This window comes from Astyanax mexicanus, chromosome 23, assembly GCF_023375975.1.
Source record: "Astyanax mexicanus isolate ESR-SI-001 chromosome 23, AstMex3_surface, whole genome shotgun sequence".
NCBI lineage: Eukaryota > Metazoa > Chordata > Actinopteri > Characiformes > Acestrorhamphidae > Astyanax > Astyanax mexicanus.
In genome coordinates this window covers 24,678,355-24,794,466 of record NC_064430.1, presented here as the reverse complement: position 1 = coordinate 24,794,466, position 116,112 = coordinate 24,678,355, and the positions used below count along the sequence as shown (strand labels likewise).

The 116,112-nt window shown below is 36.1% G+C and overlaps 5 protein-coding genes across 7 annotated transcripts; 4 read left to right on the top strand and 1 right to left on the bottom strand.

The window, feature by feature from the left end:
* The first annotated feature begins 47,087 nt into the window (after positions 1–47,087).
* On the top strand, positions 47,088–75,167 carry bean1 (brain expressed, associated with NEDD4, 1). Of its 2 annotated transcripts, XM_022665405.2 has the most exons (6): positions 47,088–47,333; positions 48,768–48,816; positions 49,577–49,638; positions 69,869–70,034; positions 70,880–71,018; positions 74,494–75,167. In XM_022665405.2, the coding sequence occupies exons 4-6, from the start codon at positions 69,896–69,898 to the stop codon at positions 74,804–74,806; spliced, it is 591 nt and encodes a 196-aa protein (XP_022521126.1). In that variant the 5' UTR covers positions 47,088–47,333; positions 48,768–48,816; positions 49,577–49,638; positions 69,869–69,895; the 3' UTR covers positions 74,807–75,167. The 2 variants fall into 2 exon arrangements, with proteins under 2 accessions (XP_022521126.1, XP_049327269.1); XM_049471312.1 differs by lacking the exons at positions 47,088–47,333; positions 48,768–48,816; positions 49,577–49,638 and adding exons at positions 58,684–59,992; positions 65,195–67,792.
* A 4,253-nt stretch (positions 75,168–79,420) lies between these two features.
* si:ch211-189a15.5 (spermatogenesis-associated protein 2) lies at positions 79,421–89,091 on the top strand. Its single transcript, XM_022665435.2, has 3 exons — positions 79,421–80,391; positions 83,326–84,105; positions 85,084–89,091. Exons 1-3 carry the CDS (start codon positions 80,008–80,010, stop codon positions 85,627–85,629), a joined length of 1,710 nt encoding a protein of 569 aa, XP_022521156.2. The 5' UTR covers positions 79,421–80,007; the 3' UTR covers positions 85,630–89,091.
* On the bottom strand, positions 88,881–98,243 carry tk2 (thymidine kinase 2). Of its 2 annotated transcripts, none has more exons than XM_007235918.4 (10): positions 97,955–98,243; positions 96,719–96,756; positions 96,241–96,315; positions 95,811–95,864; positions 95,422–95,511; positions 94,043–94,116; positions 93,858–93,946; positions 91,948–92,027; positions 91,613–91,693; positions 88,881–90,717 (listed from the first exon to the last, which is right to left on the bottom strand). In XM_007235918.4, exons 1-10 carry the CDS (start codon positions 98,097–98,099, stop codon positions 90,631–90,633), a joined length of 813 nt encoding a protein of 270 aa, XP_007235980.2. In that variant the 5' UTR covers positions 98,100–98,243; the 3' UTR covers positions 88,881–90,630. The 2 variants fall into 2 exon arrangements, with proteins under 2 accessions (XP_007235980.2, XP_007235981.2); XM_007235919.4 differs by having other exon boundaries at positions 96,719–96,816; positions 97,955–98,095.
* A 1,866-nt stretch (positions 98,244–100,109) lies between these two features.
* On the top strand, positions 100,110–103,348 carry LOC103043667 (chemokine like factor). Its single transcript, XM_007235920.4, has 4 exons — positions 100,110–100,373; positions 100,705–100,860; positions 102,473–102,568; positions 103,049–103,348. Exons 1-4 carry the CDS (start codon positions 100,287–100,289, stop codon positions 103,142–103,144), a joined length of 435 nt encoding a protein of 144 aa, XP_007235982.2. The 5' UTR covers positions 100,110–100,286; the 3' UTR covers positions 103,145–103,348.
* Positions 103,349–103,425: 77 nt separating this feature from the next.
* Positions 103,426–112,891, top strand: cmtm3 (CKLF-like MARVEL transmembrane domain containing 3). Its single transcript, XM_007235922.4, has 5 exons — positions 103,426–104,270; positions 106,924–107,079; positions 107,161–107,256; positions 107,735–107,849; positions 110,720–112,891. The coding sequence occupies exons 1-5, from the start codon at positions 104,151–104,153 to the stop codon at positions 110,746–110,748; spliced, it is 516 nt and encodes a 171-aa protein (XP_007235984.2). The 5' UTR covers positions 103,426–104,150; the 3' UTR covers positions 110,749–112,891.
* Positions 112,892–116,112: the final 3,221 nt, after the last annotated feature.

Below are 116,112 nucleotides of genomic sequence, written 5' to 3'. Positions count from 1 at the left end.
TAACGGTAATGAGATGCTCTTGGCTAATTTCACAAATAACTTAAAATGCTAACATGCTAACAATCTATAACTTTGCCAGATGTCAAAGCCTTATATTGTGATAATATTCATGAAATAATTTATTTTTATATTTTTAAAAGTAATGAGTATAAAACCATAACGGTAATGATAATAGACAGTGTAACTGAGGATAGTTTTATCTATATTAACACAGATTTCTCAAAGGGAGAGAAGAGTGACCAACTGACCTTATCTCTATTTTATTTATTTTATATGCTTAGACATTTTTATATGGTTTAACTTAAAATTAGAAAGAAGGGATATGGACACATAACGGTAATGAAAATTTCCATATATTTTTTATTTAACTTATATAAAAATCATTTTATATGATGATGAAAACAATTGATCCATACAGTACTCCCTATTTGCTTTACACACAATATCAGAGTTTTTATGTATTGATTAAAAAAAAATTGTCCTGGACATGTTCCCTGCAGCTTCATGAGAATCACCCAGCTGCGCTGTTGCTGGTGGGACGTGCTGCTGCTGCCGGAGTGCTACGCTAGCTGCGCTGTTGCTGGTGGGACGTGCTGCTGCTGCCGGAGTGCTACGCTAGCTGCGCTGTTGCTGGTGGGACGTGCTGCTGCTGCCGGAGTGCTACGCTAGCGATTAGGCCACAGTCTACATACACGGCTCCTGTCTGAAGGTAAAGTACACAGTACAAGTTTCAGGGACACTGAGAAACTAGGATGGGACCAAAGAAAGCAGCCATCGTAGACGATGAACTGGTATCAATGTCCTTATTAAACGAACTCTTAGATAATCAAAAATCTTTCTACAAAGAGCTCATTGAACAACAAGAAAAATCATAGAAGTCATTCATCCAGATGATTATGGACTCAACAAATGTCAGGATCGACAACCTCTTCAAGGATGTCCAAGAATTAAAAAGTAGTCTCATATATTCACAATCGGAGATAGAAGATCTAAAAACTGCCTCTGCATCTAGCTTAAGTGCTTTAAAAGCAGTAGCAAATGACATTGAGAGCGTGCAAATCACTGTCAATAAACTTTCTGCTAAGATGGACTACTTAGAAAACCAATCCCGCAGAAATAATATTATATTAGACGGGGTACATGACTCTTGGTAGGAGTCTGCAACTAAAGTAAAAAAGATCCCTGCTGATCAGCTTAAAATGGATCCGAAACTGGTGGAATTCGAAAGGGCTCATCGCGTTGGCAAGTTTGACACTAGTCGCCTATGAACCACTGTTGTAAAACTGTTGCGCTACAAAGACAAGGAGGAAATCCCCAAATTCCCAGGGAAGCATAATGAGTAACCCTACAATGTTCACTGTCTCATATATATACATAGGCTGAAGTAGTAATTCACTGTTTCATGGCTTCAGCTCTTCACAGTTTTCTTTTTCCTTTTGATGATCACAATTCAGGCCCACGTACATCTGAGCACAGGGGTTTCCAGCCTGATAAACCTAATTTATTTACCAACATAGATCCTGATACTAATTTCCTAAATATGTCCATTGGTAATGCAGTTTGTAACTGTTCATATCTCACAGATAAATCTTTTACAAATCTACGTGTAAAAAGTAAAATTAGCACAGACAACTCTTTTTCCCTTTTCCACTTAAATATACATAGCCTTGCAAAGCACTATGACTCTTGGCAACACTTTATCTCACTATTTCCTATACAGTTCACTATAATGGGTCTCTCAGAGACTTGGTTGAATAGTCATAAAGTCTCAATGTTTAATATTCCAGAACATCATCACATTTCATATTACAGGACTGATAGGCCTGGTGGAGGAGTCTCTCTATTTATAAAAAATCACATTCATTTTATTGAACACAGTGATCTAGTAGCATTACTGGCTGATGAGGCAGAGGCAGTTATTATTGAGCTTAAGAATTCTTTACATGGTAAAAATGTTACAGTTGGTTGCATCTACAGGCCACCACAACTAAATAGCAATACATTTGAAAAACTCTTTACCTACGTTTTAAATAAAATCACAGAGGAAAATAAAATGGGGTACACGATGGGAGATTTTAATATTGATCTTCTTCAGCAGCAGAACAATAATTTTATTAATCAGATAAACGCGTCCTTCTTTTTTCCTCTAATAAGCAAACCCACTAGAATAACATCAAATACAAAAACATTAATTGATAATATTTTTTCCAATATAACTTCAGTTCCCAGTATTAATGGTATATTATATGCTGATATTTCTTATCATCTTCCGGTCTTCTCCATAGTAACTTCAGCTGCACACACAACCAGAGAAAGTATCACTGTTAGAAATGTCAATAATAGCAACATAAACAGATTCATGGAATACATTGCAAACTGCTCATGGGATGATGTTCAAACCCAAAATAATGCACAATATGCCTACTCTGCTTTTTCAGATATAATTAAATTGAATTAATCAATCATTTCCATATATAAAAAAAAACATCTTAACAAGCCTTCTAAATCCTGGATTACCAATGATCACAAGAATGCCATCAGTAAAAAACACAAGCTTTACAGAGACTACTTGACAAACCCCAGCCCATTAATGTACAGAAAATATGCCACATTTCGAAATAAACTACAGCATACCCTTAGAAAAGCTAAACAACAGTATTATGATGATAAATGTAAAACGGTCCATAATAACACGAAGAGTACATGGCAAATTATCAATGAACTTACCAATAGGAGTAACCAAACTACATAAATAAGAAAATTTCAGTCTATAACACATAATGCAGCTATCATTAATCATAAAGAAATTGCCAGTGAATTTAATAATTTTTGTGCAGGTAGGACCCTCTATAGCTAACAAAATACCAGATACCTCACTGCCTCAATTAGACCATCCACCAGCACTCAAATCCTTTTCCTTCTGGCCAGTAACATTAACTGAACTTACCAATGTTGTTAACAAACTTAGGATCACCGGTGCTGGGATAGACAAGTTCTCGCCAACATTATTAAAAAAATGTCTCCCATCCATATCTAACACATTACTTCACCTTATTAACCAATCTTTAAGTTTGGGGGTATTTCCTGATGAATTAAAATGGGCAAAAGTTATCACAATATACAAATCAGATGACCCAACAATATTTTCAAATTACAGGCCTATTTCCATTTTTCCATGCATTTCCAAAATCTATGAAAAACTTGTCTACAACCAACTAATCTATCACCTTAATAAGCATAAACTATTATACAGTCACCAGTATGGTTTCCGAGAAAATCACTCTACTTCCATGGCCTTGGTTCAGCTCATTGAAAAAATCTCGAGTGCCTTTGACAACAACGAAATAACAATAGGAGTCTTTCTTGACTTATCCAAAGCATTTGACACAGTCAATCATAGTATCCTGCTACAAAAGTTACAATATTATGGTGTTCATAATATGGAACTAGAATGGTTCAAAAGCTATTTATCACAGAGAAAACAGTGTGTTTCATGGCAGGTCACTTGCTCTAATCTCAAACCCATTAAGTGTGGAATTCCACAGGGGTCAATTTTAGGATCCTTACTGTTTTTAATATACGTAAATTATCTTTACATGGTAGCAAGAGATGTATTTTTTGTTTTGTTTGCTGATGACACAAACATTTTCTTTTACGATAAACATGGTCACAAACTAATTTTAACTATGAACTTGTCTCTGTCAAACATTGATTACTGGTTTAGAGTGAACAAATTATCCCTTAATGTAAAAAAAGTTACATATACTTTTTAGTCCTAATAATAAAAAAAACTAAACTTCCACCAATATCCATGTCTGGTAATATAATAAATCACGTTCATTGTACTAATTTTTTAGGTATACTCATTGACAAATTATGCTGGAAAGAACATATTTCAATGATTTCTAATAAAATATCTAAAAATGTTGGTGTCATTAGAAGAGTAAAATATATTTTACCATATAAAATTACTCTTAATCTATATTATGCACTTATTTATCCATATCTCTCTTACTGTAATATAATTTGGGCTAGCACTTACAAAAGTAGGATCAAGTGATTATATATTCTTCAGAAGCGATTTGTTAGAATGATCACCTCAGCAAATTACCGTGCAACCTCACGCCCACTTTTTTTTTAAATCTTCAGATACTCAATGTGTATGAAATAAACCAGTTTCAAATATGTCAGTTTATAACCTACTTCCTGATTGTTATGAAAATAATTTTCAATATAATTGTCAAGTTCATCACTACTCCACTAGATCCTCTAATCGCCTCCGCGCTGCTTTTTTAGAACATCAATTGGACAGTTTGCACTTTCGCACAGAGGGCCTTTAATATGGAACTGCTTACCAACTAATTTGAAAATCTGCAATAGCATCACTAGTTTCAAAAAACAGCTTAAAACTTATCTACCCTCATTATAACCAATCCAAATAGTAAATATGTATTTGTGTATATTCTTCTAAATTATATATATTGAGTAACTACATATTACTATTATTATATATATATATTATTATATATATTATTTTATTTTATTATTATTTTTTTGTTTTGTTTGTTTCTTTGTTTGTTAGTTTCTCAATCTTTTCTTTTTTCTGTGTTTCTTTTATAATTTTTGTTGTACCTTGTACAAGCCTCTTTAAGGCTTTTTTTACTTTCCCTGCACAGTTATTTTGCTTGTTTATTTGATGTCACATTCTATCTGTGCAAATAATAAATCAATAAAAATGGCACCACCACCCCCCCCCACCCCGTGTGAAATGGTATGTTCTGGTCCCCCCCTCTGTGTGAAAAGGTACGTTCCGGTCCCCCCCTCTTTGTGGTACTGTGGCCCAATCTTGAGTTATTGAATTTAACGCATTATTTGCAATAAATTAAAAAAAATCATATAAGATCAAACATCCAGTGATGCTGAAAGTCGCACACATGATAGGTTAACACCATCTCTTTCAAACGATGGCAGAACCGTTGTGGTAGTATGTGCCAATCTTGACTTATTGAATTTTAAGCATTATTTAATATAAATAAAAATTCATAAAAAATCAACGATAACGTGTAAGTTGCCGAAAGTCGCACACATGATAGATTAACACAGTCTCTTTCAAACGATGGCAGAACTGTTGTGGTAGTATGTGCCAATCTTGAGTTATTGAATTTTAAGCATTATTTAATATAAATAAAAATTCATAAAAAATCAACGATAACGTGTACGTTGCCGAAAGTCGCACACATGATAGATTAACACAGTCTCTTTCAAACGATGGCAGAACCGTTGTGGTAGTATGTGCCAATCTTGATTTATTGAATTTTAAGCATTATTTAATATAAATAAAAATTCATAAAAAATCAACGATAACGTGTACGTTGCCGAAAGTTGCACACATGATAGGATAAGACAGTCTCTTTCAAACGATGGCAGAACCGTTGTGGTAGTATGTGCCTATCTTGAGTTATTGAATTTTAAGCATTATTTAATATAAAAAAAATCATAAAAAATCAACGATAGCGTATACGTTGCCGAAAGTCACAGACATGATAGGATAAGACAGTCTCTTTCAAACGATGGCAGAACCGTTGTGGTAGTATGTCCCAATCTTGAGTTATTGAATTTTAAGCATTATTTAATATAAATAAAAATTCATAAAAAATCAACGATAACGTGTACGTTGCCGAAAGTCGCATACATGATAGGTTAAGACAGTCTCTTTCAAACGACGGCAGAACCATTGTGGTAGTATGTCCCAATCTTGAGTTATCGAATTTTAAGCATTATTTAATATAAATAAAAATTCATAAAAAATCAACGATAACGTGTACGTTGCCGTAAGTCGCACACATGATAGGTTAAGATAGTCTCTTTCAAACGATGGCAGAACCGTTGTGGTAGTATGTGCCAATCTTGACTTATTGAATTTTAAGCATTATTTTATATAAATAAAAATTCATAAAAAATCAACGATAACGTGTACGTTGCTGACATTCGCACACATGATAGGTTATGAGAGTCTCTTTCAAACGATGGCAGAACCGTTGTGGTAGTATGTGCCAATCTTGATTTATTGAATTTTAAGCATTATTTAATATAAATAAAAATTCATAAAAAATCAACGATAATGTGTACGTTGCCAAAAGTCGCACACATGATAGATTAACACAGTCTCTTTCAAACGATGGCAGAACTGTTGTGGTAGTATGTGCCAATCTTGAGTTATTGAATTTTAAGCATTATTTAATATAAATAAAAATTCATAAAAAATCAAAGATAACGTGTACGTTGCCGAAAGTCGCACACATGATAGATTAACACAGTCTCTTTCAAACGATGGCAGAACTGTTGTGGTAGTATGTGCCAATCTTGAGTTATTGAATTTTAAGCATTATTTAATATAAATAAAAATTCATAAAAAATCAAAGATAACGTGTACGTTGCCGAAAGTCGCACACATGATAGAATAACACAGTCTCTTTCAAACGATGGCAGAACTGTTGTGGTAGTATGTGCCAATCTTGAGTTATTGAATTTTAAGCATTATTTAATATAAATAAAAATTCATAAAAAATCAACGATAACGTGTACGTTGCCGAAAGTCGCACACATGATAGATTAACACAGTCTCTTTCAAACGATGGCAGAACCGTTGTGGTAGTATGTGCCAATCTTGATTTATTGAATTTTAAGCATTATTTAACATAAATAAAAATTCACAAAAAATCAACGATAGCGTGTGCATTGCCGAAAGTCGCACACATGATAGATTAACACAGTCTCTTTCAAACGATGGCAGAACCGTTGTGGTAGTATGTGCCAATCTTGAGTTATTGAATTTTAAGCATTATTTAATATAAATAAAAATTCATAAAAAATCAACGATAACGTGTACGTTGCCGAAAGTCGCACACATGATAGATTAACACAGTCTCTTTCAAACGATGGCAGAACCGTTGTGGTAGTATGTGCCAATCTTGATTTATTGAATTTTAAGCATTATTTAATATAAATAAAATTTCATAAAAAATCAACGATAACGTGTGCATTGCCGAAAGTCGCACACATGATAGGATAAGACAGTCTCTTTCAAACGATGGCAGAACCGTTGTGGTAGTATGTCCCAATCTTGAGTTATTGAATTTTAAGCATTATTTAATATAAATAAAAATTCATAAAAAATCAACGATAACGTGTACGTTGCCGAAAGTCGCATACATGATAGGTTAAGACAGTCTCTTTCAAACGACGGCAGAACCATTGTGGTAGTATGTCCCAATCTTGAGTTATCGAATTTTAAGCATTATTTAATATAAATAAAAATTCATAAAAAATCAACGATAACGTGTACGTTGCCGTAAGTCGCACACATGATAGGTTAAGATAGTCTCTTTCAAACGATGGCAGAACCGTTGTGGTAGTATGTGCCAATCTTGACTTATTGAATTTTAAGCATTATTTTATATAAATAAAAATTCATAAAAAATCAACGATAACGTGTACGTTGCTGAAATTCGCACACATGATAGGTTATGAGAGTCTCTTTCAAACAATGGCAGAACCGTTGTGGTAGTATGTGCCAATCTTGATTTATTGAATTTTAAGCATTATTTAATATAAATAAAAATTCATAAAAAATCAACGATAATGTGTACGTTGCCAAAAGTCGCACACATGATAGATTAACACAGTCTCTTTCAAACGATGGCAGAACTGTTGTGGTAGTATGTGCCAATCTTGAGTTATTGAATTTTAAGCATTATTTTATATAAATAAAAATTCATAAAAAATCAACGATAACGTGTACGTTGCCGAAAGTCGCACACATGATAGATTAACACAGTCTCTTTCAAACGATGGCAGAACTGTTGTGGTAGTATGTGCCAATCTTGAGTTATTGAATTTTAAGCATTATTTAATATAAATAAAAATTCATAAAAAATCAACGATAACGTGTACGTTGCCGAAAGTCGCACACATGATAGATTAACACAGTCTCTTTCAAACGATGGCAGAACCGTTGTGGTAGTATGTGCCAATCTTGATTTATTGAATTTTAAGCATTATTTAACATAAATAAAAATTCACAAAAAATCAACGATAGCGTGTGCATTGCCGAAAGTCGCACACATGATAGATTAACACAGTCTCTTTCAAACGATGGCAGAACCGTTGTGGTAGTATGTGCCAATCTTGAGTTATTGAATTTTAAGCATTATTTAATATAAATAAAAATTCATAAAAAATCAACGATAACGTGTACGTTGCCGAAAGTCGCACACATGATAGATTAACACAGTCTCTTTCAAACGATGGCAGAACCGTTGTGGTAGTATGTGCCAATCTTGATTTATTGAATTTTAAGCATTATTTAATATAAATAAAATTTCATAAAAAATCAACGATAACGTGTGCATTGCCGAAAGTCGCACACATGATAGCTTAAGACAGTCTCTTTCAAACGATGGCAGAACCGTTGTGGTAGTATGTGCCAATCTTGAGTTATTGAATTTTAAGCATTATTTAATATAAATAAAAATTCATAAAAAATCAACGATAACGTGTACGTTGCCGAAAGTTGCACACATGATAGGTTAAGAGAGTCTCTTTCAAACGATGGCAGAACCGTTGTGGTAGTATGTGCCAATCTTGATTTATTGAATTTTAAGCATTATTTAACATAAATAAAAATTCACAAAAAATCAACGATAGCGTGTGCATTGCCGAATGTCGCACACATGATAGATTAACACAGTCTCTTTCAAACGATGGCAGAACTGTTGTGGTAGTATGTGCCAATCTTGAGTTATTGAATTTTAAGCATTATTTAATATAAATAAAAATTCATAAAAAATCAACGATAACGTGTACGTTGCCGAAAGTCGCACACATGATAGATTAACACAGTCTCTTTCAAACGATGGCAGAACCGTTGTGGTAGTATGTGCCAATCTTGATTTATTGAATTTTAAGCATTATTTAATATAAATAAAAATTCATAAAAAATCAACGATAACGTGTACGTTGCCGAAAGTTGCACACATGATAGGTTAAGAGAGTCTCTTTCAAACGATGGCAGAACCGTTGTGGTAGTATGTGCCAATCTTGATTTATTGAATTTTAAGCATTATTTAACATAAATAAAAATTCACAAAAAATCAACGATAGCGTGTGCATTGCCGAAAGTCGCGCACATGATAGATTAACACAGTCTCTTTCAAACGATGGCAGAACTGTTGTGGTAGTATGTGCCAATCTTGAGTTATTGAATTTTAAGCATTATTTAATATAAATAAAAATTCATAAAAAATCAACGATAACGTGTACGTTGCCGAAAGTTGCACACATGATAGGTTAAGAGAGTCTCTTTCAAACGATGGCAGAACCGTTGTGGTAGTATGTGCCAATCTTGAGTTATTGAATTTTAAGCATTATTTAATATAAATAAAAATTCATAAAAAATCAACGATAACGTGTACGTTGCCGAAAGTTGCACACATGATAGGTTAAGACAGTCTCTTTCAAACAATGGCAGAACCGTTGTGGTAGTATGTGCCAATCTTGACTTATTGAATTTTAAGCATTATTTTATATAAATAAAAATTCATAAAAAATCAACGATAATGTGTACGTTGCCGAAAGTCGCACACATGATAGATTAACACAGTCTCTTTCAAACGATGGCAGAACTGTTGTGGTAGTATGTGCCAATCTTGAGTTATTGAATTTTAAGCATTATTTAATATAAATAAAAATTCATAAAAAATCAACGATAACGTGTACGTTGCCGAAAGTCGCACACATGATAGATTAACACAGTCTCTTTCAAACGATGGCAGAACCGTTGTGGTAGTATGTGCCAATCTTGATTTATTGAATTTTAAGCATTATTTAATATAAATAAAAATTCATAAAAAATCAACGATAACGTGTACGTTGCCGAAAGTTGCACACATGATAGGTTAAGAGAGTCTCTTTCAAACGATGGCAGAACCGTTGTGGTAGTATGTGCCAATCTTGATTTATTGAATTTTAAGCATTATTTAACATAAATAAAAATTCACAAAAAATCAACGATAGCGTGTGCATTGCCGAAAGTCGCGCACATGATAGATTAACACAGTCTCTTTCAAACGATGGCAGAACTGTTGTGGTAGTATGTGCCAATCTTGAGTTATTGAATTTTAAGCATTATTTAATATAAATAAAAATTCATAAAAAATCAACGATAACGTGTACGTTGCCGAAAGTCGCACACATGATAGATTAACACAGTCTCTTTCAAACGATGGCAGAACCGTTGTGGTAGTATGTGCCAATCTTGATTTATTGAATTTTAAGCATTATTTAATATAAATAAAAATTCATAAAAAATCAACGATAACGTGTACGTTGCCGAAAGTTGCACACATGATAGGTTAAGAGAGTCTCTTTCAAACGATGGCAGAACCGTTGTGGTAGTATGTGCCAATCTTGATTTATTGAATTTTAAGCATTATTTAACATAAATAAAAATTCACAAAAAATCAACGATAGCGTGTGCATTGCCGAAAGTCGCGCACATGATAGATTAACACAGTCTCTTTCAAACGATGGCAGAACTGTTGTGGTAGTATGTGCCAATCTTGAGTTATTGAATTTTAAGCATTATTTAATATAAATAAAAATTCATAAAAAATCAACGATAGCGTGTACGTTGCCGAAAGTCGCACACATGATAGATTAACACAGTCTCTTTCAAACGATGGCAGAACCGTTGTGGTAGTATGTGCCAATCTTGATTTATTGAATTTTAAGCATTATTTAATATAAATAAAAATTCATAAAAAATCAACGATAACGTGTACGTTGCCGAAAGTTGCACACATGATAGGTTAAGACAGTCTCTTTCAAACAATGGCAGAACCGTTGTGGTAGTATGTGCCAATCTTGACTTATTGAATTTTAAGCATTATTTTATATAAATAAAAATTCATAAAAAATCAACGATAATGTGTACGTTGCCGAAAGTCGCACACATGATAGATTAACACAGTCTCTTTCAAACGATGGCAGAACTGTTGTGGTAGTATGTGCCAATCTTGAGTTATTGAATTTTAAGCATTATTTAATATAAATAAAAATTCATAAAAAATCAACGATAACGTGTACGTTGCCGAAAGTTGCACACATGATAGGTTAAGACAGTCTCTTTCAAACAATGGCAGAACCGTTGTGGTAGTATGTGCCAATCTTGACTTATTGAATTTTAAGCATTATTTTATATAAATAAAAATTCATAAAAAATCAACGATAATGTGTACGTTGCCGAAAGTCGCACACATGATAGATTAACACAGTCTCTTTCAAACGATGGCAGAACTGTTGTGGTAGTATGTGCCAATCTTGAGTTATTGAATTTTAAGCATTATTTAATATAAATAAAAATTCATAAAAAATCAACGATAACGTGTACGTTGCCGAAAGTCGCACACATGATAGATTAACACAGTCTCTTTCAAACGATGGCAGAACCGTTGTGGTAGTATGTGCCAATCTTGATTTATTGAATTTTAAGCATTATTTAATATAAATAAAAATTCATAAAAAATCAACGATAACGTGTACGTTGCCGAAAGTTGCACACATGATAGGTTAAGAGAGTCTCTTTCAAACGATGGCAGAACCGTTGTGGTAGTATGTGCCAATCTTGATTTATTGAATTTTAAGCATTATTTAACATAAATAAAAATTCACAAAAAATCAACGATAGCGTGTGCATTGCCGAAAGTCGCGCACATGATAGATTAACACAGTCTCTTTCAAACGATGGCAGAACTGTTGTGGTAGTATGTGCCAATCTTGAGTTATTGAATTTTAAGCATTATTTAATATAAATAAAAATTCATAAAAAATCAACGATAACGTGTACGTTGCCGAAAGTCGCACACATGATAGATTAACACAGTCTCTTTCAAACGATGGCAGAACCGTTGTGGTAGTATGTGCCAATCTTGATTTATTGAATTTTAAGCATTATTTAATATAAATAAAAATTCATAAAAAATCAACGATAACGTGTACGTTGCCGAAAGTTGCACACATGATAGGTTAAGAGAGTCTCTTTCAAACGATGGCAGAACCGTTGTGGTAGTATGTGCCAATCTTGATTTATTGAATTTTAAGCATTATTTAACATAAATAAAAATTCACAAAAAATCAACGATAGCGTGTGCATTGCCGAAAGTCGCGCACATGATAGATTAACACAGTCTCTTTCAAACGATGGCAGAACTGTTGTGGTAGTATGTGCCAATCTTGAGTTATTGAATTTTAAGCATTATTTAATATAAATAAAAATTCATAAAAAATCAACGATAGCGTGTACGTTGCCGAAAGTCGCACACATGATAGATTAACACAGTCTCTTTCAAACGATGGCAGAACCGTTGTGGTAGTATGTGCCAATCTTGATTTATTGAATTTTAAGCATTATTTAATATAAATAAAAATTCATAAAAAATCAACGATAACGTGTACGTTGCCGAAAGTTGCACACATGATAGGTTAAGACAGTCTCTTTCAAACAATGGCAGAACCGTTGTGGTAGTATGTGCCAATCTTGACTTATTGAATTTTAAGCATTATTTTATATAAATAAAAATTCATAAAAAATCAACGATAATGTGTACGTTGCCGAAAGTCGCACACATGATAGATTAACACAGTCTCTTTCAAACGATGGCAGAACTGTTGTGGTAGTATGTGCCAATCTTGAGTTATTGAATTTTAAGCATTATTTAATATAAATAAAAATTCATAAAAAATCAACGATAACGTGTACGTTGCCGAAAGTCGCACACATGATAGATTAACACAGTCTCTTTCAAACGATGGCAGAACCGTTGTGGTAGTATGTGCCAATCTTGATTTATTGAATTTTAAGCATTATTTAATATAAATAAAAATTCATAAAAAATCAACGATAACGTGTACGTTGCCGAAAGTTGCACACATGATAGGTTAAGAGAGTCTCTTTCAAACGATGGCAGAACCGTTGTGGTAGTATGTGCCAATCTTGATTTATTGAATTTTAAGCATTATTTAACATAAATAAAAATTCACAAAAAATCAACGATAGCGTGTGCATTGCCGAAAGTCGCGCACATGATAGATTAACACAGTCTCTTTCAAACGATGGCAGAACCGTTGTGGTAGTATGTGCCAATCTTGAGTTATTGAATTTTAAGCATTATTTAATATAAATAAAAATTCATAAAAAATCAACGATAACGTGTACGTTGCCGAAAGTCGCACACATGATAGATTAACACAGTCTCTTTCAAACGATGGCAGAACCGTTGTGGTAGTATGTGCCAATCTTGATTTATTGAATTTTAAGCATTATTTAATATAAATAAAAATTCATAAAAAATCAACGATAACGTGTACGTTGCCGAAAGTTGCACACATGATAGGTTAAGAGAGTCTCTTTCAAACGATGGCAGAACCGTTGTGGTAGTATGTGCCAATCTTGAGTTATTGAATTTTAAGCATTATTTAATATAAATAAAAATTCATAAAAAATCAACGATAACGTGTACGTTGCCGAAAGTTGCACACATGATAGGTTAAGACAGTCTCTTTCAAACAATGGCAGAACCGTTGTGGTAGTATGTGCCAATCTTGACTTATTGAATTTTAAGCATTATTTTATATAAATAAAAATTCATAAAAAATCAACGATAATGTGTACGTTGCCGAAAGTCGCACACATGATAGATTAACACAGTCTCTTTCAAACGATGGCAGAACTGTTGTGGTAGTATGTGCCAATCTTGAGTTATTGAATTTTAAGCATTATTTAATATAAATAAAAATTCATAAAAAATCAACGATAACGTGTACGTTGCCGAAAGTCGCACACATGATAGATTAACACAGTCTCTTTCAAACGATGGCAGAACTGTTGTGGTAGTATGTGCCAATCTTGAGTTATTGAATTTTAAGCATTATTTAATATAAATAAAAATTCATAAAAAATCAACGATAACGTGTACGTTGCCGAAAGTCGCACACATGATAGATTAACACAGTCTCTTTCAAACGATGGCAGAACCGTTGTGGTAGTATGTGCCAATCTTGATTTATTGAATTTTAAGCATTATTTAATATAAATAAAAATTCATAAAAAATCAACGATAACGTGTACGTTGCCGAAAGTTGCACACATGATAGGTTAAGAGAGTCTCTTTCAAACGATGGCAGAACCGTTGCGGTAGTATGTGCCAATCTTGATTTATTGAATTTTAAGCATTATTTAATATAAATAAAAATTCACAAAAAATCAACGATAGCGTGTGCATTGCCGAAAGTCGCACACATGATAGATTAACACAGTCTCTTTCAAACGATGGCAGAACTGTTGTGGTAGTATGTGCCAATCTTGAGTTATTGAATTTTAAGCATTATTTAATATAAATAAAAATTCATAAAAAATCAACGATAACGTGTACGTTGCCGAAAGTCGCACACATGATAGGATAAGACAGTCTCTTTCAAACGATGGCAGAACCGTTGTGGTAGTATGTGCCAATCTTGACTTATTGAATTTTAAGCATTATTTTATATAAATAAAAATTCATAAAAAATCAACGATAATGTGTACGTTGCCGTAAGTCGCACACATGATAGGTTAAGATAGTCTCTTTCAAACGATGGCAGAAGCGTTGTGGTAGTGTGTGCCAATCTTGAATTATTGAATTTTAAGCATTATTTTATATAAATAAAAATTCATAAAAAATCAACGATAATGTGTACGTTGCCGAAAGTCGCACACATGATAGATTAACACAGTCTCTTTCAAACGATGGCAGAACTGTTGTGGTAGTATGTGCCAATCTTGAGTTATTGAATTTTAAGCATTATTTAATATAAATAAAAATTCATAAAAAATCAACGATAACGTGTACGTTGCCGAAAGTCGCACACATGATAGATTAACACAGTCTCTTTCAAACGATGGCAGAACCGTTGTGGTAGTATGTGCCAATCTTGATTTATTGAATTTTAAGCATTATTTAATATAAATAAAAATTCATAAAAAATCAACGATAACGTGTACGTTGCCGAAAGTTGCACACATGATAGGTTAAGAGAGTCTCTTTCAAACGATGGCAGAACCGTTGCGGTAGTATGTGCCAATCTTGATTTATTGAATTTTAAGCATTATTTAATATAAATAAAAATTCACAAAAAATCAACGATAGCGTGTGCATTGCCGAAAGTCGCACACATGATAGATTAAGAGAGTCTCTTTCAAACGATGGCAGAACCGTTGCGGTAGTATGTGCCAATCTTGATTTATTGAATTTTAAGCATTATTTTATATAAATAAAAATTCATAAAAAATCAACGATAATGTGTACGTTGCCGTAAGTCGCACACATGATAGGTTAAGATAGTCTCTTTCAAACGATGGCAGAACCGTTGTGGTAGTGTGTGCCAATCTTGAATTATTGAATTTTAAGCATTATTTAATATAAATAAAAATTCATAAAAAATCAACGATAACGTGTACGTTGCCGAAAGTCGCACACATGATAGATTAACACAGTCTCTTTCAAACGATGGCAGAACCGTTGTGGTAGTATGTGCCAATCTTGATTTATTGAATTTTAAGCATTATTTAATATAAATAAAAATTCATAAAAAATCAACGATAACGTGTACGTTGCCGAAAGTTGCACAAATGATAGGTTAAGAGAGTCTCTTTCAAACGATGGCAGAACCGTTGTGGTAGTATGTGCCAATCTTGATTTATTGAATTTTAAGCATTATTTAATATAAATAAAAATTCACAAAAAATCAACGATAGCGTGTGCATTGCCGAAAGTCGCACACATGATAGGTTAAGACAGTCTCTTTCAAACGATGGCAGAACCGTTGTGGTAGTATGTGCCAATCTTGACTTATTGAATTTTAAGCATTATTTTATATAAATAAAAATTCATAAAAAATCAACGATAATGTGTACGTTGCCGAAAGTCGCACACATGATAGGTTAAGAGAGTCTCTTTCAAACGATGGCAGAACTGTTGTGGTAGTATGTGCCAATCCTGAGTTATTGAATTTTAAGCATTATTTAATATAAATAAAAATTCATAAAAAATCAACGATAACGTGTACGTTGCCGAAAGTCGCACACATGATAGGTTAAGACAGTCTCTTTCAAACGATGGCAGAACCGTTGTGGTAGTATTTGCCAATCTTGACTTATTGAATTTTAAGCATTATTTTATATAAATAAAAATTCATAAAAAATCAACGATAATGTGTACGTTGCCGTAAGTCGCACACATGATAGGTTCAGACAGTCTCTTTCAAACGATGGCAGAACCGTTGTGGTAGTGTGTGCCAATCTTGAATTATTGAATTTTAAGCATTATTTAATATAAATAAAAATTCATAAAAAATCAACGATAACGTGTAAGTTGCCGAAAGTCGCACACATGATAGATTAACACAGTCTCTTTCAAACGATGGCAGAACCGTTGTGGTAGTATGTGCCAATCTTGATTTATTGAATTTTAAGCATTATTTAATATAAATAAAAATTCATAAAAAATCAACGATAACGTGTACGTTGCCGAAAGTTGCACACATGATAGGTTAAGAGAGTCTCTTTCAAACGATGGCAGAACCGTTGTGGTAGTATGTGCCAATCTTGATTTATTGAATTTTAAGCATTATTTAATATAAATAAAAATTCACAAAAAATCAACGATAGCGTGTGCATTGCCGAAAGTCGCACACATGATAGGATAAGACAGTCTCTTTCAAACGATAGCAGAACCGTTGTGGTAGTATGTGCCAATCTTGACTTATTGAATTTTAAGCATTATTTTATATAAATAAAAATTCATAAAAAATCAACGATAACGTGTACGTTGCCGAAAGTCGCACACATGATAGGTTAAGACAGTCTCTTTCAAACGATGGCAGAACCGTTGTGGTAGTATGTGCCAATCTTGACTTATTGAATTTTAAGCATTATTTTATATAAATAAAAATTCATAAAAAATCAACGATAATGTGTACGCTGCCGTAAGTCGCACACATGATAGGTTAAGATAGTCTCTTTCAAACGATGGCAGAACCGTTGTGGTAGTGTGTGCCAATCTTGAGTTATTGAATTTTAAGCATTATTTAATATAAATAAAAATTCATAAAAAATCAACGATAACGTGTACGTTGCCGAAAGTCGCACACATGATAGATTAACACAGTCTCTTTCAAACGATGGCAGAACCGTTATGGTAGTGTGTGCCAATCTTGAGTTATTGAATTTTAAGCATTATTTAATATAAATAAAAATTCATAAAAAATCAACGATAACGTGTACGTTGCCGAAAGTTGCACACATGATAGGTTAAGACAGTCTCTTTCAAACGATGGCAGAACCGTTGTGGTAGTATGTGCCAATCTTGACTTATTGGATTTTAAGCATTATTTTATATAAATAAAAATTCATAAAAAATCAACGATAATGTGTACGTTGCCGAAAGTCGCACACATGATAGATTAACACAGTCTCTTTCAAACGATGGCAGAACCGTTGTGGTAGTATGTGCCAATCTTGATTTATTGAATTTTAAGCATTATTTAATATAAATAAAAATTCATAAAAAATCAACGATAACGTGTACGTTGCCGAAAGTTGCACAAATGATAGGTTAAGAGAGTCTCTTTCAAACGATGGCAGAACCGTTGTGGTAGTATGTGCCAATCTTGATTTATTGAATTTTAAGCATTATTTAATATAAATAAAAATTCACAAAAAATCAACGATAGCGTGTGCATTGCCGAAAGTCGCACACATGATAGGTTAAGACAGTCTCTTTCAAACGATGGCAGAACCGTTGTGGTAGTATGTGCCAATCTTGACTTATTGAATTTTAAGCATTATTTTATATAAATAAAAATTCATAAAAAATCAACGATAATGTGTACGTTGCCGAAAGTCGCACACATGATAGATTAACACAGTCTCTTTCAAACGATGGCAGAACCGTTGTGGTAGTATGTGCCAATCCTGAGTTATTGAATTTTAAGCATTATTTAATATAAATAAAAATTCATAAAAAATCAACGATAACGTGTACGTTGCCGAAAGTCGCACACATGATAGGTTAAGACAGTCTCTTTCAAACGATGGCAGAACCGTTGTGGTAGTATGTGCCAATCTTGATTTATTGAATTTTAAGCATTATTTAATATAAATAAAAATTCATAAAAAATCAACGATAACGTGTACGTTGCCGAAAGTTGCACACATGATAGGTTAAGAGAGTCTCTTTCAAACGATGGCAGAACCGTTGTGGTAGTATGTGCCAATCTTGATTTATTGAATTTTAAGCATTATTTAATATAAATAAAAATTCACAAAAAATCAACGATAGCGTGTGCATTGCCGAAAGTTGCACACATGATAGGTTAAGACAGTCTCTTTCAAACGATGGCAGAACCGTTGTGGTAGTATGTGCCAATCTTGACTTATTGGATTTTAAGCATTATTTTATATAAATAAAAATTCATAAAAAATCAACGATAATGTGTACGTTGCCGAAAGTCGCACACATGATAGATTAACACAGTCTCTTTCAAACGATGGCAGAACCGTTGTGGTAGTATGTGCCAATCTTGATTTATTGAATTTTAAGCATTATTTAATATAAATAAAAATTCATAAAAAATCAACGATAACGTGTACGTTGCCGAAAGTTGCACACATGATAGGTTAAGAGAGTCTCTTTCAAACGATGGCAGAACCGTTGTGGTAGTATGTGCCAATCTTGATTTATTGAATTTTAAGCATTATTTAATATAAATAAAAATTCATAAAAAATCAACGATAACGTGTACGTTGCCGAAAGTTGCACAAATGATAGGTTAAGAGAGTCTCTTTCAAACGATGGCAGAACCGTTGTGGTAGTATGTGCCAATCTTGATTTATTGAATTTTAAGCATTATTTAATATAAATAAAAATTCACAAAAAATCAACGATAGCGTGTGCATTGCCGAAAGTCGCACACATGATAGGTTAAGACAGTCTCTTTCAAACGATGGCAGAACCGTTGTGGTAGTATGTGCCCATCTTGACTTATTGAATTTTAAGCATTATTTTATATAAATAAAAATTCATAAAAAATCAACGATAATGTGTACGTTGCCGAAAGTCGCACACATGATAGATTAACACAGTCTCTTTCAAACGATGGCAGAACTGTTGTGGTAGTATGTGCCAATCCTGAGTTATTGAATTTTAAGCATTATTTAATATAAATAAAAATTCATAAAAAATCAACGATAACGTGTACGTTGCCGAAAGTCGCACACATGATAGGTTAAGACAGTCTCTTTCAAACGATGGCAGAACCGTTGTGGTAGTATGTGCCAATCTTGACTTATTGAATTTTAAGCATTATTTTATATAAATAAAAATTCATAAAAAATCAACGATAATGTGTACGTTGCCGTAAGTCGCACACATGATAGGTTAAGATAGTCTCTTTCAAACGATGGCAGAACCGTTGTGGTAGTATGTGCCAATCTTGATTTATTGAATTTTAAGCATTATTTAATATAAATAAAAATTCATAAAAAATCAACGATAACGTGTACGTTGCCGAAAGTTGCACACATGATAGGTTAAGAGAGTCTCTTTCAAACGATGGCAGAACCGTTGTGGTAGTATGTGCCAATCTTGATTTATTGAATTTTAAGCATTATTTAATATAAATAAAAATTCATAAAAAATCAACGATAACGTGTAAGTTGCCGAAAGTCGCACACATGATAGATTAACACAGTCTCTTTCAAACGATGGCAGAACCGTTGTGGTAGTATGTGCCAATCTTGATTTATTGAATTTTAAGCATTATTTAATATAAATAAAAATTCATAAAAAATCAACGATAACGTGTAAGTTGCCGAAAGTCGCACACATGATAGATTAACACAGTCTCTTTCAAACGATGGCAGAACCGTTGTGGTAGTATGTGCCAATCTTGATTTATTGAATTTTAAGCATTATTTAATATAAATAAAAATTCATAAAAAATCAACGATAACGTGTACGTTGCCGAAAGTTGCACACATGATAGGTTAAGAGAGTCTCTTTCAAACGATGGCAGAACCGTTGTGGTAGTATGTGCCAATCTTGATTTATTGAATTTTAAGCATTATTTAATATAAATAAAAATTCACAAAAAATCAACGATAGCGTGTGCATTGCCGAAAGTTGCACACATGATAGGTTAAGACAGTCTCTTTCAAACGATGGCAGAACCGTTGTGGTAGTATGTGCCAATCTTGACTTATTGGATTTTAAGCATTATTTTATATAAATAAAAATTCATAAAAAATCAACGATAATGTGTACGTTGCCGAAAGTCGCACACATGATAGATTAACACAGTCTCTTTCAAACGATGGCAGAACCGTTGTGGTAGTATGTGCCAATCTTGATTTATTGAATTTTAAGCATTATTTAATATAAATAAAAATTCATAAAAAATCAACGATAACGTGTACGTTGCCGAAAGTTGCACAAATGATAGGTTAAGAGAGTCTCTTTCAAACGATGGCAGAACCGTTGTGGTAGTATGTGCCAATCTTGATTTATTGAATTTTAAGCATTATTTAATATAAATAAAAATTCACAAAAAATCAACGATAGCGTGTGCATTGCCGAAAGTCGCACACATGATAGGTTAAGACAGTCTCTTTCAAACGATGGCAGAACTGTTGTGGTAGTATGTGCCAATCCTGAGTTATTGAATTTTAAGCATTATTTAATATAAATAAAAATTCATAAAAAATCAACGATAACGTGTACGTTGCCGAAAGTCGCACACATGATAGGTTAAGACAGTCTCTTTCAAACGATGGCAGAACCGTTGTGGTAGTATGTGCCAATCTTGACTTATTGAATTTTAAGCATTATTTTATATAAATAAAAATTCATAAAAAATCAACGATAATGTGTACGTTGCCGTAAGTCGCACACATGATAGGTTAAGATAGTCTCTTTCAAACGATGGCAGAACCGTTGTGGTAGTGTGTGCCAATCTTGAATTATTGAATTTTAAGCATTATTTAATATAAATAAAAATTCATAAAAAATCAACGATAATGTGTACGCTGCCGTATGTCGCACACATGATAGGTTAAGAGAGTCTCTTTCAAACGATGGCAGAACCGTTGTGGTAGTATGTGCCAATCTTGATTTATTGAATTTTAAGCATTATTTAATATAAATAAAAATTCACAAAAAATCAACGATAGCGTGTGCATTGCCGAAAGTCGCACACATGATAGGATAAGACAGTCTCTTTCAAACGATAGCAGAACCGTTGTGGTAGTATGTGCCAATCTTGACTTATTGAATTTTAAGCATTATTTTATATAAATAAAAATTCATAAAAAATCAACGATAACGTGTACGTTGCCGAAAGTCGCACACATGATAGGTTAAGACAGTCTCTTTCAAACGATGGCAGAACCGTTGTGGTAGTATGTGCCAATCTTGACTTATTGAATTTTAAGCATTATTTTATATAAATAAAAATTCATAAAAAATCAACGATAATGTGTACGCTGCCGTATGTCGCACACATGATAGGTTAAGATAGTCTCTTTCAAACGATGGCAGAACCGTTGTGGTAGTGTGTGCCAATCTTGAGTTATTGAATTTTAAGCATTATTTAATATAAATAAAAATTCATAAAAAATCAACGATAACGTGTACGTTGCCGAAAGTCGCACACATGATAGATTAACACAGTCTCTTTCAAACGATGGCAGAACCGTTGTGGTAGTATGTGCCAATCTTGATTTATTGAATTTTAAGCATTATTTAATATAAATAAAAATTCATAAAAAATCAACGATAACGTGTACGTTGCCGAAAGTTGCACACATGATAGGTTAAGAGAGTCTCTTTCAAACGATGGCAGAACCGTTGTGGTAGTATGTGCCAATCTTGACTTATTGAATTTTAAGCATTATTTTATATAAATAAAAATTCATAAAAAATCAACGATGATGTGTACGTTGCCGAAAGTCGCACACATGATAGATTAACACAGTCTCTTTCAAACGATGGCAGAACCGTTATGGTAGTGTGTGCCAATCTTGAGTTATTGAATTTTAAGCATTATTTAATATAAATAAAAATTCATAAAAAATCAACGATAACGTGTACGTTGCCGAAAGTTGCACACATGATAGGTTAAGACAGTCTCTTTCAAACGATGGCAGAACCGTTGTGGTAGTATGTGCCAATCTTGACTTATTGGATTTTAAGCATTATTTTATATAAATAAAAATTCATAAAAAATCAACGATAATGTGTACGTTGCCGAAAGTCGCACACATGATAGATTAACACAGTCTCTTTCAAACGATGGCAGAACCGTTGTGGTAGTATGTGCCAATCGTGAGTTATTGAATTTTAAGCATTATTTAATATAAATAAAAATTCATAAAAAATCAACGATAACATGTACGTTGCCGAAAGTTGCACACATGATAGATTAACACAGTCTCTTTCAAATGATGGCAGAACCGTTGTGGTAGTATGTGCCAATCTTGACTTATTGAATTTTAAGCATTATTTTATATAAATAAAAATTCATAAGAAATCAACGATAATGTGTACGTTGCCGAAAGTCGCACACATGATAGATTAACACAGTCTCTTTCAAACGATGGCAGAACCGTTGTGGTAGTATGTGCCAATCTTGAGTTATTGAATTTTAAGCATTATTTAATATAAATAAAAATTCATAAAAAATCAACGATAACGTGTACATTGCCGAAAGTCGCACACATGATAGGGTAAGACAGTCTCTTTCAAACGATGGCAGAACCGTTGTGGTAGTATGTGCCAATCTTGACTTATTGAATTTTAAGCATTATTTTATATAAATAAAAATTCATAAAAAATCAACGATGATGTGTACGTTTTCCGAAAGTCGCACACATGATAGATTAACACAGTCTCTTTCAAACGATGGCAGAACCGTTGTGGTAGTGTGTGCCAATCTTGAGTTATTAAATTTTAAGCATTATTTAATATAAATAAAAATTCATAAAAAATCAACGATAACGTGTACGTTGCCGAAAGTCGCACACATGATAGGTTAAGACAGTCTCTTTCAAACGATGGCAGAAGCGTTGTGGTAGTATGTGCCAATCTTGACTTATTGAATTTTAAGCATTATTTAATATAAATAAAAATTCATAAAAAATCAACGATAAAGTGTACGTTGCCGAAAGTCGCACACATGATAGATTAACACAGTCTCTTTCAAACGATGGCAGAACCGTTGTGGTAGTATGTGCCAATCGTGAGTTATTGAATTTTAAGCATTATTTAATATAAATAAAAATTCATAAAAAATCAACGATAACATGTACGTTGCCGAAAGTTGCATACATGATAGATTAACACAGTCTCTTTCAAATGATGGCAGAACCGTTGTGGTAGTATGTGCCAATCTTGAGTTATTGAATTTTAAGCATTATTTAATATAAATAAAAATTCATAAAAAATCAACGATAAAGTGTACGTTGCCGAAAGTCGCACACCTGATAGGTTAAGACAGTCTCTTTCAAACGATGGCAGAACCGTTGTGGTAGTATGTGCCAATCTTGACTTATTGAATTTTAAGCATTATTTTATATAAATAAAAATTCATAAGAAATCAACGATAATGTGTACGTTGCCGAAAGTCGCACACATGATAGATTAACACAGTCTCTTTCAAACGATGGCAGAACCGTTGTGGTAGTATGTGCCAATCTTGAGTTATTGAATTTTAAGCATTATTTAATATAAATAAAAATTCATAAAAAATCAACGATAACGTGTACATTGCCGAAAGTCGCACACATGATAGGGTAAGACAGTCTCTTTCAAACGATGGCAGAACCGTTGTGGTAGTGTGTGCCAATCTTGAGTTATTAAATTTTAAGCATTATTTAATATAAATAAAAATTCATAAAAAATCAACGATAACGTGTACGTTGCCGAAAGTCGCACACATGATAGCTTAAGACAGTCTCTTTCAAACGATGGCAGAACCGTTGTGGTAGTATGTGCCAATCTTGACTTATTGAATTTTAAGCATTATTTAATATAAATAAAAATTCATAAAAAATCAACGATAAAGTGTACGTTGCCGAAAGTCGCACACATGATAGGTTCAGACAGTCTCTTTCAAACGATGGCAGAACCGTTGTGGTAGTATTTCCCAATCTTGACTTATTGAATTTTAAGCATTATTTAATATAAATAAAAATTCATAAAAAATCAACGATAACGTGTACGTTGCCGAAAGTCGCACACATGATAGATTAACACAGTCTCTTTCAAACGATGCCAGAACCGTTATGGTAGTGTGTGCCAATCTTGAGTTATTGAATTTTAAGCATTATTTAATATAAATAAAAATTCATAAAAAATCAACGATAACGTGTACGTTGCCGAAAGTTGCACACATGATAGGTTAAGACAGTCTCTTTCAAACGATGGCAGAACCGTTGTGGTAGTATGTGCCAATCTTGACTTATTGGATTTTAAGCATTATTTTATATAAATAAAAATTCATAAAAAATCAACGATAATGTGTACGTAGCCGAAAGTCGCACACATGATAGATTAACACAGTCTCTTTCAAACGATGGCAGAACCGTTGTGGTAGTATGTGCCAATCTTGAGTTATTGAATTTTAAGCATTATTTAATATAAATAAAAATTCATAAAAAATCAACGATAAAGTGTACGTTGCCGAAAGTTGCACACATGATAGCTTAAGACAGTCTCTTTCAAACGATGGCAGAACCGTTGTGGTAGTATGTGCCAATCTTGACTTATTGAATTTTAAGCATTATTTTATATAAATAAAAATTCATAAAAAATCAACGATAATGTGTACGTGGCCGAAAGTCGCACACATGATAGATTAACACAGTCTCTTTCAAACGATGGCAGAAACGTTGTGGTAGTATGTGCCAATCTTGAGTTATTGAATTTTAAGCATTATTTAATATAAATAAAAATTCATAAAAAATCAACGATAACGTGTACGTTGCCGAAAGTCGCACACATGATAGGGTAAGACAGTCTCTTTCAAACGATGGCAGAACCGTTGTGGTAGTATGTGCCAATCTTGACTTATTGAATTTTAAGCATTATTTTATATAAATAAAAATTCATAAAAAATCAACGATGATGTGTACGTTGCCGAAAGTCGCACACATGATAGATTAACACAGTCTCTTTCAAACGATGGCAGAACCGTTGTGGTAGTGTTTGCCAATCTTGAGTTATTGAATTTTAAGCATTATTTAATATAAATAAAAATTCATAAAAAATCAACGATAACGTGTACGTTGCCGAAAGTCGCACACATGATAGCTTAAGACAGTCTCTTTCAAACGATGGCAGAACCGTTGTGGTAGTATGTGCCAATCTTGACTTATTGAATTTTAAGCATTATTTTATATAAATAAAAATTCATAAAAAATCAACGATGATGTGTACGTTGCCGAAAGTCGCACACATGATAGATTAACACAGTCTCTTTCAAACGATGGCAGAACCGTTATGGTAGTGTGTGCCAATCTTGAGTTATTGAATTTTAAGCATTATTTAATATAAATAAAAATTCATAAAAAAATCAACGATAACGTGTACGTTGCCGAAAGTTGCACACATGATAGGTTAAGACAGTCTCTTTCAAACGATGGCAGAACCGTTGTGGTAGTATGTGCCAATCTTGACTTATTGGATTTTAAGCATTATTTTATATAAATAAAAATTCATAAAAAATCAACGATAATGTGTACGTTGCCGAAAGTCGCACACATGATAGATTAACACAGTCTCTTTCAAACGATGGCAGAACCGTTGTGGTAGTATGTGCCAATCTTGAGTTATTGAATTTTAAGCATTATTTAATATAAATAAAAATTCATAAAAAATCAACGATAATGTGTACGTTGCCGAAAGTCGCACACATGATAGCTTAAGACAGTCTCTTTCAAACGATGGCAGAACCGTTGTTGTAGTATGTCCCAATCTTGAGTTATTGAATTTTAAGCATTATTTAATATAAATAAAAATTTATAAAAAATCAACGATAATGTGTGCGTTGCCGAAAGTCGCACACATGATAGCATAAGTCAGTCTCTTTCAAACAATGGCAGAACCTTTGTGGTAGTGTGTCCCAATCTTGAGTTATTGAATTTTAAGCATTATTTAATATAAATAAAAATTAATAAAAAATCAACGATAATGTGTACGTTGCCGAAAGTCGCACACATGATAGGTTCAGACAGTCTCTTTCAAACGATGGCAGAACCGTTGTGGTAGTATGTCCCAATCTTGAGTTATTGAATTTTAAGCATTATTTAATATAAATAAAAATTCATAAAAAATCTACGATAATGTGTGCGTTGCCAAAAGTCGCACACATGATAGCTTAAGACAGTCTCTTTCAAACGATGGCAGAACCGTTGTGGTTGTGTGTGCCAATCTTGAGTTATTGAATTTTAAGCATTATTTAATATAAATAAAAATTCATAAAAAAATAAACGATAACGTGTACATTGCCGAAAGTCGCACACATGATAGGTTAAGACAGTCTCTTTCAAACAATGGCAGAACCGCTGTGGTGGTATGTCCCAATCTTGAGTTATTGAATTTTAAGCATTATTTAATATAAATAAAAATTCATAAAAAATCAACGATAATGTGTGCGTTGCCAAAGGTCGCACACATGATAGGTTAAGACAGTCTCTTTCAAACAATGGCAGATTCTTTGTGGTAGTATGTCCCAATCTTGAGTTATTGAATTTTAAGCATTATTTAATATAAATAAAAATTAATAAAAAATCAACGATAATGTGTACGTTGCCGAAAGTCGCACACATGATAGGTTAAGACAGTCTCTTTCAAACGATGGCAGAACCGTTGTGGTATTATGTCCCAATCTTGAGTTATTGAATTTTAAGCATTATTTAATATAAATAAAAATTCATACAAAATCAACGATAGCGTGTACTTTGCCGAACGTCGCACACATGATAGCATAAGACAGTCTCTTTCAAACAATGGCAGAACCTTTGTGGTAGTGTGTCCCAATCTTGAGTTATTGAATTTTAAGCATTATTTAATATAAATAAAAATTAATAAAAAATCAACGATAATGTGTACGTTGCCGAAAGTCGCACACATGATAGGTTCAGACAGTCTCTTTCAAACGATGGCAGAACCGTTGTGGTAGTATGTCCCAATCTTGAGTTATTGAATTTTAAGCATTATTTAATATAAATAAAAATTAATAAAAAATCAACGATAATGTGTACGTTGCCGAAAGTCGCACACATGATAGGTTCAGACAGTCTCTTTCAAACGATGGCAGAACCGTTGTGGTAGTATTTCCCAATCTTGAGTTATTGAATTTTAAGCATTATTTAATATAAATAAAAATTCATACAAAATCAACGATAGCGTGTACGTTGCCGAAAGTCGCACACATGATAGCTTAAGACAGTCTCTTTCAAACAATGGCAGAACCTTTGTGGTAGTATGTCCCAATCTTGAGTTATTGAATTTTAAGCATTATTTAATATAAATAAAAATTAATAAAAAATCAACGATAATGTGTACGTTGCCGAAAGTCGCACACATGATAGGTTAAGACAGTCTCTTTCAAACGATGGCAGAACCGTTGTGGTAGTATGTGCCAATCTTTAGTTATTGAATTTTAAGCATTATTTAATATAAATAAAAATTCATAAAAAATCAACGATAATGTGTACGTTGCCGAAAGTCGCACACATGATAGGTTAAGACAGTCTCTTTCAAACAATGGCAGAACCTTTGTGGTAGTGTGTCCCAATCTTGAGTTATTGAATTTTAAGCATTATTTAATATAAATAAAAATTTATAAAAAATCAACGATAATGTGTGCGTTGCCGAAAGTCGCACACATGATAGCATAAGACAGTCTCTTTCAAACAATGGCAGAACCTTTGTGGTAGTGTGTCCCAATCTTGAGTTATTGAATTTTAAGCATTATTTAATATAAATAAAAATTAATAAAAAATCAACGATAATGTGTACGTTGCCGAAAGTCGCACACATGATAGGTTCAGACAGTCTCTTTCAAACGATGGCAGAACCGTTGTGGTAGTATGTCCCAATCTTGAGTTATTGAATTTTAAGCATTATTTAATATAAATAAAAATTCATAAAAAATCTACGATAATGTGTGCGTTGCCAAAAGTCGCACACATTGAATTTTAAGCATTATTTAATATAAATAAAAATTCATAAAAAATCAACGATAATGTGTACGTTGCCGAAAGTCGCACACATGATAGGTTCAGACAGTCTCTTTCAAACGATGGCAGAACCGTTGTGGTAGTATGTCCCAATCTTGAGTTATTGAATTTTAAGCATTATTTAATATAAATAAAAATTCATACAAAATCAACGATAGCGTGTACGTTGCCGAAAGTCGCACACATGATAGCATAAGACAGTCTCTTTCAAACAATGGCAGAACCTTTGTGGTAGTGTGTCCCAATCTTGAGTTATTGAATTTTAAGCATTATTTAATATAAATAAAAATTTATAAAAAATCAACGATAATGTGTACGTTGCCGAAAGTCGCACACATGATAGGTTCAGACAGTCTCTTTCAAACGATGGCAGAACCGTTGTGGTAGTATGTCCCAATCTTGAGTTATTGAATTTTAAGCATTATTTAATATAAATAAAAATTCGTAAAAAATCAACGATAATGTGTACGTTGCCGAAAGTCGCACACATGATAGCTTAAGACAGTCTCTTTCAAACGATGGCAGAACCGTTGTTGTAGTATGTCCCAATCTTGAGTTATTGAATTTTAAGCATTATTTAATATAAATAAAAATGTATAAAAAATCAACGATAATGTGTGCGTTGCCGAAAGTCGCACACATGATAGCATAAGACAGTCTCTTTCAAACAATGGCAGAACCTTTGTGGTAGTGTGTCCCAATCTTGAGTTATTGAATTTTAAGCATTATTTAATATAAATAAAAATTAATAAAAAATCAACGATAATGTGTACGTTGCCGAAAGTCGCACACATGATAGGTTCAGACAGTCTCTTTCAAACGATGGCAGAACCGTTGTGGTAGTATGTCCCAATCTTGAGTTATTGAATTTTAAGCATTATTTAATATAAATAAAAATTCATACAAAATCAACGATAGCGTGTACGTTGCCGAAAGTCGCACACATGATAGCATAAGACAGTCTCTTTCAAACGATGGCAGAACCTTTGTGGTTGTGTGTCCCAATCTTGAGTTATTGAATTTTAAGCATTATTTAATATAAATAAAAATTTATAAAAAATCAACGATAATGTGTACGTTGCCGAAAGTCGCACACATGATAGGTTCAGACAGTCTCTTTCAAACGATGGCAGAACCGTTGTGGTAGTATGTCCCAATCTTGAGTTATTGAATTTTAAGCATTATTTAATATAAATAAAAATTTATAAAAAATCAACGATAATGTGTGCGTTGCCGAAAGTCGCACACATGATAGCATAAGACAGTCTCTTTCAAACAATGGCAGAACCTTTGTGGTAGTGTGTCCCAATCTTGAGTTATTGAATTTTAAGCATTATTTAATATAAATAAAAATTAATAAAAAATCAACGATAATGTGTACGTTGCCGAAAGTCGCACACATGATAGGTTCAGACAGTCTCTTTCAAACGATGGCAGAACCGTTGTGGTAGTATTTCCCAATCTTGAGTTATTGAATTTTAAGCATTATTTAATATAAATAAAAATTCATACAAAATCAACGATAGCGTGTACGTTGCCGAAAGTCGCACACATGATAGCATAAGACAGTCTCTTTCAAACAATGGCAGAACCTTTGTGGTAGTGTGTCCCAATCTTGAGTTATTGAATTTTAAGCATTATTTAATATAAATAAAAATTAATAAAAAATCAACGATAACGTGTACGTTGCCGAAAGTCGCACACATGATAGCTTAAGGCAGTCTCTTTCAAACAATGGCAGAACCTTTGTGGTAGTGTGTCCCAATCTTGAGTTATTGAATTTTAAGCATTATTTAATATAAATAAAAATTAATAACAAATCAACGATAAGGTGTACGTTGCCGAAAGTCGCACACATGATAGGTTCAGACAGTCTCTTTCAAACGATGGCAGAACCGTTGTGGTAGTATGTCCCAATCTTGAGTTATTGAATTTTAAGCATTATTTAATATAAATAAAAATTAATAAAAAATCAACGATAAGGTGTACGTTGCCGAAAGTCGCACACATGATAGGTTCAGACAGTCTCTTTCAAACGATGGCAGAACCGTTGTGGTAGTATGTCCCAATCTTGAGTTATTGAATTTTAAGCATTATTTAATATAAATAAAAATTCATAAAAAATCAACGATAATGTGTACGTTGCCGAAAGTCGCACACATGATAGCTTAAGACAGTCTCTTTCAAACGATGGCAGAACCGTTGTGGTAGTATGTCCCAATCTTGAGTTATTGAATTTTAAGCATTATTTAATATAAATAAAAATTCATAAAAAATCAACGATAATGTGTACGTTGCCGAAAGTCGCACACATGATAGCTTAAGACAGTCTCTTTCAAACGATGGCAGAACCGTTGTGGTAGTATGTCCCAATCTTGAGTTATTGAATTTTAAGCATTATTTAATATAAATAAAAATTCATAAAAAATCAACGATAATGTGTACGTTGCCGAAAGTCGCACACATGATAGCTTAAGACAGTCTCTTTCAAACGATGGCAGAACCGTTGTGGTAGTATGTCCCAATCTTGAGTTATTGAATTTTAAGCATTATTTAATATAAATAAAAATTCATAAAAAATCTACGATAATGTGTGCGTTGCCAAAAGTCGCACACATGATAGCTTAAGACAGTCTCTTTCAAACGATGGCAGAACCGTTGTGGTTGTGTGTGCCAATCTTGAGTTATTGAATTTTAAGCATTATTTAATATAAATAAAAATTCATAAAAAAATAAACGATAACGTGTACATTGCCGAAAGTCGCACACATGATAGGTTAAGACAGTCTCTTTCAAACAATGGCAGAACCGCTGTGGTGGTATGTCCCAATCTTGAGTTATTGAATTTTAAGCATTATTTAATATAAATAAAAATTCATAAAAAATCAACGATAATGTGTGCGTTGCCAAAGGTCGCACACATGATAGGTTAAGACAGTCTCTTTCAAACAATGGCAGATTCTTTGTGGTAGTATGTCCCAATCTTGAGTTATTGAATTTTAAGCATTATTTAATATAAATAAAAATTAATAAAAAATCAACGATAATGTGTACGTTGCCGAAAGTCGCACACATGATAGGTTAAGACAGTCTCTTTCAAACGATGGCAGAACCGTTGTGGTATTATGTCCCAATCTTGAGTTATTGAATTTTAAGCATTATTTAATATAAATAAAAATTCATACAAAATCAACGATAGCGTGTACTTTGCCGAACGTCGCACACATGATAGCATAAGACAGTCTCTTTCAAACAATGGCAGAACCTTTGTGGTAGTGTGTCCCAATCTTGAGTTATTGAATTTTAAGCATTATTTAATATAAATAAAAATTAATAAAAAATCAACGATAATGTGTACGTTGCCGAAAGTCGCACACATGATAGGTTCAGACAGTCTCTTTCAAACGATGGCAGAACCGTTGTGGTAGTATGTCCCAATCTTGAGTTATTGAATTTTAAGCATTATTTAATATAAATAAAAATTAATAAAAAATCAACGATAATGTGTACGTTGCCGAAAGTCGCACACATGATAGGTTCAGACAGTCTCTTTCAAACGATGGCAGAACCGTTGTGGTAGTATTTCCCAATCTTGAGTTATTGAATTTTAAGCATTATTTAATATAAATAAAAATTCATACAAAATCAACGATAGCGTGTACGTTGCCGAAAGTCGCACACATGATAGCTTAAGACAGTCTCTTTCAAACAATGGCAGAACCTTTGTGGTAGTATGTCCCAATCTTGAGTTATTGAATTTTAAGCATTATTTAATATAAATAAAAATTAATAAAAAATCAACGATAATGTGTACGTTGCCGAAAGTCGCACACATGATAGGTTAAGACAGTCTCTTTCAAACGATGGCAGAACCGTTGTGGTAGTATGTGCCAATCTTTAGTTATTGAATTTTAAGCATTATTTAATATAAATAAAAATTCATAAAAAATCAACGATAATGTGTACGTTGCCGAAAGTCGCACACATGATAGGTTAAGACAGTCTCTTTCAAACAATGGCAGAACCTTTGTGGTAGTGTGTCCCAATCTTGAGTTATTGAATTTTAAGCATTATTTAATATAAATAAAAATTTATAAAAAATCAACGATAATGTGTGCGTTGCCGAAAGTCGCACACATGATAGCATAAGACAGTCTCTTTCAAACAATGGCAGAACCTTTGTGGTAGTGTGTCCCAATCTTGAGTTATTGAATTTTAAGCATTATTTAATATAAATAAAAATTAATAAAAAATCAACGATAATGTGTACGTTGCCGAAAGTCGCACACATGATAGGTTCAGACAGTCTCTTTCAAACGATGGCAGAACCGTTGTGGTAGTATGTCCCAATCTTGAGTTATTGAATTTTAAGCATTATTTAATATAAATAAAAATTCATAAAAAATCTACGATAATGTGTGCGTTGCCAAAAGTCGCACACATTGAATTTTAAGCATTATTTAATATAAATAAAAATTCATAAAAAATCAACGATAATGTGTACGTTGCCGAAAGTCGCACACATGATAGGTTCAGACAGTCTCTTTCAAACGATGGCAGAACCGTTGTGGTAGTATGTCCCAATCTTGAGTTATTGAATTTTAAGCATTATTTAATATAAATAAAAATTCATACAAAATCAACGATAGCGTGTACGTTGCCGAAAGTCGCACACATGATAGCATAAGACAGTCTCTTTCAAACAATGGCAGAACCTTTGTGGTAGTGTGTCCCAATCTTGAGTTATTGAATTTTAAGCATTATTTAATATAAATAAAAATTTATAAAAAATCAACGATAATGTGTACGTTGCCGAAAGTCGCACACATGATAGGTTCAGACAGTCTCTTTCAAACGATGGCAGAACCGTTGTGGTAGTATGTCCCAATCTTGAGTTATTGAATTTTAAGCATTATTTAATATAAATAAAAATTCGTAAAAAATCAACGATAATGTGTACGTTGCCGAAAGTCGCACACATGATAGCTTAAGACAGTCTCTTTCAAACGATGGCAGAACCGTTGTTGTAGTATGTCCCAATCTTGAGTTATTGAATTTTAAGCATTATTTAATATAAATAAAAATGTATAAAAAATCAACGATAATGTGTGCGTTGCCGAAAGTCGCACACATGATAGCATAAGACAGTCTCTTTCAAACAATGGCAGAACCTTTGTGGTAGTGTGTCCCAATCTTGAGTTATTGAATTTTAAGCATTATTTAATATAAATAAAAATTAATAAAAAATCAACGATAATGTGTACGTTGCCGAAAGTCGCACACATGATAGGTTCAGACAGTCTCTTTCAAACGATGGCAGAACCGTTGTGGTAGTATGTCCCAATCTTGAGTTATTGAATTTTAAGCATTATTTAATATAAATAAAAATTCATACAAAATCAACGATAGCGTGTACGTTGCCGAAAGTCGCACACATGATAGCATAAGACAGTCTCTTTCAAACGATGGCAGAACCTTTGTGGTTGTGTGTCCCAATCTTGAGTTATTGAATTTTAAGCATTATTTAATATAAATAAAAATTTATAAAAAATCAACGATAATGTGTACGTTGCCGAAAGTCGCACACATGATAGGTTCAGACAGTCTCTTTCAAACGATGGCAGAACCGTTGTGGTAGTATGTCCCAATCTTGAGTTATTGAATTTTAAGCATTATTTAATATAAATAAAAATTTATAAAAAATCAACGATAATGTGTGCGTTGCCGAAAGTCGCACACATGATAGCATAAGACAGTCTCTTTCAAACAATGGCAGAACCTTTGTGGTAGTGTGTCCCAATCTTGAGTTATTGAATTTTAAGCATTATTTAATATAAATAAAAATTAATAAAAAATCAACGATAATGTGTACGTTGCCGAAAGTCGCACACATGATAGGTTCAGACAGTCTCTTTCAAACGATGGCAGAACCGTTGTGGTAGTATTTCCCAATCTTGAGTTATTGAATTTTAAGCATTATTTAATATAAATAAAAATTCATACAAAATCAACGATAGCGTGTACGTTGCCGAAAGTCGCACACATGATAGCATAAGACAGTCTCTTTCAAACAATGGCAGAACCTTTGTGGTAGTGTGTCCCAATCTTGAGTTATTGAATTTTAAGCATTATTTAATATAAATAAAAATTAATAAAAAATCAACGATAACGTGTACGTTGCCGAAAGTCGCACACATGATAGCTTAAGGCAGTCTCTTTCAAACAATGGCAGAACCTTTGTGGTAGTGTGTCCCAATCTTGAGTTATTGAATTTTAAGCATTATTTAATATAAATAAAAATTAATAACAAATCAACGATAAGGTGTACGTTGCCGAAAGTCGCACACATGATAGGTTCAGACAGTCTCTTTCAAACGATGGCAGAACCGTTGTGGTAGTATGTCCCAATCTTGAGTTATTGAATTTTAAGCATTATTTAATATAAATAAAAATTAATAAAAAATCAACGATAAGGTGTACGTTGCCGAAAGTCGCACACATGATAGGTTCAGACAGTCTCTTTCAAACGATGGCAGAACCGTTGTGGTAGTATGTCCCAATCTTGAGTTATTGAATTTTAAGCATTATTTAATATAAATAAAAATTCATAAAAAATCAACGATAATGTGTACGTTGCCGAAAGTCGCACACATGATAGCTTAAGACAGTCTCTTTCAAACGATGGCAGAACCGTTGTGGTAGTATGTCCCAATCTTGAGTTATTGAATTTTAAGCATTATTTAATATAAATAAAAATTCATAAAAAATCAACGATAATGTGTACGTTGCCGAAAGTCGCACACATGATAGCTTAAGACAGTCTCTTTCAAACGATGGCAGAACCGTTGTGGTAGTATGTCCCAATCTTGAGTTATTGAATTTTAAGCATTATTTAATATAAATAAAAATTCATAAAAAATCAACGATAATGTGTACGTTGCCGAAAGTCGCACACATGATAGCTTAAGACAGTCTCTTTCAAACGATGGCAGAACCGTTGTGGTAGTATGTCCCAATCTTGAGTTATTGAATTTTAAGCATTATTTAATATAAATAAAAATTCATAAAAAATCAACGATAATGTGTACGTTGCCGAAAGTCGCACACATGATAGCTTAAGACAGTCTCTTTCAAACGATGGCAGAACCGTTGTTGTAGTATGTCCCAATCTTGAGTTATTGAATTTTAAGCATTATTTAATATAAATAAAAATTTATAAAAAATCAACGATAATGTGTGCGTTGCCGAAAGTCGCACACATGATAGCATAAGACAGTCTCTTTCAAACAATGGCAGAACCTTTGTGGTAGTGTGTCCCAATCTTGAGTTATTGAATTTTAAGCATTATTTAATATAAATAAAAATTAATAAAAAATCAACGATAATGTGTACGTTGCCGAAAGTCGCACACATGATAGGTTCAGACAGTCTCTTTCAAACGATGGCAGAACCGTTGTGGTAGTATGTCCCAATCTTGAGTTATTGAATTTTAAGCATTATTTAATATAAATAAAAATTCATAAAAAATCAACGATAATGTGTGCGTTGCCAAAAGTCGCACACATGATAGCTTAAGACAGTCTCTTTCAAACGATGGCAGAACCGTTGTGGTTGTGTGTGCCAATCTTGAGTTATTGAATTTTAAGCATTATTTAATATAAATAAAAATTCATAAAAAAATAAACGATAACGTGTACGTTGCCGAAAGTCGCACACATGATAGGTTAAGACAGTCTCTTTCAAACAATGGCAGAACCGCTGTGGTGGTATGTCCCAATCTTGAGTTATTGAATTTTAAGCATTATTTAATATAAATAAAAATTCATAAAAAATCAACGATAATGTGTGCGTTGCCAAAGGTCGCACACATGATAGGGTAAGACAGTCTCTTTCAAACAATGGCAGAACCTTTGTGGTAGTGTGTCCCAATCTTGAGTTATTGAATTTTAAGCATTATTTAATATAAATAAAAATTAATAAAAAATCAACGATAATGTGTACGTTGCCGAAAGTCGCACACATGATAGGTTCAGACAGTCTCTTTCAAACGATGGCAGAACCGTTGTGGTAGTATTTCCCAATCTTGAGTTATTGAATTTTAAGCATTATTTAATATAAATAAAAATTCATACAAAATCAACGATAGCGTGTACGTTGCCGAAAGTCGCACACATGATAGCTTAAGACAGTCTCTTTCAAACGATGGCAGAACCGTTGTGGTAGTATGTCCCAATCTTGAGTTATTGAATTTTAAGCATTATTTAATATAAATAAAAATTCATAAAAAATCAACGATAATGTGTACGTTGCCGAAAGTCGCACACATGATAGCTTAAGACAGTCTCTTTCAAACGATGGCAGAACCGTTGTTGTAGTATGTCCCAATCTTGAGTTATTGAATTTTAAGCATTATTTAATATAAATAAAAATTTATAAAAAATCAACGATAATGTGTGCGTTGCCGAAAGTCGCACACATGATAGCATAAGACAGTCTCTTTCAAACAATGGCAGAACCTTTGTGGTAGTGTGTCCCAATCTTGAGTTATTGAATTTTAAGCATTATTTAATATAAATAAAAATTAATAAAAAATCAACGATAATGTGTACGTTGCCGAAAGTCGCACACATGATAGGTTCAGACAGTCTCTTTCAAACGATGGCAGAACCGTTGTGGTAGTATGTCCCAATCTTGAGTTATTGAATTTTAAGCATTATTTAATATAAATAAAAATTCATAAAAAATCAACGATAATGTGTGCGTTGCCAAAAGTCGCACACATGATAGCTTAAGACAGTCTCTTTCAAACGATGGCAGAACCGTTGTGGTTGTGTGTGCCAATCTTGAGTTATTGAATTTTAAGCATTATTTAATATAAATAAAAATTCATAAAAAAATAAACGATAACGTGTACGTTGCCGAAAGTCGCACACATGATAGGTTAAGACAGTCTCTTTCAAACAATGGCAGAACCGCTGTGGTGGTATGTCCCAATCTTGAGTTATTGAATTTTAAGCATTATTTAATATAAATAAAAATTCATAAAAAATCAACGATAATGTGTGCGTTGCCAAAGGTCGCACACATGATAGGGTAAGACAGTCTCTTTCAAACAATGGCAGAACCTTTGTGGTAGTGTGTCCCAATCTTGAGTTATTGAATTTTAAGCATTATTTAATATAAATAAAAATTAATAAAAAATCAACGATAATGTGTACATTGCCGAAAGTCGCACACATGATAGGTTCAGACAGTCTCTTTCAAACGATGGCAGAACCGTTGTGGTAGTATGTCCCAATCTTGAGTTATTGAATTTTAAGCATTATTTAATATAAATAAAAATTCATAAAAAATCAACGATAATGTGTGCGTTGCCAAAAGTCGCACACATGATAGGTTCAGACAGTCTCTTTCAAACGATGGCAGAACCGTTGTGGTAGTATGTCCCAATCTTGAGTTATTGAATTTTAAGCATTATTTAATATAAATAAAAATTCGTAAAAAATCAACGATAGCGTGTACGTTGCCGAAAGTCGCACACATGATAGCTTAAGGCAGTCTCTTTCAAACAATGGCAGAACCTTTGTGGTAGTGTGTCCCAATCTTGAGTTATTGAATTTTAAGCATTATTTAATATAAATAAAAATTAATAAAAAATCAACGATAAGGTGTACGTTGCCGAAAGTCGCACACATGATAGGTTCAGACAGTCTCTTTCAAACGATGGCAGAACCGTTGTGGTAGTATGTCCCAATCTTGAGTTATTGAATTTTAAGCATTATTTAATATAAATAAAAATTAATAAAAAATCAACGATAAGGTGTACGTTGCCGAAAGTCGCACACATGATAGGTTCAGACAGTCTCTTTCAAACGATGGCAGAACCGTTGTGGTAGTATGTCCCAATCTTGAGTTATTGAATTTTAAGCATTATTTAATATAAATAAAAATTAATAAAAAAATAAACGATAACGTGTACGTTGCCGAAAGTCGCACACATGATAGGTTAAGACAGTCTCTTTCAAACAATGGCAGAACCGCTGTGGTGGTATGTCCCAATCTTGAGTTATTGAATTTTAAGCATTATTTAATATAAATAAAAATTCATAAAAAATCAACGATAATGTGTGCGTTGCCAAAGGTCGCACACATGATAGGGTAAGACAGTCTCTTTCAAACAATGGCAGAACCTTTGTGGTAGTGTGTCCCAATCTTGAGTTATTGAATTTTAAGCATTATTTAATATAAATAAAAATTAATAAAAAATCAACGATAAGGTGTACGTTGCCGAAAGTCGCACACATGATAGGTTCAGACAGTCTCTTTCAAACGATGGCAGAACCGTTGTGGTTGTGTGTGCCAATCTTGAGTTATTGAATTTTAAGCATTATTTAATATAAATAAAAATTCATAAAAAAATAAACGATAACGTGTACGTTGCCGAAAGTCGCACACATGATAGGTTAAGACAGTCTCTTTCAAACAATGGCAGAACCGCTGTGGTGGTATGTCCCAATCTTGAGTTATTGAATTTTAAGCATTATTTAATATAAATAAAAATTCATAAAAAATCAACGATAATGTGTGCGTTGCCAAAGGTCGCACACATGATAGGGTAAGACAGTCTCTTTCAAACAATGGCAGAACCTTTGTGGTAGTGTGTCCCAATCTTGAGTTATTGAATTTTAAGCATTATTTAATATAAATAAAAATTAATAAAAAATCAACGATAATGTGTACGTTGCCGAAAGTCGCACACATGATAGGTTCAGACAGTCTCTTTCAAACGATGGCAGAACCGTTGTGGTAGTATTTCCCAATCTTGAGTTATTGAATTTTAAGCATTATTTAATATAAATAAAAATTCATAAAAAATCAACGATAATGTGTGCGTTGCCAAAAGTCGCACACATGATAGGTTCAGACAGTCTCTTTCAAACGATGGCAGAACCGTTGTGGTAGTATGTCCCAATCTTGAGTTATTGAATTTTAAGCATTATTTAATATAAATAAAAATTCGTAAAAAATCAACGATAGCGTGTACGTTGCCGAAAGTCGCACACATGATAGGTTCAGACAGTCTCTTTCAAACAATGGCAGAACCTTTGTGGTAGTGTGTCCCAATCTTGAGTTATTGAATTTTAAGCATTATTTAATATAAATAAAAATTAATAAAAAATCAACGATAAGGTGTACGTTGCCGAAAGTCGCACACATGATAGGTTCAGACAGTCTCTTTCAAACGATGGCAGAACCGTTGTGGTAGTATGTCCCAATCTTGAGTTATTGAATTTTAAGCATTATTTAATATAAATAAAAATTAATAAAAAATCAACGATAAGGTGTACGTTGCCGAAAGTCGCACACATGATAGGTTCAGACAGTCTCTTTCAAACGATGGCAGAACCGTTGTGGTAGTATGTCCCAATCTTGAGTTATTGAATTTTAAGCATTATTTAATATAAATAAAAATTAATAAAAAATCAACGATAATGTGTACGTTGCCGAAAGTCGCACACATGATAGGTTCAGACAGTCTCTTTCAAACGATGGCAGAACCGTTGTGGTAGTATTTCCCAATCTTGAGTTATTGAATTTTAAGCATTATTTAATATAAATAAAAATTCATACAAAATCAACGATAGCGTGTACGTTGCCGAAAGTCGCACACATGATAGCATAAGACAGTCTCTTTCAAACAATGGCAGAACCTTTGTGGTAGTGTGTCCCAATCTTGAGTTATTGAATTTTAAGCATTATTTAATATAAATAAAAATTAATAAAAAATCAACGATAATGTGTACGTTGCCGAAAGTCGCACACATGATAGGTTAAGACAGTCTCTTTCAAACGATGGCAGAACCGTTGTTGTAGTATGTCCCAATCTTGAGTTATTGAATTTTAAGCATTATTTAATATAAATAAAAATTCATAAAAAATCAACGATAATGTGTGCGTTGCCGAAAGTCGCACACATGATAGCATAAGACAGTCTCTTTCAAACAATGGCAGAACCTTTGTGGTAGTGTGTCCCAATCTTGAGTTATTGGATTTTAAGCATTATTTAATATAAATAAAAATTAATAAAAAATCAACGATAATGTGTGCGTTGCCAAAAGTCGCACACATGATAGCTTAAGACAGTCTCTTTCAAACGATGGCAGAACCTTTGTGGTAGTATGTCCCAATCTTGAGTTATTGAATTTTAAGCATTATTTAATATAAATAAAAATTTATACAAAATCAACGATAGCGTGTACGTTGCCGAAAGTCGCACACATGATAGCATAAGACAGTCTCTTTCAAACAATGGCAGAACCTTTGTGGTAGTGTGTCCCAATCTTGAGTTATTGAATTTTAAGCATTATTTAATATAAATAAAAATTAATAAAAAATCAACGATAATGTGTACGTTGCCGAAAGTCGCACACATGATAAGTTCAGACAGTCTCTTTCAATTGATGGCAGAACCGTTGTGGTAGTATGTCCCAATCTTGAGTTATTGAATTTTAAGCATTATTTAATATAAATAAAAATTCATAAAAAATCAACGATAATGTGTGCGTTGCCAAAAGTCGCACACATGATAGCTTAAGACAGTCTCTTTCAAACAATGGCAGAACCTTTGTGGTAGTGTGTCCCAATCTTGAGTTATTGAATTTTAAGCATTATTTAATATAAATAAAAATTAATATAAAATCAACGATAATGTGTACGTTGCCGAAAGTCGCACACATGATAGGTTCAGACAGTCTCTTTCAAACGATGGCAGAACCGTTGTGGTAGTATGTCCCAATCTTGAGTTATTGAATTTTAAGCATTATTTAATATAAATAAAAATTCATAAAAAATCAACGATAACGTGTACGTTGCCGAAAGTCGCACACATGATAGGATAAGACAGTCTCTTTCAAACAATGGCAGAACCGTTGTGGTAGTATGTCCCAATCTTGAGTTATTGAATTTTAAGCATTATTTAATATAAATAAAAATTCTTAAAAAATCAACGATAGCGTATACGTTGCCGAAAGTCGCACACATGATAGGTTAAGACAGTCTCTTTCAAACGACGGCAGAACCGTTGTGGTAGTATGTCCCAATCTTGAGTTATTGAATTTTAAGCATTATTTAATATAAATAAATATTCATAAAAAATCAACGATAATGTGTGCGTTGCCGAAAGTCGCACACATGATAGATTAAGACAGTCTCTTTCAAACGATGGCAGAACCGTTGTGGTAGTATGTGCCAATCTTAAAATATTGAATTTTAAGCATTATTTAATATAAATAAAAATTCGTAAAAAATCAACGTACGTTGCCGAAAGTCGCACACATGATAGCTTAAGAAAGTATCTTTCAAACGATGGCAGAACCGTTGTGGTAGTATGTTCCAATCTGGAGTAATTTAATTTTAAGCATTATTTAAAATAAATAAAAATTCATAAAAAATCAACCATACCTTGTACGTTGCCGAATATCGCACACATGATAGCCTAAGACAGTCTCTTCTAAAAATTCATGTAAAATCAACCATACATTCAAAGTTGCCCAAACTCGCACACATAATAGCCAAGGACAATGATGGCAGAACCGCTGTGGCACTCTGGCCCAATCTTCAGTTATTGAATTTAACGCATTATTAAATATAATGCCCCCCCCCCCCCCCCCTCCTTTGTGTAATAGTTTGTTCTGGTCCCCCTGTACTGTGTGAAATTGTATGTTCCGGTCCCCCCTTTTTGTGGTACTGTGGCCCAATATTGAGTTATTGAATTTAACGCATTATTTGCAATAAATAAAAATTCATATAAAATCAACCCCCCGTGTGAAATGGTTTGTTCCGGTCCCCCCTACTGTGTGAAATGGTAATGAATTTTATTTGAATTTATTTATTGAATTTAACGCATTACTTGCAATAAATAAAAATTCTAATAAAATCTACACACAACATGCTTCCTTCATACATGCTTACACACACCTGCTACCTTGTGCTTACACACACTGACTACTTTATTAGAAATACCTACTGTTACCTTGTGTGTACACACAGTGGCGACTTTATTAGAAATACCTACTTCTACCTTGTTCTTACGCACACTGGCCACTTTATTAGAAACACCTACTGTTACCTTGTGTGTAAACACAGTGGGCATTTTATTAGAAACACCTACTGTTACCTTGTGCTTACACACACTGGCCACTTTATTAGAAACACCTACTGCTACCTTGTGCTTAATCACACTGGCCACTTTTTTGGAAACACTTACTACCTTTGGGTCACCCTTCCTGGCCACTTTTTTTAAACTGATGGGAAGTGAGGACATCAGGTGGAGGTCAGTCTGGTTGGGAGAGTTCTGTCGTCTCCTCTAAAGGAAGATGACAAGTGTATCAGTCCACAGAGAATTCACCTTCACTAACCTCTTCCCTCTCTCTCTGTCTCTCTCTCTCTATTTCTCTCTCTCTTTCTCTCTCTCTCACACTCTCTATATTATTGAAAAAACTTTTACTATCCTCCTTTTACCCAGAGAATAGTCCACAAACAGCGTCCTAAAACATCCCGTGGGCAGCATTATTCGAATGTCGTCCTTTGGGAAAAGTCCAGTGTGCAGCATCCTGTGGACAGTGTCCTGTAAACACTGTCCTGTAAACACTGATAATGAAGGATGATAAATAATCATCACAAACTGTACAGCAACAGATTGAGATCTTCTGTCTCTAACTTTATTTTATCTGCAATGTGTTTCAGCTGTAGCTGCTGTTTCAGTGTTACTGTATATGGAATATATGGGATATATGAGCATATTAGTACCAAAAATGCACGTGTGTGCACATGTGTCTCGAGGTCAGCAGATGTTCAGTTCTGCTGTTCTGAGGCTAACTGAACCACATGTCCACTCTGCGCACACACACACACACTTTTTTCTTTCTATGAAGCATCTAGACAATTAGGAGTATGATGAAGGGCATAGAATCACTGTTAGCATTGTCTCACTTCCAAACAGCTCAGGCTACTAGCTCAGGCTAGGCTAATGCAGCATACGCACTAATGATTAGCGCAGTGGAATAAGACACCACTAGAGATATTTGAGTGATTCTCAGCCTTCACATGTGTCACACTCTCATCCAGAACTGCTGTGCTTTTGTGTTTTCTACTCCCGAGTGACAGAGCGTCACACATGTTCTGGAAAATGCTAAGCTAGCAGAACTGCAGTCCTCAGAGACTCCTCAGGTGGAGATATGTAGCATAATGATGATTTCCCTGGAGGGAGGAACACATGGCGGGAATCCCTGAAGTCTCTGTTTCAAATTAGTGACACTTACTGGGCTACAGAGCTGAAAATAGCTCTATTAAATGAATTAAAGTGACAAATCAGCATAATATGCATTATTTCCACCCTACCCCACAAACTAAACTGAGTTTGCTTTTTAGGTTTTACACTGAAGCTACCAGGTTAATGTAGCTAACATACTGTAGGTGGGAAGCATACTTAAAGGTGTTGTTTATGATGCTGCACATGATGAAACTCTTCCTCAACCTCGTTAATGATGTCTGCAGTAGGTAGTAAAAGAAAATATTCAAAAAATGAGGCGATCAGGAAAAGCACCGTGTCTACATCAACCCGTGAATTAGCAAAGAAGCCACCCCTGAGTTTTGTTCGAACTGCCTGGGCGGCTTTGCTGCAACTCAGCCAACAAAACCCCGGGGTGGATTTTTACTTTCTGTACCTGCACTACCCACATCTGTGTGTAACTATAGGTTTAAATAGGATCTCTGGTGGATTAGGTGTTTTACAGAGACTCTAAGACTAGGTCAGTGGCTTATCTGCACTTAGCAGGGCAATATTACACATGTTGTAAAGTAACATATGACATTGCAAAGACTGTTATTAGTGTAAAAATATCTTTATTTTAAAACTTGCCTCCTGGTGCTGCTGTGTTGTTAACCAATCAGAGGCATGTATGAATATTTATGAGCAAGAGCAGAAATCCTATTTTTTCCCCCAATCGTGTGTGAAAGAGAGGGAGAATAGTAGAGAAAGGTGGTCCTCTCTTGTGCATATTCATGAAGTGCATGCAAAACAGAGAGGGTTCTGATTGGCCTGATCTTTGCAAAGTGTCTTTGAGTCAGCCAATTCGTTTTTAAGTGTGGGCGGGCAGTGTTTTTTTTCCCTTCCTGGATAGGATGCATTCAGGAGCATCATGGCTCCCATTAAAACTTAAAACTAATTTCTTGTCTGACTATTCTAAAGTACATCCATGTCTGGTAAAAGTAATAAAACAATGAACTACTTTCCCGCTGTACAGTTATAGTATGTAATAGTGATTTTAGCATTGGCCACGGGGACTAAATGATTGCAAAAGACATGTTTAGGTGAGTTAATGTGATTTTTTTTTTTGGATGTCTGCAGTAATAACGATGGTGTGTCGGTCACCTCCAGCTCCTCTGAAGCTGTTTAAAATTGTGCTGTTCGTTTTATTCTAAGAGTCTTCTGCTTTTATTGCCGAAACATTCAGACCATCCGTCAGAGTGAATCACAGATACAGCACTGCTTTATGAATATTTCAGGCGACGGATCTCCGTAGGCTTCAGCAGGTACTGTAGCTGAGTGTAGTCTGAGTGTGGATTCCCACTAATCATCACAATGTACTTTTAATGCATTAATGAGAACCTCAAAGCAGAAACTTAGACACTTAAATCAGCATTAACTTGTAGGAGCTCTGCTAGGAACTAAAATCGTATTGAAGTACATATAAAACTAAAAGTGAATGGTAGTAAAGCCACTTACAATCAATGTAGAACTATTTATTTAAATGTATTTGTGTGTCTGTCTATCTATCTATCTATCTATCTATCTATCTATCTATCTATCTATCTATCTATCTATCTATCTATCTATCTATCTATCTATCTATCTATCTATCTATCTATCAGTTTGACATTACTATTACTTAGTACACCAGTGACAACTTTCTTCTTTAATGTTTTTTGTACTAGTACAGATTATAAGCATTATCATCAACTGAATATGTGTCAAGAAAATGTCTGAATTTCAAATAAGAATAAAGAAATATAAAATATATACATTGTTTATTACTCTAGCAATGCAGAGTACTGAATGTACCCTTTGGTTGGTTAAATTGTACATATCTGTAATTTCTGCTTTTAGGAAAGACTGTACTTCAGAGGGAAAAGATCTGACCCTCTAAAGACCAATATTAGACCTTTGAGTGTACAATTATGAAGAGAGTACAAATAAGTACTTATATCGTACCACTGTTTTTTACTTTGTATGGGCTACGTTGAAGGAGGACTGTTGGGAAGTGGAAATGTCCGATGTTATATTAATTTCATCCCATTAAATGCATTAAAACCATTAATTAATCCCTCAACTGAACTGGACACCAGTAAAGAGAAGCTAGAACTGAACTGAGATGGTTAGTGGATTTTGGTGCCAGTGAGTTTTGGAGCTAACACATTTTGGACTGATTGTAGTCACACTAAAAAATCAGTCCACAGTTAGAGACTGCAGCCCATCTGCTGCCCACTGTGTGCTGGCCATCCTCGTCCTCTTCATCAGTGGTCAGCTTCTGTGACCAGTGGCACTGCAGTGAAGATAGAGAGATTTAGGCATTAATGGACTAATATATCTCATATTTTACGGTATAGAAATGTTTGTTAAGTGTGTTTATGGACTAATACCTAGTTTGTTGGAGCTAGTTTGTTGTTTATTGGGAGTATTATGGACATATATTTCCTATTCTGGTGTACAAGATTGTTTATTGTGGTATACCTCCTATTCTAGCCTATAGAATTGTTTTTGGTGTTTATAGAATAATATCTCCTAGTGTATTTGTAATAAGAGTGTTTATTACTGCTGTTCATTTATCTGTTCGAAATCTATTACTTAGTACACCAGTGACGACTTTCTTCTTCAGCACACTCCAAATGGTTGTACTGGCTATGGACCATATTTCTGCAATGGCTCTGATTGTTTTTTTTTCATCTTCTCTCAGCTTCACAATTACTTCACAATTACACTATTATAGCATGCACAGAAAAAAATCTGAAATTGAATGTAGCAGTTTAGTATTATTTGTTTAGTATATTTGAGTAATCAATGTATCAGAAAACACCTGGGAAACAAAACACACCTGACATCAAATGTTGCAATACTTTTGCTTACAAGAAAAATGGATGAGTTTAGACAGAAGGTGCTGAATTTTCTGAACTGTGTATCAGATCCGGATGTAAATACCTAGAAATAAAAGCTGAAATGTGGATCTTTTGTCTCTTATTTATCTTTAATATTTTTTAGTCTACAGCAGAAATAAAGGAATTGGCCTCTCTGTTCCAGTGCTTTTGAAGGGGACTGTATATATTCTGTTTCTTCTAACTCGTAATGTCTCACATTGTGTAGTTAAATAAAAAAATGAAAAAATAAATAAATAACAATAAAATAAATAATAAATAAACATTTGGGTTTTTATGTAATTTACTTTCTTAAGCATTTTTAGATTTGGATTTATTTTTAGCATTTTTTGTTCACCTCAGAATCAATTTTAGCATCATTAATAAAAAATAATAATGTATATTTTTGTGTTGTTGTGATGTTTATATTAAATATTATATTATATATTATACATTCACATAATAATCTGTTACTCTCCAGCGTGGTTGAACTGTCCAGTGCCAGCACAGGGGGCGGGGCACTGCCAGCCAATCACCGTGGCCGTGTGGGCGTGGCCTGGAGAAATATGGGTGTGAGTTATATGCAGGGCTGTGGTCGGCGCGACGCTCTTACATCCAGCCACGGTGCTTTGACGAAGGTGGTGCGCGTGAGTCTGGGGGACATCGGAGACGCTCGCGGCGAGATGAACAGCTGAGGATGCGCCGTGAGCGCGCCCGACCGAGAGACGGTCACTGATGCAGCAGCAGAACGGTGAGGAAGAGCAGGAGGAGGAGCGCGAGCTGCGCACGGACTCGGTGGCATGGATGCGCGTTCAGGGAGGGAGGGAGGGGTGGGGTTGAGTGTGTAAATGCACGTGCGTGCGTTTTGGGAAAAACGTCATCTGCGTGGGTGCGCGTGTTAGCGTTTAGTTTCTGTTGATCGATTGAAATGATCGAGAAGAGAATATTTACCTGATATAATAATGCATGCACGCGCAGTCTGCCTGTGTTATTAGTCTGATTACTGCATGCACGGTGTATTAAGTGCATTACTACTATAGTACATATTGTTTATTGCTGGTAATTGTTGATATTTTAATATTTAAAATGTTCTGCAGAAGAGTTTTTGCAGAAGAGATTGATTATTGTCAGGTATGAAGTGTGCAGAGGGTAACAGGTGAAAAGTAACAGTGCAGTGTGAACAGCATGCTTTCTTATGACAGTTAAACACTATAACTGGGTGAAATAGCTGAATTAGCTTAATTACTCTTGGAGATACTTTATTACAGAATAAATAGTAATTATAGTTTAATCAATAAAACAGTTTTAGTTTGGACTATACATTGTCCCAGAAATAATTGGGAAAAATAATATTATTATAATTTTAAGACTATTTTATTTTACTGATTTGTTAATAATACAGTAGCATAATAATATATTTGCATACAAAACATGCACAAAACACCAGCATTAAAGTATAAGATGTTAAAAAATAATAATCCATTGTATCATTCACAACAGAATTCTGTGATTAATCGCAATTAATCACGCATTTTCACTTTTCTTAAGACAAAGCTTTTAATGATTGGTATTTAAATGTAAATGTAAACTGTAAATAATAATTATAATGAATGCAAATCAGTGAGTTTAGATTTGCAAAATGAACATTACTTTAGAACATCCTTATTGTTTAGTCATTTAGTACTACAGCAGTGCTGTATGTATTTTCTAATCTTATCAGTGACTTTATTACTGCAATTCACGTGTCAGACCTGGCTGTTTCCATGTGGGTCAGCCAGACGTCTTCCTGTAGCAGTTTTCACCAGTTTCCAAGAGTCTTTTGAAGGTGTAGGACACAGTTCTCACCCCTCTCTGGCTTCATCTGTAATTTCTCTAAAGAAAAGACTTCACCTTCATCTGTTACTTGTCCCACACTCATCTCTCTCACCCTCACCTGTCCTACACTCACCTGTCCCTATCTCACCTGTTGGTCTCACCTGTTCTCTTACACCATTAAGTATTCCAGGTGAGGGACAGAAGATGAAATTATTTTTTTTATCTCTGGTTTCCTAAACTGCTCTTTCTTCCCCACCTCATTTTCTGCATCTCTCTTTCTCTCTCTCTCTCTCTCTCTCTCTCTCTCTCTCTCTCTCTCTCTCTCTCTCTCTCTCTCTCTCTCTCTTTTTCTCTCTTTTTCTCTTTCCAGATATTCTGCTGGAACTTCTTCAAAGCTTCCTGAAACATCTCTGAAGCTTGTGAGTATCAGTGTGTGTGTTATATCAGATATGTATCTGTGTTATAGTTGTGAGTTTGTGTATGTATGTGTGTTTCCATGTGTGTCTGTGTGTGTGTGTGTGTGTGTGTGTGGAAAAAGTGCAATGTTAATTGGTTAGCCGTTATCCTGCAGCTGTGTAGCAGCAGAGAGACAGATGGGTTTCATAAACAACTCTCCACAGAGAGCCTGTATCCCACAATTCCCTTATCTTACACGTTCCGCATCCCACATTTCCCATAATCCCACACTTCCTACATCCCACATTTCCCATATTTAAGATTTTTACAAAATCCCACATAACCCACATTTCCCATATGCCACTTTTCTGATATTATTCCCCTAAACTCTGTTTACAGCACTAGTGTGAGTCTGTGAATGGGTAGGGCTGAACTGTTGTAGGCTAAATAAAGGGTGGGGCTGAACTGTTGTAGGCTAAATAAAGGGTGGGGCTGAACTGTTGTAGGCTAAATAAAGGGTGGGACAAACCTTTCTAGGCTAAATAATAAGTAGATCTAAATTTTACTATGGTAAATAATAAGTAGAATTAAACATTTCTATGGCAATAATAAGCAGAGCTTAACTTTTATATGCTAAATGATGGGTGTGCTGTAGGCTTTTTAAAACCGGGCTAATCTGTTCTAGGCTAAATGATGGCTAAGTGTGGTTAAACTTATGTAGGCTGCATAGGTGATGCTAAACAGCTGAACTCTCTCTTTTTTTCTGTGGATGATAAATCATAGGCCGCCTGTCTGTCTGGGTGAGATGTCTGTGCTGGACGGACTGAAGGACTGAATCTGTTCAGGTAAGGTGTGATGGGGTGCTGATGTCACTCTGACTCTTCTGCTGCAGATTATCTGTCTCAAACTATCAGATTATATTAACATAAAGAAAACTTTTGGATTTAGAGTGAGGACTGTTTTACTATTGAAACATATCAGCACTGCCCGCAAATAATAGCAGAAATAAACATATTTATATATTTCTCCACCAAACACTCCGATATTTAATGTCATTTAATATCTAAGTTAATATAATGTGCCGTTAAAGCCTAGGAGCAAAATATACCAATTCTCACATAATGCTGCTTTAATGTGACCCAAATCTGATCTGAGTCTCTGTCATTATTGACCAAGTTCCCATTTTCTCTTTACTGAGGAACACACAGCCCCCTCGGCCACGGTGTGTGTGTGTGAGTGTGTGTAACTGCTGCTAATGCTTTCTGACCTTTAGCTAAACTGTTTGCCTTCAGAGAAGACTGTGTCCGCTAACGGCAGCAGTCAGATGGCTAACGAGCGACGTGGCTAACACAGCGTTTACCCCAGCAATCAATTCCACACTAACGGTTTAAACAGCAGCTTCCTGCAGATGATCCTCTCTCTGCACCTGTAGATCTTCTTAATTTAGATATTTTTTTTATTTACTAGATATTTCTTTTAATTTCATATAACATCAAAAAAACAATATCATACCCATTTCTTGGGTTATGTATAAAAACAATCACTCGCATTTAAATCATTAATTAATTTGATCTCTCTTTATCCCTTACAATTAAACAAATGCTGCCTTTAAGTCTGATATAAAGCTCTGGAATAAAATAAAAGACCACTTAAAAACGATAAATTTCTTTAAATTTACCAAATTGAAAACCTCTGGAATATAATCAAGAGGAAGATGGATGATCACAACCAATCTGAACTGCTTGAATTTTTGCACCAGGATTAAAGGCATGAAGTTATTCAAAAGCAGTGTGTGAGACTGGTGGAGGAGAACATGATGCCAATATGCATAAAAACTATGATTATCCAGGGTTATTTCACCAAATATTGATTTCTGAACTCTGAAACAGTTTACCATATTTTCCCTGCTGCTAACCCCTGCTAGCACTGCTGGAGCAGCTTTAGCATTACCCGCTAACTGTGCTAAGCGCTAGCTCTTTTCCCGTTTAGAGGTGAGTATATCAGATTGTAGGCTGCATGTTAGATACTGTGTTGGAACAAGCTACATGGGACGAACCGCTAGCTAATATCACCCTGGCTTAGGGTAAAACTCAGGGTTCCTCAGTGTGGTGCTGTCCTGTGGCATTAGTGGAAACTTGAGAATCTAAGCCTACTGTAAAAGGCGACACCACTATTCCTTACTAGTGTCGCATAATGCGCCTTATAATCTGGTGCGCCTTATAGTGTGAAAAATATTGTACTAGGGTTTCTCATTTTGTATCCAGACTAGAGAAGCCTAACAGGGGACTGTACAGAGCTAAACTCAGAAGCTTTGTGTAGATAAAATGGCTATATTTGTGAGTGTGGTGTGTGTGTGTGTGTGTGTGTGTGTGTGTATAATGTGAGTTGAGTCTCAGTCTCTCTCACACAAAGTAAAACTTGCTCGCCCGTCCTCTAGATTCACTCCCATATATAATTCATGGCTCATTTCTCACCTGAAATGTCAGAACTGCCGGGGGGCAGACAGAGGGGGGGGGGGGTGGGGGGGTATTCCAGAGGACGATGTGGACAGGAAGTGGATTAATAGGAGGATTGGGGTCTTTATTCCTCTGTGGAAATGTTCACTTTGATTTTTGCCCTTCACCTGAGTGGAGCAACAGTGTCCCTGGCTGACCCGTAGGGGGTGATTCCGGTTAGCTTTATTGTTATTATATTAATAAACATATCAAAACACTCATATAGTAAGCGAACTAGACCAACAGGTGCAGTACAGGTACAGTTTGCATAATTTCCTGTGATATTAGGTTGTAAATTTTGCAGGGACGGTTTTGCATTATCTCTTCTGATTTTTGGGTACCATTTTTGTATGATCACACATTTTCTCAATTGTCACAATTTTTGGTGTTAGTGTTGCATTATCTCCTGTGATTTTAGGGGTATAGTTTTTGCGTTATCTCCTGTGAACTTTGGGTGTAGATTTTGCTTTATCTTCTGTGTTGTTGTTGTTGCATTGTCTCCTAAGATTCTATTGCTGTTGTTTTATTATCTCCCATAATTGTTGTTGCATGGTCTACAGTAAATTTTGAGTGTAAATTTTGCATTATCACTAGTGATTTTTGGTTGTTGTGGTTGCATCTTCTGTATTTTTTTGGGTGTAGCTTTCACGTTATCTCCTTTGATTTTTGGGTGTTACTGTTTTGAGTGCTATTGTTTTGTTATCTTCTATGACAATAGAATATCTTTTTGAGTGTTATTGTTGCATTGTCTCCTGTGATTTTAGAGTTTGTTAGATCACTTCTGTTCTTTAATATTTTGGTAGATCACTTCTGTTCTTTAGTATTTTATCTTCCGTGATTTATTTTTGTTTTGTTTTTGCATTGTCCCCTGAGATTTTTGGGTGCAATTGTGCATTATCTCCTGTGATTTTTGGGTGCAATTGTGCATTATCATCTGTGATTATTGGTGTAATTGCGCATTATCTCCTGTGACTTTTTTAGGTGTTACTGTTGCATTATCACCTATGATGTTTTGGTGTAATTGTACATTATTTTCTGTGATTTTTGGGTGCAATTGTGCTTTATCACCTGTGCTTATCTCTTGTAATTTTAAGTGCTATTATTTTATTATCTTCTTTGATTTTTGACTCCTATTATTGAATTATCTCCTGTGGTTTTTGCATGTAATTTTCTGCATTATCTTTTCTGATCTTTAGGTTGGAATCTTTGATGTTTACTGTATAAAGTAACATGTTTTAGTACAGTATAAGTAAGCAGATATTTGGGCTGTGATGAAGAGAATAGAGTTTACAGTGTTCTGCAGATTTTAGTGCAGTTATCTGCATATTGTGGGTGGCCAGTATCTTGTGTAACGTAACTTTTTATAAATTGCGATGTGAAGCCGCTGAGTCTGGGTGAGTTTAGTGATGGCTATGATGGGATGTTAAATCAGAGCGTTGGCACCGTGCCCACGTGAAGCTGAATAATGCAGACTTCCAGACCTCTCCCGGTCAGCGGTGAGCGTTTAGCTCTTCTACGCTTTATTCTGACCTTCGCTTTAGTGTTGCTCTGAGATCTGCTCCGAGTATTTTAGTACTTGAAGGGGCGGAGGGCACGGTGGGACTCATTAATATTAATGAGGCTGCTGGCAGTCTTCCAGAGCCCGGGAGGAAGTTCAGTGGGGGGTTTTAGAAGCTGAGAAAATTATTTTTGGGTCAATAGAACAAGATAAAGAAATGCTCTGTGTGTGCTAATGTTGGCCCACTGCTGTATATATATATATATATATATATATATATATATATATATATATATATATATATATATATATATATATATATATATTTATATATACAGTGCCCTCCATAATTATTGGCACCCCTGGTTAAGATGTGTTCTTTAGCTTCTCATAAATTGAGTTTTGTTCAAAATAATATAGGACCACGATGGAAAAAAGAGTAAAATACAACCTTTAACTCAAGTGAATTTATTCAGTAGGAAAAAAATCCCACATTAAGAAATAATTATTTAACATCAAATCATGTGTGCCACAATTATTAGCACCCCTGATGTTAATACTTTGTACAACCCCCTTTTGCCAACAAAACAGCACCTAATCTTCTCCTGTAATGTTTCACAAGATGGGAGAATACAGAAAGAGGGATCTTTGACCATTCTCTCTAAATCATCCAACGACCTGGGTCCTCTCCTCTGCACTCTCCTCTTCAGCTCACCCCACAGGTTTTCAATGGGGTTGAGGTCTGGGGACTGAGATGGCCATGGGAGGAGCTTGATTCTGTGTGCGGTGAACCATTTCTGTGTAGATTTGGCCACATGTTTAGGGTCATTATCTTGCTGAAAGACCCAGTGACGACCCATCTTCAGCTTTCGGGCAGAAGCCACCAGATTTTGTTTTAAAATGTCCTGGTATTTTAGAGCATTCATGATGCCATGCACCCTAACAAGGTTCCCAGGGCCTTTGGAAGAGAAACAGGCCCACAGCATCACTGATCCCCCCCCGTATTTCACAGTGGGCATGAGGTGCTTTTCTGCATACTCAGCTCTTGTGTTACGCCAGACCCACTTAGAGCATTTGTTGCCAAAAAGCTCTATCTTTGTTTCATCTGACCAAAGCACACGGTCCCAGTTGAAGTCCCAGTACCGCTTAGCAAACTCCAAACGTTTGCGTTTATGATTGTGAGTGAGAAATGGTTTCTTCCGTGCATGCCTCCCAAACAGCTTGTTGGCATGTAGATAGCGCCTGATGGTTGTTTTGGAGACTTTGTGACCCCAAGAAGCTACCATTTGTTGCAATTCTGTAACAGTGAGCTTTGGAGAACTTTTTATTTCTCTTATCATCCTCCTCACTGTGCGTGGTGGCAAAATAAACTTGCGTCCTCGTCCAGGCTTGTTTACCACTGTTCCAGTTGTTTTAAACTTCTTAATAATTCCTCTGACAGTAGATATGGACAGGTGTAGGCGAGTAGCGATTTTCTTGTAGCCATTGCCTGACTTGTGAAGGTCAACACACATCTGCCTCACTTGAATGGCATGTTCCTTTGTCTTTCCCATGTTGAAGATAAATGGCCTCTGTGTCACGTCATATTTATACCCCAGGGAAACAGGAAGTTGTGAATTACTAATTAAATGTTCCTACATACTCTGATCAACTTCGTAAACTACTGTAGAAGTGACAGAAATACTTTTATTAAATTTATTTCCTAAGAATTGTTAGTGGTGCCAATAATTGTGGAACAGGTGATTTTATGAAGAATAATTATTTCTTAGTCAGGGATTTTATTTCCCCCTTAAAATTTACTTGAGTTAAAGGTTGGACTTTACTTTTTTTCCCATCGTGGTCCTATATTATTTTGAACAAAACTCAATTTATGAGAAGCTAAAGAACACATCTTAACCAGGGGTGCCAATAATTATGGAGGGCACTGTATATGTGTTTTAGTTGCCAGGATAATTTATTAAAATAATATAAAACAATAATTTATTAAATATTTAGCTCAATATGGGTAAAACGTTTTGAGCTGTAGAAGAAGTCTCAGCACTGAGTTGTAGAGGATCCTAATTAGGCATGTAAATCACAGGGCATGTCACTATACACACAATACGATATAATCACAATACACGACCCCCGATAATGATGATAAGGATACTGTGATTCTGTGATAATCAGTATATTAGGCCTCCTCCACCAGTCTTATACACTGCTTTTGGATAACTTTATGCTTACACTCCTGGTGCAAAAATTCAAGCAGTTCAGCTTGGTTTGATGGCTTTTGATCATCCACCTCTTGATTATAAATGATTTTAAAACCTTCAGATGCTAAATCTCATTGGGCACAGAACTGGTGATTTTCACAGCCGCTGCAAGTTCCTGCTCTGTGGTGCAGAGGCTGGTCTGTTGTTTGTTAAACAGCATTAGCATTTTAATTCTAGCGGCTGCTGCTCCTGCTGCTGCTCCTCTAAACCCGTTCAATTAGATCAACAACAGGCGCTGTGCAGTTTTGGGTCAACCAGCTCCATTACAGCCTCCCAGAGGAGGAGCATCAACCTGTATAAAACATCCTGTAACACTACTGACCAACAATATACATCCTGTAACACCACTGTCGTTCACTGAGCTTAAACCTAAGCTTAATCTCTCAAGATAAATGAAATAAAAAAATGTAAAAGTGTTTTTTTAGGGTTTCAAACAACATTTTATAGCTCCATATCTTATGGATTATCCTCCATAACCCAAGACCAACTAAAGTTTTATGCACCTTTATTCACTATTATTTTCAGGAGACTTTTATTTTGACAAGTAGTGATGGTGGATTAGCTGAAATTGCTAACTGCTAATAGGCAATGCTAATTGTATTTCTGAGCTGAATTAATCAGGTTTTTTAATAACAGATTGATTGCTTAGTGCTGGTTAGAGTGGGTAGGGTCTGTTGTTTGATATTGTATGTGGATTATGGCTTTACTTGAGTTAGTTACCGATTACCTTCACAACACCGGAATGCAGCTGCCGACCCGATGCTAGCTAGGCTAAGACACTGCAGATATTAAGGGGGTATGCCAACGGCTAATTATGCCAATATCGCCCCCGATACCGATATTTTATCGGATCGGTCCAATCTCTAGCTGTAACACTACTGACCAACATTAAACCTGCTGTAATACTACTGTAACACTACTCACAAACATTCTTCCTACCTGCTGTAATGCTGCTGTAACACTACTGACCAACACTCTACTTTTAGTTTATTAATTTTATGCATTTTGGAAAATAAATGTTTGTTTTGATTTTGGCCAAAGCAGTTTTCAGGTTTGGCACAGGCCTTTTTTTAACTTTTATTGTGGTGTTACTCTCAGCCTGCGGTACACACTGGAATTGTTATGGATTTTTTGTTTATTACATCAATAAGTTAAAGCCAGGGATGGGAAGACATGGAGTGTGTTTAGTCAAAGCTATTACTATGGATTATTATTACATTACTCTCAAAACAAAACAGTCATAAAGTCCATCTCAGCCATGTGAAGAGCTGAGGGTCTTCCTCAGTTCCACAGGGCAGCTGAAGAGGAATCGATGGATAGATCTTCACTGATTGGCTGAGGACCTTTATTTCTGTGGGCTGATTTAACAAGATTACACCTCATCCTGTGCTGGGCGTCGACGCGAGAGAGGGATCAGAGAGAAAAATCCTGAGGAAATCACCAAGCCGTCGCCTTAATCCTCCCTCAGTCAGATAGCTTAGCCTCACGCTAGGCTGTTCCAGCGTTCTCCTGCGCGCCGGTCGTAATCTGGGTTAAATGGAACGGGGAATAGGGTCTCTGATCAGACGCCCTTCTGTGATCTGCAATTACCCAAGAGGAAAGAGCTCATACAGCCAGCAGACCACTGTCTCATCCTGCTGCTCAGGAGATAATGATCACTCACTTCCTGTGTATTAGCTTCTTGGCTCTGATCTGTTCAGAGACTTCGCTGATAGCCTCCTGTTAAGGAGCTGTTTGGCTCTAAATCAGATCAACACGATTGATTACTGACCCCAGATGCAGTCAGTCGTCAGTTAGACATTTGCTATCTGACGTCAGTGGAAAATGCTGCGCTAACGATGCTAACAAACACTGGATTTCGTGACTGTCTAATAAAGAGAAATAATTGGTTAGCCATCACTCTGAGCAGGTTACTGACACAAACAATTACACTGTAGGGCAAAATGTATTTTTAAAAGTATTTTTAAGTATTTGCTACCATAATCACTTAGAATCAACAGGAATTGTGAGATCATTTTCTTCTGAGCAGCAGGATAAGAGTTGTTCCTCTTAGATAAATGCAGTTAGCTATGTTGTTAGCATTTTTGTTAGCAGTATTATTTATATTAATCTATTCTGGTCTATTCTGAAAAAGTCAGATGAATGGATTGATTTGATTAATGCAGTTGATTAGCAGAGACATGTTTGCTATCTGACCTCATGTCCTGGGAGATGCTATGCTAATGATGCTAACATTTAGACTGCAACCAATTTGCTCTCAAGATTTTTTTTTGCCCTGAGCATATTATATATATATTTATGCTTTTTTTGATAAATAAACCAATAGAAATCCTTCACAATCACCTTAAAATAACTCTTATTTGTTGATTTCCATAGAAGTTTAAGAAGGTTTAATCTCTGTCCTGTTGGGTGTTTTCACTTCTGTAGTTGTGAAAGTTTCTATGATCCGGATCAATTGAGAGTTTCTCCCTCTGTTTGGTTTGGTTTCACACAGGCATGAACACAAACCTTAACACACCAAAATGCACATCAATAAAGCAAGCAAGCACATCGTCTCCTCTGATTGGTCAGAGCTGTCTGGAGTAAGAAAAAGTAAATATAGCAGGAAAGTTCAGATGTCTACATATCAGTGGTGTGCAGTGAGGCCCTTCTAACCCTTCAGAGAAGGGGTGACAAAAGTGCATGTAAATAATTACATAATATTTAATCAGGAAATATATAATATAATTATTGTAAGTGTAAGCATTTATTTTATAAGTAACCAAAATAACAGTCACTAATTTAAAGCATTTGTCTGTTTTTTCAGTTGCTACAGGACTCTTATCTGACTTTTAACCAATCAAAGCTTTTTAAAATGGCTTCTGCTCACGGTCTGCTGCCCCTTTTCCTGATTTTGAGAAGGGTGTAGTAATCAGTCTGTTAGCACAGTCAGAGGACAATCTAACCAATCAGATTCATGATTTTCACAGCGGGGGGCGGGGCCATGGCTGCCTAACCCCTACTATGCGCTCGGATGAAGGGGTTACGCTACGTGCATTGATTTCGGGCGGGTTGTTTCAGAAGGGGTACCCACTATATTCACTGCACGCCACTGCTACATAGTAAACGGAGTTGCGAGGCTGCGAGCAGTGAACCCTGCACATACCACACATTTAGTGTATAAACAGCATGGAGCAGTAGCAGAGATAGCGTTTGTTCATAGCTGTGGTAACTAGCGTTATGTGGCTAATATATATCAGATTAAACTGCGCCTCATCAGCAGTTTAGCTCAAATAAAATTAGTATATTTGATAGTTGGTTCATATCGAGACCGGATCATGTTCTCACAAAAAAGCAAACCGATCCAGATTTAGTTTGAAACCAGAATAAGTTTTCAGACCGGCCGGAACGAACCGCACCAAGGGAGCAAACGAAACAGAGTCTGTTTTAACTGGACTAAAGATGTGTGAAAACAGTGTTTAAAATGCTCTTAAAGCTCGGGTTTTGGAGATACATGTTCTGCAGTGGCCAGTGACGATATATGACATTTTGTAATTTGTACTGTTTCTCTATTTACTTTTATTATTATTCTTATTATTTTCACCCTATTCTTCAATGTTAAGAACCTACAGGAGAAAAAAACTCACATAGCAGCTAATTATTATTATTGTTATTATTATTAGGGTGGTGTGTGGTTATTATTCTCAGCACTGCAGTGATTAGCATGGTGGTGGTGTATGAAGTGTTAGTGTGTGTTGAGCTGGTGGTACAGTGAGTGGATCAGATACTGCAGCAGTGATTAGCATGGTGGTGGTGTATGAGGTGTTAGTGTGTGTTGAGCTGGTGGTACAGTGAGTGGATCAGATACTGCAGCAGTGATTAGCAGTGATTAGCATGGTGGTGGTGTGTGAGGTGTTAGTTCGTGTTGAGCTGGTGGTACAGTGAATGGATCAGATACAGCAGTGATTAGCGTGGTGGTGTATGTGGTATTAGTGTGTGTTGAGCTGATGGTACAGTGAATGGATCAGATACAGCAGTGATTAGCATGGTGGTGGTGTATGTGGTGTTAGTGTGTGTTGAGCTGGTGGTACAGTGAGTGGACCAGATACAGCAGCAGTGCTGCTGGAGTTTTTAAACACCTGACTGAAAGCTGAAAGTAGGCAGGTTGTACAGACTGGTAAAGTGTGTTTGAAAAAAACTGTTTCCTCTGTAACAGTAAGAAGGTTGTGGGTGTGTGGAGATAATGGTGAATTTAGAGCGAGGCAGGCTGGGTAATGATGGCTCCTCCCCGGTGGCTGTTATTAATGGCGGAGGCTGAGTGAGGGAGGTTTAAGCTTGGTGCGATCCACACTGACCTAAATATTCTCAGTTTCTCTGACCCACATCCCGTCCACAGCAGCTCCGCACCGGGCCTCGCTTTTCTCTATAACGTCCCGAGATTAATGCTCCTCTAAACCTCTATTACAGAGGATAACAGTGTCTGACTGTGGTACGGATTTACATTGCTTTATCCTGAAATACAAACATTGTTTTTGCTGCTACTGTGTGTGATATACTGTACACTACCTGACCAAAGAAATGTAGAGCTTAGATCAGGCCCAAAAACTCCAGCCCGACCCGGCCCGAGCCCAAAATGACCCTCCCCATAAACTGTCATTATGAGCCAGAGCCTGATTTAAACCCAACATTATTTTAGTACGTGAGCTTTTTTAGTATTTGAGTAATGTTCTAATCCATATTATGAAAAGAAAAAAACTACTCTAATAAGTGTCACGCCGCCTCGTTCTCCTTCCACATTACCGGACTCCATTTCCCAGAATCCTGTTGATTATGACACCAACAGTATCCGTTCTACTTCACCCAATCACATTTCGCTCCGACGCTCTGATTCACCTGTGTTCTGAGTTAGTTCCGGTTCATACCCATCTAGCTCCGCTATTTAAGTCTGCAGTATGTAAACAAACACCGCGAGGTATTGTTAACTTATGTTGCATACTAAGCGTTATCCTATTGTTTCTCGTTTTGGCTTCATGGTTACGACTCTCTTTTTGGATTATTGGTTTATGTCTTTTGTCTTGCCCTTATTGGATTTATTGCATGGTTGGACTGATACGCGGTTACGAACTCGGACTGTACTTTCGACTACGTCTTTGGTTTTCGGTGAGATCTTTGTTTGCCTGGCTTTGCTGTTTTCTGTTATACTGCCTGTTAATAAACCTGTTTGCTTATTTTACTCGGCTTGCGTCACTCCTCACTACCTGGCGTTACATAATACCTCGCCGCTAGTGATGGCCGAATTAAATAATCTTCAACAGGCAGTCGGTAACCAGGGAAGGGTTCTCGAACAGCATAGTCAGTTGTTCGAGAGCCTTGCTAACACCGTTACCACTCTTACTACTCAGCAGTCTGAGCAGCACTCTCAGTTAGCTCAGATCACTACGAGCCTCCAAGATATTGCTAATCAGCTTGCTCAGCTGAGTAGCCACGCCAGCTAGCTTAGCCTCCGCTAACCAGGCCTTTGTTAGCTCTCCAGCTAGCGCTCCCAGCTATCCTTCGGCGGCTTCTTTTCCGGTTAGCAAACCCGATAAATATGATGGCTCTCCGGATTTGTGCAGAGGTTTCCTTTTGCAAATGTCGCTATTTTTTGCCAATTCTCTTGTGAGCGTCGATGCAGCGCGTATTTCATTTTTTATATCGCGCCTTACCGGTAGAGCTTTAGATTGGGCTACTGCTATCTGGTCTAGCATTGAGCATAGCACCTACGAACACTTTCTCAGTGAGTTCAAGCTGGTTTTTGAACACCCTCATCACGGACAATCTCAGGGGGAATTATTAGTCCAGTTACGTCAGGGAAATCGTTCTGTTTCTGATTATGCTCTGGAATTTCGCACTCTGGCTGCTGGTAGTGGCTGGAATGAACCGGCGCTACAAGTGATGTTTCGTAACGGACTCAGGGCTGATGTGTTAGCCGAATTAGCATGCAAGGACGATGGATTACCCCTTGATGAACTAATCTCACTAGCCATTAGACTGGATCAGCTTAAACAAAGCTCTTTACCTGGTCGTAGAGCTGGTATCCCTACTCTTCATCTCGCTACGCCCCGTGCATCTGGATTTACTCCTCGGCCCACTTTCAGGGAGGAAGAACCCATGCAAGTGGATGCTACCCGTTTATCGAGTAAAGAAAAGAGGCGACGACTTCAGGCTGGATTATGCTTCTACTGTGGAAGAGCGGGGCACATGTTACGCGAATGTCGGAGCTGCCCTCCCCGAGTTCAGCGAAAACAGTCTTCAGGCTCGTCCAACGGTGGGCAATCCCATGGTTACCATGGCAACCCGGACCGTCCATATGAGCCACCTGCTTCTGACTCGGGAAAGCGTGTGGAGGGGGTTCCACATGCTAAGAGGGTAAGCCGACTAAGCTCTGACATGTTTTCACGATCATTTATTATATCTGTTATTCTGTTCTGCCAGTCCTCTTCCTGTGTTTTTCCAGCTCTGATTGATTCCGGTGCTGAGGGGAACTTTATTAATGAGCAGTTGGCCAGAAGACTCCAGATCCAGTTCGAGTGCCTGGAGAATCCAATGAGGCTGTCTGCGGTGGATGGGACCCCAGTTGGACAAGGAGCCGTATCCCACATCACCACACCAGTCAAACTGAAAGTCAGCGCCCTGCATTCTGAGGAGACCAGGTTTTTTGTAATGAAGGACACTAGCTATCAGATTATTTTAGGACTTCCTTGGTTGAAAAAACACAACCCTCTGATTTCTTGGTCTAATTGTGAAATCATTTCTTGGTCTCCCTACTGTCATGATCACTGTATTACTGGTCCTAAATTGTTGATTCAGGCTACTACTGTAGAGAGCCCAGGTCAAGAATCGCTTACACTTATTCCTTCCGATTATGCAGATTTATCTGAAGTATTTAGCAAATCTCGTGCTACTCAACTTCCCCCACATCGTTCTTATGATTGTGCGATTGAACTTATTAATAACCAGATACCTCCTAAATCACGCATTTACCCATTAACTCAGGTTGAGGAATGCACTATGGAGGAGTACGTTCAGGAAGCTCTAGCTCAGGGGTTTATTCGTCCTTCCACCTCTCCCGTGGCCGCATCCTTCTTCTTTGTTAAGAAGAAGGATGGAGGTCTTCGCCCCTGTATCGATTATCGCCAACTCAATGCTGTTACCAAGACATATCCGTACCCACTGCCTCTAGTTCCGGTGGCTCTTGAACAATTACGTGGAGCCTCCTTATTCACTAAGTTAGACCTCCGTAGTGCCTATAATTTGGTAAGAATCAGAGAGGGTGATTTGAGGGAGATGAGTGGAAAACTGCCTTTTTTACCACCAGGGGGCACTATGAATATTTAGTTATGCCGTTTGGTCTCAAGAATGCCCCTTCCGTGTTTCAATCCTTCATTAATGATGTACTCCGTGATATGTTAGGACGGTTTGTCATAGTATATATTGACGACATTCTTATTTACTCACCTGATCTACATACTCATGTCTCTCATGTACGTGCTGTACTTACTCGACTACTTCAGAATCAGCTTTTCGTCAAAGCAGAAAAATGCGAATTTCATATGTCTACCATTTCCTTTTTAGGATATGTGATCAGTCCTACTGGTACAACTATGGATGATAGGAAGGTTCAAGCTGTTGCTAATTGGCCTCGTCCCAAATCAGTCAAGGAATTACAGAGATTTCTGGGTTTTGCTAACTTTTATCGTAGATTTATACGTGATTATAGTTCAGTAGCTGCCCCACTTACAAACTTGCTAAAAGGTAATGCCCGAAAATTGGTTTGGTCAGAAGAAGCATCCGTTGCATTCTCTTCTCTCAAGGAGGTGTTTATTACGGCCCCTTTATTGAAACATCCCGAGCCTAAGGAACCTTTTGTAGTTGAAGTTGATGCGTCCAGTGTAGGGGTTGGAGCTGTACTCTCCCAACATTTCGGTTCCCCCAGTAAGATGCACCCGGTGGCTTATTTCTCCCATAAGCTCTCCCCAGCTGAACGTAATTATGGCATTGGCGACCGTGAACTTTTGGCTATTAAGCTAGCTTTAGAGGAGTGGAGACATTGGTTGGAGGGATCATTACATCCCTTTGTAGTAATCACGGACCACAAGAATTTGGAGTATTTAAGATCCATGAAATGTTTAAATTCACGTCAGGCTCGTTGGTCTGTTTTCTTTGCACGTTTTGATTTCGTTATCACTTATCGACCAGGTTCCAGAAACACCAAGGCAGATTCTCTCTCTAGAATTTACGAGGACGAGAGTTTAGAAAGCTCAGAACCCTCTACTATTCTGAAACCAGGCATTGTGGTAGCTCCCATCCGATGGGAGATCACAGAGGAGATTGATCAGATTAACTCCACTTCACAGTCCCCTGCACAGTGTCCCTCAGACAAAACCTATGTACCTGACCAGTGTAGAGATAGACTTATCACATGGGCCCACACTTCTCTCACTTCAGGACATCCTGGTGAGACTCGAACATATGAATTATTGGAGAATCAATTTTGGTGGGAAAACATGCGCTCGGACATTCATGACTTTGTTGCTTCTTGTACTATTTGTGCTCAGTGTAAAACTCCTCGTACTCTCCCCGCTGGCAAATTAGTGCCATTGCCCGTACCTGCTCGACCCTGGTCCCATCTTGCAGTTGATTTTGTTACAGACCTCCCTGAATCTATGGGTCAGACAGTGATCATGACAGTCATAGATCGATTCTCTCGCGGTGTTAGATTCATTCCTTTTTGTAAAATGCCCATTGCATTTGAAACTGCTGAAGCTTTGTTTAATCATGTTTTTCGTGTGTTTGGTATCCCTGAAGATATTGTTTCCGACCGCGGTCCTCAATTCATTTCTCAAGTATGGTCAGCCTTTATGAATAGATTAGGCATTTCTGTTAGTTTATCCTCTGGCTACCATCCTCAAAGTAACGGCCAATGTGAACGAATGAATCAGGAGCTAGGTAAATTTTTGAGAATATATTGTTCTAACAACATTCACAATTGGGCTAAATTCCTCCCTTGGGCCGAACTAGCTCAGAATTCCTTGATCAGTTCCACCACGAAATTGACTCCTTTTCAGTGTTTTTTAGGCTATCAACCACCCATCATGCCCTGGTCAGCTGAACCCTCCAACATTCCTGCAGTTGACGATTGGATGCGTCGGAGCGAGGAAGTGTGGGAGGAGACTCACAGGCGTATTGAGGCAGTATTACAGCGACAGAAAAGACAGGCTGATCGCCTACGTCGCGAGGCCCCCCTCTATTCTACTGGAGATCGGGTTTGGCTGTCAACCAGGGATTTCCGGCAACCAGATTCACATAAGAAACTTTCAGCTAAGTACATTGGACCTTTTAAGATTATTAAGAGAATTAATGAAGTCACCTACCGTCTTGATTTGCCTCCTCATTACCGTGTTTGTCCTTTGTTTAATGTATCTTTGTTAAAGCCGGTTATCCCTGGTCCGTTGGATGAGACGTCGCTTGGATCGCCTCCTCCTCCTTCGGTGGCTGTGGATGGTGATCCAGTCTATGCGGTGGAACGACTGCTGGACTCCAGGCGGAGAGGGGGAGCCCTGGAGTACCTGGTGGACTGGAGGGGTTACGGACCAGAGGAAAGGAGCTGGGTGCCTGCGAGGGATGTTCTGGACCCTCTAATGGTGGAGGACTTTCATCGGTCTCATCCGTTTCGTCCGGCTCCACGCCCCAGAGGTCGCCCCAGGAAGAGGTCTCCGGTTCCTCGACGGAGTAGACGTCGTGGTTCAGTTTCTGCCCTTTCTTCCAGTTCCGTCCGCGGCTCCAGGAGAGGTCGTCCAAGGTCCAGGGTTCCCGTCCGTTCCGATCCCGCTTCTGCATTGCCTGTCCAGGACGCCACTGGGGGGGAGGAGGTGGTTTCCTTGCATCGTCCTCGTCCTTCGGCTCCTTCGGACTCTTTGGAGGGGGGAACTGTCACGCCGCCTCGTTCTCCTTCCACATTACCGGACTCCATTTCCCATAATCCTGTTGATTATGACACCAACAGTATCCGTTCTACTTCACCCAATCACATTTCGCTCCGACGCTCTGATTCACCTGTGTTCTGAGTTAGTTCCGGTTCATACCCATCTAGCTCCGCTATTTAAGTCTGCAGTATGTAAACAAACACAGCGAGGTATTGTTAACTTATGTTGCATACTAAGCGTTATCCTATTGTTTCTCGTTTTGGCTTTATGTTTACGACTCTCTTTTTGGATTATTGGTTTATGTCTTTTGTCTTGCCCTTATTGGATTTATTGCATGGTTGGACTGATACGCAGTTACGAACTCGGACTGTACTTTCGACTACGTCTTTGGTTTTCGGTGAGATCTTTGTTTGCCTGGCTTTACTGTTTTCTGTTATACTGCCTGTTAATAAACCTGTTTGCTTATTTTACTCGGCTTGCGTCACTCCTCACTACCTGGCGTTACAATAAGTAAGTAACTAAGTAAATGAAAAGTACTTTACGAAGAAATGAAGGTCAGTCAATCTTAACTTAAAAAAAAATCTGAATGTTTAAATGAACGAAATCTGTTTAGAATGATGTTAATTAACATTGCAACAGAACATTGAAGAAGCATAGACCTATTATCTAAGAAAAGCATTTATTAAGAACAGATCTCCCCGTCTACTCTAATATAGTTAACAATGTTTAAGAATATAAAACGTTTTAAGAACAAACAATTTTCTTTTTATTTTTAGCATATAGCTTATGTGCAAAACACATAAAAGAGCAATAAGTCTAAAACAATATGGCTATGCACTGCGCACTCATTAAACTGAAACAGAACAATAACATAATTTACAATTACTTTCGTCTACTCTGATATAATTAACAATGTTTTAAATATAAAATACTTTCTAAATAAAAAAAAAAGCATATAAGGTCCAAAGCTGCGTGATTATAATATTCTAACTTGTGCAACTTTTTTAAAAACACAGTTTGATTTGTTACTTTCTATACTGTGATTATCACGCCGTAGCTTTATATACAATAAAAATAGCACAAAAAAACAGATGCCTAGATCAGACTATTTTCTTGAGCCCGACCTGACCTGGCCTAAGAAAATTGGGGGAAAATCTCTTACATTTGGTTGGACCCTTTTTTAGCTTTAATTATGGCACAGATTTACTGTCACATGATTTCCATAAGCTTCTGTAACATTAACAACATTTTGTTAAGTATTTCTGTGCAGTGTCTTGTCGTATTGATGATGGGAGATTTGGAGCACGTCCCAAAGATTACAGTAATAGAGAATAATGTGAGATAGGAATGCAGCAGGTCAGGTGATGCTGTGTATGATGACGTCCAGCCCTGCTGAATCTGTCACCTCGCTCTCAACCACGTCTCCTGAGTCCCGGAATAAGGATTAATCCTGTTTCCTCTATTAACAACCAGCCCAATGGGGTTTATCTGACCTCAAATAATGCAAAGAAAACATAAAGTTTTAAGAGTTCAGAAATCAGTATTTGGTGGAATAACGCTGGTTTTTAATCACAGTTTTTTTCATGCATCTTGGCATCATGTTCTCCTCCACCAGTCTTACACACTGCTTTTGGATAACTTTATGCTGCTTTACTCCTGGTGCAAAAAATCAAGCAGTTCAGTTTGGTGGTTTGATGGCTTGTGATCACCCATCTTCCTCTTGATTATATTCCAGAGGTTTTTAATTTGGTAAAATCAAATAAACTCAACAATTGTAAGTGCTCTCTCATTTTAAACTATTGCAAACGAAATAAGTTTCTTGCTAAAAGTTGGTCCGACATTGCTTGATAACCTGTAGTAATTGTACTCTTGCTCACTTTGAGTCTTTAGTTTAACCGGGTATATGGAGCACTTCTGCAGGGGTTCTTTTTACCTGATGTAGGATTTCATCATTTGTCACACGATGATGTTTCTCAACAAATACCTGAAACTACCTGTAACTGAGAGTAGGCTGTGCTGTTTTTGTAATATCCAGGTGATTTGTTTGCACTACAGCTATTCTGAGTAAAACCGACATCTTTCCTATTAGCTCCTGGCAACATTGATTTGCATATTGGTCGCAAAGTGTTAGACAGAGCTCCATCGTTCACACCTGCATAAGACATGGATTCAGTAGGTTTATGTATGTTTATCTGCTCTAGAGAGTTCTATTCTATTGATGGTACTTCTCGTAGATGAGCTGTGTCTGTGTGTGTGTGTGTGTATGTGTGTGTGCATTTGCACATTTGTGTCAGCAATGGGTACAACGTAACTGATGAAGCTGAAGGCTGCATTTATTTGAAGAATATCCAGAAATATAAGGACAAATGTTGTAAAAGTAGTTTTGAGTGTGTTATGTGGTCCCTGGAGTGTGTGTGTTGTGTGTAGTGTGTGTGTTTATTGTAGCGGGAGCTTTGTGTTCTGTGGAGTTCTGACCCGAGGGAGGTTCTGCTGAGAAACCATAAAACACCAGCGCCATTAGGATCTTCCAGGAAATAAAGATTACACTGTGTGTGAGTGTGTGTGTGTGTGTTAACACTCATATCTGTGCCAGCGAGTGTAGCTGGGAGCTCGACAGTCGGAGTGATGCAGTGTCTTTCATTTTACAGAATTACATCTGGTAAACAGCGGCCTGCGGCGACGACCCTCTGCGGCCTGTCACAGCCAATCAGACGCTTCCGCCTCGCGGCCGACTTGGACCCACAGCGACAGCAGCTGCGCTCGTCTTCCTCTGATTATTAGGCTCCGATAAGAAGCTTTAGACTTGGGTAACTTTCAGCATTAGAGCTCAGCTAACGATAAATAAGATTAAAGTTATAATTAGTGACGGGATGATCCATCATTTTTCTCTTCCGATCTATACCTATTTAATTTTTATTATTATTTTTTATATTTTTACTCTTATTGCCGGTGTTGTGCCGAAGGTTACATAAATGAGGCTGAAACCACACAAAACAACATCTTCAAAGAAGAGATGGATGATCACAAGCCATCAAACCAAGCTGAACTGCTTGAATTTTTGCACCAGGATTAAAGCAGCATAAAGTTATCCAAAAGCAGTGTGTAAGACTGGTGGAGGAGAACATATTAAATATTAAACCAAACATTGATATCTGAACTCCTAAAACTTTTGCATTGTTTGAGGTCTAAAAGCTCTGCATCTTTTTTGTTATTTCAGTCTTTTCTCATTTTCTGCAAATAAATGCTCTAAATGACAATATTTTTATTTGAAATTTGGGCTAAATGTTTATAGAATAAAACAACAATGTTCATTTTACTCAAACATAAACCTAAAATCAGAGAAACTGATTTAGAAACTGAAGTACTCTTTTAAGGTTTTCCCCATAATAGTATTTTAATTGACACCACTTATATAAATATAATTGCATTTTACATTTCTTACATTCAATCTTATTTTTATATTTAAATATCTACAATAAAACACTTGCGTCTTGAGAGGAACAAGTGCTATTAATCACAGTTAATCACAGAATATTTTTGTGATTAATCTGATATTATTTTTATTTTATTGTCATCACTAGAAATAGCGTAAAGGTAATACTCTGTAATTCATTTATAGTAACTTAATCTTTCTCCACAGTGAATCACTGAATTAATTTACAATCTTTTATTGCGACATTTTTGTCGTTATCTTACTGCAAAATTTACAGGAAACTTTTTTACAGTGCACACACACACACACTCATACACTCATACGCTACTGAAAATAAAATTATATCCTTGCTCTTGCTACATTTATCTTCCAAACACACACACACACACATATATAAATGGAGTGATTATCTCATCAGGCTGTAATGGAGGACATTAGAGGGGGTGTTTTACACAGCAAACCAATCACATGTTCTAATATTAAATATACCTGCAGAGGAAAGAGAGGAGCTTTTGTGGAACCGGGGTCCTATTATAGACCCCAGACTAGTGCGTCATTTTATATTCAGCGTCACGATCATACTTTTTATAGGAACTCCCCGATTATCACACTATATTACATTTATGGTTTATTATTTATTCTCATTCTATGTATTTTTCCTACATAGTAAATTAATAGTAAAGTGATCTATCAGAATATAAAGGAACACATAAGGAATCATGCAGTAACTTTGTAAGTTGATAAGGACAAACTCTTACTCTTTCTTTCCTGGGGCGGTCCTGATGAGAGCCAGTTTCATCATTATAATGTTATTTATATACCATTTTTTTGTCTTTACTTAGTTGAGTAGTTCTGTCTATAATCTGGATTAGAACATTACTCAAATATTCACTATTCACTGTATACCTGTAACTCTATCTCTCATAACTTTACAACTGATGCTCTCAAACACATTAAGAGACAAGAAGTTCAAGTAATTAACTCTTGATGAGTTCAGCACAGCTGTTAACTGAAAGCCTGAATTCCAGGTGACTCTACCTCATAAAGATTACTGAGAAAATCCAGTAAATTGTCCAAACTGTCCAAATTTCTGACCGGTATTGTATGTCCAAATATGGATGGGTGGTTTGTTGGTTGGTTGGATGGTTGGTTGGTTGGATGGTTGGTTGGTTGGTTGGTTGGTTGGTTGGTTGGTTGGTTGGTTGGATGGTTGGTTGGTTGGATGGTTGGTTGGTTGGTTGGATGGTTGGTTGGTTGGATGGTTGGTTGGATGGTTGGTTGGTTGGTTGGTCGAATGGATTCTATGGATGTAAGAATACAGTAGAGACAGTTACTCCAACAAAAGCAGGATGAATTTTTTTTAATACCCTCGATTTTGGTGGGAACTATGAATAAGAAGGTGTCGCAATACTTTTGACACAACTGTGTGTGTGTGTGTGTGTGTGTGTAGTGACCTCGAACCGGTGCAGCCTCGTCCATGAGCAGTGAGGCGAGTCTGCTGTTGGCCGGGATCGTTATCGGCCTCGTGATCATCATCTCCTGCATCACCATCATCATCGGCAGGCTGAGGAAGGGGAACCACAAGAGGAACCCGAACCTGCGCTCCAGCAGTCTCGGTACCGGCACCTCCTTACTGTATACACACAATAATACACACAATACTTCCCATTCTTAATCCATAGGGTTTAATATGATGCAGACCCACCTTTTGCAGCTGATTTCAGCTCTTCTGGGATGGCTTTCCACAAGATTTAGGAGTGTGTTTATGGGAGTTTTAGGTGGGATCAGACACTGATGTTGGACAAGAAGGCATGGCTTACAGTCTCCACTCTAATTCATCCCAAAAAAGTTTTCTATCGAGTTACCTTGTCCAAAGTCTCTTGGTATCTCTTGGCTGAAGCTTTAAAAGTCCCTTTCACTGCATCTAAGGAGCAAGAGTCCAAAACTCCTCAAAAAACGACCCCACACCATGACCCCCCTCCACCAAACTTTACACCTGACACAATGCAGTCAGGCAAATACTTTTCTCCTGATAACCCCCAAAGTCAGAATCATACGTTGGATTGCCAGACAGAAAATAATTAGTAATTTGTCAGCGCGCATTACACCACTTCATCTGAAGCTTTGCTTTGTGTCGGTTGGTGATATAAGGCTTGGATGCAGCTGTACGGCCATTAAAACCCATTCTATGAAGTTCTCTGTGCTTTACTGTTCTTGATCTAATCTGAAGCTACATGAAGTTTGGAGGTGTGTTGTGATTAATGCCTCTGCAGAAAGTTAGTTCCTGTGTGCAGGAGACCCATTCTTTCACTAATGTTTGTAAAAACACTCCCAGCATGCCTAGCTGCTGCTTTTATTTTTAAACACCTGTGGACAATATACTGTAGTGTATATTTTCGTTATCACAGTTACAGTGTGCAGCTGTAGAACTTATTACATTACATTGATTTTGTCTTGGTAGTGGGAGACCGCTATTTTGTAGGATCGAATGGGGAACTGAGGCCGATCCGTCCTGATGATTCCCGCACTGCATCTGACTGGGACTCCTACGCCGAGACCGTGTCCCAGATCAGCGACATGTGTCCGGACGCTCCGCCCCAGTGAGTGACCTCCTACCTCCACCTGCAGTTTTTTAATCATCACACCTGCTCAGTACACTACACCTGTCCTCCTGTAACACTGACATTCCCACAGTTATGATGGATGGATGAATGGATGGATGGAGGAATGATTATTGGATGGTTGGATAAGATGATTGATGGTTAGATGGGTAGGTGGAGGATGTATAAAATGACAAATGGATAAATGGTTGAATGGATGGATGGATGGATGGAGGAATGATTATCCATCCAGATGGGTAGGTGGAGGTTGTATGATATGACAAATGGATAAAAAAGTTGGATAGATGGATGTATGGATGGATGAGATGATGGATGGTTAGATGGGTAGGTGGAGGTTGTATAAAATGACAAATGGATACAAAATGATGGATGGATGGTTGGATGGATGGTTGGATGGATGGATGGATGGATGGATGGATGGATGGATGGGTGGATGGATGAATGAATGAATGGATGGATGAATTGATGGATGGATGGATGGATGGATGGATAATATTTGTGATGGACAGGTTGTTGTGATGTATTAGAAGCAGAAGGAAAGAGAGAGAAAACAATACTGAACGTGTGAATCAGTGAATCACTGAATCAAGCAATCGACTCGACTAAACTGAATCAAACCTCAGTGTTTCAGCTCAGTAAGCTTTCCTACTGCATGAGTAGCTTTAGCCTTATCAGCTACACACACACCACATACACACACCACACACACACACAGACATGTGTGTGAGGGAGAGACATCACTCTCTGAAAAGAGAGAGAGAGAGCTGTTGAGGGACGTAGGGACCGGACTGCACTATTTTTAGGCTTGCTGTGTCCATCAGCGTGCTATTATTGGATCACTCATGAGAAACAGAGAAAAAGAGAGAGAGAAAGAGACCAAGAGAATGAGAGAAAGAAAATGAGAGAAAGTGAGGAATGAGGTAGGTAATAATGTACAGTACCATGCAAAGATTTTAGACACCTAAGCACAGATTTAAACAGATACAAAAATATACATAAAAACAGTAAGAGAACAAGACATTTTCAGTTTTACTGAAGAAGTACATATAAAGATGGATGGATGGATGGATGGATGGATGGACAGAGGAATAAAAACTTGATAGATGGACAGAGGAATAAATAAATGGATGGAGGAATGGATAAATGGATGAATAGATGGATGAATGGATGGAGGAATGAATAAATGGGTGGATGGATGGAGGAATTAATAAATGGATGGATGGAGGAATGGATGGATGGATAAGTGGATGGAGGAATGGATGGATATATATTGTGTACTGTAGAACATAAGGCTCAGTATGAGTGCCATTAGTTGCTATGGCAGTTACTATGGTTTTCAATGTGTTCAATTACTTCGGCAGCTCACCTGATTTACCTGTGGAACAAGATGCTCTGGATTGACCGTATTGAGTGTACAGATCTCAGCACGGTTCCTCCACAAGCTCCACCTCCTCCTGCAGATCCTGCGAGGCTGCTAATGGCAGGGCTGTACTGTGGAGCAGGCCTGCTGCGCCGGAGCTAAATGGCAGATTACTTAATTGGCATCTTCAATAATTTATCCACCTCCTCCTCCTCCGCCATTTATCCGGTCTGCCTTTCTGCCGGGGAAGCCCGCAGATCATTTCATCCAATTACAGCGCGGCGTAACGACCGCACTGCGATTATACAGTGCTCTACATCAATGCTAAACTGCTTAACCTGCAACCTGAGCAACTCCAGCATCTCCACCATTAGGATCTTCACCACAGACACTCATTTAATACAGATTTAGCCTCCGCAGTACCATCACTCCACTGCACCAGGGCTGTAGGCTGAATAATAGGAGCTATACTGCTGTAGGCTGAATTGTTGGAGCTATATGGCTAAATGGGTGGAGTTATACTGCTAAATGGGTGGAGTTATATTGCTAAGTGTCTAAATGGGTGGCGCTATACTACTGTAGGTTGAATGGGTGGAGCTATATTGCTAAATGGGTGGAGCTATACTGCTGTAGGTTTAATGGGTGAAACTGCTGTAGGCTGAGTAGTTGGAGCTATACTGCTAAATGGTTGGAGCTATGTAGGTTTAATGGGTGAGTGGGGCTATACTGTTGTAGGCTAAATAGTTTAAGCTTTACTGCTACATGGCTAAATGGGTGGAGCCTTACTGGTGTAAGTTGAATAGGTGGAGCTATGCTGTTATAGACTAAATAGTTGGAGATATACTGCTAAATGGCTAAATGGGTGGAGCTATACTGCTAAATTGCTAACTGGGTGGGGCTATACTGCTGTAGGTTGAATGGGTGGAGTTAAACTGCTTATCAGTCCCTTATGCTTGTGAAATTAGCACTACAGAGAGAGAAGATGGAGTGTGAGAGTGTGAGAAAGAGATAGAGAGAGAGAGAGAGAGAGAAAGAATAAAGTGAGAGAAAATGGAGTTAGAATGAGAGAGGATGGAGTGAAAGAGAAAGAGAATGGAGTGAGAGAGAATGAAGACAGGAAGAAAGAGAGTAAGAGTGACAAAATAAGAACCAGCAGATCCAGCAGGTACAGGATGTTCCAAAACTAATTAAAAATTGATCAGAGGACAGTAAAGCGGTGCTTCCTTTCTGATCAATATTTAATCATCTCACCAAGAACAGTACCTGCCCATCTCTCACTGACCTGAGAGAGAGAGAGACAGAGAGAGAGAGACAGAGAGAGAGAGACAGAGAGACAGAAACAGAGAGAGAGAAAGAAAGAGAGAGAGAGAGAGAGAAAGAAAGAGAGAGAGAGAGAGGAAGAAGAAGAAGCCATTCTCGGAAAAGAAGCTGAGACCATAACACTATCAGCCAAACATGTCTCAACTAATAACGGTGTTATTGATATCTTATTAATTGATCTATTTTTTATGTATTTATTTATATGATCTTCTTTTATTTGTAAGCTAATGTTTTTATATTTATTGTTATTTTTTACCTTTTGTGTATTTAATACTTATTTCAGTGCTTTGGCAAAAGTTGTTAATTGCAATTCATGCCAATAAAGCTATTTTAAATAAAAAATTGATAAAGAGAGAGGGAGAGAAACAGAGGGAGACAGAGAGAAACAGAGGGAGACAGAGAGAAACAGAGGGAGACAGAGAGAGAGACAGAAGAAGAAGATCCCTAAATTATTTTCTGATGGATATTGTTTTCGCTATGCATCTTGTCACACAGCTATCAACAAGATGTGGACCCTTGAAATGTAACAAATTATACAAATAAACTAGTAACACCCAAGCAACCACCTGACATATCATAGTAACCACCTGTGATACCGCTAAGTTGTATTGTTATTATAAAAATGTGCAGCATTTAAAGCATTACAGCATTTTGCTGTGTTGTACAGGATTGTTATGCATCTAAAGTTGTTTTCATTGGTTGCTGTGGTGTTGCTATGGTGTTGCTAAGGTGATGTTTGATGTCATTTTAGCACAATCTCTGCTTCTATTTCAGATACGATGAGTGCATGGAGTCCAGAGCCCCTCCGATGTATGAACCGGCCGAGGCGCCCCCACCGTACTCCGTCACCGACCCCTTCCGCTGGGACCATCCGTCCTCCCCCCGCCTCCACCACGCACACTATGACCTGCAGATGGAGCTCCTCCCAGACTCCTCAGCGTATCCAATCAGACAGCGACATTTTAGAGCCTGGTCAGTCGCGTCCATCCCACCTTCTCCACTGCCTCTGGAGGAGGCGCCCCCGTACGAGGCAGTGGTGGGGGAGGCGGAGTCAGACCGGCCCATCCCCCTAACCCCACAGACCTGAAGGAACCACACCAGGTTCTTATTGGTTGTGAGTTTGAAATGCTCTTAGATAACTTTTCTAGAGCGCCAGGGTTCGATTTGGGTTTTTGAGTCAGAAATCCGATCAGGAATCCGATCAGAAATCCAATCAAAAACCTTAAAATCTGATTATTTCGGTTCTGTTTTATGCAGTGACTTCTCAATGAGAATTATGGGATTTTTCTAAGATCAGCAAATTCCCATTTTCTGATGACCACTCAACTACAAACTAGCTACTAATCATTAGCTACGATTTCCTGACTCAAGTTTTGTGAGCCAATCAGAACTGTCAGAGCCATCCGAAAGCACTGTTCCAGGTTGAAGATGACCAATCAGATCAAAAACATGGACCGCCTCAAGCCTGGAAGCTGAGGAACATCAGGAGGAACCCATTGCTAACTCCATATCACAACACCTAACTGTATAATCACATTCATCAGACTCGTCTTTAGAACCTCTACTTTAATGTGTTCTTTCATATTTTACAGTTTATCATTGTGACCCATTCATATCTCCATCCATAAAGAGTTTACTTCTCTAAAGCTAATGTAGCTAACAACTAAGAAACAAGGAAGCTTATTAAGTACAATGATTAGCAGCTAACACCAATTAGCATGGTGCTAATAGCATGTCCAGATGATTGGTGTGAGTGTTCAGTAATTTCTTATTGAAGTCTTGAAGTCTTGATTTTGTGCTTTCTGACACTGTATGATGTATAAAATGGGATAAATGCAGGTTTAGCTGTGTGATGTACTTCAGGCTGAGGTTAAGCTACAGTAAAATTAGGGAGTTTTATCCACTTTTACTCCAAATCTTGCTTAGTGCGCCCCCTCATGGACAGCTGTACATGTCTGAGGTGAAAGATTTAAAGGGTAACTAAATGCCCTGATTTTTGCTGACTCCACCCTCAGGTCAAATTTCAAAAATGCTTAAAAAAAATGAAAAGAGTAGTATGGGAGGGGCACTGGGTGGTGTATTGGTTCAGGGGTGGGGCATCGCAGTGTGCCTCTGATAGCAGTGAGACGCAGATGGTTGGATGTCAGCAGGGGGGCAGTATTATTGATTTGATCTGCATATTGTGATATGTCAGAGTACCAAAGTACACAGAAACATCATCCTCACTTATAGCACATTTGAACGCTGCAGAGGCAGATATTATAACCACAACAAAGGCGTTTTTTAAAAAATTAGGAAATGTTTATAAAAAATATTAAGCAGGACTGGAGTGTTTTATTACTTTAAAGAAACACATTTCAGCTATTAATAAAAAAAAATCACTTATTATACAGTTTATTAAGGCCCTCAGTGTTTTTATTGATTTAAACTGCCAGTTTATTTAGAATGTGATTAAAGGTGTTGATTTATTAGCTGATATGGTGAAACAGTAGCATGGTTAATGTCAGTAATATCTAATTTAATAATAGTTAATGTATATAAATACGTTTTATTAAGCCCTTAACACACTCAGAACTATATAAATAATACTATACTATACATAAAACTAATAATGACATGATAAATACAAAAATAAAGACTTGACCCCTGATCCCACACACATATTATCTGTATTTTTATAGATTCAGCATTGATATTATGATAAAATTATTGCAGAAGGTTTCAGCAGGTATTTTTATAGAAGGTCGCGTATGTGTGTTTTAATGTGTTTAGAGCAACAAATAGCACTTAATCTATTTACAGACCCCATGGGAATTTGGGTGTTTTGGGAAGTTAAACTTGTTATTGGTTAACCGGCAGAAAAATATATATATTTTTTAATTTTATTAATTATTGATGTTTAATTATTAAGATCACCTGGATGCGGCTTTAAAATGTTTACACAGTTTTACATTAGTGAAGAAAATAAGTGAAAAACAACTAACTTGGAGTTTGATTGTATACAGTTTATATTAAAACACATAAAATATGTTTTCATTATGTTTTTGTTTTATTTTTTTAGTTGAACTCACTGTGATTAATTTGATATGAAATTTGCCTGGTACTCATATTTTGAGATTTTTTGAGTTTTTATGTTTGACTGAACACAAACACAAGGTGCGATCCAAAGTCTAGGCTACAGTTGAGGTAGAGGGGGCAGGGCCTCGGACTAGGACTGTCCAATGATTGACTCTTATGGAAAAAGAGATTTAATTAGGCTTCATTGTGACATTTTGCACAAAATTTACATGGTGAGATTGAGGTGGCAAAATGTCTTTTTTATTTCTTCAGAGAAAAATATACATTTTCTGACTTTCAACATTTTAAAATAAACGTTTTTTACTCTATTGTAATGGCGGTGATGTCACGTGCAAACAGCACATGGTGGATGGATATTTTTTTCTTAACAGAATTAATTATAATTACTGTATAAAAAAAAATTAAAACGCAACTGTGGAAGCTATGTTTTCCACTACCTTCACGCAATTTTCTCAGCTTCCCCAGTTTTATGTACTGTTTAATTTATTCAAAGAAATAAATTATATTATTTTGAACTGTCCTTATATTTTCAAACCTTAGTATTTTCAGGCTATTTTTATGGTGCTGTTTGTATTTTTTTTCCTTTAGCGTGAGGCTACAATGTGGGGTACACATATGTGCGAAACCGAGGTCCATGAAGGATACATCAGCTGCGTCCTTCAAATCTCACTATGAAAGTCCTCCAGTTCAGAGCAGCGTTCTATGATTTTGTGTTTGAGAAAATAAAGCCTAGACTTATGGAACGCAGTGACGAACTCTAGAGGTGTGTAAATGATGATCGCTTCCATTATAAAGAGCAATTTAGCTTAAAGGGCTTTTACAAACACATTCAACACTCCTCCAAAGAGAAATATTCTACATAAAATATGATAAATGTGATTAATATATGTGTCCATGTCATGTCATATGATTTAAAAAAAACTGATATTACTGATTAATTTGCTTATATATATATATATATATATATATATATATATATATATATATATATATATATATATATATATATATATATATATATATATATTAAATAAATACATTGATATTTATTTTACTAGACTGCTTTAAAATGTAGATCAGTGTGGGATGTCCAAAGTGTTTCCGGATGAAAAATGATTTTTTTTCTCCTTCTTCTTCTGTCCATCATTCTGTAGCCCACAGTCCATAATCTTACTGTTTTTTATATTTTGTGTAATTATGTTTTATGCTAAATGATACCATCAATGTTTGTAAATAATTGTCTGTTCTCTTATATAAGGAAACTGTAAAGCTAAGTGTTTCTAATAAAGTGGAAGCACAATGTATTTAGGTGTTTCTAATAAAGTGGCCAGGGAGTGGAAGCACAAGGTGGTAAGTCAACATTATTTACATTAATTTATTGTATTTGGAAATTGGTACGTTTACACAAATGTACCTGAATCTTTTTTTTTATTATTATAATCAGTACTGATGCTTTCCTGTTTACTGAGGGTTCTGGAAGGTTCTGATGTAGCGTTATTACTTGAAGATATTCCAGAGGATCTGTATCTGTGTCACTGTTTTGTTCATCTTTTTACAATTAAAGAGCCCATATCCACATTTAAGGTGTGCTTATGATTTCATGCATTATTACATTTATCTATTATCATTTTACATCATGAGACTCCGCCTCTTTTTGAACTGCTGCTGATGCAGCATTGCCCAGTAGAATCACAGAGCTAATGCTCGGAGGAAAGCGCAGCGACTCGGTTCTGATACATCAGCTCACAGATGCAGCCTTGTGCTGATCCACATCTAAGAGTGATGAGGGGAAAGAAGAGCGACATCTACTGATCTACTGTACCCACCCAGAGAGAACAGCAAGACCAATTGTGCTCTCTCTGGGCTCCGGCAGCTGATGGCAAGCTACATAAACAGGATTCGAACCAGCGATCTTCCGACCATAGTGGCAGCATAGTGTAAGCACTGCATTGTTGCTAGGTTACTGTATGTGGCGGAGTAATACATAGAGAGCTTCGGTTACAGTGCATTACTGACTGATAACGGCACTCATAGAACGCCTCTCAGAATACCACTAACTGTGGTATATTTTACTCTTTTATAGTTTATATACTATATTATATAATACACATACGTATATACTGAATTGTTTAAAATACATTTTTTTTATTTAAAAAAAATTATGAATTAAAATATAATAAAATATACATTCTATGTGTATTTCGCATATAAAGAAATATATATACATACAGCTCTGGAAAAAAAAGAGACCACTTAATGATGATGTTTTTCCCTGATTTAACCAAATTGAAAGAAGATGGATGATCACAAGCCATCAAACCAAGTTGAACTGATTGAATTTTTGCTCCAGGAGTAAAAGCATAAAGTTATCCAAAAGCAGAGTGTAAGACTGGAGGAGGACATGATGCCAAGATGCATGAAAACTGTGATTAAAAACCACCAGGGTTATTCCACCATATATTGATTAATTTCTTAACTCTTAAAACTTTATGAATATGAACTTGTTTTCTTTGCATTATTTGAGGTCTGAAAGCTCTGCACGTGTTTTTGTTATTTCAGCTATTTCTCATTTTCTGCTGTAAATAAATGCTCTAAATGACATTATTTTTATTTGGAATTTGGCAGGGATGTTGTCTGAAGTTTATAGAATAAAAACAATGTTTATTTTACTCAAACATAAACCTTGAAATAGCAAAAATCAGATAAATTGATTCAGAAACTGAAGTGGTCTCATAGTTTTAATTGTGACCGGAAAGTGGCGTCGTTCTGCGTTTGTTCACTTCCTGAATTATATAACTCGTGCTCGGGGCGACACCTGGTGGTGGGGTCGGGTCGGTGCAGGCGGCCGGTCTGTATCCTCTCCTGTAGATGTCAGTGTTTGATCTGAGCGCAGTTTAACAGCCGACCCAGGAAACACCAGCAGATTCAGCAGCAGAAGAACCTTCGGCTCCATCAGCTCAGCGGATCTGCTCCACTACTGCCCCTTTACACCGCCTTACAGGGGCTACAACTGCCCCAACTCCCCTACCCTCCCCTTCTGGTCCTTCTGCCTGTATTGATACTATCTCTGTGTGATGAGCGTGCGCGTGCCAGCTCTTCTTCCGCATGGGTGTCTGATCCTCCTCCTCACCTGCATGCTTTCGGTTCTTCTCCTCCATCTGAAGCCCTCAGCTCCATCTGACCTCCACCTCCACCCTCACCTCCTCCACCATGACCAGCAGTGCTGAAGAAGACCCCCACCCCCCAGCTTCACCTGCCTTACCTGCTTCTCCAGCCTCACCTGCCTCCCGCGAGGACATCCTGCACACCTACGTGACGCACTACCGCTCAGAGTGGACCGAGGGCAGGTGCGGACAGGTGTGCGCGGACAGGCAGGTGAGGGCGCGAGCCCGGGAGGTTCTGCTGAGGGAGGGAGCAGAGGGCAGGTTCTCCCTGCTGCCCTTCTTCTACCCAGCTGTGACCCAGTGCCTCCAGCGAGGAGCTCCACTCACCTCCACCTGTCTCTCCCAGTTTATGAAGGCCACGGAGCTGCTGGAGATGATGTGCGTCAACCTGTTCCTCTTCCCCTGGAAGAAGGAGATCAGAACTCTGAAGGTGAGCCGGGGACAGGTGTGGGAGGGGCTATAGCTACTCCTGATACTTTTTTTATCTATTCTGGAAAAAATTAATGGTAAAGCTGGTTAAACTGGTTGAGTAGATCAGATTTGACCAGTATAGAATGTGTGTACTTAATTGAGTCTGATGGTTTGGATTATTAGGGGTTCGCCATATCATTATCGTATCGCATCGAATCGTACACAATAACATCACCAATATATTTCAATATGGTGAATAATACGATACCCTGAAATATTATTACATCAGGTACTCCTTTTTTTCTTTTTTTTTTTTTTTTTTTTTTTTTTACAGTTTTCAGCAAAAGAAAAATACACACTTCACATTTTCTGTTATACAGCTCTGGAAACAATAAGAGACAACTTTTTTTTTGCATCAGTTTCTCTGATTTTGCTATTTATATGTTTATGTTTGATGTAAATTAACATTGTTGTTTTATTCTATAAACTACAGAGAACATTTCTCCCAAATTTCAAATAAACATATTGTCATTTAGAGCAGAAAATTCAAAGTTCAAATTCATATAGTTCCAAAAATTCAGTTCAGAATAATCCTGGTTATTAATCACAGTTTTCATGCATCTTGGCATCATGTTCTCCTCCACCAGTCTTACACACTGCTTTTGGATAACTTTATGCCTTTACTCCTGGTGCAAAAATTAAAGCAGTTCAGTTATACCTGGCAGTCATGAGTGTGGAAATGGGACTGGGGGAATTGTGGTTGGCAGGTTCAGAGGCTAAAATGCACACATTATTGCAACACCACTATCACCACTTACATTGTTTTTTGGCATTTTTTTGCGTTTTTTTAAATGGAAAATAGCTAGCTTATTCGACGACAGTTACTAAATAAAAAAAGAGCATTTTTACACATTAAATAAAATAGAGTAAAATTCGGCTCAATAATGACTGATTGCATTCATACCTTAAAATGCTGCTTAAGTAGGTAGCATTTTTTTAGATTTATAAACAGACATTGTAATTACATTCAAATATATTGTACATATTTGCATATACTTGACTTTCACATTTTATCTAATATTACACACTACATACTCAAAGTACACTAGTTAGTATCTTCTAATTAGTACACAATTGGGACGCAGACATTGTTAAAATAGTTAATTATAAGTGGGGAATCCATATAAAGTGTACATGAATTCTGCATATTGATTTCATAGTCTAAAAGCATGTTATCAAGTTATTATTGTATGATTAAACGTAGTCCTTTGGTCACGTAGGCTTAATCACTTTTAACAAAAATCTCCAGATGTGATTGTGAGTGAAAGTATGCAGATGAATATATATAAAGGGGAAAGCCCCCCAACACTTCCGCACTGTTCAGAGCTACTGAAACTTACAATGCAGGGGAAATTCCAGCACTTAACCAATAAACAGCATAAAGGTTGTGTTTAAAAAAAATCCTATACCCAACATTTTATGCATTGTATTTCCCCCGAGCCGTACAAAAATTTAATATATGTATGCTAACAAATCAGTGACTTACATATGCACACACAAAAAAGCTCTGGAAAAAAATAGACCTCTTTTAAACCAGTTTCTGAATCAGTTTCTCTGATTTTGCTACAGTTTCCAAATAAAACTTTTCATTTAGAGCATTTATTTGCAGAAAATGAGAAATGATTGAAATAACAAATCAAAAAAGATGCAGAGCTTTCAGACCTCAAAAATGCAAAGAAAAAAAGTTCATATTCAAGAGTTTAAAAGTTTAGAAATTAATCAATATTTTGTGGAATAACCCTGGTTTTTAATAACAGTTTTCATAATAAAATAAATTATTAGTTATGATATAAGTGGTCAAATCTTATGTATACGCCACACTTCCACCAGAATTCTCCTACTTCTCTTTTAAAAACTGGAACAGGTTTCTGTTCCTTATCTAAATACACTATATATATATATATATATATATATATATATATATATATATATATATATATATATATATATACACACACACACACACAAACAAAAGTATCAGGACACCTGTTCATTTTTTTTTTTTTTTTTTACATTTTTATGTATTTCTATTAAAAAAAGCACAGCGACTCAGTTCTGACACATCAGCTCACAGACGCAGTCTTGTGCTGATCCACATCACCCTAGGAGTGATGAGAGTAAAGATCTGCTGTACCCACCCAGATAGAGCAAGGACTATTGTGCTCTCTCAGGGCTCCGGCAGCTGATGGCAAGCTGCATGAACGGGATTCGAGGCCCGTCATGTAATGGCTTGAAAAATATGTTTTAGGGTCTAGTGCATAGGTCGGCAATAGGCGGCCCGTGGGCCAGATGCGGCCCGCAAGCAAGAAACATCTGGCCCGTGAGGTTGAACTATAATGAAAAAAAAAATCGGACTGTCCGTCTCAAAAATGCCCTTTATTTAGAAACTTAATTTTCCAAAACAGAAAAATTTATTAAAGATTTTTTGATAGAGCCACGGGCTGTTAGATAACTGCTAGCTTCTTTATTCTGTTTTTTTTTTTTTTTTTATTCGTTTGTTTTTTTTATTTAACAAACAGGTATATCATTAATAGCGCCCCCAATGGTCAGTCCACAGATTTCACCCACATCAGCCCACTTGAATGTCTGCTTGTCATTTTAAGAGCGCCCTCCCGCCACCGCTCCCGCCACCGCGCCATGTAATGGCTTGGAAAAAATCTGGCCCGCGGCCAAACTTAATTGCCGACCCCTGGTCTAGTGGCTCTTTCAAAGGGGTGTGCAAAAATATTTAGACATATAAGGGCAGTTTTCCAGACAGTGATTAAGCATTTTGAATCTGGATTTTTATATTTGGATTCATTTGGATTTTTCTATTGAAATGTAAGTTCAGTCAACGACTTAGCTAACCAGATGCTAATGCTAACGTTAATAATCTTCATTCATCTATTTGCAGAAATTCACTGGACACTTTGTCTACTACATCGATCCAGGACTTCCAAACCCAATGACTCGGAATATTCTTCAGAGCATCGGCTACACCCTGGAGACGGACACTGAGTACATACTGGTGGACGATGTCGATCCGGACGTGGCAAAGCAAATGGGCTTTGAGCTTTTTCTCGCCAGGTTAGAGTGCGAGTACCTTCTGGAGGCCATGCAGCAGAAGTCCCACTCTGAGTGTATGGAGATCATCCACAACAGAGCTACCTGTCCTAATGTTTTGGCAGGTTCTGTGATTTCTCCTGAGGAGGAGGATAGTCAGAGTCAGAGTGTTGATCATCATGATACGAGACAAGAGGTTCTGGAGGACATTGAACCACTAAGTTCTGGTCCCAAGTCCAATCCCACCACGACTGAGGAGCAGGAATGCCTTCAGAGCCTGAAGCCGTCCTCCACCCTGGAGATGGTCCAAGAGGTCCAGGAGGTCCAGGAGAACACAGTTCCAGAGGAGGGACGGTCTTCCCGGTCTTCCCAGTCCTTCATGAGTGAAGACCGGTCCATCCTGGAGATGCAGGAGAATTATCCAGACCTGGCTTTCCGCCAGAAGCCCATTTTCCGTAAATCTCAGAAATCAACACAACCTCCTAAAGTGAACGAGTGGACCAGATGTGCAGAACCAGCACCAGTTCTGCTGCACCCGACAAACACTGACCTGAGCGGACCACAGTCTATCGCTATGCACGTGGAACCGGCTGTGACTCACAGGAAACTACAAATTCCAGAGAAACTAGAGGTAGGACTACAAAACACATGCTCTCTTAGAAAAGTTGTAAAAAAAAAACAACAACATTCAGGTGCATTTAAAAAAAAATAATTGACAATTCACAGAATTTTAGAAATTCAGATCAAAATGTGAAGCTTACATCTTATATAAGATTACAGTTTTGCTCAAAATATTGCAATGCACACAACATTATGGGTGACATACCAGAGTTCAAAAGAGGACAAATTATTGGTGCACGTCTTACTGGCGCATCTGTGACCAAGACAGCAAGTCTTTGTGATGCATCAAGAGCCACGGTATCCAGGGTAATGTCAGAAGGACCAACCACATCCAACAGGATTAACTGTGGATGCTGTAAGAGGAAGCTGTTTGAAAGGGATGTTCGGGTTTTAACCAGGATAACCCGGATATCCAAAAAACATAAAACCACGGCTGATCAAATCACGGCAGAATTCAATGTGCACCTCAACTCTCCTGTTTCCACCAGAACTGTCCGTCACCACAATAAATTATTGTGGTCTAAAAGCAGGTGTTTCAATTTCATTGTCCAACCCCTGTAGACGTATTACGACCAGGGTGATCTATTTTAATCGTTTATTTCTTTTATCGTTGATGATTATGGCTTACAGCCAATGAAAACCCAAAAATCATTGTCTCAGAAAGATATTGAAATATTAGATACGACCAATTGGTGTTTTTTTTTTAGCAGTGTGCCAAGTCCTGCTAGAAAAAGAAATCCGCTGCATGATTTTTCCGGAAAAAACAATGCACTTTAGACTTGATAATAAAACACAGTGGGTCAACACCAGCAGATGACATGTCTCTCCAAACCATCACTGATCATCAGTAAATTTTACATTTCATTTGTAAATCAAGGAAGCAGAGTCTGAAGGAAGAGTGGAGAGACACACAGTCTAAACTGCTTGAGGTCTAGTGTGAAGTTTTCACCAATCAGTAATTTTCACCCAAATCTCTCTATCTGTTCAGTCCACAGAGCCTCAGACTGCAGAAGAAAAGCCGCCACTGGTTCTTCGTGTTGGATCCATGCTGCAGAACCCGGGATTCAGCCCGGATTCTTCTCCGGATGATGGTTTGGTGACGGAGCTGGCGGAGAGGATGTGTAAACTGCAGATGAAGGATTTCAGCGCAGACGAGCCCCTCAAATACCCCATCGAGGAGACGGCTCAGGCCGAGCAGTGCGTGGGTTGCCAGGAATTCATCCCGATATCCCCCCTGCGCTCCCCGGAGGAGTCCAACCCTCTGGTGGTGTGCCGGCCGACCCAGCAGCCCATGTGCACCATCGCCGGCTGCGGGCGCTGTTCAGGACCCAGCTCAGACCTGGATCAGAACGACTCCATTAAAGAACCTCCACATTCCTTTTATATTCCAAACTGTCTGAGTGCAGCCAGCTCCGCCCTGGCTCCCCCTACAGGCCACAATCAGAACTGCGGCGAAACCTCCAGCCTGCGGATCCACAGGAGCCCAACTCAGCAGCCTGAGGACGACCTGCTGCAGACCTACGTTATGCTGTGATACGGGTTCTGCTCCTGCAACATCTCAAACATCTCTGCGAAATTCAGCGAACTTTGCGTAATTGCATTCAACACGTTTTCATTTTCTTCGTTAAGCGATAGTTCGTAAACACTTCCAACAATTACGTACAATCTTTAAAAAAATAATAATAAATAAAGGTGCTACAAAAGGTTCTGTGAGCAGTACCACTTTTAATATAATAAAAAAGTAGGAATGTTTGACCAAAATATGAATATTTTTGGACCAAAGGACCTGTCACATAAAAAAAAAAATTGTGGAGGATATATCATCACAGAAATTATTGCAATAAATGGCTAAAATGCTGTTCACTCTTTTATATAAAGCTCTGGGGAAAAACAAATAAGAGACCACTTAAAAATTATGTTTTTGTTTGATTTTACCAAATTGAAAACCTCAAACCAAGCTGAACGGCTACTCCAGGAGTGAAGGCATAAAGTTATCTAAAAGCAGTGTGTAAGACTGGTGGAGGAGAACATGATGCCAAAATGCATTAAAAAACTGTGATTAAAAAAACTTAAAACTTTATGAATATTAACTTAAAAGTTCAGAAAGTTCTACATCCCTTTTATTATTTCAGCCATTTCATATTTTCTGCAAATAAATGCTCTAAATGACAATATTTCTATTTGGAATTTGGGAGAAATGTTGTCTGTAGTTTATAGAATAAAACAACAATGTTCATTTTACTCAAACATAAACCTATAAATAGCAAAATCAGAGAAACTGATTCAGAAACTGAAGTGGTCTCTTAATTTTAGTTTTTCCAGAGTTGTATATGAACAAACATACAAATAAACTCAATAGACCATATCAGAGTCTGGTCTGGATTTCAGTTATAAAAATGCCTTAATATAAAGAAAAGTTCTTTACCGATTTCAAGGTTCTTCCTGCTTTTACTTGGTTTTTTATAAAAGCAACATTTTTTAGTGTACTTCATTTTTTAAGAATCATTTGTAGCACCTTTATCATTAAGTTCGGTAAGTCAAGATGTGTTTCGGTGTCTGAAATTTATTTCTATAGTTATTCAAGCATTGGAGCTACGAGGCTAATGTAGCATAGAAATTAACATCTATTTGCATCAATTAGCATGATGCTAACTGCTATATATAATATATATATACCGTATTTTCCGCACTATAAGGCCCAAAAATTTGAGGGTGCACCTTATGATCCAATGCAGTAATGTCACTGCGTTGAAGTACAGCGTTATACAAGAGTTTTCAGTGACGTTTTTCCAGCACCAAGGCTGGAGCAGCATTAGCATTAGCCGCTAACCTCAGTGCTAGCTCTTTCACCGTTCAGAGGCGAGTATATCAGACTGTTTGCCATGTTAAAACAAGCCACGTGGGACAAACCTCTAGCTGATAGCGTCCTTGGTTACTGGAACAGTCAGGGTTCCTCAGTGTAGCGCTATCGGGCGGCATTTATTAGCACTAAGCGCTGCTGCTAACTGTGCTGTTGAAAATATTGGAAATCTAAGCTCACTATAGATAAACAGAAACCTTTAACTTGCCCAAAGGAGAGAAATCTGTGTAGATTAAAATCCAGTGTTCGTTAGAGAAGAATTCTTTTTTTTAAGAATTAGTTTTGTGAAAACATGCCGACACTACATACTAGTGTCGCTTAAAATGCACTTTATAATCTGGTGCGCCTTATGTATAAAAAATAGACCAGAAAATAGACTTTTTCATTGATCGTGCGCCTTATCTGTAAAATTCAATTCATGTTAGCTCGCTACATTAGCCTCGTCGCTCCTGTATAAAACTGACAGCTAATTTTCAGACACCAAACTAATCTTAGCTGATTCTGATTGGTTCTGGGGACACTCTTATCAACTGTGTATTTTTATTTTTTTTTAAACTTATACTTAAAAAAAAAAAAAACTTTAAATTTGGATTTAGTGCTGTAAACTACAAAAAAATAATCTTTCATTTTGCTTGTTTTTTATTTTTGTAATAGAAATGGGGTTTATTAATTCAATACTTGAAGATTAATAAGTAAAAGTACTACTGACTATTACTATATTACGCACCACAATTATGAGCAAACTGATCATATAGCTACTACCAACTGTATAACTGTAACATGAAGAACCTTAAAAATATATATTTTATTTGAATTTTGTTTTTTTATTATTTTATTTTTATCCCATTTCTCCCATTTCTGTAGCATTGCCGAGTAGCATCACAGCCCTAACGCTCGGAGGAAAGCGCAGCGACTCTGTGGTTCTGATAAATCAGCTCACACATGCAGCCTTGTGCTGATCCACATCAACCAAGGAGTGATGAGGTGAAAGAGAGTGAGTCATCTACTGTACCCACCCAGAGAGAGAGAGAGAGAGCAAGACCAACTGTGCTCTCTCAGTGCTCTGACAGCTGATGGCAAGCTGCATGATCTGGATTCGAACTAGCGATCTCCCTATCATAGTGGCAGCACTTTAATCTGCTGGACCATTAGGAGCCCCTTGTTTTTGTTTTTTTTTTATATATAGATTTTTTAATATCTCAGTTTCTCAGGTGAAGGAAAATTATTATAATGTTTATTATTCATCATTTTATGTTCTGAAGGGTTTCTGCTTCTGTGCCTTACTTGATAAAAGCAACATTTGCACTTTTGCACTATAGAGCTTCTGAAAAGATTGTGTTTGAATTAAATAGTGTGTATATATATATATATATATATATATATATATATATATATATATATATATATATATATATATATGTACACATTACATATACGCTCATTGATAAAGAAATAGTTGCACCCAAAGGAAGAGTGGGATGGTAATGTTCGTCAGAAGATAGAAGTTACCTTACCATGCGTAAAAGCAAAAAGACGCATGAATCCGAATTTGACCGTTCACATTCATATCGCATGTCCATGGATCGGATATGTATCTGTTTAGGACTACATATGAAATGACTCAAATCTGATTTGAAAAAATAGGATTTGGCACGTTCACACAGCCATGAAAAAAATCAGATCAAAGTGCCTGTAATAAAGACTAATGGTGATCTGGCATCGTATGAAATTCCACCTCTTTCTCCTGATTCCTTCTGGGTCCAACTATTTTTTTTTTTTTTCGGACAATGAGTGTTATAATGTGTGCAAGTATGAATTTGTGCTGCTTTTTCTTTTTTCTTTTTTTTACATAAAGTATTAGATATACAAGAAAATGTAAATTTAATTAAATATAGTTATAATGAAAAAGTTGACAAGACAATGTATTCAGCTTTTTGTTTATGAAAATCAAAATGAAAATGACTCGTACAAAACACACTTCACAATCAACCAACCAACCAATCAATCGATTAATCAATCAGTGGAGAAATGGTGTTTTATCAGCAATGGATTCTCTTGGTCCACAAATCACAAGTGCCATTCTTAATAATAACTGTTACTTTTTACACATCATACAAATAAAATGATTATTTTAAACTTGTTTTGTATCTTGTCTTGTTTACACAGTCATAACGTTTACCTCAGTTAACACTGAACAGAACTGAAGCCTAATTAAGAGAAATGCTCTGTTCACACCTGGTGTTTCAAATGGGTTTTCTCAAATCCTGTTTTGTCAAATCCAGATGAGGCAGCTAGTTAGTTTAGCACACTTCCATCACTCTGGATTTGAGGATCTGATGCCATTGTGAGAGACACAAAATACATTCTGTAATACAATATAAGTGCCCAGACAGATTATAAATCGCATTTCAAACCACCTCCTAATACGGTTTGAATTAGATTGGTAAAAATCCAAATTTGGCTGTCCACACTATTAAAAATCCAACTTATTACAGTAAAAATCCAAATTTGGCTGTCCACACTATTAAAAATCCAACTTATTACAATCAACTTATGCCAGAAATCAGATTTGGCCTTTGTATCCAGTTTATCCCTCTACTTTATTCTGATCACTTATTGTTAATAAATCAAATCAAACAGGACTCATTTTAATAGCAGGTGTGAACAGACAAAAATAAGATGTGGAATGATTATAAATTATAAATCAGACTTACTACAACAGCTGCATATTTACCGTATTTTTCGCACTATAAGGCGCACTTAAAATCCTTTAATATTTGCAAAAATCATCCGTTTGTCTTATAATCCAGTGTGCCTTATGTATGAATTCTTAATTCTACAGATATTAAGGAGCAGTAAAGCCACTCCACTGAAGTACAGTGTTATATGACAACATTACCATTAGCCACTAACCGAGCTAAGCAACTAGCTCTTTTGGATGTTCAGAGGTAAGTATTATCGCCCTGTAGCCTGTTTCTAACCCCAGGTAGTACTGCTAGAGCTGCATTAGCATTACTCGCTAAGCGCCATCCCCTAGCAGCAAGACCTGCTAAATTATAAGTAAATCATGGCGACACCCCTGTTTCTTACTAGTGTCGCTTAAAATGCACCTTACAGTGCGAAAAATACGTTAAGTTTAAATAAATGTGGTCCAAATGGCTATATTTAGTCTGAAAAACAATAAATTAGCAAAATACGCCAAATAAATTAAGTTATATCAGAAGTGTATAACGTCAGTATGTAAATAACCCTATGCTATGCTGTATTACAGACACAGATAAGCCTATAAATTATTAATTCAAATTACACTGTAAATAAAAACATCAGCACCTTGTAAAATACCCACATCACAAAGATCCCAACACACTCAAACACACTTAACTCAAATCCTCAAAAGCTCATATCAACTCAATTATTTTTCCAGGCTCCGCCCACAAAATGTGGTTGCCTTAGCAACAGTTGCTAAGTCATTGTAAACCCTGTTCAACCCAGGCTTGAACATGGTGCTGGATGACGCCTGGATGAGCTAAATGTGGGTTATGGAGCAGAAAGCTCTGGAGTTTAGTGAGGATGGAGATCTGCAGATACTTCTGGAATAAACTGAGAGAATAACAGTGAGATGAACTAAAGCAGTGAGGAGTTGATGGCAGACGGATCTCAGGTGTTGATCCGGGTTCAGGCTCGCCGTGCTGTTAATATCCTCTCTCTGTTCTCCTCATACTGATGAAGCATCTTCTGGAGGTCGTCATCAGCTGAGATGACCTGCAAATACATTAATATTAACAATGAAATACATTTTCCTCAGCCGACTCAGAAGGCAGCGAGATGTTAATCAAAATGTGAATTAAAAACAAGATACTGTAATCAGTACAGATGTCTATATGAACTGTAGGAATCCTACAATCCTAGAAGACTAATACCCTGTTAATAACTGTTGTGAAATAACTACTTATTTTCCAAAGGATACATATCTTTAAGACAGATTATAAACGCTATGTGTTGTTTATTTCACTCCAGTTTTGAATACAAACAGTGCATTCTTAATATCTTAAACTATTAAATTATGACCAAATTTCACCAAAATCTAAAACCTTCTCAGTCATTGCTAAAGAAAATCATTCCCACAGCATGATGCTGCCACCACCATGTTTCACAGTGGGGATTTATCTTTGGTCTCAACTGAAAACCTGAGAACCCCCTTCCTACATGGCTTGTGGCTAAAAATGGTCTTTTATTATGTCTGTTATTTTGTCTTATTTCAACAATGGTTTTCTTCCATAAAGGCCAAATTTGTTATCTGTGGATCTCTGCAGCTCCTCCAGAGTGACCATGGGCCTCTTGGCTGCTTCTCTTACCAGTTCTCCACTTGCTCGATCTGTCAGCTTGGGAGGTCCATGGCCATGGCTTCATAGGTTTGCAGTTGTAGAATATGTTTCGTTTATTTTTGGATGATGGATTTTTGGTATGTTGTTTTTATAGCCCAACATTACTGAAATGCTTCAGAACACCAGTGTTTCAGAACACCAGTGATGAGTTTGTGCTGGTGCAGGCATCTCAAAAGCTTTCAGATGTAATGAGATACTAAAATGACAAGCTCAAGGACACGTGTACTGAATTACACATTAAGGTTATAATTAATATAAAATCTATAACTCACCAGCACCGGAGCAGGAACTTTAAACGACGTCTGTTTTATCAGCCAGTCCTCGTACAGATTATGAATAGCCTCCAGGTATTCCTACAGACAATCAAAGAAAACTATTATTAATAGGATTAATAAGAGAAACCATATATATATATATATATATATATATAAATATATAAAATACCATTAAAGCAAATACTGTACATAAACAAGACAATACGACATATTGCTAAAAAAGAAATTTGATGTGAATAAACTAGATTTCTCTACATCTGGAAAAAAACACTCTGACTGTACTAATTTATTCCTGTATCACAGCTGTGGTTCCTGTGGTTTTCTGGTCGTACCATGGGAATGACCCGCTCCTCCTCTCGGCAGCGCTGCTTCAGACGCTCGTAACACGTCTGAGGAGTCGTCTGCAGGTAAACTGCAGCCAAAAACAACAAAACAAACAGAAACAAAATAATATTAAAGTGGCAGTCTTTAAGTTTTTGGTAAGAATGTGAAATTGTACACATTAAAAGTACTAAAACGTGCACTGTGGTGAAGAAATCTCCCCTCTGGAACACTACTACTGTTAATTTTAAGAAAACAATTTACTGCTGGACTGCTGCTTTAACAAACATGAATAAATACAAATTATTACAGACTAGGGCTGAACGATTAATCGTTTTTTAATTAAAATCACGATTTTTCAAATACAAGAACTGCGATTTGAATTAGCCAACAGCCTGCAAGATTGTGTTTGAAAACGCAGCCTACTCTTTCAGAGACGCACCATGACGTTGCGGCACATGTGCCGTGATGTCACTGTGTTTGTAGTCCGTAGAGTGCTGAGGATTGTAGTCTTTGGGCTCATAGTAACTCCCATGCTCAGTGGGAATGAAAGAAGACACGGAATGAGCCGTGCCCAGCATAATAATGTCTTAATATTTATGACTTATCATTTAGTTCTGTCTAATCATAAATAAAAGCTGTGACACTTTGATAAATATTAATTAATTTATTTTTTTAATTTAAACACAAAACTGACAACTGCATTTAATCTAAGAACCCTGGGAATATTTTATGTGGAAAGAAGTTTATAATTTTATTTGAAACATATGTTAGCCACTAATACAGGTTTAGGGTTTAATGGATTTAAAAAAATATTCACAATTTAAATCGCAATCACAATATTCTCTGGAAAACAATATTCTCTCACAATTAGATATTTTGCCGAAATCGAGCAGCCCTATTACAGACAGACATTAACTTCTTTTTCACTGAAAAAAAAAAGGCCATCAAACTCCTCCCGCATTAGCGATGTGCAGTCACACGACATGTAAATGTTAATATGCAAATGAACCGTAGTTATGTAAATCTCTGTTCTTCCTTCCAGATGCACTCCTGCTCTATTACACAGATCATTAAAAGAAGCTGTTAAAATACATTTTCATGTTAAGGTTTGGGCACATGAAGCATTGTCCCATGAATTTTGGCATGTCAGGTATATTTAAAAAAAAATTAGAAAAAAAATACATGTCTATTCATCTATATGTATTACTACATGTATACTACCTGATCATTTTTTTATTGAGTTTTTGTTGTTTTATTTTTCATTATGATGTTAAATCTGAATATTGAAATTTAATCTATAGTAGATGTAATATATCAGGTACAGAAAGTTCAGAGTCCTCAATTCTCAGCAGTTTGCTGAATCTCTGCTCTGATTAAACTACTAAGTACTCAGTACTGAGGTGAGGAGCTGGAGGATCAGGTGATTTTACTGTAGAGGAATCTGGTTCTACAGGACTGGACTTCCCCCACTGCTGCTGAACAGGATATCACTTTAATTACATCACCAACAACAATGATTTCTGGGTGAGGGTTTAAGGGTTTATTTACTTACAATAATAATAATAATAATAATAATAATAATAATAATAATAATAATAATAATAATAATACATGCTGATTAAAGTGTTTTACAAAGTAAAAACTAATACCATATTTTTCACAATTTTCGGCGCACCGGATTATAAAGCGCATTATGAGACACTAGTAAGGAACAGGGACTCTGTGGTGAACAATCCATGTGTGAAAATGCTCCCTGAACCCTGAAATCTTTCACAATTCCAGCCCCATGAACCATGACATTGTTATTTTGGAATATGGTCGCGTTGTCAGGGAAGAAAAAATCAAATCAATTGATGGAATAACCATTAACAGTTTGTTTTGTGCAGAGTTTCTCTTTATTATTTATCGCATGACTCACCGATAAGATCCACAGGAATGGCGATGTTTTTAACAATCCACTCGAACCACTCCGACAAAACTGCAAAATCCACCTCAGGCATCTTCCCACTGCCACAAAACACAGCCACCACCATGTTTAACATTAAAACATAAAACATATAAACAGCATGATTTAATCCCTGTGTAACATCTTTGGCTCAGTACCTTTTATACAGATTTTCAACAAATATGTATTTTGCGCTGTAGATGGACCTTTCCATCATTCTCACTGGCGCCGCCTGCAGAAGGGAAAAGGAAACAGATCGGAGATGGAAGGAAGGTAAATAAGAGCTAAAGTACTGAATGGAGCTCAATACTGAGGGCTTTATACCCATCTAGCCCACTGCTGGCATTAGCCCTGGCATGTCACCAAAAGGTTTATTTTTATCTGCTTCAGAGCATCCTAATATTTTGGCCGTATATTTTGGACATTTGTGTGAGCAATGGGTGCAAATTAAAGTAGCTGAGTAAACACATTAAACAGAGAGTGCATAAATATTTGACATACAGTGTTTACCATATAAAACTGCACTGATATTAATGATTAATAGGGGTGTCACGATTCTCTAAATCCTCGATTCGATTTTATTTCCGATTTGAGGGTCACGATTCGATTCAATTCTCGATTTTCTTTTTTATTATATATTTACATTTTATTATTTTATGCCTCATAAAATTTAAATAATATATTATTTATTATTATTATTATTATTATTATTATTATTATTTATTAATATATATATGGTAATGCCATCTAGTGACTTTTTTGGTAGCAACAGTGTGCACTATTAAAACTGCAACGTGCAAAATAAAATAAAAAAAAATAAAAAAATAGGAACAATTAAAGCCTTAACAAACTGAACTCTATCCTACTATAACAGTTAAACATGAAAAATAAGACTCGGTCCCTGAGAATTACAAGTTTTTTTCTTTAAGAAAGATATATTATTAACTTTATCTGAGAGAAAGTTGTTTTTTTAATTCAATGGAAAGCAACAGGTGTAGTCAATTATAAGTTTAAGATTTTTAATCCACCTGACTGTGATCTATAGTCAGTGTTCTCAAGTCACACTGACACACGCATTTCAGCGAGTTCACACGCTCTCACCTGCGCGCACCCACCCCTCCGTTAGATACAGATACAAAACCTGCGCGCACCCCAACCCCCCCCCTCCCCCGTTGCACAGATAAAAAAACAGTGATCACACTCCCGCCGACACTCAAAACTTGAGAGCCCTTTCTTTAATTCTATAAGTCCGTTTTCAGTTTCTCCTCCGTGGCTGAAAGGCAGCTGTTCTCTGCCTCTCACACAGCAGAACTGAGGGCGGGCTCTCTCTATTTACATGAATAGGATGCGCTGTGTTGGTGCTGCCCCATTTGCGTAGCGCGCTGCGCCATTTGCGTAGCGCGCGCGGGAGGGATCGTCGATTCTCGTTTTGACTTCGATACTCGAGACCATGACCTCATTTCGATCGATTTCGATAAAATATCGAGATCGTGACACCCCTAATGATTAATGATGATATTAATGATTAAAATCTTACTACTGTGGAGAGGTGTCTGTCCAGCATGGTCAGCTGTACGTATGTCTGCAGCGTGAGTCCCCATCTCTCCGGGTCCTGATACATCAAAGCCTTCACAAAGAATAATAGACAAAAACATTATATAAAAACCATATAAACACAACTGCTTTCCCAAATATACTAGTGCATCTCAAAAATAAATATTATATAGATGTATTACACGCAGAGTGATCTATTTTAAACCTTTGTTTCTTTTATTATTGATGATTATGGCTTACAGACAGTCTCAGAAATGTAGAAAAATATTTTAACCAGTTTGTAAATATGCCTCGTAAGCACACCTCCTTAAATACATTATTAACTAAACCAAAATAATCTTATTTATTAATATATTCAAAAGAAAATCTCACCAGTGGATTGTGTCCCTGCACGTTTCTCCATTTGGATACTGGTTCTGTCAGAACCTGCAATGGCCCAAAATGAGTTTCCTTTAGTTTAAGAACTGTTTAGGTAAATTAACAGCAATAAAATCATAACATATACTGATAAAGCTTTGCAGATCATGCATAATGAAAAAAAAAAACATATCTATATTCACACTTCTTCAGATCAGGGAGGTGTACACTAGTTTAATTAACATTTCAGTCTACCCTTGCTTTAGCTGTGCTTCATATTTACAATATAAATGAATGAATAATCAACAGCATACTCTCAACCGGAAATAAAAACTAAATGTATTATGGACAATCCATACAGAGATACTCACTTTTACACTTATGCACACAAACACCAGGGGACTTTAATAAACACACGAGAGGTAAAGTCAGCCATTAACCTCACCTCAATATTACTGGTTTTGCTGAAATACTCCAGACATGTGGTTTTGCCACTCGCAATGTTTCCCTCAATACAGATCTGTAAACACAACAACACAACACAAACACAAAACAAACACTAAATATATAAGCAACAATAATATAAGAACGTTAGCATGAATAAATTACAATAAATTAGATTGGTGTTAATAAAGTAAGCATGTTACCTAGCATTAATAAAATAAATGTTCAACAAACATTAAAAACAGTTAGTTAACAAGCCCATTATTACAGTTAGCATTAATAACAAAAAGAAGTTAGACTTTTTTTGATGAATGGACAAATAGAAATTCTTCATATTTAAACTCTATTTGCATTATTTTTGAAAGACATCCATTGAACTTTATAAAGGGTTTCTCTCTCTCCTCTATTGCTGCTGTTTTGGAGATGTTAGGCATGTTTTTCTAGACTGTAATGATATATTAAATATATAATCTACTCACCACAGATTTCCTCTCCTCTCCGTTTCGGACGAGTTTCCCTTGGGAAGGAGATAACATAGTGAGAGTGCAGCGGTCGCCGGGGTCAATGGGTCAGTGCTCTACAGCGGGAGCAGAGACCGGGGTCAGAAACAGCAGCGTGAAGCTATTAATGTTCAGACTGACTGATCAGCAAGCAGAGCAGGAGCTTTATCAATTACAATACAGCAGAAAATACAGTAATAAGCAGGAAATACAGACAGGCAGGCAGGGCTCATCAACTGCAGCAAACTAATAAATGAATGAATAAAAAAAAACTGAAATACAGTATTAATAAATCTAGTTCATCAGGAGAGTAAAGCAGTTGCTGTTTCTCACTGTACTGTAAAAGTGTTTTTATCCAAGTAAAATAGAAGAACAACAGCAAACAGCAATTATTTCTTTAGAAAATGAATACTGTAGCTGGAAGGATAATTTTAATGGACACTGAACTGAATTTATTTGCTAACTGGAGAAGGAAGGGCATTGTGGCTGATTTAATACTATAATGCCTCTGTTGGTAAATTGATGATAAACTTACAGTCTTACTTGTCCAAAAAAGCTTTTGAGAAATATCTCTTTGAATACTTAAACACTGCGTATTTAAGATCATTAATAGAGTTTACTGAATTATTTAAAATATTAAAATGTTAAAGTTGTTGGCATATGTCTTTTTAAGGTCTATTGTTTACATTCTTCAGCAGTTTTTTCTGATAATGAAGTCTGATTTCGTCATTTATTGTGTAATTTTGTGGAACAAACTAAATCCAACAGCCTTAATTTAAAGCCTTAGTGTTTTATATTTTATATACTTCTAACAGTATAGTATAGTATAGTGTAGTATAGTATAGTATTGTAAACCTATATAAAAAGGCCAGTCATGCAAAACTAAATAAATAATAATAATCTAATTTAACAGATTAAACTACTTGATAACAGTAAAGCAAAAAACAGCGAACAAACGTCTATGTTGCTGGTTATACTTCTTATAAACTTATATTAACAGTTCCGTTCCACCTTAAATCCTGAGGTAGATACAGTGGAAAGTGTACAGCAGCGGAGCGGGATTACTGTACAATTTAAGGTGGACCGGAACATTTCAACATCAAGCGGGAGAATAAAGCATAGATATACTTCGTCTCCTTTTTATGTCACGTTGGATATACTGACATTACAATACTTATATATAAACATATATAGTATATAAATATACTATCTTACCGGTGAGGTTGTGTGTGTGGTAAGCTCTTCGCTGTAGCTGCAGTAGTGGTAAGGTGTGTGTGAGGTTTTGAGGTGTGTGTGAAGTAACAGGAAGGACAGTGCGGCTGATTCTCATTAATAATCCGCTGATCATCTTTATCTTCATTATTTCATCCTCCTCTTCCTCTCCTTCATCCCTCCGGCTCCGCGACGCTCCGGTTAAAGGGAAACATGTGACCGCGTGCTTCCGTGCTTCACGTTTTACATCACAGTCGCGGCCTTTAAATTTTATATTGTAAAGAGGACTTTTATTTTGACAGGAATGTCACATGACACATGGCACGGAGCTTTAAAGGAGCCGCATCCAGATCCGGTGTTCTGTCGAATAGTTTTTTTTTTTTTTCCCTTTATTTTACAATATCAACTTACAAACAAAAACAAGGCACCAATAGTAATACAAGGCATCAGCATCACCGAGTTGAGTAACATGTGTACAAAAATATATATTTAGAGATTTACATCAGATCACATTTTTAATTAAAAAACAAAGTTTTTCAGCAGACTTGTTTTTAACTAAATTAAGAGACTCCAAAATGGTATACATTAGGGTTAGTTTTAAAAAATCTACATTTATGAATGAAAAACTTTCCCAATAAAATTAAATTATTTATCAAAAATTCTGTCTTGGGGTTCTGAGAATAACTACCAAATTTGATTATTTTTGAATTCAAAGCTGGCAAATCAATTCCTTGATCGTGGAGCCTATCCCACAAACTGCACCAGAAATCTTGGATGACGTGACACTGAAAAAAAACATGATCTAAATCCTCCTCTTCATCACTGCAGAATATGCATCCATCAGTCTCTAATTTAAATCTAGACTTTATAAAATACTTAGTCGGATAAATGTCATTTAGAATTTTAAAATGGACTTCCTTTACTTTAGGAGGAAGAGGAAAATAAATATATTTAGTTCTAATTTTATAGATTATATCAAGACCATAGTCATTAACAATATATTGCCGCTTAACCTGACCAGGATACAACTCTTTCTGTAACACTCTCCGAATGAACCTGTTAGTCATCTTTTCACTATTAAAGTCTGTATCTTCTATATAGAGTTGACTCAGAGCAGGAGAGGTTTTGGAGTGACACACATCTTCTTTAACCATAGATTTAAGAACAGCTGGGAAAGCATTTATCAATTTGTTGTAACTCTTCCCATCAAAAACAACATTAAATTTCAAACAAAAGTCTTTGAACGATAACATATCCCCATTGTCATCCATAAAGTGTGATATGGCCCAAATTCCTTTCGAAAACAGGTTCTCATAAAAAACTGATTTTCTGTTCAACAAAATATATCTGTTGTTCCAGACAGGAGAATTATGTGGTGTGAAATTATGTTTATAGAAGAGTTTCCAATAAAGCAGGACCTGTTGATGAAAATCTGACAGCTTGATGGGTAACTTATTATAGTCAAAATCACATCTTAAGAGAAAATCAATTCCCCCTACATTCTGAAAAACAACATTAGGAATGATACACCAGAAAGACTGTGAATCATTACAAAATGCTCTCAGCCAATTAAGTTTTAGAACACCATTCATGGAGCTGAAATCAATTACTTTAACACCACCTTCCTCATAGTTTTTAACCATATCTTCTCTTCTAATATAATGACATTTATTTTTCCATACAAAATTAAAGTTGATTTTGTTTATGGCTTTAATAATGTCAGGTGGCATCGCCAAAGAAGATGCAGGGTAGATCAGTCTGGATATATTTAACCCTCTGTAGCAAAAGAATAATCGAGGGTTAATATAAAAATAATATAATACGTATTAATACGTATTTCCCTGTGGATATAGCAAAGTTAAACTCAGATTTTGACTTTTTAGGTGTTTTAGAGCAATAAAGAACCCAAAATAAAAGTCTTCTAACTGCACAAGGCAACGAATATAAAAAAAATACTGTTTTAGTAAGTTTACATCAAGAATGTAAGAATATAGTAAGAATATAAACAACTAAACATACTTACTTACATTTTTTGCATGTATAAATAATTTTTATTTATAACCTATTCATTATACTGTACGTAGATATGGCAACCTGTGATATATAGGCAAAAAATAAATTAAATAAATAAATAATACATATATAGCTATGCATTTTGTGCAGACCTCATGTGGGTGTGGACGTGTGTAACTGTGTTTAGAGAAGTTGTGATGTTTAATACTGTGTTTCCAGGAACTAAGAGGAACTTTCAGTCAGGAAGTGCACTTTTTGTGAGGGTTTTTGTGTGTGTGAGTGTGTGTGTAAGAAAGTGTGTGTGTGTGCTGTAAATGTAATAATGGCAGAAAATCAATCGCCTGGAGGTGTGGAGGTGGACGTGGGCTTCCTGAAGTCCAGGAGAGGCCTGCTGAAGATCTCAGAGCTGGTGAGAAACATGTTTAATGTAACAGATGTGCAATATTTTATATGATATTTATTGTTAGGCCTAAATGAGGCGAGAAGTCAGAGGCTAAACCATGTTCCACTGGGCAGATTACTGATCCTGTAGAAATAAAGATCACTGATTTCTAAAGAGATGTACAAACGTTTGCACACATCCCTTCTAATGATAGCCTATGAGTCTATAAAAAGTCTTTCTAGTGTATGCTTAGTATTAGTTTGTGGACAAACAGACAAATATAAAACTCTGCATGCATTTCTCTACATACATGAACAGGAAACACTCAAACCTCTTTATCTCTCCGTTTCCTCTTCAGGTGGTGCTGTTTGTGGCGTTTGTGTGTTTTGCGGTAGCTGCCAGGCCGGCGTACATCGCAGTCGCATGTGTAGAGTTCATCGTTACACTCGCTCTGCTGCTGCTGTACCTCCTGAAGCTCCACAAGATCTTCACCTTCTTCTTCTGGCCTCTCATCGTATGTTAAACACACACACACACACACACACACACACTTAAATCATTCTATCATACTGCCGTGCTAAAAGTCATGGGTAAATGAATCACTTCCACAGTTTACACTTAACTTAGTCTTTGTCTCTACATTTTTTTCATATTTACTCACTAAATATCAGTACTTTTCAACATGTTTAAACAACATATAGACATTTAAATGCCTTTTAAATCTCATGATCAGCTGTTTTTATTGTTTTTATAGGAGGAGGACATGGCAGAAATAATCGTTGATTAATCAATTAATCGACTAATTGAAAAAAATAATCAGATGATTAGTCGACTACCAAAATAATCATTAGTTGCAGCCCAACATTACTATATCCTGAAATATTGTGCCACATATCACCCACCCCTAATTATCACATCAGGGTACTACTTTTTTACTGTTTTTAGCAAAAGAGAAATTTACACTGTTCTCATTTCCCATTTTATGTCTACTAGAGACAGATTGTTATTATTATTATTATTATTATTATTATTATTATTATTATTATTATTATTATTATTATTATCTGTCCAGTATCATTTATTTTACTTTAATCCTGGATATATGGAGTTTTTGAGTGTATATTATTATTAATATCATGAAATTCTGGATTATTGACTTCAGTTACAAATCTGATAAAATTCTTGTATTTATCAATATCTCAGTTAGGGGTGTGCCATATCATATCGTATGCATAATAATACAATAATACAATTTAATTTCAATTTTGCTGCATTAGTGTATTCTTAAAAAAAAAACATATATATATATATATATTTAATTCAGTGTTCAGTCATATCGCCAAGAGTATTGTTATCGTAAAAATCCTAGGAAATATCGTGATATTATTTTAGGGCCATATCGCCCACCCCTAGTGTACATTAGATAGTGCAGTGGGGGAGGGGGTAATGATGGTTACCGGCAGCATTTGGCTAAAATTGCCTGTGTAAACAGCAACATCTGAAGCCAATAACAGGCCTCACTACAACTTCCATAATTCATCACCTGGCCTTGCTATGAGCACTCTGGCCAGGGTTCAACCTCTCGTACAGGATAACACCTTACAACATAATCAGTTTACATACTGTTGTCCCATGACTTTTGGCATATAGTAAGTGCAGTATCCAAAGTAGTATGTAGTATGACAATAATGGTAAAATAGTGGAACATCTGGAACATCTGAACTAATACTGTTTTCTTTGGGGGCTATTTCAATTTGCCACACTACACCCTGCTGAATGTACTGTATCCAGCAACCAGTTTAATGGTATGCATTACAAAGTATGTTGAAAAAATTGTCTCAAACATCAGGCTTTTAATTATTCAGATTTTTTTCAAATATAAGGGGATTACCATTGATATTTCTTATTAATTAAAACTACTGGGTTAATGTTGAATGTTTTTGCATGTATTGTACTTTGGTGGAAATTAAAGCATTCTGCCAAAAAATGCAGATTTAAATTAAATTGTCTCATATGGCCTGACACTATTACATAGTTGTGTATCAGCTATACTGTAGGTTAGATTAGATTGTGACTATATTTAATGATTTACTTATGATTTATGTCTATATTGCATTATTTTCCAGGATGTGTTCAACTCATTCTTTGCAGCGGCCTCCATGGGTATAATCAGCATCATCGCTATTTCCACTTACACTGTTACAGGCACTATAGTTGGAGCGGTAAGTGAGAAACTGTGCCATACAGAAATACATCAAATATATGCAATATTATAAATAAACATTTTAAAACTTGTGAACACATACAGATCAGAGCATAAGTGAGAGCATCAGTGAAGTCGTTTACATTGAAGAAATCAGATTGAATGGCTTAATTTTTGATAACAATACTCTTGACTATATGAAAAAAATATATAAAAAGTATGTTTAAAAAACAAAAAATGTTTTTAAAAAATGTTTTCTAAAAAAACAGTAACAGTAAGTTTATTATTCACTAAAGCTAACGTTAAAGCTAGATATCTATATGAAACAAGTGTGCAGTTATTTATGTATTTGTTAAGGCCAGATGCTAAATAAGGTAGAAAATGAATGGCCTATTCTATTAATTGCTATGCTAAGCTAATATACTTGTTAATATGTAATAAAAGTGTTATTACTGTAAAGGCTGTGTTTTTAAAGCTGTGGTTTTTTGTTTTTGTGCAGGTAATGGGTTTTGTGGTGATGGTTTTGTGGTGTGTGGACGGATATTACCTATTCAGAAAAATCACCTTTAACCAGCAGAGAGCAGTGCAATCCTGAGAAAATTCAATAATCACTTCTTTTTTCACATTTAAAATTTTATGATTTAGAATTTTGGAGTACGGAATTAGCTATGGTACAGCGCCCCCTAAAACGCACAAGGTTACATATATTATTAGTGTAATGATGTATTATTATTTTATGTGTTAATTGTGATTGTATTATCTTATCCTATCTAATCCTGAAATAAATAATATAAATTTATATTTTGTCTGTTTCACAGTAAATAATAGTTCATGCTTGACTAACTAGAATGACCTAATTTAAATATGTTTGATGCCCGTATATGAGGTACTCATATATAAAAAGACTTCTACAACACTTTATAATGAATTCATAACAATGTATAATACTATGTATAATTTATTAGCTGAACATATTCATGTGTTAGAAGTCAAAGTCAAAGTCCAGACCTAAACCCAGTCGTTTTGCAAAGAAGAATGGGCAAAAATTTCAATCACTAGATGTGCATGTATAAATGTGTGGTTGCTATGTGAATATGGAAATATAACGTTCAAGACATATTTCAAACAACTGCAGCACCAGAAAGCTAAAATGCTGTTTATAAATATATTTTACTTTTTTTCCCAAATGGGTTAAGTGGACATTATATTTGAAAAAAAAAATAACTAATAAAAAATAAGCTCTAAATGGGAGTTTAAATGTAGTACACTATTTAATAACGTCCACGTTCCATGTGGAAAATAAATAAGTTTAAATATATGAAATCATGATTAAACAATGGCCAAAAATGTGCTGGGTTGCTAGGTGACAAAATATGGAAAAATAAAGTTCAAGGGGTATGAATACTTTTGCACCCCACTGTATGTATTGATGTGTTTCCGTCCTGTCTGTGTGTGTGTGTGTGGAACGGAAACACACAGACACACACACTTCTACACACACCCCCAACACACACCCACACTGCATGCTATACTCCAGCAGTGGCCACAGGCAGCAGCAACTGGTCCTTTCTAACTGGTTTTAGAAGATCTTCGCAGCAGAAATGGGAGATATGGAGGACCCAGATCGACCGAGAGACCCCCCAAATCCATCTGTACTTTCTTTACTTATAAACAAAGAATTACTTTCTTCTAGAAAAGGTCAATTACTGCTGGGAGAAGTGGTGAGTTTCTGTTTTTACCTTTTTTCCATGGCTACTTTTTCGAACTCTCCGTTCCACCTTAAATGGTGCAGCAGCTCCATTCAGGCGCCTGAGGCGCCAGAATGAAGCTGCTGCATCATTTAAGGTGGAACGGAGAGTTCTCAACTTGAGCACTTTTTAATGGAGTATATTTTATTTTGTGGCTGTAAAACTTTGCCAAACGGCTAGAAAAAGTTAAATCAAGCTGTTTCCTTCATTTTTTAAATATTAATCATGTTTCAAAACCTCGTATCTACCAAGTTAAACCATTAGCCATAAGCCATGCCCTAAATAAGTGTGTGTGAGGAAAAGAGGGAGGAGGGAAAGGAAGGGGAAGAAGGAATGAATGAAGGAAGAAAGAAAGAAGCAAAGTCATCTGCTTTCAATCTGGGTCATCCATCCCACTCTGCTGGGGTTCAGCCAGGAAACCCTGCTGCTCTCCAAACACACAGGAAAGCAGGAAAAAAAGTCAGTTGTTGTGGAAAAATGTAGGATTTAGTTGGATTTTGCAGGATTTTAAACTAATATCATCATCTTGTTTATGTGTTATAAACTTGTTAACTATGGAAAATCGCATACAACTATATATACAACTAAAATAATACACAACTTTTTTATAAAGTTCTAATGATATGATATTTATTTTAAATTCGAATTTGATTTATTGTTTTTATTATACCAATTGTTTTGTGCAATAAATCTACATTGAATTGTATGGTCAAGTTAATAAAATAGATAAATATAGTAGTATAAATTTAGATTTATAATACTCATATTAAAAGACTTCACTAAATTCATCATGATGTTTATGTGTAATAAACTTTTAACTAAAATATATAAAAAAAATTAAATAAAATTATATTGATATGATATTAATATTCTTGTAGGAATTATACAAAAAAACTGTATTAGGCCACCAGATTAGTGACTATATATACTGTAATTAGATTATTTTAGAATATATTATTTTATTAATTTCTTTGCACAATAAGTCTACATTAAATATTATTTGTGAGGGAATAAAATAGGTAAATATAGTAAAATATAGATTTAAACACTTAAAAAAAGTTTGTTAGCAGCTCTAAAAAATTCACCCTAGAACATAAATACCAGGAAGCACTGATGCTTTTCACACACACAGCAGGAAAAAAATAAAGTTGTTGTGGAAAATGTAAGATTCTGTTGCATTTTGCAGGATTTTAAACTAATATCATCATTATGTGTATGTGTAACAAACTTTTTAACTATGGAAAAGTGCATACAACTATATATTCAATTACAATTATACACACACACACAAAGTTATAATGATATGATATTAATATTCCTGTAGAAAGTATTTATGCTAATTATAATGGAATAGTATAATAGAAGAGTATAATAGATTTTACAAAATGATTTGAAGTGATTAGTTTTCCTAATTGTACATTATTTTTTATATCAATTGCTTTGTGTAATAAGTTTTCAAACAGCTATTTTGAATTGTATTGTCAGGTGAATAAAATAGATTTGTGGTTAGTGTTCCTTTTTATTTAATTTAAGTAAAATATAGATCAGAAAATAATACTTGCTCTTACAGCCTACAAAATAGATACAAAAAACACTGCTGCTCTTCACCCACACAGCAGGAAAACACCAGTTGTTCTTTTTTAATCCAACATTTCACTGTGTTTATGTGTAATATTTGTTTTAACTGTAAACTGTACATGCAACTCTATATACAGCAAAATTATATGCAAAAATGATTTTAACAGGTTTAATATATAGTATATAGTTGGGTAGCTAAAGAGTAGTTATATACTAAAATGTATATTTATATATTCAACAAACACAGGGTTTCTTTGCCAGGTGGCACTAGAAAACATTAATTCAGCATATCACAATAGTTATAATGCATACATATCTATGCAGTGCTATAATTGAGTGAATATAATCTCTGTCTGGTATAATTGAGTGAATATAATCTGGAAAATCTGGAGCATAGTTTGAATTTCCCTTGTGTATTAAACAGAACAAAGTGTAATATGTAGTAAAATATTTGCATGATGCTAAAACAATATATTGTGCAAAGCAAAGGACTACAGCAGGTTGTTTCGAAGTGTAGGAAACACATGTTTGTGCAGTATTGCTGAGCTGTGATCTTGTGATCAGGGAACGAGTCTAAATAAGTTCTAACTGCTGACTGCTCGTCATACAGGCCTATATTTAGCATTTTAGCAGATTTTACACTATTTAGGTAAGACTTTAGTGTGAATTCAGATAAATAACACTACAAAGCTCTTCTCAAATCCAAATGTTATTTAAATTTACATCAAACTTAATTCCTATCCAGAAAAAATATATGTTTTATTTATAAGATTCATTAGATATATTTCAAACAACTGCAGCACAAGAAAGCTCAAATGCTGTTTATAAATATTTCTTTTCCAAATGGGTTAAGTGGTCATTATATTTGAAAATATGACTAATGAAAAATAAGCTCAGAGTGGGAGTGTAAATGTAACACACTATTCATTAACATCCATGTGGAAAATAAATTTATGTAAATATATGAAATCATAAAAAAGGGTTGTTTTTCCTCAGTGTACTGCAGTACTTTTTTCCATGTTGTTTTCATGCTGTTTTCTGTGTCCAGGCCTCGTCCTTCATCTGCTTCGTGTGTTTTTGTGCGTCGGCGGCGGTGGCCTTCGTCACGGCTCCACTCGTCTTCTTCCTCAGCGCACTCTTCCTCCTCTTCGCCTATTCCACCAAATTTAACCAGCGCTTTAAAGGCTTCCACTGGCCTCTCATGGTGAGATACCAGTTCTTTTACACTTTAAAATATTAAATATTTTTTTAAAAATATATAAAATATATTTTTGTTCTCCTTCAGGACTTTTTGCGCTGTGTCAGCGCCTCCATCGTCTACTTCATCATCTCTATAATGGCGGTGTCTAAGTTTGGGGATGGATCCTCTAAAGCTGCAGGAGTAGGAAAACTTAATTCATAACCAGCATAACAATCAATGCATTTGCTTTCCTTAATTTAGCTCCGCCCATTATTCAGCCTACAGCAGTTAAGCCCCACCCATTACCCAGCTTAAATCAGTTTAGCCCCACCCATTATTTAGCCTACTTCAGTTTATCACCACCCATTATTCAGCCTACAGCAGTTTAGCCACACCCATTATTCAGCCTACAGCAATTTTACCCCACCCATTTTCAGCCTACAGCAGTTTAACCCCATCCATTTTCAGCATACAGCAGTTTAACCTCACTAATTATTCAGCAGTTTAGCTCCACCCATTACTCCAGCCTACAGATGTTTAGCCCCACCCATTATTCAGCCTACAGCAGTTTAGTCCCACCCATTATTTAGCCTACATCCATTTAGCCCCTCCCATTTACAATTAATTGACGATTTATTATATGTTTAATTATCTTGCCTCGTGTCTGTTTCTCCCGCAGGTGTTCGGGTTCATCGCCACCATTGTTTTTGCGCTGGACTTTTATTTTATCTTTAACGAGCTGGCCAACTTCCTGAAGGGGGGCGGCTCCCACGATGAGCCTCAGAACACACGAGGTAATTCACTGATACAGTGATACAGTGATTTTCCCGCTCGTTCTCCTTCTTCCCCACAGTCACTGCAGGTTCATCCGGGAGCTCATCTCACTTTCCCCTCTGTAATCATTTACATTCCATAATTCCCTGCGGAGTCTGAGCTCTGTCGGGAGAGGAGAAAGTGCTAAACAGAGCTCTGAAGATAACAGAAAACGCTAACACCAAAAATAAACACGCAGGTCTTTAGGTCTGCTCAATTTAGGCCTGGATTGTCTGTATGGTCTCTGGACAGTAGATAATTTTTTTACTAGAAGAAGCAAGACTTTCTATATAGTTAAAATGGTTCCACTAGAGCCAGGATGAAGTGCAGGGTTCAAAGCATGGTAGTTTTATCATCTACAACTCACAGTGAAAGCAAGCAAAACTAAAGTACAGCTTCCAAACATGGTGAAAGTAGTTTTATCTACATCTCACAGTGAGAGCTAGCCAGGCTAATGCAGAGCTTCCAAACATGGTGGAGGTAGCTTTACTTACAACTCCCAGTGAGAGCTAGCCAAACTAATGCAGAGCTTCCAAACATGGTGTAGGTAGTTTCATCATCTACAACTTACAGTAAGAGCCAAGATAAAGTACAGCTTCCAAACATGGTGGAGGTAGTTTTACTTACAACTCCCAGTGAGAGCAAGTGAGGATGAAGTACAGCTTTTGTTTAATCTATAGCTCACAGTGAGTGCTAGACTGGCTATTGCACAGCTTCCAAACATGGTGTAGGTAGTTTTATAATATATAACTCACAATGAGAGCTAGTGAGGATGATGTACAGCCTCTAAACATGGTGGAGGTAGTTTCATCTACATCTCACAGTGAGAGCTAGCCAGACTAATGTAGAGCTTTCAAACATGGTGGAGGTAGTTTCATCTACAGCCCACAGTAAGATCTAGTCAGACTAATGCACAGCTTCCAAACATGGTGGAGGTAGTTTTTTTACACTGTTACTGATATTTGCTATTTGTTTGTGGTGTAAAGTAATAGGATGGTGTATTTTCACTGATCATATTTATTTGGACACAGATATTTAGAGGTGTTTAGGTGGGTCTTATAGAGTTAATAATAATAATTATAGAATTAATATAGTTTGTATGCATTCACCAGCCTTTTCAGTGACTGTTACTGCCCCCCTTCCCTCAGTCTGATCCAGTTAATTCTGTCTATTTGGGAGGTTGTCGTGTTTACACATACTCTGCTTTGATTTAGAGCTGAGAGATGTGATGTAATTTATTTTCTTAAATCTTCTGCTCTGTTTAGAGTGCATGTAGTCCTTTCCTGTGCTTCAGGCAGCAGGAAATAACGGACTGACCTCCAGCTGCTCCGTGTTCTGTCTCTTGTTAGTTTTGAGCTCTTCAGTGGAAACTGAAATAGAGAGCTGCAGAGTAACTGTGTGGTTAAACTCTGTCAGTCAGCAGCTTTTTGCGTTACTGCAGAGATTAGCAACAGTAAAATAGAAACCGAAACTCACAGAGAGTCTGAGAGAAGCACCTAGAGCCTAGTGCTGCATTTTCATACGTCTATAAAATTAGCACTTATACATAGGGTACATTATATACAGTTTCTTTGCCAGTCCTTTACTCTCAAAACTACAGTTTTATAATGATTAACATCAGTTTTATTGGTCCTACATTAAAACCCTGTGGAACACCACAAGATATGATAACCTACATCAATCAGCCAGTCACCAACAGTTCACTACAGTTTCTCCATTACAGTTATTAGCTTAATAAGGTGAAAATAACTCCTTCCGAAAATCTCAGTAGGAATATTCATAGACATCTTATATGTAGATGCCCCATATATATATATACATATATATATATGTATATATATATATATGTATATATATATATATATATATATATATATATATATATATATATATATATATGTATATATATATATATATATATATATATATATATATATATATAATGTGTGTATTTATGTATAAATATGTTATACACACTACACACACACAGTAAAATGAACACTGTTCTTTTATTCTATAAACTAAGGAGAAAATTTCCCCAAATAAAAATAAAGAGATGCAGAGCTTTCAGACCTCAAATAATGCAAAGAATAATTATTATATACATAAATACACACATTATAATAATAGAATATGTATGTATTAATGTATATTTGTATGTACGTACATATAAATATAAAATAAAATTTTTATATGCCATTTAACATGTCTGTCTTTTTTAAAGAGCATGATACAAAGTATTTCAGCATGAAAGCTCATATTTGTTATGTATAACAGCGTCCTGAATCATCACTACATCTCTGCTGTTTGAAACTAATCAACCAGTGTAAAAATCAGGTATAAACTGGTAGAGTTATGATTATTATAGGTGCATTTTACACCTTCCTCAGTGTAAATTAATGCACTGGGGGCGCAGGGTCGTCTCCTCCAATATGGCCGCCAGCTGCCACGCCAGCTCCAATGGACAATAGATGTCTATGGGAATTGTGCATTAACCAAAACAATAACCAATTAAATAACTTACCTAATTACTAAATATAAACTTACAGACTACAAAAGCGAGAAAACTCCACACAACAGGTGAAGAAAAATTGGCTAAAAATATGATGACGTGTGCAGTATATGTGTGGATTACACGTCTAGTTTACTGTGTATAAATAACTGTGTGTGGTAACTATATGTGTTTCTGTGAAATGGCATGTAGGTGTTACTTGGAGGTTTTAGTTCGATCGTGGCCTAAAAAGTTTGAGAACTTCTGATATACAGTATATCACTATCACCCAGCACTGAATCAGTATTTAAATGTGCTAAAATATATTATTTAACTGTGTTCTGCTGTTCTCATTCTCAGACGCAGACTCGGATTCTGACTCAGACTGAAGCTGCAGCTGTGGAAGACCTACGATGAGTGACCACTAAAGTGCCCGATGGAAAACTACAGGACCTGAGGGAGAACCAGTCTGAGTATGACTGGGTTCAGGCTGTTTTGTATCTATGCATTAACCCAAAGAGCAGCGTTCTCCGGAACCTTCCCAACTAACATTTACCCCTCTACTGTCGAGCCTTATAGGGTGAATTTACACTATATGTCCAAAGGTTTGTGGACACCTTTTTAAAAAAAAAAAAATTAATATTCAGCTACTTTGCAGACACCTGCAATTATCCTTTAGTATTTTACTTTGACGCTCCTTCCAATACTTTTGGTACAGGATGATTTTGGGAGTTGGGGATAATGATGATAATGATGATGAAGGTGGGATGGAGATTATCACGCAGGACAATCAAATCCTCACAGCAATGCTGTGTTAATTTAATAGGGATAAAATGTCCTTTCTGGACAGTAAAGACTTACTACATCTAGAACAGGATAAGATCCTTTTAATATCTTTGATTTCAGAAGAGGCAATAAATGAGCAGGTGTCCCAATACTTTTGTCTATATAGTGTATGTGTGTGTGCGTTAGTGCGTGTGTGTGTGTTTTTGAAGTGCATTTTATACCTGTGTTGAATGTCTAAGTGTGTATATAAATATAAATGTGTGTTTTGATTGCTTTTATTGTGGGTACGTTTTTGGAGTGATTTGATGTGGAATAATCCAAAAATTTATTTGAGTTTACATGAGTTTACATGCTGACAGGAGGGTAGCTGGCCTCATCCATCTGTCCAGGTGCCAGAAGATCACGTGTGTGTGTGTGTGTGAGTGTGATAGCACTGTTTTGCTATGCCTTTTCTGCAAACTGTATCATCTGGGTAAATGAAATCATTCTAAATCTAGTTTATATGTGCCATATTTTTCACACTATAAGGTGACACTATGTGACACTAGTAAGGTACAGCGGTATCTGGTCTAAGTGGTAGTGGTCTAACTAAGTTAAGTAAAGCTAACCTAAGTAAACAAAACTAATTTAATTCTTATAATTCTAATAATTCTTTAAAAAGAATTATATACAGTAAGCTTAGATTTCCAGATTTCCACTAAGGCTGGGTGCAGCAGCATTAGCATTAGCGGCTAACCGCTAGCAATAGCCACAGTTAGCGCTAGTAAATGGAGCCCGACAATGCTACACTGAGGAACAATGAGTGTTCCAGTAAGACAGCTAGCTGTTCATCCCACGTAGCATTTTTTAACACGGTAAACACACAGACTACAGTCCAATATACTCACCTCTGAACGTTAGCACATTTAGTGGCTAATGTTAATACTGCTCCAGCAGTGCTATAGCTGGGGTAAGCAGCAGGTTACAGGCCCATAATACTCACATCTGAAAAGTGAAAGAGTTAGCGCTAAGCACAGTTACCAGCTAATGCTAAGGCTGTTCCAGCAGTGCTATCTTGGGTTAGCAGCAGGTTACGGGCCAATAATACTTACATCAGAACAGCAAAAGAGCTAGAGCTCAGCTGAGTTAGCGGCTAATGCTAACACTGTTCCAGTCTCGGTGGAGTGATTTTACTTTACTGCTCCTTAATACCTGACTGCTAGAATTCATACATAAAGCACACAGTTTTATAAGGCACACTGACAATTTTTGGGTATTTTTTACATGCACCTTTATACTGTATCAGAATTTCATAATAAATGGACCAATAGAAATGTTCCTAAAAGATTTGGAGTAAAATATTTTTACATTGACTTCCATTAGAACCTAAGAATGATTTTTAATCTCAAATAGAACTGCTGTTTCTAAGATATGGACAAGATAAAAATGTTATGTTTACTATATTTAGGATGATTTCACTCACCAGTATATCTCTCTGCAGTGTTTATTACTGCCAACTTCACTTTTTTGCCTTAAATGCTGCAATCTGCCACAGGAATCTTCCAGAACTCTGAATTAAACCCAGCAGAAAGTGTTCAGCTGCGGAGGATCTAATGGGTTCTGTAGTAAATGAATGTCTTTATACGTCAAACGGCCCACGCTGGTGTTTCAGTGAAGCACTAATAAGCTTTAATGTGTGTCTTTTTTATCAGTTACATCTGTAATTGTACATTTTTGTTTTTACAACAATAAATCCCTGTTTTCAAACTCACTGTCTACTGTCTGATATCTGTACAGTCCTGTACATTTCTATGATCTTAACATTCATTAAAACACAGAGAAATAAATGGATTTACAGTAAAATGGCATTTTTTTTACAGTAAGGGTTGGATACCAATTAATAATATCAAAATATATCATGATATATCATTACCATTACATGAAATGGTAAATTATTTTTTAAAAAGGTTGTAGGTACACACATCAGCCCTTTCATACTGTTCATACTGATATTGAAAATAAAAAAATACAGCTCTGGAAAAAATGAAGAGAGCACTTAAGTTTCTGAATCAGTTTCTCTGATTTTGCTATTTAAAGGAACATTGTTGTTTTATTCTATAAACTACAGACAACATTTCTCCCAAATTCCTAATAAAATGATTGTCATTTAGAGCATTTATTTGCAGAATATGAGAAATGGCTGAAATAACAAAAAAGATACAGAGCTTTCAGACCTCAAATAATGCAAAGAAAACAAGTTCATATTCATAAAGTTTTAAGAGTTCAGAAATCAATATATGGTGGAATAACCCTGGTGGTTTTTAATCACAGTTTTAATGCATCTTGGCATCATGTTCTCCTCCACCAGTCTTACACACTGCTTTTGGATAACTTTGTGCTGCTTTACTCCTGGTGCACAAATTCAAGCAGTTCAGTTTGGTTTGATGACTTGTGATCATCCATCTTCCAGAGGTTTTCAATTTCGTAAAATCAAAGAAACTCACTGATTGTGTCCCTCAACTGTTTTCATGTTGTTAATGTTAATCTACAATGTAGAAAATAAACTAAATTAAGACATAAAGAAAAACATTGAATGAGAAGATGTTTAAAAATGGATATAAAACTGTTAAAAGCAACAAGAAACACACATTAATCTGATGAACAGAATCAAATTAATTTATTTAAGCAAAAAAGGTTACCATCACAAATCATACTTCTGTAAAAGCATTGGTAAATCTACACAAAGTTCCATAAATACAAAAATACAGAGTACTGCTTCGTAGAGTAAGACACATTTGAAGTGTTTTAACATTTACTGTGAAAATTAAAATCACAGCTGTGGCCCCAAAAAAAAACATCACAGTGATCTTTAGCCTAACCATCCTCATCCTCAGACTTCACAGTCACTCTGTGTGTGATTATTAATCTGATAAATAGTCTGAATGTTAAGATTATGATCATAATATTAATTAATATGAATCTCTGTAACTGTAACGGTTCAGGTTTATGTCTCAGCTCATCACAGTAAAGAGGAGGGATGTAGCGTAGCGTGGTATTGCTAAAGAGAGAGATTAGGCTGAGATTAAAGCTCCGTCTAGAACATTCAATACAGTCCTTCATTAAAACTTCATTAAAACTACATTAAATGTGTGATTGTCTTATAAAAATACCAACACAGTGTTCTTCAAAATCAGAGAGGATACGGAATTACCAGACTGATAATCATAACTGATAACTGATGATTAGCAATTTGCTGTGGTCGACAACAATACATTTGTTTGTATTTTTAATATTTATCTCACTGCATAAGTGCCTATAAGATGCTAGCTGCTAATGCTATGTACAATTTATTTTTTTAAAAGGGGCAGGGGGTTTAGTTACTCTTTAAGATTGTAAATAGTAACAGTAAATATAATTTTTTTAGTTAAAATGTATAAGATACCAGCTGCCAATAATACAATTTAGCTATGGCTCAACAGGCTAACTGCTTTAGCAGCTGATGCTAAAAATTCTGGATGCTAAAGCAAGCTAAAAACCTAAAAAACATTAGCAGCTTATTAAACAGACCAGTTGTATCTAGCTGTAGCTGTTTCTAGCCGCTATAGCTAAAGCTAGTTGCCTCTATGTACATTCTATGTAGATGCTGGCTGCTAATTCCAGATGTCTTAAATTCTTCAGAGATTATATTATCATTAGCTGCTAATGCTAGCTGCTCTACAGCTCTGGAAAAAAATAAGAGAGCACTCAAAAAAAAGTGAGTTTCTTTGATTTTACCAATTTGAAAACCTCTGGAATATAATCAAGAGGAAGATGGATGATCACAAGCCATCAAACCACAAAACTGAACTGCTCGAATTTTTGCACCAGGAGTAAAGGCATAAAGTTATCCAAAAGCAGTGTGTAAGACTGGTGGAGGAGAACAAGATGCCAAGATGCATGAAAACTGTGATTAAAAACCAGGGTTATTCCACCAAATATTGATTTCTCTTACTCTTAAAACATTATGAATATGAACTTGCTTCACCTTTTTGGTTATTTTAGCCATTTCTCATTTTCTGCAAATAAATAATTTAAATTACAATATTTTAATTTGGAATTTGGGAAAAATGTTACCTATAAATAGTAAAACCAGGAAAAACTGATTCAAAAACTGAAAGTGATCTCTTAATTTTTTCCAGAGCTACATATGCTTTAAACAGACAACAAGAATGTTGTTCCATGTTATCAATTACATTATTGTTGTCGGCTTTATATTTATCACAGTAAACTTTGCACTAAAAAATTATGCAATTGCTGTTGTCCTCTGCACATATGACAATATGTGTTATAACAATGACCCAGAATGTCCTGTTATGAGTTGTAATTATCAGCAGTAATTCCAGTATCAGACCTGTTATAATTACATTTAGTAATTTATTGGCAAATAGTGTAATTTATTGGCTGTCAACATCACACATCCCACATCAAATCCAGGTAAAAGGTAAGAATTCACCACACAACCTATACTCAAACCCAGTACATCGTTAAATACATTTATTAAATAAAAAAAATACTTTAATCAAAGCTGAAACACTAAGAGAGAGAATAAAAAACTAAATTTTAAAACGGAATGAAATAAGGAAAATGGTCCTTCATTGAGAATGTGAGGAATCTTGAATTTGGTCCTTTAAAGAACAGCAGTGTGTTTTGCAACCCTTGAGTCAAATATAAACAGTGTAAATGATCAGAATCACAATTATCTGCACTGCATTTTAAAGCGATAGTCTGGTGGAAAATCAAATGAAAGAATACATTTCTGTTTAGCTGAAATTCTATGCTATAAGCTACAGCATGTTTTGACTACGGATGCACCGATCTGAGAATTCTGGACTGATGCCGATACTTGATGTTACTTGTGTATACAGTGAGTCCAAGAAGTATTTGATCCCTTGCTGATTTTCTTCGTTGGCCCACTAATAAAGACATGATCATTCTATACTTTTAATGGT

Coding starts and splice junctions, on each gene's coding strand:
- bean1 (XM_022665405.2), top strand. CDS start 69,896: ATGAGCAGTGAGGCGAGTCTGCTGTTGGCCGGGATCGTTATCGGCCTC. Junction 70,035..70,879: donor CCTGCGCTCCAGCAGTCTCG/GTACCGGCACCT, acceptor TTGTCTTGGTAG/TGGGAGACCGCTATTTTGTA. Junction 71,019..74,493: donor TGTCCGGACGCTCCGCCCCA/GTGAGTGACCTC, acceptor CTTCTATTTCAG/ATACGATGAGTGCATGGAGT.
- LOC103043667 (XM_007235920.4), top strand. CDS start 100,287: ATGGCAGAAAATCAATCGCCTGGAGGTGTGGAGGTGGACGTGGGCTTC. Junction 100,861..102,472: donor TCTTCTTCTGGCCTCTCATC/GTATGTTAAACA, acceptor ATTATTTTCCAG/GATGTGTTCAACTCATTCTT. Junction 102,569..103,048: donor CAGGCACTATAGTTGGAGCG/GTAAGTGAGAAA, acceptor GTTTTTGTGCAG/GTAATGGGTTTTGTGGTGAT.
- tk2 (XM_007235918.4), bottom strand. CDS start 98,099: ATGAAGATAAAGATGATCAGCGGATTATTAATGAGAATCAGCCGCACT. Junction 96,316..96,718: donor GAGAGGAGAGGAAATCTGTG/GTGAGTAGATTA, acceptor TTGTGTTTACAG/ATCTGTATTGAGGGAAACAT. Junction 94,117..95,421: donor ACAGACACCTCTCCACAGTA/GTAAGATTTTAA, acceptor TCCCTTCTGCAG/GCGGCGCCAGTGAGAATGAT.
- si:ch211-189a15.5 (XM_022665435.2), top strand. CDS start 80,008: ATGACCAGCAGTGCTGAAGAAGACCCCCACCCCCCAGCTTCACCTGCC. Junction 80,392..83,325: donor AGGAGATCAGAACTCTGAAG/GTGAGCCGGGGA, acceptor ATCTATTTGCAG/AAATTCACTGGACACTTTGT. Junction 84,106..85,083: donor AAATTCCAGAGAAACTAGAG/GTAGGACTACAA, acceptor CTATCTGTTCAG/TCCACAGAGCCTCAGACTGC.
- cmtm3 (XM_007235922.4), top strand. CDS start 104,151: ATGGGAGATATGGAGGACCCAGATCGACCGAGAGACCCCCCAAATCCA. Junction 107,257..107,734: donor GATCCTCTAAAGCTGCAGGA/GTAGGAAAACTT, acceptor TTTCTCCCGCAG/GTGTTCGGGTTCATCGCCAC. Junction 107,850..110,719: donor TGAGCCTCAGAACACACGAG/GTAATTCACTGA, acceptor TCTCATTCTCAG/ACGCAGACTCGGATTCTGAC.